This window comes from Lynx rufus, unplaced genomic scaffold, assembly GCF_022079265.1.
Source record: "Lynx rufus isolate CCGP_SWC_20201006 ecotype Redwood Valley unplaced genomic scaffold, mLynRuf1.p SCAF_18, whole genome shotgun sequence".
NCBI classification, from domain to species: Eukaryota; Metazoa; Chordata; class Mammalia; order Carnivora; family Felidae; genus Lynx; species Lynx rufus.
Genome location: NW_025814832.1, coordinates 25104962 through 25224174, shown reverse-complemented (window position 1 = coordinate 25224174; position 119213 = coordinate 25104962). Strand labels below are relative to the sequence as shown.

At 55.2% G+C, this 119213-nt stretch overlaps 2 protein-coding genes and 1 pseudogene across 2 annotated transcripts; 2 read left to right on the top strand and 1 right to left on the bottom strand.

Annotated features, from left to right (window-relative positions):
- The first annotated feature begins 3009 nt into the window (after positions 1-3009).
- Positions 3010-4959, top strand: EPOP (elongin BC and polycomb repressive complex 2 associated protein). Its single transcript, XM_047080558.1, is given in 2 exon segments — positions 3010-4288; positions 4290-4959. Coding segments are annotated over 2 exon segments (1140 nt in total). The 5' UTR covers positions 3010-3403; the 3' UTR covers positions 4545-4959.
- Positions 4960-37749: 32790 nt separating this feature from the next.
- LOC124512861 (40S ribosomal protein S19-like) lies at positions 37750-38176 on the bottom strand (annotated as a pseudogene).
- Positions 38177-53958: 15782 nt separating this feature from the next.
- On the top strand, positions 53959-117479 carry SRCIN1 (SRC kinase signaling inhibitor 1). Its single transcript, XM_047080548.1, is given in 22 exon segments — positions 53959-54082; positions 77381-77682; positions 80699-80797; positions 87394-87417; positions 91038-91233; positions 91898-92096; positions 92500-92593; positions 93107-93538; positions 93540-93671; positions 93674-93993; positions 95127-95219; positions 95470-95513; positions 95832-96019; positions 97067-97242; positions 102723-102853; positions 103007-103154; positions 103495-103738; positions 104197-104431; positions 106039-106193; positions 106456-106608; positions 110942-111088; positions 117157-117479. Coding segments are annotated over 22 exon segments (3771 nt in total). The 3' UTR covers positions 117292-117479.
- Positions 117480-119213: the final 1734 nt, after the last annotated feature.

Below are 119213 nucleotides of genomic sequence, written 5' to 3'. Positions count from 1 at the left end.
CTAAAATTGGACTGTGGTGGTGGTGGTGTAACTCTATAAATTTAATAACAATCACGGACTTGGATACTTAAAATGGGTTATGTATGGTACGTAAAAATAAAAAATAGTGCCTATCTCATAGAATTGTTAGGGGGATTACATAACCTAAAGTTCCTAGACAGAGACTGGAATGCAGTCAGTGCTGTAGAAGTTCTTATTATTGGGCTGGACCTCTGGGGCCAGTTCTCTGCTGTGCCTCCTTCCAGGGAAAGGGCCATTGGGCAGGTATTACTCCCAAATCCTTGAACAAAGGCCTTCGGGTGAAATCCCGATGGGTCACGGAAGGGGAAGGGTCTCCCCAGCTCTCTTCCAGGTCTCCCCAGGCCCTTCCTATCTCTCATTCTGGAGGTGTCAGGTGGAGCCCAGCATCGAGACCTTTCCCTCTTTTTCTGCCATGGGAAGGAGGGGCTCCAGAGAAGAGTGTTACCTCCTTCTCTGGCCGGCTGAGGATGGGGTCAAGTGCCCTCTACCGTCGGCAATGGGAATTGCAACAGCTGGGCCGGCCCGCTCACATCGTGTTTTCACTCTCCTGACCGTTGTGAAGAAGCTACTGTTGTCCCCTTTTCACTGACAGGGACACTGGTACTCAGAGTGTCTAGGTGACCTGCCCAGGGTGGCACAGCAGGCACCCCCCCTCCCAGAAGTCCAAACCTTCTGAAAATGGACGCTTGATGACTCCGGGTCCTTTCAGCTGGAGAGTTAACTCACACTAACCCCTACAGTTTGTAAAGTTCTTCCATGCCCACAATGAGCTTTCCCATCCGGGCTGTATTCTGGGGTGCCTGATTCAAGAAAGGGGAAGAAGGAAAAGTGGAGGTGGAGGGAATTCCTTCTCCAGGGAAGTAGTCCCAACAGTAATGATCCCCAATAAAGCCCCTAAACCCAGATCTGGAGCACCGAAGGCTTTTGGAGTGGGAGAAAGAGGAGGCCATTGTTCTGCATTGTTATGTAAGATGCATTCATTTATTCATACTGAAAAGTCTCTTGAGCGTTCTCTCCTTAAGTCAACACTGCACTAGGCACAGGAATGCAAATACGAATGAGACTGTAGGGGATAAAAGGAGTTTCCCAGTTCAGTTTCCTGCAGGGGGGGCCCAAGCTCCCTTCCCAGGCATCTCAGTGGCAAAGAGGTTGGAGTACAGTCAGGTTGAAGCAGATGCCCTCTGCCCCACAAGCAAAATAAATATGTTACTGCTGTTTCAGGGTAAGAGTTCTCAACGTTGTCCCCCGGAAGAGACAGCTGTGAAGATAATCATTCTTCCAGAAGTTTCCTCCTGTGTGTGTGTGTGTGTGTGTGTGTGGTGCGGGGGATGGGGGGGGATGAATGGCCAAGGGTGGGGAGGGGAGCCAAGGCTTTTGGAGCACTCAGGAACCCTGGAGTCTAGACCTGGCGGGATCTCCCCTCACGACAACTGCCCTGAAGACTTCTTCAGAAGATGCTAGGGGGTGAGTGTTTGTAGCAATAGAACACCATACCCCCTCGTTCCTCAAACCCTGGCTCCTCAAGGCCTTTATCTGTGGTCTCTGCAGAAGGGAGATGGGGAAGGCAGACCTTCCTGATCTCTTTCCACTCAAATGTTATTTGATGACGTGTAGAAAACCAATTCTTCTGTCGTCACTGCCAGAGGGGCCAGGATGCATCATTTGCAACCCTCAGAAACCCTCTCTTACCCTGGCCCCAGAATGAGATATTCTCTCTGTGACACCCTCCCCCACTTCCACATTGTTACTCTAAGCTATCATACCATTCTCTCTTTATGTTTCTGGGGGTGGGAAGCAGCCATATTCTGATAACCTGATTTTTATCAAGAAATATTCCAGGGATTCATTCATTCACTTACAAATATTTATGGAGCACCTATCATGTCTGGGCACTGTTTTAAGCAGTGGGGATGCAGCGGTGATTAAGACAAACTTCTCATCAGCTCATTTCCAGACTAATGAGCAATAGAAAATGAAGAATAAATACATTCACAGACTTTCATATAATAGTAAGCTGTACAGAAACTAAAGAAAGTTAAGGGGATGGAATGTGCTGTGGGGAGGTGGTCCTACATTTTCAGAGGGGGGGGAGGAATTCACTTTTTTTTTTTTTTTTGCTTCACTCTTCTTGGGAGTGATAAGAATGAAGGTCTGGGTGTCCCCTCCTCTGGACTCCTCAGCCCGTTTTGACAGCTCAAGCTTCAGAGGGCAGAGTCTTGGTATTGGAGGGGGCCGCAGAGCCAGCCCCTCAGAGTTCAGTCAAGGGATCATTAGGAACGGCATTAGAGAAACGGAAACAAATCTATTTATCTTCTTCCGTGGGTATAGTAATATCTACCCCCCGCCCCTCTCTGAATTTACCTTTTCCTTTCCTCATCTTGCACACACCGAATTCCTAACTAGTTTTCAACACTTTCTGAGCGTGTGCCAGGCACTGTCCTAGGGGACCAGAACAGAGGTAGGAAACATTCTCTGCCCGCCGTAGTCCTGCTGTCCAAAGCTTGTAAACAGCCATTGTCTAATTTCATCTTTTCCCTCAACACTGTTTTTGTGATTCATCTATGTTGATTCACGGAGCCCCAAGCGGGTAGATACGAATATTCCCATTTCGCAGATGCGAAAACCGTGACCGCTAAGGGAAAAACGAATAGCTTTGCGACGGCTGAATAGCGGGACGCCACCGGGCCACGTGCAGCGGCGCGTTTAGCCCCTCGCGATCCCACCCGCACACGCTCCTTCCTTCCCTCCCTCCCAGCCGCCGCCGCGCCGGGTCCACGTGTGTGTGTCTGTGTGCGGAATGGGGACGGGGGCGGTGCCGCCGGAGGGGTGGGGTCCGGGCTTAACGTCACAGGCGGTGCCGTCCAATCAGCGGCGGGCTCGCGGCCCCGGCGCTGGTATTGGGGCAGCGAGGGGGCAGTTCTCTATAACGCGGTCTCCGGGAGCCAGCGGGGAAGAAAGAAGCCGAGCGGGCGGAAGGCGCCCTCCCCGCCGCCTGGGCCCGGGCACCGGGTGCCGGGCCCGGGGTCCTTCCCGCCTCCCGCGGCCGCCGGCCGCTTTGTTTCCCCAGCCTCTGCGCTCTGGGCTACTCAAGAGGGGCTCCCGCCGGGGCTGCGCGGGGAACGCGGCGGCGGCAGGAAGGGCGGCCGACCGGGCCGGGACTCGCAGGGACCCAGGAGTCCGGCCGCCGGGAGGGCCGCGTGACGAGATCGAGGAGGGAGCCAGAGCCCCGCGGCCCAGGGTTGCGGGCCGGGGGCGCCCGTGAGCAGAGACCTCCCCGTCGAGGGGGGGCGATGTTCCCCTCGCCCGTGGGCTCTTCGGGCAGCCAGGGCACACCGCCGCTGGGACCAGGGCCCCCGCAGTGGGCACCCCCCCGGGCGGTTCCATGGAGACTCTGTGCCCCGCTCCCCGCCTCGCAGTGCCGGCGTCCCCGCGAGGGTCGCCTTGCTCCCCGACACCCCGGAAGCCGCGTCGGGGGACACAGGAGTTCTCTCCACTGTGCCTGCGTGCCCTTGCCTTCTGCGCCCTTGCCAAACCTCGAGCGTCCTCTCTGGGCCTGGGGCCTGGGGAGTTGGCGCCGCGGGCCCCGGTGCTGGTGGGCCCTCGCGCCCCGCTGTGCACCGGCGGCTGGGCCCCGGATGGCCTGAAGCACCTCGCGGGACAAGCCGGGCGGTCCGGTGATCCGAACTCCCCGGCCGGTCAGGATGCCGAAGCCGCAGTGTGCTGGAGCCGTGGCGAGGAGGAAGAGGGCGGAGGCAGTTTCCCGCACTTCAGCTCCCGCTCCGGCGTACCTCCCGGCCGCTGCCCGGCGCCTCGGCGCCCTCGGGAATCTCCGACCAGCTCCGCCTCGGCTCCGCCTCGGCCAGCCTCGGGTCTCGACTCCCAGCCTGGCCCCGCCGCCAGCCCCCATCAGGAGCCCAGTTCCCGGCCTCCGCCGCCACCTGCGGGCCTCTCTACCGAGTCCGCGGGTCCCGGGGCTGCGCCGGAGCCGCCCGCACCGGGACAGACGGCCGCAGTCGATGGAAACCCCCCGCAGGCCGCCCCCGAGGCACCAGCCGCTAGCCCCTCGACGGCCAGCGGAGCTTCGGCCGCGCCCGGCGATCTCCGCCAGGAACATTTCGATCGTCTGATCCGCCGGTCGAAACTTTGGTGTTACGCGAAGGGCTTCGCCCTCGACACTCCGAGTTTGCGCCGGGGGCCCGAGCGGCCGCCAGCAAAAGGGGCCGCCCGGGGAGCCGCCAAGAAACGCCGGCGACCGCCACCCCCCCCATCGCAGCACGCAGCCCCGCCGCCCTGCACCGACGCTCCCCACGACGAGCACCTTCAGCCTCCTCGACTCCTTCCCCTGCCCCCCGGCCCTGGTGGTAGGGGAGGACGGAGACTTAGGGCCGGCATCCTCGCTTCGCCTCCAGGGAGACTCTAAGCCCCCGCCTGCCCACCCACTGTGGAGGTGGCAGATAGGGGGTCCTGCTGTCCCTGAGCCCCCAGGCCTTAAATTCTGGGGGATCAACTTGGAGGAACTCTGAGCAGAGACCTCTCCTACCAATGGGGAAAAAAGTTGGGGCCACGGCCAAACTTTGGGCTCGAGGACGGGGCCTCGTGTCTCGCATTTGCCTGTTCCCTTTACGTTTTAAGGGCTGCGGTCAGAGGGACCTCAAATGACAGTGATCTTCAAGCACCTAGCTGTTTGGGGTGACACCCCCTCCCCCTCATCCTTTGGAGTCGAACCAAGGGCTGGAGTCAGGAGAAGGCTTAACGGAAAAAGGCTTAATGACATAGATTCCAATCCCTCCCCTCTTCCATCTCGGATCTCTGGGGGCAGGGCCTTCACCCCAGGGGGAGCAAAGGAGGCTACCGCTCAAAGACAAGGAAAAAAAAAAAAGAGGGAGAGAGACCTTGGTGATGGACAAACCGGTTGTTTCTGTGGGCGAGCCTGGGGTTGAGGGGGCTGTGGTGGGGGTGGGGAGGTGATTGGCAGCTCCCTGGGGGCATCCCCCACCCCCACCATCCAGGCCTTTAACCCTTCACTCCCCTCAGGCATCCCCCCCCCCCCCCCCCCCGCGCTCCCAGCATCACTGGAACCTTCCTAGAGGGGGCAGCTCCGGCAGGGGGAAGATCACCCCCTCCCTGTTCTTTTCCTAAGCCCTCTCCCCGCCCTCCCTCCCCCCAAGGCAGGTGACTTCTAATTGGCGAGATCTTCAGTCTCAGCCACCAACCTTTCCCTTTTGTCCAGTTTTGGAGTTTCTTCAATTTTTCCTGTTTGTTTTCAGTTTGTAAGGTCTGATGGGTGAAAGAGGACCTTCTCCCTGGATCCATCAACCCCCTCCCCCAGTTTGCTTCTCCAATTAGGAGGGGACCTCCTCCCCCTCCAAAAGCACAGACTTTGCCTGGGGAAAGGGCCAGAGACTGTCCCAGGGAAAGTAATGGAAGGTGGAAGAAATCAATAAAATCAGACCAAACCAGTTGCCTTTCGAGGTCCTCTCCACCGATTTATGGATGGGAGGGGATGGAGGTAGAGGGCAGGCCTGGGTCCATTTTCGGACACCCAAACTCAGCCCCCTCAAAGGCTAGAGATGAGACGAGCAGCTCTTTGTAGAGGGGTAAGTTAAAGAGCTCTTGACCTAACCTCAAGGGTCTGGCCAGGCTTGAAGGGGCAAAGTTTGGGTTTGAATGGGAACTGGGCTGAGCCATCATCAGCTTCCTCCCCTAACTTCAGGCATTTCAGGAGTTGTCAGGGACCTGATGGATCCGATGGGGGCAGGGCCAGGGGATTAGTTTTGAGGTCAGAGGTTCTGTTTTCCAGGGGGGAGGGGAGAGGTAGGCCTGGACCACGCCCGGTGGCTGGGACGACCCCCTAGAGCCAGAGAGGGGGGTGAAATCGCTTTCTCCTCTGCCCAGGTGAGGTCGGGGAGGCGAGCTCTTAGGGAGACTCCCCAAGTTTGGGTGTGACGGGAACCTGGGGGTGGTGGATCTACCCGACAAGTGAGGAACCCAGTGACCCTTCTGCCCACCCTAGTGAATAGCCACCCCTTTCCCCCCAAAACGGGGGCGAGGGAGGAACAGTTCCCACATACGATACTGGGGAAGGACTTGTCTCCTTTTCTGTGAAAATGCTTTGTAAAAAGTTGTTATTGTTTGCATAGAGCAGATTCTTGAGAAAAACTGTTTTGGGCCACAAAAGTTTTGTTTGTTTTAAAAGCTGTCTCTTAATTTTTTCTCTCTCCCCCCCCCGCCCATGGGGGTGAAGGTGGGGGTGGGGTGGGTGGGCGTGGGTTGGGCTTTGCTCTCTTTCTCCTCAACATCTGGCCTTTATGAACCCTGCTGACCTCCCCTCCCCCCTCCAGCTGTGTTGTGGGGAGGTGGGGGGAGGGCGGGGAGAGTGCCTTCCACTCCTGGGCTACAGGGGTATCCGTCTTATTTTGCCCCCCCCCCCGCCCCGAGAATGGGGAAGGAAGCCGTGAGGAGTAGGGAAAGAGTCGCTGTGAAGAGGGGGTCATGTGTGCAAAGAGAAATCCAGAAAGGCAGACCCCCCCCCCCCCCGTTTTAAAAAAGCTCTCTGCTTTTAGTAATTGTGGTCCGGGTCAGCTTTGACCCTTTTCAACCAGCCTGGGCAGGAGGATGTGAGCTCTGGGCCAAGAGTCCTTTTCGGACTCCACTTCCCTGAGCAGTGGCATGTGATGCAGTTAATTTGTCTTCCCTCCTCCCTCCTCAAATGAAAGCATCAAACATTAAACGTTAGCCTGGAAGGAGTCCGGGGCGGTGAGTTGAAAAACACACCTTTTGGCCAGACCTGGAACTCCCCTCGCTTGCCGAATGGTTTAATTTGGAGAAACTCAGGGCTAGAAGCCTCTCCAGAAGCTTTCTAGTCATTTTGCAGAATAGAGAACTGCATTCGTTTCCTGTGGCTGCTGTAACAAATTACCACAAACGCGGTGCCTTAAAACAACAGAAATCTTTTTCCCTTCTAGTTCTGGAGGCCAGAAGTCCGAAATTAAGGTGTTGGTAGGGCCGCGCGCTCTCCGAAGGCTCTAGGGGAGAACCCCTTCCCTGCCTCTTCCAGCTCCTGGAGGCCCCACCGTGTTCGCCTCGGACCGTCTGCACGTGGCCCTCCCCTCTTCTGTCTCTTATAAGGACACTTACTGGGTTCCGGGCCCACCCGGATAATCCGGCATGACTTCATCTTGACAATGTTCATTTAGCTACATCTGCAAAGACCCTGGTTCCAAATAAGGCCGCATTCACAGGGTCCAGAGGGAGGGGAGTTAGGACACAGATCTTGTTGGGTGCCACCATTCAGCCCACTGCAGAAACCGAGTCCCTGTAAGGAGAAACTTGCCCAGACTTTCTGGGGGAAGGAAGCCTGTGCTGCAGTGTGTGTGTGTGTGCGGGGGGGGGGGGGTGGTGGTTGGGGTACTGCCCCTCTGGATGGGGGGAGGGGGCTGCACATCTCCCTGAACTGGAGCAGCTTGGGGGAAAGGGTCAAGTTGGACTCCTTACTTTTTCCAGACTGCTCTCATGGATGCTAGGACTCCCCCTCCCCCAACACTCATTGAGCCGGGAGGGGAGCTCAGTCTCCCCAAGAGGGTCCCGGGGGGGGGGGGGCTCTCCCTTCCGTGTTTCCTCAGTCTCCATAGCCTCCGCCGCCCCAGCCCCTGCTCCCAGATTGTCGGTGTGGGCGTGCGTCCTTTCTTCTACCTCTCCCCATCCAGGCTTCGCATCCTCTGTGGCTCAGCCAGTGATCACGGCACGTTTGGCGGGATCAAGGGTCTCAGCTTCTGCCTGGATCTCTCTTACTGGGTTTTCTCTTTTCCTTTAGTTTCAGAGGGTCTCTCTCCGTGGGTCCCTATCTCTCCACAGCTCTGGGGCCAGTTGTCTGCCCCATCATCAGGACCAACTGCACGCCCCCGAAAGAAAGTGAGTACCTCCTTAAATCTTATTCCCAAGGCGCCTCGCCTGCCTCACCCTAGTCCAGCCTGTTCGCCAACACCTCCCTCCTCCTGGGAGCCGCCCCCGCACCCTCTGCTTCTTGCCTCTTAAATCTTTGCGACTTGACTTCTCCCTGAAGTGGCTTTTTCCAGGGTCACTCCTGACATCCCACCCCCAAACACAAGTCCCATGGCCGCCTCCCGGCCATCCTGACCCCTTTATCTCTCCGTGACCCCGCTGGGGTCTGGTTCTCCCCTGTAAGAAGTCCCTCCTCCGTTTTCTGTGCTTCCTCTTCCTCTGACCTCAGGAAGCTTTAACACACAGGGAGCCCAGTGATGTCCAGGTGGTGTCTACTCTCCGCCCCCAAGGCTCCCCACATGATTCCCTTTGTGTCTCTCTCTGAAGTCTTCATCCTGCACTTGCATGGGTAAGTGAGTCAAAATTACTGTCCCCGCCTCCTCTCCCTCCAGCTCTACCCCTCTCCTGAGCTTTGGTCTCCTATCTCTGAGTGGTTACTGTCAACTCATACTTTCCCTATTGAGGACCAAGCTTCTTGTGATCGTCCCCTGCCCACCTTAGTCCCCGCCCCCTCCCCCATCAAGCCCACGTTCTGGTTAGAGCTCTGCCTTTCTTCTCAAGACTCAGCCCCTTGAATTCTCACCCGCTGCCTCTCATTTGACTCACTGGTGTCTATTTCCAAACCTCTGTCTCCTTCTGGCCTCTCCAGTAGCTCTTTGTATCCTCTCCAGGAGGGTGCAGCGCCCACAATGTCTAGCCTGGACCATTGCAGTAGCCACCTAACTAGTTTCTGTATCTCTGGTTTTCCTCTGATCCCCTCTGATCCCATTACTTTCGTACTCAGCAGGTCCCCTGATTTTATTAAATGCAACCCCCTCGGCCTATCATTTGGGGCCTTCTATGATTCGACCCTAACTCGCGTGGCTCTGTTTCCTCACTTTATACACCACGTGGTCCATCACGTGGAAAGGTATCGCCTTTCCTTCCCCAGCCACCCTCCCTTTTCTCTACCTTCATTCTCCAAGGCCCATGTGAAATGCCGTCTCTCCCCCAAAGTCTTCTCTGATTCCCCCAGTTGAATGTCATCCGTGGCACTTTTGGACCCTCTTCACTCTTTTCTGTCTGGGGCAGGAACGGTGGAGTGGGGTGGGAGAATGTGGGCTTTGGAGCCAAGCACTCCCGTTCCCCCTTTCCAGGGAGAACCTGGGAAGCTAAGTCAGGCCACCGGGAGGAATCCCCTTTCTGACCTAAGCTTTCATTTCATTGCTTTGGCCTTAACTGAGTGTTATGAACACTAAGTGGCCCCTTCAAAGTCACTCCTGTAATTGTAGAAACTTCCCAGGAAGACACGAGCGTGCCAACGCCCCCTACCTAGTGTGTTTATTTTTTAATTAAAGGTAAAAAAATTGAGGTTATTGATGACAAGGTTATGATTGTGATTTTTTTTCTTCATCTTTCTACAGTCATCTTGTTTCTCTTGCTTCATCTGTGTCCTGTACACAGCAGGCACTTAATCAATACTTGTCCAATGCGGAGTGTACATTTTAAAAAGGCTTATTTATATTTAAAGGGCTGGACTGCAGCTTGGGGAGTGGCACTTGGCCAGGATGCAGTTCCAGAGGCTTCCACTAGATGCTGCTGTCTGCTAGCACCAGAGGCTGGAGAGGGTGGGTGGGGAAGGCGGTAAGTCTTCTAAGCTATAGAACACCTCCCCGGGCTGGGGCCTGGGGAGAGGGATGTGTAGGACAAGATCTCTGCATTCGAGGAACTGCGGTGCTTTGCAGGTGTCCTTGCTTTCATAACAGTCGATGGGTATTCTTATCTCTGTTAAATAGATGAGGAAATGGAGGCTCAGAGAGGTTAATCGATTTGCCTGAGGTCACACAGCCAGGGGAAGAGCAGTTTAATTCTGGGCCCTCTGACTAGGTTTTCCCCTAATAGCGGGCGTCATAGCAAACACTTACATGGCACTTGCTTGGAGCCAGGTGCTGTTCTCAGTGCTTTATGCTTAGCTACTCATCTAATCCTCAGGACGGTAAGAGGTAGGTACTATCAGTATCCCCATTTGGCAGTTGAGGAAACTGAGCCACAGAGAGGTCAGGCCTCTCTGAATTGTGCTGATGGAGTTTGTGCCCGTAATGACCACACTGCTGCCATGTTTTACTACCCCAGCAGCGACCAGTTACAGACCAGAGGGAGCCTCCCGCCAATGTCTGGGGGTCACAGAACTCTGTGCCAGAGACACAAAGACACAGAACCTGACCCTGAGGGGCCTTAAGCTGCATGGAAAAAGCAGGACATGCAGCCTCCTCCTTAGGGTGTGGGCTCTCCACAGACATGCTGGGCTACTCTAGCTGAGTGGTTTACCCTTTCTGGGCATGGGGAGAGGGATGTGTGATATCACCACCTAAAACCAGAGGACTCTGTAGCAAGAAGTGACTCTCAGACACCAGAGGTTTTTGTTATCCGTGATAATCAATTGCAAAATTATAGCACTTAAAAAAAAATAGAGATGGGGGTGCGTGAGCATCCGACTCTTGATTTCAGCGCAGGTAATGATCTCCCGGTTCATGGGTTCGAACCCCGCGTCAGGCTCTGTGCTGACAGCTCGGAGCTTGGAGCCTGCTTTGGATTCTGTGTCTCCCTCTCTCTCCGCTCCTCCCCTCCTTGCGCTCTGTCTCACTCTAAGAAAAATAAACATTAAAAATAAATTTTTAAAAAATAAACATAAAAAAAGTCTTTATCTTTTAAAAAACACAGGTAAAGTTATCTACTTTAAAATGCGCAAAAGGCCTGTTTGATTAACATTTACACATGCACATACCTGTGTGATCACTACCCGTTTCTAGTCTAGCCCTCTGAGTAGCTCCCTCAGACTTAGTCCCAGTCAGTCCCCTGACCTGGACATAGCCACCTTGCTGGCCTCTGTCGCTGCAGATTCACTTTAACTGTTTTTAACCTTCATAGAATTGAAAGGTACTTTTTTGGTCCTGGCTTCTTCTGTTCAGCCTTATACAATGGTATTCATCTTATTGTTTCACATGGTAGTTGTTTATTCTTTTCACTGCCACGTAGATTTCTATGGGATGAATATTCCACAATTTGTATATTCTGCTCATGGATGTTTGGGTCATTTCCAGTTTTTAGCTTTGTATATAAAGCTGTGTGGCCCAATTTTAAAGACATTGGGAGGGGCAGCGAAGAAGTGAAGGGTGCTAACATTTACCCAAGCATTAATTGGACAATGGGTTACGGGCTGGAGATGAGAAATGGCTAAAACCTTGTATTTCACTCCCAGCTTAGTAAGGGAGAGAGACGAATGAGCAAACAGCCCCAGTACTGCATGACAAGATCGAGATCAGTGAGGCCGGGGGCACAATGGAACATGTAGGAGGCCTGGGGGATCAGGGAGGACTTCCCAGAGGAGGAGATATCTGAGTTGTGTCTCAAACATACATAGGAATTCATGAAGTGAAGAGGTCCAGGGAGGCGCTGAAGTCAGAGCACGAAGTGAATGGGAGCTTGAGTGAATGGGACTCTTTTTTAAAAAATATTTATTTATTCATTGAGAGAAAGAGAAAAATATTTATTCATTCATTTATTTATTCATTGAAAAAATATTTATTCATTCAAAGAGAGAGAGAGAGAGAGAGACTGCATATGCATGCATGAGCGGTGGAGGGGCAGAGAGAGAGGGAGAGAGAGAGACTTCCAAGCAGGCTCCACGCTGTCAGCGCAGAGCCCGACACAGGGCTTGAGCCCATGAAACGAGAGATCATGACCTGAGCCAAAATCAAGAGCCGGACACAACTGACCGAGCCACCTAGGCCCCCTTGAATGGGACTCAGACAGATCTTACTGCCCATAACACAGGGTACATGTGACAAGAGATGAGGTAGACAGAGGTCAGATCACAAAAGATCTTGTGTATCAGGGTAAGGAGTTTATTCTGCAGGCAACAAGGAGCCTCTGAAGAGTAGTCCAATCAGATTGTGGCGATCATCAATTTTCCTTTACTTATTTTTTGTTCGACAAATATTAACCGAGCCCCTACTATGCGCAGGGCGTTGAACCAGGCATTGAGTGACACCGTGAGCAAAATAGGCAGGGTCCTGGCTTTCTGGAGCTTGCGGGCTGGGGGGCAGACAGATCGTAGTCAATAATCACACAGCTGAGACAAGCACTGTGAAAGAGGTGTGCCAGGGGCCAGAGGCTATGCCCGGGGGGGTTGCCCTCATCAGGGAGAGCAGAGGTGCCTTTGGGGAAGCAATCTTCATGATTAGCTCAGAAAGATGACTAGGAGTTCATGACAGAGGGAGGGGTGGTGGGGAGAGTGTTCCAGGCAGGAGGGACAGCTGGATAAGGTCCTGGGGCTGGGGGCATTAGGTGCATCAAAGAACTGAGTGTGGCCGGAGCCTAGAGTAGGGGGAGAGGCTGCACCGGGGCAGGGCCAGGTCTTGCAGGGCCCTGTGGGCCGAGGTAAGGATTTTGGCTTGTTCTCAGAGCACTGGGGAGCCAGAGATGGCCAAGCGGGGCTGTGACAATCAGATTTGCTTCGGGGCTCAGGGAAAGACCGAAAAGGGAGAAGAGAAGAGGGCTCAGGGCCTTGACGCATGCCCACGTTTCGCCGGAGGATGGTGCGAAGTATTGGGGGGCGGGTAGAGGCAGGGAGACCAGCTTGGAAGCTGTGAGAAAGGGTAGAGGAGTCAGCAGGGAGAAGGAGAACAGAGTCCTCCTCGGAGAGGCCTTTATACAATAGAAATACCAGCATTGGTGACGGATGGAGAAGAGGAGTCTGGGAGTCTGGCTGCGATCCCAGATTTGGGCCCATGGTGCCCTGGTGGGCCTGCTGCTCAAGAGGGAAATCTGGACTAGAGATAGAAATGTTTGGAGTCGTTTGCATATGACTGGGCAAGAATGACCAGGTAATGTGTGTCAACTGAAGAGAGATCCAAGAAGAGAACGGTGCGGGACACTAATGAAGGTGAGAAGGACAGCTAGGAGGTAGGACAGAGGACGGGGAGGCTGTGGCGACCACTGTTGGTTGGCCACCAGAATCTGTGCTCCCATGGCTGCCCAGCTGACTCGCCTCCCAGCCTCCCTCGCGGTCAGGTGTGGCCATGTGATTTCGCTCCCCCCAGTGGGGCGCCAGGGGGAGGTAGTGTGGACGCTTTAAGACCCTAGATATACCTTTTCTTTCTTTCTTCTTTAATGTTTACTTATTTTGAGAGAGAGAGATAGAGAGCGAGCAGGGGAGGGGCGGGGGCGGGGGGGGGGGGAGACAGAGAATCTCAAGCAGTCTCTGCCCTGCCAGCGCAGAGCCCAACGCGGGGCTCGAACTCACAAACTGTGAGCTCGTGACCGGAGCCGAAATCAAGAGCCACCGAGGCGCCCCTAGATATCCCTTTTCTACACTCCTTTTCCCTTTCCTGCGCTGGAGCCCAGCATGGTGGCCACCCAGCTCCAGTCTTGAGTCACCAATAATGCCCTAGGGGGCAGTGCAGCAACAGCACAGAAAGAACCTGGGTCTCCGAATGCCTGCCCAGTGGGTCCCCACTGCCCTGGAATGTTCGCTCTGAATGTGTGAAGAAAGCCTTACTTTTTTTTTTTAATTTTTTTTCAACGTTTTTATTTATTTTTTGGGACAGAGAGAGACAGAGCATGAACGGGGGAGGGGCAGAGAGAGAGGGAGACACAGAATTGGAAACAGGCTCCAGGCTCTGAGCCATCAGCCCAGAGCCCGACGCGGGGCTCGAACTCACGGACCGCGAGATCGTGACCTGGCTGAAGTCGGACGCTTAACCGACTGCGCCACCCAGGCGCCCCTGAAAGCCTTACATTTTTAAGCCACTGTCTTTTTTGGGTTCTTTGTTATAGGAGTTTAGCTTGACTAATACAACTCAGCCTAACTCAGCTAATACAATTTAGCATAACCCAACTAATGCCATTGATTAGCCTAATAAAAAATTAGTAGCCTAGCACCATATAAAATTAAAATGCAATATAATAACACACGAGCCCACATAATACACTATAACTTATCCTAACTAATACAAGAGCCAAGGGAGGACAGTATATCAAGAAAGAGAAAGAGGGGGACAGTGTTGAATGTTGCACAAAGATCAGATAAAATAAGGAATGGAGACCGTCTGCCGGCCTTGGCAACAAGGAGGTAGGTCACTGGTGACTCTAGCGAGCCCTTCCAGGGGGTGTGCTGGGTGAAATGGGAGGTAAGGAAGTAGAGACAGCAGGTGCCGCCATCTCTTTGAGGAACGTGGATGTGAAGGAAAGAGATAGAGAAGCATCTGGAAGGAGACTCGGAGAAGGCAGGTTATGGTGGAGCTGGGGGACATTGGGAGGTTGGAGACACTGGGAAAAGGATGAGTGAGGGAGGCCTCCGTGGAGGGGCAGGGGCTGAGACCATGAGCTCAGGTGGACAGGGAGGGAAACGTGTGTTCCCAGACATGCTCTGACTCACGTGCATATGCACACACACACACACACACAGACACACGCGCACACACAAGAGACAAAGAGCAGACAAGCGTGAAGACGGGCAAGTTGGCAGCTGTGGGAGCAGGGAGGCAAAAGGACTTTCCAGAGAGCTTCCATTTGCTCTGAGAAGTAGGAGACTAGGTTGAGGGGTGTCATGGGGGAGGGGAGACGCTTGGGTAGAGCTCAGCTGAGAGAAGGAATCTGCTGACAATACAGAGACAGTTGGAACCCCAGAGCTGGTGGAGGCACCAGACTTCCTGGGGGTGGGAGCTTTTCCCAGCTGAACGGAGCCTCTGGGGTCTAGGAGTGCAGCAGGCAGGTGGGCAAGGGCAGGGCGGGATTTTTTCCTTTTATAAGCAGAGGAGGTCAGAGATCATGAGAATGAAGGTCTGAAGGGATGGATCCAGAGGTTGGACAGGGAAGGCAGTTAAGCCGGGGGTGGGGGGCAAGAATTCAGTAGGAAACTGAGAAGCATGGAGGACGTTGGGGAGGGCACAGAGCGGCTGCATGGAAGGAGGGAGGACTGGAAGTGGGGGAGGTTGGCTAGTGGAGGCTGCTTACCTTTCCAGCTTTGCAGGGACCCCAAGGCCACCCAGGATGACAGCAGGACTTGGGGTGGCGAGGCATTCTGGGAGTGAACAGCCAGAGTCTTTGAAATATGGGGGTGTGGGCAAGGCAGATAGTGGCATGAGCCTTCCCTCTGCCCCTAGTCTGTCCTCCCTGGGCCTCAGTCCCCGTGTCCTCCTGGGCCCAGTGACTTCCTGCAGCCCAAGACAGGGCTGTTGGAAGGCAGATGTGGGAGATCCCCTCTACCCCCACACAGACATCGACAGGCAGACTGAATATGACCTCTTACATTTATGTGGCAGAGCTTAGCCATTTACAAAGGCTTTCATATCCTCTACCTGTGCGATCAAGTCTTTGTTTTCGCAGAGGAACATCTGAGGGATTAAGATGCCCGAGGACCTATAGTAGGGGGTGTTTTCCCCCACCTCCTGTGATGTCAATAGACCACGGCCTCACGACCTTAACTTTATTGCCAGGAAAACGGAAGAGAAGTAGCCGCCACCCTTGATCCCTCTCGTGGAGGTACAGGGTCCCGTCACGGGGAAATAAGGTATCTCGGGTCCCTCGGGTGGGCACAGTGGAGGGAAGAGGGGGCCCTGGGGATCCATTCCTGGGTTTGGGGTGATTCCCGACCCCATGGCGGTGGCAGCATGGCAGCAGGGGAGCCATGTGCCTCCTTCGGTGTTTTCCTGGCCTGGAAGATGGGGACCTGCAAGCACGAGCTGGAGAGGGAGCGGGGAGCCTCTGTGGGGAATTGTATCTGTGGCTTATGAGGGCCTCTATATCTGTCCATGTGGGTCCATTGGTCCTGTGAACAAGGGAGCCTTGTGTGTGTGTGCCCATGAGGCGGTCCCTGACGTGTTCCTGAGTAGGGGAGGCATCTCTGGACATGCAGACATGCACACATGTGTGATAAGTCTGAGTGTGTTGGCGACGCATGCCTGTGTCTGGTGATCCCAAGCGCACTGAGCGTGTGTCTGACTCTTGGCTACGCAGGGCTCTGTGTCCAGGAGTGTGTAAGGCTGTGTCCCCTCTGAGGCAGAAACTAGGTCAGCGTGCTTGCGGGAGTGAAGTTAGGGATCGATTCTCCAGCGGTAACAGGCCGAATGGGGAAAGAGGGCAGGGGTGGAGGAAGGGGAGGGCACAGGAAAAGGTATCCTTGGACCTGGGAGCCCCCAGCCTCTTCCTGACACCTGCCCTGGGGGAGGGGGATAAAGAAAGGAGCGCAAGTAGGGGAGAACCTTCTCACACAGGGACCAGGAATGGGGGTAGTGGAGAAAGGCAGAAGGCGAGATGTGGGGGGCGACCCGGCCTGGGCCTAGTGGGGTGGGGAAGCCAGATGTTGCACAAAACAGATGTCTGGAACTTTGGTCAAGCAAAAAAGTCTCTTTTTCCCTTGGAAAAGAGGCTGGGGTCCCTCTGGCCTGAAACCTGCTGCAGCAAGAATCCATAGCGACACCCCTCCCTCCATCCCTCCTTTCTCTCCCTTGACCTGGAGGTAAAGGGAAGCGGCAGGTAGACCCTGAGTGGCCTCTTGCCTGGGTGGGGTAGGGGATTGAGGGCTGTCTGGTCAGATGGGAGAGGGAGGGCTAGATTTCATTAAGAAAAAGATGGAGACCTTCTGTCCCCAGGTACTGATGGGGGGAGGGGTCTTTGCCAGAGATCTGGGGAGAAAGAAACCTCCATTCTTTTTTTCTTTTCCCTGGGGAAGGACACAACAAGGTCAGGGCACGCTGCCAAGGGACCTGGCTGCATGGGAAGGGTCTCCTATCCCAGGGAGTGAGATCCTTACTCCTTTGGGCCCCAAGTTCCCTAACCAGGGAGACCCTTGTTTGTCTTTTCCCCCAGTGCTGGACCCCCTTGGGGGCCCCTAAGCCCTAACCCCACAGCCCTGCATGTCCCTGTGTGTGCTGGGAACTGGGAATCAGAACGCCAGGGCCCCGGATACGGCAGTGGGGCCCCCTACCCGATGCCAGGCCTCCTCGGGTAGGACATGCTCTCCCCGTGCCAGGTCCCTGTGCCGCCCCGGCCCTGCCTCCACCTTCCTGCTTCCTCCTCCATCCGAGCTGCTGGGGCGGAGGCAGCACCTTCTCTCTCAACACCTTCCCCCTGGGGCCCAGCCAAGTACCACTCAGCCGGTGGCCAACAGGCTCACAGCAGCTCCAGAGCTGGCGGCTCGGCTCCCATCCCTCCCCTTCCTTCCGCAACATCCCGCCCCTCCCTTCCCGTCTTCGTCTTCTGCATCCCAGGAGTCGGCGGAGAGCCCCTGCCGTGTCTGGGGCCCACGCTGCAGAACTTTCTTTAAGTCAGGGGCTTTACCGGGTGCCTGGGTGTCTCAGTTGCTTGAGTGTCTGACTTCAGCTCCGGTTGTGATCTGCCTGTTCGTGGGTTCGAGCCCCGCGTCGGGCTCTGTGCTGACAGCTCAGAGCCTGGACCCTGCTTCAGATTCTATGTCTCTCTCTCTCTCTGCCCCTTCCCTGCTCATGCTCTGTCTCTCTCTCTCTCTCTCTCTCTCTGTCAAAAATAAATAAACATTTATAAAACTTTTTTTAAAAAGGTTCCCCGTCAGTCCAAACCCTTGTGCACTCCACATCACCCTGGGCCAATGTGGGTGTCAGCTTAGTCCTTCGGGGGTTCCAAGTCAGCCCAGACCCCTGTAGGCCCGGGGTCTAATTTCTCTACTTCAATCTAATTTCTCATGGGCTCCATGATACTCTGAAGCCATGTGGGCCCTGTATTCGTTAGTTCAAGTGCCCTAGACTCTGTGTCACCATGGGCCCTGTGAGCTCCAGTGAGTCTGGAGCCCTGGGGACTCCAGTGTGGAGTGTGGGCTCATGGGGCTCCCTGACACTCTGTGCTGGGAGTGCCATGTCGACTTAGGCCCAGGTCGGTGCCGCGTGGTTGTAATTGCTTGACCAACCGGACACAGTGGATAAATACTATCTTCATCAGCACCCAGGGCCCCTGGAGACTCGTGTGGGTTCTAGGTCCATCCGAACCAAGCGAGCTCCATGTGTTCTAAGTCCTTGCAGACCCTTGCTGCTCGATCGGAGTTCACGGGCCAGCAGCACTGGCATCACCTGAGAATTGCTGGAAATGCGGAATCTCGGGCCCCACCCAGACCTTCTGTATAGGCAGCTGTGGTGGTAACCAGACCGCCGCGATTCACATGACACCGTAAAGTTTGAGTCGCATCATCGTCAACTTCACGTCAGTTTGGATCAAGGCAGAATGACACTGGCCCCATGCAATGGGTGACGCCCAGACCAATGTGGGTGCTAAAGGGCCCCCAGAGCCCCATGAGAGTTGAGGTGCTCTCCCTGTGATTCCCAAGATCTCTGTCTCCTGTCTCCCAACTTTCTTCCTTCTGGAGGCCTTGCCTCTCACCGATTTCCTTCTCCAGAACCAAATGCTGGCCCCCCTGCCCTGCCTCTCTGGCCCCCTCCGCACAGAATCCAAGCACAAAGGGCTTTTGTCATCCCCACTCTGAGCTGGCTTTGGGGATCCTCCTGACCCTCCCTCCCCACCAGCCGCCTGCCGACCTTAGGCCACCCCAGCTGGAGGCTGCTGCGGTAGTTTTCCATGCCTGCTGTTTTCTGCCTCATACACACGTTGCACAGAGAGATCCAAAGTCTATATCTATATATACTTCTCACTCCCCCACCCCCGGACGGCATGCGTCTCGTTTGCCAGGCTGTGGTCGTGCAGTCTGTCGCTCGTTAAGGCACTGTCTCAGATTTGCATGTTTAATATTTTATCCAGGAAGCGCTCCTGGCTGGGGCCCTGGGAGGTGGCGTGAAACCGACAGAATGTCAGGCCCCGGAACGATTGCTCACGGGTGGTGACGGTGGGACGAGTGTCTGGGGGACTGGAGAATGGTGACGCCAGTTCCTGGCTGCTTGTCTGGCTTTGGCATTGGGGTGGGGGTGGGGAGAACAGATCAGAGATCAGCACCCCCCCCCACCTGCAGAGGGAGCCTCCCTTGCTAGGGGCACTCAGCCATTGGAAGGGTGAACTCTGATTTGAACTTGCTATTTTAGGTTCAGCAGTTCCTCCGGGTCACCGTCATTTCAGTGTCTGGGGATTTTCCAGTGGGAAGGAGCCCTTTGGCTCCAGGGAGAAGCGGCAAGTCACAGGGCAAACCGTGGAGGTGGACAGAGCGGGTGGGAGGAGATAGGCAGGAGAACAGTGAGTCTGGCCAGTGCCGTGCGACCTTCTGGTGTCATTGAGGTCTCTGGGCTCCCGTGAGTGACGGAGGAGGACCATCGGCAACTTTGCTCCCTCCCGGGCATGTCAGAGACCTGAGTGAGTGGAAAGCAGTGCAGCGTATTGAGGGCAATCTTTTCTGTTCCCAGATATTTGTAAAGAACTTAGCGGGCAGGAGGGGGGAAAGGCAGGGGAAAGATGAGGCTGTGCCCCAAGGGCAGATGGAAAAATCTGAAGATGGAAGGGGGAGGGGGAGGGGAGCGCAGACAGACACAGGCCTTTCATTCTGACCCTTGGGAGGCATGAAGTGCCTGATTGTGTCCGCGTCCAGAGGTTCAGTGGGGCCGGGAGGTCGGGAGGAGAAGGGAGAGCCCGGCTCCGTCCCTCAGACCCCTGGGAACAAGATCCCCACACATTCTGCTGTAGTCTGGCAAGGCTCCTACAGAAAGGGCTTCTTAGAAAGGGCAGGATGGGGCCTGGCCCCAGACCCTGCTCATCATCCCCCCTCCCCTGCTCTGGCCCTGGAGGTTTATCTGGTTGGGGGTAGGGACCAGGAAGGGGTGGGGGGGGAGGGTGTGTGTGATTATCTCTCAGCCTACAGCTGGGACACCCTCCTGCCCCAGAGCTGCCTGCTCCACAGCTGTTCCCCGTTACTTCCCCCCCACCCCCCCCCACCCCCCCCACCCCCCCCCACCCCCGGTACCAAGTTGGGGAGTTCTTCCTGGGGTCTTGCCTCCGTTCTTACTGCTGCCACTTCAGTGCAAAGACTCTCTGTTCTGCTACCTTGGGGGATTAGGAAGGGGTCCCCCGTCCTGGGGTTGGCTGCTGCCTCCACCCAGGAAAAGGCATCACGGTTTGATATGGAAACCTGGAAGCCTGTTTTGCCTCTCTGGTCCATTGCTGTGCCCGCACGGGGCTCGGCCGGAATGTCAAGGGATCCTCCCCTGTCGGCATCCCCACCATCCACCCAATAATAAGGAGCCGGAAAGGAACCTTTACGGGCTTCCAAACGGCCACGATGGACTCCACCAAGCTGTGCACGAAAGCACAGATATAGTACATGTTGGGGAGCTCTCTGCTCCTCACAGTGCGCCCCATCTAGGTCAGTGGTTTGCAGAAGCCTTTTACACCTGGGACTTTTTGTCCAAAGGGTATCATGCAGAAGCAGAGAGGAACAAAGCCAGGAGACATCCAACTGCTGCAATGGAAGCCACTGGTGGGGAGCTGGTGAGACCCGCCTGCTCTATTCCTCCTACCTCTTGGAAGCCTCTCCTACCCCTCCCGCCTCCCCCCTAGGGGCTTCTGAGAGGCCCCGCAGGACTCCTAGCGCTTAGCAGAGCACAGTTGGAAAAACACTGATCTGCAAAATCTGGTTTCTTAACTCCTGGAAGCTGCCAATCAAAAGGAATGAGGGCCGGCAGAGATAGGAGTGCAAGTGACAGTCCCACAGGTGACAACTCGATGACAAGAGACAGAATGATGCTAAAAAGCAGACATGCAAACCTGAAGGGCTCGAGGCTGGGGCCAATTTAGTTTTGGGGTGACCTTGAATGCTCCTCAAGAATCTCTGGGGGCTGGACTGGGTAACAGCACCTGCTCAGAGTGGGGGCCTGGGTGTCAGTGGAGGGTCATGTTTGCTGGAAAGGAATTAGACGCGAAATTTGAGAAAGACTGGCCTCTACAACAGTTCAAGTACAAAAACATGGAACCAGCTGGGCCCTTGGAGCTGAACTCTGAGCTCAATGAATATGTAGACTCACCCAAAGAGTACAAGGCCTAGAGTTTTGAGCAGTGGTTCTCAGCCGCTGGGGTGATTGTGGTCCTCTCCCGATCCCCCGCCCGCCCCAGGAGACATTTGGCAATGTCTGGGGATATTTTTGGTTGTCATGACTAGGGGGAGGGTGCTATTGGCATCTGATGGATAGAGAGAGACCAGGGATGCTGCTAAACGTCCTGTGACGCACAGGAAAGTCCCCCTCAACAGAGAAGCCTAGAGCCGAATGTCAATACGCTAAGTTGAGAAGCCTTGGTCTAGACTCTAGATGATACTGAGGTCTTTACTGTATCTATTTCCCCCTCTAGGATAGGTTTCCATAAGTCAGAGATAATGAGTCTTCTACCTTTCTTTTTTTTTTTAATTAAAAAAAAATTTTTTTTAACATTTATTTATTTTTGAGACAGAGAGAGACAGAGCATGAATGGGGGAGGGGCAGAGAGAGAGGGAGACACAGAATCGGAAGCAGGCTCCAGGCTCTGAGCCATCAGCCCAGAGCCTGACGCGGGGCTCGAACTCACGGACCGCGAGATCTGACCTGAGCCGAAGTCGGACGCTTAACCGACTGAGCCACCCAGGCGCCCCTCTTCTACCTTTCTACAGCATCTGCCTCTGCACCGAGTAGGCACTTTACAGGTATTTGTCGGATGAATGCATAAACAAACAACTCGCCTGGACATGGCGGGCAGCTCTCTCCTTCCGGTCCAGAGCCCAGTTTGCCGTGGGGGGAGGTGCGTGCCACTTCTGCAGTTTAGTTAATAGACCCTGCAAGGGTCCCTGACCCTGGACAACCCTGGGAGAAAGCTGGGGCGGGCTCACCCAAAAGTGCTTGAGCGGTTGACTCAAAAAGAACAGATGCTCATTCGCAATGTAATTTACATATCATTTGCATATTGCTTTGAATATAATTTGCATGCTGCTCCTTTAAAGTCAAAAGGCACAGATCTCCTGTCCTGTCCTGCCCTTCCCTGCTTCTGCAGAGGCCTCTGTCTGCCTCTGCTGTCTTTCTTCGTACACTCTCTAGGAACACTCACCTGTTGGGCTCACATTTGCTTAGGTTTCTGGGGGGGGGCGGGGGTCCAGCGCAAAAAAACTTTGGAAATATGCATTGGGAGATGCAAAAAAAAAAAAAAAAAAAGGCAGGCTCCTTGCATTCTGCCCAAACCTTGGGGTCAAGGCCGTGGCCTTTGGTGTCCCACATGCTTAAGTTTCAATCTGGCTTCTGCCATTTCACAAACTGTATGACCTTGAGCAAGCTAATCTCTCTGCCCCTCAGTCTCCTCATCTGTGTAATGGGGGCAATAATGTTTACCTCATAGAGTTACTGTGATGGTTCGACAAGAAAATCCATTAAAGTGCCGGGCGTTTGGTCGACACTCGAGAACTGGAAACAGTTGTGCTTAGTGTTACGCCTGGTTTCTTTGAAGTCGCTGTCACCAGGGAGGAGCTGCTCCTTTGGACTTCTTGCTCTGCAGCTAGTCCCTTCCCTGATCTCTCTTCCGTTCCTGCCATTCCCTCTCTTCTTGGCTTTGAGTTGCCACCGTCTTCTGGGTTTCCTCCCATCTTGCCAGCCTCTCCTTAGTCTGGTTCCTTCTCCTCCGTCCTACCTCTTAAGTTTGGAGGCCCCAGGGCTTGGTCCAAGACCCCTCATCTTTTCTCCCTGGGCGTCCATGGCTTTAACCATGAGCCCCACGCCAGGGACCCTCAATCATCTCTCCAGCCTGGAGAGATAATAGTCGGCATCTACCTGATACCTCCATTCCTGATATCCAAAAGGCATTTCAAAATCCAAAATTGTGATTTCTAGTCCTTTTCCTCTCCCATGCTTCCCTACTTCCATACATAATACTGTCTATCTACCCAGTTGCTCAAGCCCCAAACCCAGAATAAGCCTTTGATTTCTCTCCCCCTCACCCCCTGTGCTGGTTATCTATTGCTATGGAACAGATGACTCCCCAAACTGAGAGGCTTAAAATAATAAGCATTCTATTATCTCACATAACACATGCTTCTCTGGGTCGGGAATCCGGAAGTGAACTCGCGGGGCTTCAGAGCCTCTCATGAGGTTGCGGTCAAGATGTCAGTGAGGGTACAGTCGCTTAGAAGCTTGCCTGGGCCGAAGGATCTGCCTCCGGTGGGGGCTCATTCACACGCCTGTTACGTTAGTGCTGACAGTTGGCAGGAAGCCTGCATTCCTTGTCATGTGGACGTGATAGAGCTCTTGAGTGTCCTTATAACATGGCAGCTTGGCTTCCTCTGGAGTGAGTGATCTGACAGAGAGAGAGAGAGAGAGAGAGAGAGCAAAGAAGAAGTCGCAGTGGTCTTTTCTGATCTCGCGTCCAAAGTCACACGCTGTTAATTCTGCTGTATTCTATTTGTTGGAAATGAGTCACTAAGGCCAGCCTGCATTCCCGGGGAGGAGAACGAAGTTTTTTCTCTCTTGGAGGGAGGCATATCAGAGAATCCGTGGACGTCTTTTAAAACCACTGTCTAAATGTGTCTTGAATTATCTACTTCTCTGCATCTCCACGGCCCCCACGCCCGGCCTACTGACGCCTCATGGCCCACCTCTGCGGTGGCGGTGGCCTCCTGGCTGACGGTCTTGCTTCCAGCCCATGTACAATCCGCTCTCCGCACAGCAGCCAGGACGGCAGCGGGACAACGTAAACCAGGCGTGGGGGCCTCCGGTTAAGGGTGACGACTTGTGTCTCCTCTCCCTTTTAAGATCCCACTAAAATGGTAGTAAAGAAAGAAGGAAGACCTCAACCCACAAGGACTGAGAAAACGATATCTCAGCAGATAAAGGATTTCAGCAACGTTGTGGACGACTAGAAAAGGGCTGAGGAAGAGTCACAGACATAGAGACCAGGACAGAGGGAGACAGAAGATAAGAGGGGAGAGGGGGTTTGGAGGCACAGATTGCGCAGAGGGGCGGAGGTGGGAGCACAGTGGATCCCTTCCACCCGTGCCCTGCACGGAAAGGCAGAAACAAGGTTCCCACGTCCGGGCAGAACCCCAGAAGTTTCTTATCTGGAAAAATTGAACGCGCCAAAGAAAAAGTCCCTGCGCTAACGTGTGGAGCCTTCCTGGTGAAACAGCTGGCTTTTTGCCCAATCACTAAAAAGCAAAATCCACCAGTAAAAAAGCCTCACTCGTGCCCATCGAACTTCCGGTTTGCTCTTTCGTGCTGTTCCCTTACACACAAATGGCTGAGCCAGGATCATCTGACAAATGAAGAAAACTCCTGTGTCAGCTCGGGTCCTCTGGGAAACAGACACCAGATGGAGTTAGATGTGCAGGAGATATACTGGGGATAAGGCCTGGGGGGAATAGAGAGAGGAGGGGACAGAAGTCGACAGGGAAGGTCTTCAGATGGCAGTGCAGGACCGGCATGTGAGAAAGAAGAGAGGGAAGGAAGGAAGACTGGGTAGGAAGAGTTTCAGAGGGTGGTGCGGCTCTGACAGAGTCCCAGCCAAAGCTTCAGAGCAAAGATCACCCAACAGGGGAGCCCGTTGGGCAGAGCTGTCTGAGTTATCTGAGGAGATCGTGTCCTCAGTCCAAAAGCTGTAGTTCATCCAGAAAGTGTCAGAGCTGAAGTGCGTCGGTTGACAGCACTCCTCATGGCAAATTCTCTCTTGAAGCGAGAGCTGGGTAATACATTTCCGTGGGGGCTTCGCTCTTGGCATGCAAAAGAAAGACACAATGAAAAAAGAAAAGGGAAAGCCAAGGAAACAGAAGAAAACCAAACAACCAACCAATTAAGGGGCGCCCGGCTGGCTCGGTCAGAAGAGCGGGCGGCTCTTGATCTTGGCGTTGTGAGTTCGAGCCCCACTTCGGGTGTAGAGGTTACTTAAATAAAATTGTATTTTTTTAATTTTTTATTAAAAGTTTTTTTTTATGTTTATTTATTTTTGAGAGAGAGAGAGAGAGAGAGAGAGAGAGAGAGAGACAGGGCATGAGCAGGGGAGGGGCAGAGTGCGAGGGAGACGCAGAAACTGAAACAGGCTCCAGGCTCTGAGCCATCAGCACAGAGCCCGACGCGGGGCTCGAACCCACAAACAGCGAGATCGTGACCTGAGCCGAAGTTGGACGCTCAACCGACTGAGCCACCCAGGCGCCCCACTTAAATAAAATTTTAAAAATACTTAAACACCCAACCAACCAATTTAAACACACCCCTCCTGATAATTAATATCATGTAGTAGTTATTTAAAAAATAACAGAATGTGGGGCGCCTGGGTGGCGCAGTCGGTTAAGCGTCCGACTTCAGCCAGGTCACGATCTCGCGGTCCGTGAGTTCGAGCCCCGCGTCGGGCTCTGGGCTGATGGCTCAGAGCCTGGAGCCTGTTTCCGATTCTGTGTCTCCCTCTCTCTCTGCCCCTCCCCCGTTCATACTCTGTCTCTCTCTGTCCCAAAAAATAAATAAACGTTGAAAAAAAATATTAAAAAAAAAAATAACAGAATGCAGGGGCGCCTGGGTGGCTCAGTCAGTTGAGAGTCCGACTCTCGATTTTGGCTCAGGTCGTGATCCCAGAGTCACGGGATCGAGCCTCGCATCAGGTTCTGCGCTGAGCATGGAGCCTGCTTAAGATTCTGTCTCTCCCTCTTCCTCTGTCCTTCCTGCTAAGGCTCATTCTTTCTCTAAAGAGAGAGAGAATGCAGCGAAAAAAGAGCCATAGAGAATAAGAAAGCGTTCTTGCAAATTAAATATACAGAAGGGTTGGAAAGGCAAAACAAAAGTAGTCACTGAGAGAGTAGCACCAAAAGACAAAAGAGGAAATTTGTTGAGCGCCTGTTACACGCCGGTGTTGTTCTGGTGTCTGATGAAAAGCGGCAAACAAAATTCACAAAGCCCTTGCCCTTAAGGGTCTCCCAAGACGGGGAGTATGTGGGTGGGCCAGTCCAGGAGGAACAGTATTCCACTAACAGGAGTCCCAGAAAGAGAAGACCGCAATGAGGAGGGCAGAAAGTTGACCAAGAAATACTGCGAGAAAATTTTACGGGATTGAGGAACATGAATCTCCAAATAAATGATCTGAACTCCTGTGTTAGCCCAAGGTGGAGCACCAGGGAATGGGTTTACCCTCCCGCCTGAAACAACTAAAAAGTGGGACAAAACACTTGCAACCGTGGGGTTCAGACTTTGGAAATCGGGGCAGCCGCGGACGGTGATCCCTGAGAGGAGAGAAGCTGAGCTATTAGTTCTACGGTCGTTCCTGCCTACTGCCTGGAATACGTTTCCCGGCCACAGCACAAGGAGGGATAACTCAGGCAGAGCCTGGTGGCCTCCTGGAGTTTGAGGAAATGTATACAGTTGCACAACCAAGGTGGTAGATTTAAACTCGGCCCTGTGGATAATCACAATCAATATGCATGGTGTAGACAACCCAACTGAAAGGCAGATATAAAAGGATGACCCAGCTCTATGCTAGCTACAAGAAACCCACTTTATTATTTATTTTTTAAATCATTTGCTTTTTTTTAAGTTTATTTATTTTGAGAGAGAGAGAGAGAGAGAGAGAGAGAGCACATGCAGAGGGAGGGGTAGAGAGAATGCCAAGCAAACCACGCTGTCAGTGTAGAGCTTGACTCAGGCCTTGATCTCACGAACTGTGAGATTATGACCTGAGCCGAAATCAAGAGTTGGGCGCTTAACTGACGGAGCCACCCAAGTGCCCCAAGAAACCCACTTTAAAGACACAAGTAGGTGGGAAGGAAATGATACACCATGCTAACACTAATCAAAAAGTCTATATTAATATGAGACAAAATCGATGATAGAATGAAGATTGTAGCCAAAAGATGAAGAGGGCCATTTCATGATAAAAGGGTCATTTCAACGAGAGGACACAGTTCTAAAGATTCATTCTTTAAAAAAAAATTTTTTTTTAATGTTTATTTATTTTTGAGAGAGAGAGAGAGAAAAAGAGTGTGAGCCAAGAAGGGGCTGAGAGAGAGGGAGAAACACGGAATCTGAAGCAGGCTCCAGGCTCTGAGCTGTCAACACAGATCCCGACGCGGGGCTCGAACCCATGAACCGTGAGGTCATGACCTGAGCGGAAGTCCGGTGCTTAACCGACTGAGCCACCCAGGCCCCCCTAAAGGTTTATTCTTTACCCCACACTGACTGAGCCAGCCAGGTACCTGTAAGAGTTTTCTTTAAAAAAAAAAAATCATGACGGTGGTGCCTGGGTAGCTCAGTTGGTTAAGCATCCGGCTCTTGATCTCGGCTCAGGGCATGATCTCACAGGTAGTGAGATCAAGTCCTGCTTGGGGCTCTGCACTGACAGCATGGAGCCTGCTTGGGATTCTCTCTCTCTGCCCCTCTTCTGCTCACATGCACTTTGTCTCTCTCTCTCTCTCTTTCTTAAAATAAATAAATAAAACATTAAGAAAATAGAAGCAATCATGAGTGGACGTTGAATTTTTTTCAAATTATTCTTCTGCCTCTATTGAGATAGCCATCTGGGTTTTGTATGCTATTCTGGTAAAGAGATAAATGACATTGATTTCTAATGTTCAATCAATCTTGCATTCCTGGAATAAACCCAATTGGGTAGGACGTATTATCCTTTTTATATATTACTGTATTAGATTTGTTAGTACTTTTGTTTAGACTTTTCCCATTAAAATTTTTTTTTAATGTTTATTTATTTTTGACAGAGAGAGAGAGAGAGAGAGAGAGAGACAGAGCATAAGCAGGGGAGGGGCAGAGAGAGAGGGAGACACAGAATCCGAAGCAGACTCCAGGCTCTGAGCTGTCAGCACAGAGCCTGACACGGGGCTCGAACCCATGAACCATGAGTTCATGACCTGTGCCAAAGTCAGACACTTAACTGACTGAGCCACCTAGGTGCCCCTATTTCACTATTGATGGACATCTGGTTTGTCCCAGTTTTTGGCTGTACTTTCTTCTTTCTTTTCTTCTTTCTTTCTTCCTTTTTGCTGAAAATAAACATGCATATTTCTTGTCTATGTACCTATGTACCTATTTCACCTATGTACCTAGGAGGTGAGTTGATGGACCATAAGATAGATTATGTCTAGCGTAGAAGCTGTCAGTTTTCCAGAGGATTATACCCATTTACACTCCCATCATAAATGTTCAGTTTTTTTTTCTTTTTTTTTTAACGTTTATTTATTATTGAGAGACAGAGAGACACAGAGAGTGAGCAGGGGAGGGGTAGAGAGAGGCAGAGACACAGAATCTGAAATAGGCTCCAGGCTCTGAGCTGTCAGCACAGAGCCTGACGTGGGGCTCGAACTCACAAACTGCGAGATCATGACCTGAGCCGAAGTTGGTCACCCAACCAACTGAGCCACCCAGGCGCCCCAAATGTTCAGTTTTTAACATTTTAGCCATACTTGTCGATGTGCATTGGTATCTCATCGTGGTTATAACTTGCATTTTCCTGAGGCCTAGTGGTTCGAGCACTTTTTCATATGTGCATTCACATGTGTTCACCCATTTGTATTTGTTGGCTATTTGGATATCCTCTTTGGGGAAGGGATTTCAAATGTTTTGCCTATTTTTGAAAACTTGGATTGCGTGATTTAAAAAAATGAATTAATAGGAGTTGTTTATGTATTCTGTGGTTTGCTCTTTCAACTTTCATTTTTTTTATTTTTTTATTTTAATTTCAGTATAGTTAACATACAGTGTTGTATTAGTTTCATGTGTACAATATAGTGATTCGTCACCTCCATACATCACCAAGATTCCATTTTTTCTATGTGGCTATCCAATTACTCTAGCACCATTTATTGAAAAGCACCATAATTTCCCCCACTGAATTTTAGTTATAACTTTGTCGTAAATTAGGTGATGATATATGTGTAGGCCTGTTTCTGTTTCATTACAAAGCTGTTTTCCAAAGTGGTTGTACTATTTTCCATGCAGGAATGTTTGGTTGTCCACGTGTTGCCGGTATGTAATATTTTCAGACTTTGATTGTAGTCATTCTGATGTGTATTCTGTTGTAGTTTTTAAATTAAAAAAATTTTTTTTAATTTTTATTTATTTACTTTGAGGGGGGCAGAGGGAGGCTCTGTCAGAGCACAGCCTGATGTGGAGTTCAATCTCACGAAACTTGAGATCATGACCTGAGCCAAAATCAAGAGTCGGGAGCTTAACTGACTGAGTCACCCAGATACCCCTCTATTGTGGTTGTAATTTGAATTTCACTTGTGACTAATGGTGTTGAATATCTTTTTAAAAACGTTTTTATAATTTTTAACCTTTTTATTTATTTTTGAGAGAGAGAGAGAGAGAAAGGGAGACAGAGGATCTGAAGCAAACCCTGTGCTGTCAGCGCAGAGCCCAATGTGGGGCTCAAACTCACGAACCCATGAGATCATGACCTGAGCAGAAATCAAGAGCCACTGCTCAACCAACTGAGCCACCCAGGTGCCCCTGAACATCTTTTCATTTGCTTATTCCCACTACAATATCTTTTGTAGTGGGATATCTTCAAGTCTTTTGCTTATTAAAAAAATTGGATTGCTTGTCTTTCTAATTATTGGATTACAGAAGTTATTTACTGATTCTGTACATAAATTCTGTATCAGATATATGAATTATGATTATTTTCTCTTACTTGGTGGGCTTTTCATTTTATAAAGGTATTATTTGATGTGCAGAAAATTTTAATTTTCATTACATCCACTTTACTAGTTTTTTTTTTTTTATGGCTAGTACTTTTTTGTCCTAAGATATTTTTGCCTACCCTGAGGCTGCACAGATATTTTCCTACATTTTCTTCTAGCAGCTTTATAGTTTTAGCTTTTTACATTCAGGTCTATGATCTATTTTGAATTAATCTTTGTGTATGGTGAGAGGTGAGGGTTGGGGTTTCTCCAACTGTTCCAGCACCAAAACTTTCATTTCCCCATTGAGGTACCTTGATGCCTTGTTGAAAATTGATTGACATTATCTATGTGGGTTTGTTTATGAGCATGCTTTTCCATTGATCTGTTTGTCTATCCTACACCAATACTACACTATCTTGATTACTATAGCTTTATAGTAAGTCTTAAGCTCTAGCAGTGTAAATTTTCCAAGTTTGTTCTTTTTCAAGATTGTTTTGACTATCTTAGGTTCTTTGCATTTCCATATAAATGATAGAATCATAGAATCAGCTTATACATTTCTATTTTTTAAAACCTGCTGAGACTTATTGTGATGGTATTGAATCTGTAGATCAGCCTATGGACTCATGACATTTTAATGTTTTGTCTCCCATTCTATAAACATCGGGCATCTCATTATTTATTTAACTTGTCTTTTATTTCTCTAAGCAATGTTTTGTATTTTTGGTGTAGAGGTCTTGCACATTTTCCATAAAATTTATTCATTGGTATTTTATATTTTTTACATTATTTCCAATAGTATATTTTAGATTCTTAATTTTTCAATTGTATGTTGTGTATATATAGATAGGCAATTGATTTTTGTGCGTTGACAGTAAGTTAAGTTCACTCAATAGCTCTAGTAGTGTCTGTAGATTCCTTAGGGTTTTATATCCACGCAATCATACTGTATAGATTTACTTCTTTTCCAATCTTTTTGTCTTTACATCATTTTCTTTCTTTACTGAGCTAGCTAGGAAAATGTTGAATAGAAGAAATGAGAGTAGGCATCCATATTTGTTCCTAATATAGGGGGAAAGCACTCAGTATTGCAGTACTAAACGTGATTTCAACTGTAAGATTGTTTTGAGATATCCTTTATCAAATTGAGGAAATTCTTATTCTAGTTTTCTCAGAGTTTTAAAAACCATGAACAGGTATTTTATTTTATCAAATCTTTCTCTGCGTCTGTTAAAATGGTCAGATAGTTTATCTACTTAATTTAGTTAATGTGGGTAGTTACATTGGTTGATTTTGCAATATTAAATCAATCTTCATTGCTGGACAACACTGCATTTGGTCATTACAATGAATTAACTTTTAAAAAAAATACTAAATTTGATTTGGCATTTTTGTATGGGATTTTGCATCTATGTTCATGAGAGATATTGGCTGTAACTCTCTTTTCTTGTAATATCCTTGCCAGGTTTTGGTATCAAGGTTAAGTCTCATAAAATGAGTTGGAAAATGTTCTTTTTTTCTCTAGTCTCTGTATTTATGTAAGGTGGTGTTATTTCTTCCTTAATGTTTGGAAGAATTCCCCAGTGAAGCCATCTGGGCCTAGAGATTTCTTTGTGGAAGATATTAAATTAAGGATTCAATTTCTTTTAACAGACATATAGGCCCATTGTGATCTCAAAAATCATAATATTTTTGTGAAAATTTTGGATGTTCCTGTGACATTTTTGGCTAGTTGTGTTTTTTAAGGAAATTTCTCATGTAATCTAAATTTTCAAATGTTGACATGAAGTTGTTTGTAATATCCTCTTGTTATCTTTTTAACATCTGTAAGCTCTGTAGTAATGCTTCCATGTGTATTCCTAATATTAATTATATGTTCTTTCTCTCTCTCTTTCTCTCTCTATCTCGTCTTTCTTGCTAGATTTTTTATCAATTTTTGTGGTCTTTCCGAAGAAACAATTTTTGGCTTTGTTGATTTTATTGAATGTTTGTTTTCTATTTCTTTGGTCCTCATCTTCTCAGTTGTGTGCTTTTCTTTAGTGACACTCAGAAGCCTGGATGTAGGCACACTGAAAGCAAAGTTGGATTAACTTTTAAGATATTATTTAAAAGATAATGCTGCCCTTTGCTACCACAAGAGCAAGGGTTTTATTTGTTTTATTTAATGCTATGCCCCTAGCCTAGAACAGTGGTTGATCAGAATAGGTACTTAATAAATATTTGTTGATTGAATGATTCTGTGTTCTTTGGAAAAATTCAAATCATAAAGCCCATATTTAGGGTTAAAACTGCATTCCCTTGGCCTCCATTGCCACCCTCTTAGGGATTAAGATTGTTAATAGTGTGTGTGTGTGTGTGTGTGTGTCCTTCCAGACCTTTTTATATGCATAGACATATATTTAAAAATTAAAAACAGAATAAGGGCACCTGGCTGACTCAGTCAGGAGAGCATGCGACTCTGTCTCTCTCTCTCTCTTTTTTTAATGTTTATGTATTTATTTTGAGAGAGAGTATGAGCAGAGGAGGCCCAGAGAGAGGAAGGGAGAGAAAGAATCCCAAGCAGGCTCTATACATGGAGCTGGATGTGGGGCTCAGTCTCATGAACTGTGAGCTCATGACCTGAGCAAAAATCAAGACTTGGACGCTTAACCACGAACTGAGCCATCCAGGCACCCTGAGCATGCGGCTCGTGATTTTAGGGTCATGAGTTCAAGCCCTACATTGGGTGTGGAGCCTACTTAAAAAGAAAATTAAAAACAATAACATTTATACATAGTTTTCTGAAAAATTTTTCACGTCAACAACAGTTGAGTAAATATTTTAAAGGATAGATTAAATATTTGAATTGCTCTGGTTTTTAAGTGATAGAAAGATAGTTCAAATTGGCTTCGGTGGAAAAAGAAGGCAGGAGGGGTTTATTGGCTCACATAACTAAATTCCTAGGGGCAGCTGACTTCAAGCACAGTGAGGTTCAGGTGCCCAGATTTTGTCTTCATCAATTTTTCACCAATACATGGCTTTGATTTCCTTTGTTTTGGCTTTATTCTCAGATCAACTCTTCCATGTGAAGTCAAGATGGCCTTAGAAGTTCCAGACACAGGGGCGCCTGGGTGGCTCAGTCGGTTAAGCCTCCAACTTCGGCTGAGGTCATGATCTCGCAGTCCGTGAGTTCGAGCCCCGCGTCGGGCTCTGTGCTGACAGCTCAGAGCCTGGAGCCTGTTTCAGATTCTGTGTCTCCCTCTCTCTGACCCTCCCCCATTCATGCTCTGTCTCCCTCTGTCTCAAAAATAAATAAAGGCAGGGGCGCCTGGGTGGCGCAGTCGGTTAAGCGTCCGACTTCAGCCAGGTCACGATCTCGCGGTCCGGGAGTTCGAGCCCCGCATCGGGCTCTGGGCTGATGGCTCAGAGCCTGGAGCCTGTTTCCGATTCTGTGTCTCCCTCTCTCTCTGCCCCTCCCCCGTTCATGCTCTGTCTCTCTCTGTCCCAAAAATAAATAAACGTTGAAAAAAAAATTAAAAAAAAAATAAATAAAGGTTAAAAAAAATTAAAAAAAAAAAAAAAAAGAAGTTCCAGACACATTCCACCTGCTCTTCTTTTCTGGGAGATTGGAAAAATCACAACGTGGTCTCTAATTTGACCCTCATTTAGATCATACACTCTGCCCTAAACCAATCAATTTGCTTGAGGGAGGATGGAATACACTGACTGGTAAAGCCTACGTCACATGCTTCAAGGCTGAACTGGAAGGCAGGTCCAGTCCTACCAAACCACATGCCAGAGAGTAGGAGAGGAATGGTTCTCCAGAGAGTATGGGTGGGGAGAGGACTGTTGCTAGAAGAAATGATAATGGTTGTTGAGCAAGCTGAAACAATAGATTCCCATTAGAAGTAGAGTAGCTTTCTCAAAGCTCATTTTGAGGAGTAATGACAAACTGCCTCCAAAACTGTGGTACCATTTTGTATTCTCATCAACAACTTGTATATTTCTTTCAAGCGTTTTTTGTTTTTGTTTTTGTTTCGTTTTGTTTTGTTTTTAGTAAACTCTATGCATAATGTGGGGCTTGAAGTCACCACCTTGAGATCGAGAGTCTCATGTTCCACCAACTGAGCCAGCCAGGTGCCCCTTTCTTTCATGTGTTTCATAGTTTAACTCTTTATACTTAGATATTTAATCCATCTGGAATTCCCTTTTATATATGGATTTAATTTAAGTATTTTTTTTCCATAGATAGATAGCCATTTATTCCAGTACTGTGTCCCTTCCTTGCTAGTTTGCAATGCTGTTTTTATCATGTGCTAAATTCCCCTGTGGTGGGAGGCGGAGACTGAGAGATATCTTAGAAGGTAAAACTGAATGAGAGTGTGAGGGGGAGAAAGGGATCCAGGGTGACCACATTTCCTGTTTGAGTGATTGTGCAGAACCAGGAAGTAGGGAGAGGAGCAGGAATAGGGATGGGGGCCTCAGAGAGAGAAGAAAGGTGGGGAAGTCAATCAGGGACATGTTGACTTTGAGGTGCTCATGGACATTAAGGACATATTTAATAGAAATACATGATAAACTTTTTATTACAATATTCACTACGTGAAAAAGGTTTTTGATATTGCTTCTGGACGATTTGTTCTATTGATCTGTTAGCTTATTGATTTACTTGATCATTTTACAAATGTTTGTGAAGTATCTAATATGTGTGAAGACAAATCCTATTCTTACTATAATACCAACTATTTTATGGTACATTTGGATTAGTGGTAATGTAAGCAATTCCCACTCAGCCCATTATCCTTATTTTTTAAATCATTTTTTTTCTCTTGGTACCCATTTACTCTTGCGGATGAATTTTAGAATTATCTTTTCTAGTTTCAGTTAAAGAACTCGGTTAGAATTTCAAACTCAAGTTGCACTGGATTTATAGAGTAATTTGGAGGAAATTGACAGCCTTGCCAAAGTATTCTACCATTGCGAGAAAATGGCATACACCTCTCCATTTAGTCGGGTCTTCTAGTATGTCCCCGGCAAAATTTATTCCTATGTGTTTCATGGCTATAATTGCTGTTATAAATAAAATCATTTTAATTTTTTTTAACGTTTATTTATTTTTGAGACAGAGAGAGACAGAGCATGAACAGGGGAGGAGCAGAGAGAGAGGGAGACGCAGAATCCGAAGCAGGCTCCAGGCTCTGAGCGGTCAGCACAGAGCCCGACGCGGGGCTCGAACTCACAGACCGTGAGATCATGACCTGAGTTGAAGTCTGACGTTTAACCGACTGAGCCACCCAGGCGCCCCAATAAAATCATTTTAAAAAACATTTTAGAGGGGCGCCTGGGTGGCTCAGTTGGTTGGGCGTCCGACTTCGGCTCAGGTCACGATCTCGCGGTCTGTGAGTTCGAGCCCCGCGTCAGGCTCTGGGCTGATGGCTCAGAGCCTGGAGCCTGCTTCCGGTTCTGTGTTTCCCTCTCTCTCTGCCCCTCCCCCGTTCATGCTGTGTCTCTCTCTGTCTCAAAAATAAATAAATAAACGTTAAAAAAATAAAAAAAAACATTTTAGAATTGGTTTTTGTTGGTAGAAAAGAAAACTATTGATTTTTCTACATTTTTCTTTTACCTAGCCATTTTACTGAACTTGCTTGTAAGATTTCTAAGGTTTCAGCGGAATCTTTGACTTTTCTGAGTAGATAATAATATATCTGCATGTAGAGATGATTTTGCTTTTCCCAGTATCTGTATCTCATTTTTTTCAGCTTAACTCTACTGTTTTATTTGATTATTGCTTCTTTTTATTTACTTTTATAGCCCTATTGAAGAATAATTGACAATACGTAAAGTACACATATTTGAAATACACATGCTCTGTCTCTTTCTCTCAAAAATAAATAAACGTTAAAAAAATTAAGGTACTGATTTCCAAAGTGGTTGTGCCATTTGCCATTTCCACCAGCAGTGTATGAAAACTCCACTTGTCCACATTCTCACCAACACTTGGTATTATCATTAAAGAAAATTTGTTCAGCTATTCTTTTTTTTTTTTTTTTTAATTTTTTTTTCAACGTTTATTTATTTTTGGGACAGAGAGAGACAGAGCATGAACGGGGGAGGGGCAGAGAGAGAGGGAGACACAGAATCGGAAACAGGCTCCAGGCTCTGAGCCATCAGCCCAGAGCCCGACGCGGGGCTCGAACTCCCGGACCGCGAGATCGTGACCTGGCTGAAGTCGGACGCTCAACCGACTGCGCCACCCAGGCGCCCCAGAAAGGAAACAATATTTTTAAAAAACTACAATGAGATATCACTATTAGAATAGCTGAACATGGGGCCACCCAGGCGCCCCAGAAAGGAAACAATATTTTTAAAAAACTACAATGAGATATCACTATTAGAATAGCTGAACATGGGGCCACCCAGGCGCCCCAGAAAGGAAACAATATTTTTAAAAAACTACAATGAGATATCACTATTAGAATAGCTGAACATGGGGCGCCTGGGTGGCGCAGTCGGTTGAGCGTCCGACTTCAGCCAGGTCACGATCTCGCGGTCCGGGAGCTCGAGCCCCGCGTCGGGCTCTGGGCTGATGGCTCGGAGCCTGGAGCCTGTTTCCGATTCTGTGTCTCCCTCTCTCTCTGCCCCTCCCCCGTTCATGCTCTGTCTCTCTCTGTCCCAAAAATAAATAAACGTTGAAAAAAAAAATTAAAAAAAAATATTGTTTCCTTTCTCTTCGTTTTTTTAAATCTTTATTTAATTATTTTGAGAGAGAGAGATGGGGAGCGAGTGGGGGAGCGGCAGGGAGCTAGAGAGACAGAGAATCCCAAGCAGGCTCCCCGCCATCAGAACAGAGCCTGATGTGAGGCTCGAACCCACGAACTGTGAGATAATGACCTCAGCCAAAATCAGGAGCCAGATGCTTAACCAACTGAGCCACCCAGGTGCCCCTCATTGTAGTTTTAAGTGGCATTTCCCTAACGCCTGATAATGAGGATCTTCCCGTATGCGTATTTGCCTCCCTTGTTTAAGCGTCAGTTCAAAGCTTTTGCCCATTTAAAAACCTGGGTTGTTTGTTTTCTTATTGAGTTTTGAGAGTTCTTTGTATGTTCTGGGTAAGAGTCTTTTATGATATATATGCTAGGCAAATATTCTCTCCCAGTCTGTAGCTCTTCTTTTTGTTTTTTAAAATTTTTTTAACATTTATTCATTTTTGAGAGAGACCGAGCATGAGCGGGGGAGGGGAAGAGAGAGAGGGAGACACAGAATCCAAAGTAGGCTCCAGGCTCTGAGCTGTCAGCACAGTGCCCGATGCAACCTGATGCGGGGCTCTCGAACTCACGAACTGTGAGATCATGATCTGAGCCAAAGTCAGACGCTTAACTAACTGAACCACCCAGGCGCCCCATCTTCTTTTTGTTCTTTAAACAGTATCTTTGATACAGCAAAAATCCTTAGTACTGATGAAATCCAATATTTCAATTTTTTTTATGGTGTTATCTCAGAAATCTTTGCCTAACCCAAGGTCACAAAGATTTTCTCCTATATGTTTTCTGCTAGAAATGTTATACTTTTAGGCTTCTGTTTAGGTTTAGTATCCACTTTGTGTTAATTTTTGTACAGTGGTGTGAGTTATTTTGTTTTATTTGGAACATAAATATTCCTTTCAACAAACGAAAAGACTATCCTTTTCCCGCTAGACTGCCTTTGCATCTTTGTTGAAAATCAAAGACCATATTGATGGACCTGATGCAGGCTCGAACCCACGAACTGTGAGATCATGACCTGAACTGAAGTCAGACGCTTAACCGACTGAGCTACCCAGGCGCCCCTCAACAGGGTTCTATCTTGATTACTGTAGCTTTTAACAGTCTTGAAATTAAGTAGTCTAAGTCCTTCAGCTTGGTGTTTTTTTTCCTTCCACAGACAAAGCAACTTACTAACCCAGAATTTGTTCTAATGCTTCTTCTTCTTTTTTTAATGTTTATTTATTTTGAGGGAGAGAGAGTACACGAGCAGGGGGAGAGTCAGAGAGAGAGAAGAAAGAAGATCCTAAGCAGGCTCCATGCCCTCAGTGGAGAGCCCAACGTGGGGCTTGATCCCACGAACCGTGAGAGATCATGACCTGAGCCTCAATCAAGAGTCCGTTGCTTAACTGACGGAGCCACCCAGGCACCCCTGTTCTAGTGCTTCTTGTTTGCCATTGCCAACTGTCTGAAGATTCTGCCCAGATCTCTCTGTCCCTGAGGTGTTAGCTCGTGGCCCCCATCTTGGTCCTTCTCCACCATTTTCAGCCCCTCCAGGGCTTGAAGAATGCCGTGGGCCACATTCTTGGAGCCTTAGCTGAAGTGGCTGGGCATGACGCTGTTTGTCTGTTGGCCCCCATAGATCTTGGTCATGGATCCAACTTGGTGCAGCCAGAGAGATACTCTGTGGAAATGCTCATGTGTGGAACCAGTTCTTATCATAAGGAGCAAGTTCTTGATGCTTGGGCAGCTTGACAGTGTCTGCCCATTTAGGAAGCTTCAGCTTCCCAAACTTTTTGAGAAAGGCTGCTGGAGCTCTGAAGAACCCCTGAAGGTTCACGTCTTTTGCAGTAACTCCAGCCATATGTGGCCTCAGTGCTGACAGCCAGGGGATAGGGCCTTCCAGCTACCTGCCCCCACCTTCTTCTGCAAAGTTATTTTGGCTATTCTAAGTCCATTGAATTTCCACAAGAATTTTAGAATCAGCTTTTCAATTTCTACAAAAAAAAAAAAAAAGCTGCTGGGAATTTGACTGGGATTGTGTTGAATTTATAGATCAGCTTGGGGAGAACTGATCTTGACTATTGAATCTGCTGATCCATGAGCATAGTATAGCTCCTCATTTACTGAGGTCTCTAAGCAATGTTTTGTAGTTTCCAGTGCGCAGGTCTTATACATTCTTTGTCAGTCTTTCCCCTAAGTAATTCATATTTTTAAAGTTGATTTATTTATTTTGAGAGAGAGAGAGAGAGAGAGAGAGAGTGGGCACATGTGAGTAGGGGAGGGGCAGAGAGAGAGAGAGGGAGAGAGAGAATCCCAAGCTGACTCTCACAAGCCATGAGATCATGACCTGAGCTGAAATCAAGAGTCAGATGCTTAACTGGCTGAGCCACCCTGGCGCCCCTAAGTAGTTCATATTTTTAGAAATATAATTGATTGTGGGGCGCCTGGGTGGCTCAGTCGGTTGGGCGTCCGACTTCGGCTCAGGTCATGATCTCACGGTCCGTGAGTTCGAGCCCCTCGTCGGGCTCTGTGCTGACCGCTCAGAGCCTGGAGCCTGTTTCCGATTCTGTGTCTCCCTCTCTCTCTGATCCTCCCCTGTTCATGCTCTGTCTCTCTCTGTCTCAAAAATAAATAAACGTTAAAAAAAATTAAAAAAAGAAATATAATTGTATGTCTTGATCTTATAATCTTGCTAAACACACACGTTAGTTCTAATAGCTATTTTTTAGGTTCCATCAGATTTTCCACATGAAAATCCGTGCCATCTTTGAATAAAGACAGTGTTACCTCTTCCTTTCAGTTCTGGATGCCCTTTTACCCTTGCCTTAGTGCCCTGGCTAGAACTCAGTACAATGTTGAATAGGGATAATGAGAGTAACATGCTTGCCTTGCTCCTGACATTAATAGGAAATCTACGGTTCTTCTACAAAAATTCACACTTTTAGGGACTCCCTCTATGGCATCATGGATTCCTCTTCTCTGTTGGATTTTGCCACCAGTATAGTCTAATATGCTTTAAAACTCTAGGATATTTTTTCTCTTTTAAAGGGGTTTTTGAGGATGGAGTGGTAAACAGATGTGCTAAAGGAGCCTTCTTGAATCGGAGGTACAGTGTTAGGGTTTTGCCAGGCAGGTGTGACCACAAAAGACAGAGGGTAAGAAGTTAAGATGATCTGATAAAGCAGAGACTCTGGGCTGAAGAAGAGAAGAGAATGAAGACAGAAGGGGGCTGACAGATGGGAAAATCAACTCAGGGTCAGTTGACTGGGGATTGAAAAACAGTTGTCTGAAGAAGAGTTGAACCAAAGGAGCAGAAGGTGAGTTCAGAACGGAAAATGGGAGCACCTATAGGTGGTGACAGTGTCCAGGATGGGAACAAGGGTGTGGGCAGAGGAGAACGTGAGTTGGCACACAAAGGTTGTAGAATGGAGATGCTGGGACTTTTAGAGTTACCCAGGGTGCATTAGGAATTGGGATGCGAAGAGGTTTCAACAAACGCGAAGCAGGGCTGGGAGGTCAGCGGACAACAGTCATGAGGGAGAGTGGCACAGGTGGATGGAGCAGGGGCTTTTGCAAGAAAGTGACAGAGGGGCGCCCGGGTGTCTCAGTCAGTTAAGCATCCGACTTCAGCTCAGGACAAGATCTCGCAGTTCATGAGTTCAAGCCCCACGTCGGGCTCCGAGCTGACAGCTCAGAGCCTGGAGCCTGCTTCAAATTCTGTGTCTCCCTCTCTCTTGGCCCCTCCCTGACTTGTGCTCTGTCTCTCAAAAATAAATAGGCATTTTTAAAAATTAAAAAAAAAAAGTAACGGAGTGATGTTCTGGAAGCAGCAATGGGGAGCTAGGAAGGACCTGACTCTTATCTCCTGACCCTTGGCGCTGTCCCAAGAAGGGGTCACAAAAGCAGCAACGACCCAGGGAGGTGCAAGAGTCATTCCCCCCAGGTTTTGGGCCAGTTCCTCTACCTCTGGTTACACTTGGGGATTGGAGTTTAGCCCTGGCCTGCAGCCCAGTGACCGGAGGGTAAGGTGTGGCCCGTGGCCTGAAGGTAGAGAAGAGCCGGGGACTTGGATTCCTTGGGCAAGTCATTTTGCTTTTCTGAGCCTCAGTTTTATCAACTCTAAAATGGGATGTTAGACTGAGCCTGGGTGGTTCAGTCAGTTGAACGTCCGTCTCTTGGTTTTGTCTCAGGTCGTGATCTCACGGTTCGTGAGTTTGAGCCCCCGCGCTGGGCTCTGTGCTGACAGCGCAGAGCCTGCTTGGGATCCTCCCTTTCCCTCTCTCTCTGCCCTTTCCCTGCTCTCTCTCTCAAAGTAAATAAACAAATTAAAAAAATAAAATAAAATGGGATTTTATACACACAGAGGATTAAATTGAATAAAATAATATCCCAAGTGCTTAAGAATGGCTCCGACTACGATTATTTTGAATTCCTAGGGTCAGACTCTGCTTTTCCTGTCCCTTGGTAGGAGTTTCCTGATTTTGGCCCGAAGCCTGGCAGACGAATCTGTCCATCCCCTTGAAAGCGAAGAGCTGGGTCCCTCCTCCTCAGGGCTGCATAAGGGCCTTGAACGTGTTCCCTGAACCTCGGGGCTCTTATAACCCTGGAGATTCTTGCCTCAGATCCAGGGCTGGACCGGGTTGGGAGGCTGAGCAGCCCCCAGTCTGCAACTGAACAAGGAGCAGAGGCTGTAGGTCCTGGGAAGGGAGGAAACAGAAAGCAAAGTGTGCACCTATCACCAGCCACCACGAACAGGGGAGGAAGGGGCTTCACTGGTGTCACCCGGGTTGGAGCGGGGCCGCCCACCTGGGAGGCTGGCAGTGACCTAATACACGGCGGGCTACTCCGCGAAGCAGCTCAACGTTCTTCCAGATGCAGAGAACATCAGCGACTTGCCCAAGTTCCTGCAGCCAGTAGGTAGGACTTAGTGGGTGCGACTGGAGACTTTCCCTGTGCCGATAGCCCGATCGCCTCTAAACCCTCATCTGGGGGAGCGGGGACTGGTTTCTTTTCTTTTCTTTTTTTTTTTCAATGTTTATTTGGGGGGGAGGGGCAGAAGGAGCGGGGGAGAGACACTTGCTCCTTGGCGAGTCATTGAACTTCTCTGAGGCTCCGTTTTCTGATCTGAGAGTGGCTATCTCATGGGCTTGCTGTGGGCCCTGTAGCCTGGTCCAAGATGGAGACTGAGAGAGGGGTGCAGGTGGGAGCCGGAGTCATTTCTTTGAGAGGGACCCTTGGCTTTTTTCCGGGAGGTAGTGACAGAAGAAGGGGTGGGCTCTGGGGGATAGACAGACCTGGATTCTTATTGCACTTACGAGCTGTGGGACCTTAGGGAAGGGACTTATGCTTCCCCTTTGCCTCTTTACCCCTGAAACCCAGACTTCAGTTTCCACGTTGATAAAAAGGCGCAAAGCATACCTACCTCTTGGGCTTGCGGAAAGGGTCAAGCGAGGGAATGTTGCAAAGTGCCCATAGTAGGTGATTCGTAAACACGGTGTCCAGATGTCTCCTCCACCAGCCTTGCCAGGAGAATCCCTTGATGAGCAACCCCCACCCCAACCTTTACCTCTTTCAGCTAGCGGATCGCTAACTTCTGCAGGGAATTCCTTTCTCAGGTTGGTTTCCCCTCCTGCAGTCAGGAGAGGTGCCCCTGTCAGCAAACTGGAGAATGACTTGGTCAGGGTGGCTGGTGGCTCAAAGAGAAGTCTCACTCGTCCTCTGCACCTCCGCCCTTCCCAGGGTGATTTGTTCCTGCCCACAGCGACATGTCCTTTCTGAATCGTGTAAGTTAAAAGCCTCCCTGGGCACCTGCAGGCGCCCCCCCAACCTTCCTAGCTGGGCATTCACCATAACACTCCTTCTCCAATGCTAGTACCCCTCTGCCCAGCCTCTCTTGCTGCCCTGGTCAGCCCTCGACCTCCCAGCCACAGTGACTGCAGCACCGCCCCCCCCCCCCCAGCATACCCCTTGGCTGGGAACACCCTCCGCCCCAGCAAAAGTTTTGCTTGCCTTTCAAGGCCCGACTCAGATATCAGTCATCTCTCCCCTAACTAAAGCTCTCCCAGACCCCTTTCCCTGCAGGACTAACTGCTCCCTCCTCAGTGCTCCACCCCCAGGCTAGCCAGGCACAATGCTCCCGGGGCAGTGGGATGGTGTCCACAAATCACAGCTGTTCTGCTCCTGCTCCTCTGGGAAGAGGGCAGATGTGGCTGGTCTCTTGTCCCATCCTGTCCAGGCATCTGGACACATGCTCAGGGCCCTTCAGGGTCCCCTGTGCAAACGTTCCCAGCCCCCATCTGGGCTCTGAGCCCCAGAGGTAGCAGGTGTACCCCTCATCCGGCACGGAGGTTCTGGCTCCGCCCCCCTTGGCTCTAGGCAAAGCTATAGTACAGATGGGAATGTCGAAAATATCCGTGACATATTCCAAACTGGCCTACTTTCCTATCACGAGAGAGTCTGGGACTGAGACGGGCGAGGACACGTGAGATGGGAGTTTGGGACCTCTTCCCACCTCTGTCTTCCTCTCTCAGCTCAGTTGTTAGACAGGAGAGGGATTTGCAGCCTCACCCAGCAGTCCCTCCCCCCACCGCTCTGCAGCTGCGCGCTGGAGGTGTTGGTGGGGAGGGTGGCGTGGGGGTGTAAGGGGTCTGGCGGAAGTTGGTGAGGAACCAAGGCCGGGTCCTGTCGTGGGAATCCTCCAGCCCCAGGAAGGCAGTGGAGGTCATGTCATTGGACTTGGGGGCTGAAGGCTTGGGTTCCAGCCCTGCTTCACCTGTGAAGCCTCGGGCAAGTGTCTTCACTTCTCTGGGCTTTGGTTTCCTCATCTGCAAAATGGGCTCCTCGTGATCTGATCCTTGCTTTGCCCTCCTTGGCTTGGTTACGGGGTTGCCATGAAGACCGCAAAGCTCTGGACCCTGACTTATTGGTCCAGCTTCCAGGTTTCTCACCCAGGTGGGGCGTGTCCTTGCACGCAGGTCACCAGCTCCAGCCCTCTGCCTCCCAGCAGGCCTGGCCGGGCCACCACCCTTAATGCTGGTTTAATGCTCTCTGAGTAGGAAGTCACCCACAGTCCGGCCTGCTGCCAGGCCCTCATCACCCCCTCTTGCAACTGGCAGGAAGTTCACACTCAGAGCCGATCTCAGTCTCTCTTTCTGACATGGAACACCTGGAGGGTTCTGGCTTGTCTCCTCCTTCACCCCAAAAGTGATCGTTGTTTCAGTTCCTGCCTTTTCACGATGGACGCATCATCCTTCTCTGTTTCTCGCGGTGGACAGGGTCCTTGGGACATTTCCTAACTCCGATGAGGCTGGATTTCTTTCTCTTTTCAGGTGCCTTGTCCAATTTGGGATTCTATGGGTGTGTGGGGGGGTGGGGAGTGGGGCAGGGCGGGGGGGGTGGAGAAGGTCTGCCTCAGTTTCCCCAGCTGGCACACAACTAGAGAAATAAGTGAGTCAATTGGGAAAGATCGGTTGCTATGGATCCATTAAGTGGGGCAAGAACAGAAATAATGGTTCATATTTAAAACACTTATTGTGCACACACCCTCCTGCAGTTAGTGCACTTCTAGGAATTTATTCTACAGATATGCTCACATTGTGTGAACGGAAATAATTACCAGGATATCTCTTGCACCGGACGTGGCCCAAATATCCATCAACAGGGCACCTTTATTTTATTTCGTTATAGGTTTCGTTTTTAAGTTATCTCTACACCCAGCATGGGGCTCGAACTTACAACCCCAAGATCAAGAGTCGCAATGCTCCACCGACTGAGCCAGCCAGGCGCCCCAACGGGGTACCTTTATATGCTCTGGTGCAAACAACGTCCGGTTTCTATCATTGAGTGTATCTCCCCGGCTGCCGTGTGGGTAAGAGAACACAAAGAAAATGCTGGTGAGCACATGGGCAAGCCCTGAAAGGCCAAAGAAAGTGGAAATGGTGTTTGCTTCTGGTGCTGGACCTGGGTACCTGTGGGGCCAGAGGCCGTGGTGGGGAACCTGGTTTTCCGCTCTATTTCCTTTTGTACCTTTTGAATTTTGTATCACTGGCAAATAGGACTTCCTATTCAAAAAATAAGTCAAATTAACTTTTTTCCACTCCTGGAAATCTTGTATGTCACTAATTTTCGGTCCCCAGTGGTTATTGCTGCGATCAGAACCCCCCCGGAGAAGGAGGGCAAAGCCAGGGGTAGGGCAGGGAGTGGTATGGAGACCTGGGAACTATCTTGGGACGGAGGGTGAAGCCCAGAAGGCCCGGCATAGAAGAGGTAGACGTGGGCGAGTAGCCACAGGAGAGACCCGGAAGGATCGGGACAGTAGACTTCCCAGAATCCACGCAGCGCGGACACTCTGGAGGGTGGAGAAGACAGAAGAGACCAAGAGGACCGAAGCTCTGCCTGCGGGGAGGAGATGGACGGCCCCAAATGAAGCTAAGTGGGTTATGAAAGCCCAGGGCAGAGGAAACTGCAGCTAGAATGCGTTTGCACGTGAGGAGGGCAGGGGTCGGGAAGGCTTTACGCTGAGGAAATGGAATTTGAGCCACTAGAATTGGGAATCGGGTGTCAACAGGTGCAGAAGAAGGAAAGATCGCCCTGTGGTGGGGACAGTATGGGCAAAGGCTGGCGTGCGAAGGGAAGATACAGAGCACGCGTGCACACACACAAGCACGTGTGTGTGTGTGTGTGTGTGTGTGTGTGTGGTATTGCGGGAGGTAGCCAGAGATAAGGCTGGAAAGATTTAGGGGACAGATCTTGGAGGGCCTCGAATGCCAAGCTAGGACATTTATTGAGTATGTCAGGCATTCTCCCCTGAGGTTAATGGATCCTTAGGGCAGTGCTTCTCGAACTCTCTGAGGGTGAAAGACCTTTTTATTGTTGTCATTCAACTTCCAATGGACTGTGAACCCACATTTAAAAAAATATAGTGAAAGGGCGCCTGGGTGGCTCAGTGGGTGAAGCTTCTGACTTTTCAGTTCTGGTCATGATCTCATGGTTCGTGGGTTCGAGCCCCACATCAGGCTCTGTGCTGACAGCTTGGAGCCTGGAGCCTGCTTCCCATTCTGTGTCTCCCTCTCTCTCTCTGCCCCCACCCCCACTCATGTTCTGTCTCCTCTCAAAACTAAATAAACAGGGGCGCCTGGGTGGCGCAGTCGGTTAAGCGTCCGACTTCAGCCAGGTCACGATCTCGCGGTCCGTGAGTTCGAGCCCCGCGTCGGGCTCTGGGCTGACGGCTCAGAGCCTGGAGCCTGTTTCCGATTCTGTGTCTCCCTCTCTCTCTGCCCCTCCCCCATTCATGCTCTGTCTCTCTCTGTCCCAAAAATAAATAAACATTGAAAAAAAAAAAAAACAAAAAACTAAATAAACATTAGAGGTGCCTGGGTGGCTTAGTGGGTGAAGCTTCTGACTTTTCAGTTCTGGTCATGATCTCATGGTTTGTGGGTTCAAGCCCCACATCAGGCTCTGTGCTGACAGCTCAGAGCCTGGAGCCTCTTCAGATTCTGTGTCTTTCTCTTGCTGACCCTCCCCCGCTCACACTCTGTCTCCCTCTGTCTCTCAAAAATAAATAAACATTAAAAAAATTAAAAGAAATAAATAAACATTAAAAAAATTAAAAATATATATATAGCAAAAATGACCCTGTGCCAGGATGTTGTGGGAATGTCAAATCCCTGTAAAAGTTTCTCCACACTTATTCTCTATTTCTGTACTCCTCTTGTGAACCAGTGGCCACACTGGTCTGTGGCCAACACTTTGAGTACCTTGCCCTGGGGGTCCTTGGAGGGGCTACAGAGTCCAGGGAGACCCACAGATTTTTTTTTTTTTTTTTTTGGTGGATGGGCGTGTATATTCATTTCTCGAGGGAGAGGGCACACAACTTTTGTCAGGACCTCGACGGTTAAGGTCCTCAAAGGACACAATCCCCTGTGTAGGGGGTCATCACTGAAGGCCTTTGAGTGGAAAGCTCTAGTGGGGCAGAAAATGTGCCTGATTCATCCTGGGACCCCTCCCTACCTCACCAGCACCCAGAGCAGCCCGCCCCGGGGTCTCGCAGTGGAGAGAAGATTGGAGGAGGTTCCGAAGAGCAGGGGGCCCATTTAGAGGGTGATTAAAATCATCAATGGGAAGGAAAACCAGACAGCTTTTTAAAACTGTGTTTGGGGGCGCCTGGGTGGCTCAGTCGGTTAAGCGGCCGACTTCGGCTCAGGTCATGATCTCGCGGTCCGTGAGTTCGAGCCCCGCGTCGGGCTCTGTGCTGACAGCTCAGAGCCTGGAGCCTGTTTCCGATTCTGTGTCTCCCTCTCTCTGCCCCTCCCCTGTTCATGCTCTGTCTCTCCTTGTCTCAAAAATAAATAAAATGTTAAAAAAAAAAATAAAACTGTGTTTGGAGCAAGAAGGTCAGGGAGGGGTGGGTCTACGGCTTCGGGCAGAAGGCACTGGCACGTTAATATGGGAAGATAGCTCCTCAGGACCCAACCGTGAGATTGTGCTGCCTGTCGGGCAAGCAAGATCCTGAAAGGGAGCCAGCCTCTCTTGGGGTGGGAGCCGGGCAGAGGAGGAGGCTTCGGGGATGCAGTCTGGGTCCAGAAAACAGCATCCTGGGGTCCTGCAAACATCTTCTGAGGCGTCAGGGGCCCGGGGCATCAGGAAAGGCCAGGACTCATGGGGGCGCCAGCTCCTGTGTCCAACAAAGATAGACGCTGCAGGTGGGTGGATGGAACGAACTCCCTGGAAGATCCCTACTTCCATTATTACCTTTTTTTTTTTTTTTTTTTTTTTTGAGGTGGAATTCGGTAGCATTTAGCGCATTCGGCCTGTTGTGCAACTGTCACCTCCACTGAGTTCTGAAACATTTCCTCACCCCCAAAGGAAACCACATACTCATTAAGCCGTTGCTCTCCACGCCTTCCTCCTCCTCCAACCAAATCTCTATGGACGTACCTACTCTGAATATTTCACACAGACAGAATCATGCGATATGTGACCATGTGTATCTGGCTTCTCTCCCTTAGCCCGTGTTCAGGGGCCGTCCACCTTGAAGCCGGTCTTAGCACCTCACTCCCTTCTAGGGATGGATAGTATTCCGTTGCATGAATAGGTCACACATTGTGTAGCCGTTCATCCATTGAAGGACCATTAGGCTGTTGGGCCGTGTGGTAGTTCTGTGTTTAACTCTCTGAGGAATTGCCATACTGTTTTCCATAGCGGCTGAACGATTTTTCCTTCCCACCAGCAACGTGTGAGAGGGTTCCGCCTTCTTTCACGATTAAACAGGTGGTTGCTCTAACCTTGGAAGGCAGGGAGCTGGCTTCCGGGGTGCCAGCATGGGTAAAATAGGTCAGGATGATACCTGCGTCCTTCCCCCACCGCCCACCCTAGGCTTATAAGGCTAGTCGGCAGGTCTGGGAGGCTGCTGGCTGGAGTGGGGGCGTGGGAGGGTGTCCTTCCGTTTCGACCGAGGCATGTAGGTCAGATGGTGAAATCTAAAGCCTCAAAGCCACGCTGGGTGTGGTCCTGTAGGAGTGGGGCTTGTGGTCCACCTGGGTCCACTGGTGACTTACCAGTCATTAGCAGGCAAAGCCGTAAGCTGGGAAAACCAGAGGATAGTCCCCTCCACCCGCCCCCCGAGCCTGCCCCATTGGTTCTCAAAGTGGGGCCCAGACCAGCAGCAGCCGCTCTTGGAAACTTGTTAGAAATGCGAATTCCCAGGCCCTTCTTCAAAGTTACTGAATCAGAAACTTCAGGAATGGGCCCCTAGCAGCCCTCCAGGGATTCCGATCCTCACTTCAGTATAAGAACCACTGCCCGACCCTGAGGGGGAGCCCTAGTTAACGAGGGGGACTCCGCGCTCCAGTCTGATGGCAGAGATAGGGCCCCTGTCGGCCCTCTGACAGGGAAGACAGAGACTTGTGCTCAGAAAACTGCCAATCAGAGGGACATGTAGGCTTCTCTTCTTTGGCTTGAGGTGGCTGCAGTCAGGACCCCAGAGGACCCCCCTCCCACATTCTCTCTCCATTCTTCCAAAAGTGGGTTTGATGTGCTAATGAGGGCATCAATTATGGAGCGTCATTAGCATTCATTACAATAAGAAGCTGGAGAGGGGGACCACAGGGACTGAAGGACAGTCTTTTGAAACCTGCTATTCACTCCTCTCCTATAGGGTGGGAGGGGGAATGGGAGGGCCAGGAATGCGAGAGGTGACATTTAGGGGCTCTCAGGCGCTAGGCTGTGGTCTGAAGGGCGCAGGCCTGGGGCAGAGGGAAGGCCCTCCTCCTCCTCCCGTCCCCTTCCCATGCCAGCTTCTGCACCGGACGCCAGGTCACTGCCCCTGGTCACTCTTTCTCCAGAACAGGGTCATATCACAGTTCCCTCACTGCCTGCAGGCCACCGTTGATGGAGTGTGGATGGTCCAAACGGGGTGGGGGGGCCCTGACATGCCCTGGTTGGACAATAGCCCCGCTGGCAGGGGGCTTTCTCTAGGATCAGGGATGGGGGTTCCACGGTGGCCGAGCGAGCAGTCCAGCATATTGCAGCCATGATTTCCACATCATCCTTTTCCCTGTGCCTTTCCCTAGAGGCCCACGTGCCCCTCTCTGCCCACCCCTGGTCCCATCTCCCTCTTTCCGCCCAGACGTTTGTGCAGGTGTACTCCCCGTTCTGATTGTGCCTTGGGGAAGGAGAGGCCGAGAATCCCCACCTCTAGCGTGCTCCCCCATAACCTCCCTCCTGCAGCTTCCCGGAAACAGGCAAGGGGGCTGCGTGCAGTGTGTGAGAAGGGCAAGGTGGGCGGTTAAACTGCCGTTTGCGCCCTCAAACATGCCAGCGGCCCCTTCCCCACCGAGAGCAGTACCAGAGATGCAGGGGAGGAGGGCCAGAGGGAAGTTACCTGTTGAGGAATGAGAGTGGGGGTGGGGTAGCACCTGAGGCATCTCAGGTGGAGGCAGCTGGCATATTGGTTGTGCCCAGGCACCGTGCCAACTTACAGGAGCAGCTCTCGTCTCTCGGCTAGAGAAATAATGCCTGTGTTGCTCTGCCCCTGATCACAGGTGATGGCTTCTCCAGCCTTTTCCTTACCCCGGGAGACTCTGCCTTGGAGATGATTGGGGGGGGGGGCACCTCTCTTCCCTGCAGATGGGGCAGAAGATCTCATGGGGTCAATGCCATCTGCCCTCTGGCTCACTGGGGGGCCTCAGGGTCTTTGTTTCTGTTCAGAAGCTGTATCTTTTCTCATCCCTCCGTGGGACCCAGCTGCCCTGCATTGGGTGGGTGTGGATGAAGCAGTTGGGGGAATAGGGGGTCAAATGGACTCGCGGCTCTGCAGATGATCAGGAATGTTAAGGATTTGTCTTTAAAAAGCAAACTACAGGGGCGCCCGGGTGGCTCAGTCGGTTGAGCGTCCAACTTCGGCTCAGGTCATGATCTCACAGTTCGTGGGTTCGAGCCTGCTTTCTTGCTCAGAGCCTGGAGCCTGCTTCGGATTCTGTGTCTCCTTCTCTCGTTGCCCCTCCCCCGCTCACGCTCTGTCTCACTCTGTTTCTCAAAAATAAATAAACGTAAAAAAAATTTGTTTTAATAAAATAAAAAATAAAAAGTAAACTACAGGGGCATCTGGGTGGCTCAGTTGGTTAAGTGTCCGACTTCAGCTCAGGTCATGATCTCATGGGTTGTGGGTTCATGGGTTCGAGCCCCGCGTCGGGCTGTGTGCTGACAGCTCAGAGCCTGGAGCCTGCTTCGGAGTCTGTGTCTCCTCCTCTCTCTGCCCCTCCCCTGCTCACGCTCTGTGTCTCTCTCTCTCAAAAATAAATAAGCATTAAAAAAAATTTAGAAAGTGAACTACACAGGGGCGCCTGGGTGGCTCGGTTGGTTGAACGTCCGACTTGGAAGTCGGCTCAGGTCATGGCCTCTCGGTTCGTGATTTCGAGCCTTTGAGCCCCACATCGGGCTCACTGCTGTCAGCACAGAATCCGCTTCGGATCCTCTGTCCCCCTTCTCTGCCCCTCCCCCCACTCATGCTGTCTTTCTCTCTCTCCAAGAAAAAAAAGAAAAACAAAAAGTGAGCTACACAAATAAAAAAAATAAGATCTGGATCTGATTTAAGCTCCTCTCTATGGAAGAGCTCCTTATGACGCAGGAGGTCACCTTAGGGTGGGGAAAGCATTGTCCTGCTGATGCCTTTGGAACTGTTCCCAGTCTCTGGGGGGCTGGTTCACAGAACATCTCCCCCCAGTCTCCATGTGATGGGCCAAGCATCTTTCCAGTCATCATCCAGGGCTAATGCCCAGTTCCTTAACCTGGACATACCTATATGTCTTAACCTTCAGATACATCCCTGAGCCCAGATCCGGGTTTGAATTTCAGCATTGCTGCTCTTAGATCAGGCTAGTGGCTGTTGCTCTCTGAGCCTTAACTCTTTATCTCTGAAATGGGGCCGAGAATGCCCACTTCCGCAGGGTTGTTGAGAGGGTCAAATTAGAGATTGTGAGTAAAGCACTTGCTGATTCCCTTCTCCTGAGGTGGGCACCAAGTGGGGCAGGGAAGAGACCCTGCCTCAGGGGGAACCCCACAGGGAGAGGAAGGGCAGAGTCTGTATAGTTGAGTCAGAGTCCTGAACGGAGGAACAGAAGCTAGAGGCCCCAGGCTGCAGGCTCTGAGAGGCTCGGGAGGCAGTGTCCAAGCAGCTGGGGGGAAGCCACCCCTCCTCGCGCTGCCCCCTCCCCTACACAGGGCCTGCTGCCTCCCATGCCCATCCTGGGCAGACAGCCAGGCAGGGAGCTGGCTGAGTGCCCACGGTGTGCTCAGCGGCCAAAAGATGGGCACCGTCCAGTTGGCAGAGGGAGAGGCAGCTGGCCCAGGATGGGAGAAGTCAGGGTGCCGACTGGGGTCGTGTGCCCAGACGGTGTGTCCGAGACACCGCTCTTGGCTGCTCTCCTGAGCTATCATGCTGGAGCTGGGAAGGCCCTCCCCTCACCCCCCACCTCCTGCCCTGGCCCTACCACCTAAGTTACGGCAAGTGGAGAATAATCTGTAAGGGGCATTTGAGACTAGCCCCTAGCCAGGCATGTGGCTGGCTCAGGGGCAGGCCTGCGGGCGGGCAGGAAAATGGGAGAGCCTAGATTAAGGTTGCAACCGGGTAGACCAGGAAGTGGGGAAACCGGTTTGTCATTTGGGCCACTTGGGGTGGGGTCTTCTCTCCCGCCTCTCTGCCTGCCTGCCACTCTGCCTGGCGTCCTACAGTGAAGAGGTGTACTGTGTCCCTTTTCTGCTCCATCTAAACTGGCTTTGGGAATGCCAGGAGCAAACAAAAGGGGCAGGGGACTCAGTCCACCTTCCCCTCCCCAAGAGAAGCTTGGGAGAGGAGGGACAGGACAGAGAACAAGAGGGAGAGAGGAAGCAAGTAACCAGAACAGGAGGAGGGGTCAGGGTCAGGGTCAGGGTCTGTGCCGGTCAGAGCTGGAGAAGTCTGTGGAGCCAACAGGTAGGCCAGGGTGGGACAGGGAGGGGGTGGGAGTCGAGCGGGGGCGGGGCAGAGCTGGTGCTCTTCAGGCTGCCTTGGAAGTGGCAGTGGCATCTCCAAGAGAGGTGTGAGAAGGGGCTCGAGCGCCCGGCTTGGGGGTCCTACTTGACAGATGAGCAGACTCCCCTCCCTCCCGGCACGGGCCTCTGCAGTTCCAGCAGATGCCTGCAGGAGGGGCCGCAACCGGAGCTGGGGGCAAGGAGACAGCCCAGCAGGGGGCGCCGGGGGACTGGGTGCCTGCGGCAGAGCGGTGTCTAAGGCGCGGGGGAGGGGGGTGTCCCGGTCGAGGCAGAGGAGGGTCCAGACTCTTCCCGCATCGGGCAGCTGTGGCTTCCGGAGGTCACCTTGGCTGAAAAGTGGCCCCCGAGTCCCCGCGCTCCGCCTTTGCCTCCCTGCCCGGTCCCTCCCCAGATGCTTTTCCCACCCAAGGCGTGCCAGGGCTCGGAGACCGAGAAGTCCCCCACCCTCGAGGTGCACCCCTCTCCTCCGAGGCCGGTCCCGGGCCTCAGGGATTCATCTCTATCGTGGCGAGAGGATTGCATGGGGTGGGAGAAGCAGGTGGAGCGGGGAGGGGAGCGTGAGCGCGCCCCGCACCCCCGGCCCGGCCGCGCGCCGCGGGATCCCGCCGCGCAGCTGGAGGGCGCGAGGCGCAGCGCCCCCTCCCCTCCTCCGCTCCCCGCCACCCGGGGCGGCCCTTTGTACGTTCCGGCCACACGCGGGTGCCCGCGCCGCGCGCGCTCCCGCCCGCAGTGACACACCCGCGCCGGCCCGCGCGCGCGCCCCCCCACACATACACACACACATACACACACACTCGCTCTCGCACACTCGGTGACACGCCCGCGCGCGCGCGCACCCACACGCCCGGCCGCCGGCGCCCTCCCAGCTGGTCCACCCCGGCGGGGCCCGCGCCCCCGGCCCGCCCGCCTGGCACCGCGCCCCGGGGCTGGGGCCGAGCGAGGAGCCCGCGAGGCAGCGAGAGGGCGAGCGCCAGGCAGGCCGGCCCGGGGCCCCCGCCCCCCGCGCCCCCGCCCGATGGGGAACGCTCCGTCCCAAGGCATGTCCCTGTCTCTCTCCTCCCTAATGTGCCTCCATGCTTAAGTGGAAGGTATTTCTGTTTTCTTTGTGTGTTTTCCCTTCGGCCGGGGGCGGGGGCGGCGGCCGGGCCGGGGAGGCGGCGGCCGGTGGGGCGAGGGATGCTCGGGGCGCAGGTGTTGGGGGGGCAGGGGACCGCGGCGTGCGGGCTTGGGAGACGGACCCGGGCGACAGGAGTCCTGGGACCAGAGGGGGTCAGGGATTGGCGAGGCTGGAGACCGAGCGGGGAGGGCCTCGTGATGCCCGGGGGAGGGGGCCCGAGGGGTGAAAATTTAAAGGGGTACGTGTGGAGGGAGGAGGGGTGGAGAGAAGGAAGGGGGATGGACGGTGAGGGGAGTGGGGGAGGGGAGTGGTCCATCCGTGGTGGAGGAAGAGAATGCAGGGGACGTGAAGGGGACGGAGAAGTGGGGGGAGCCTCAAAGGCCTCTCTTTCCCCCAGGTCCCAGAATGGGGTGAACACACTTGGACGGTGGTGGTAGGCGCTTTGCGCCAGCCCCCCAGGGAAGGAAGGGGATGAGTGCATTCTGGGGTTGGCTGTGTTGCCAGGATACAAGCCTGTATTCCCCCCGCCCCCCTCACCTCGAGGCCCTAGCCCTGGAGACCTTAGAGCCTAGGCAGCAGTTGCTGAAACTGGGGACCAGCTCCCCGCTCAGCTGGCGGGTAGGGAGGGGCCATAAGAGGGAGTGGCTGGGGGGAGGGGCTATTTGATCTTAAGCCCTCCCCCTGCGGAGGCCAGAGGGCAGGGGAGGGCGCCCCCAGCTGGGGGGAGCATCCGGGGTGAGTGAGGAGGTAGGGACCGCTGGGGGCTGAGGGGCAGAGGGCGGGGCTGGGGAGGGACGCGCCATAGCCCCCCCCTCCCCTCCCACGCACCCCCCTGCTACGTCAGAAGCTCCCGGGCCAGCTCCGAGTCCTGTCGGTGGGGGCAGCAGGATGCTGGTGGAAGCAGAGGGGGCCGGCCGGGTGCCTCCGCAGCTCGGCTGGCAGGGCCCGGCGGGGCGTGTGCGGCTGCTAGTGCTAGCCCCCCCGCCCCACCCCTCCCCATGCAGCCCTGGCAGTGCCTCCGGCGCTTTGCCCTGGCCTGGTGGGAGAGGACAGCCGAGGGCAGCGCGCGATCTCCCAGGGAGGAGGCCGGACCGAGGGACCCCGGGGGCCGAGGGGAGCCAGGTGAGCAGGAACAGGGATTGTGCAAGGAGGAGGTCCCTGACTGTTTTTCCCCTCTCTCCAAATACTATGGAAGCAGGAGGTCCTGCAGCCCCCAACTTTAAGGGAAGTGTTTTTCCCCAGTGGCGGGGAGGGGGGGGGCACCTGACTGAGGCGTTTCAGGAGATGTTGGAGCTACGGTTGTTTGGGGGGAAGGGGAAACAGATGAGGATTGGCGGTGGGGGATAGCTGACCAGACTTCAGGCTTGTGGGTCTGAATGTTGCTTGGTGGGGGGTTTGAGCACTTTGCGGGGTAGGATACCTTATTCCGGACTCTGGCTATCTTAGTCTGGGTGACCTTGAGCCTATTGCTTTGCTGTCTAACTTCGTGCCTCAGTTTCTCTCATTCCCGTCCCTATCCTTCTTGCTGGTTTGAAAGAATGGATGATGCATTTGGTGGAGACTGTCACTATGAAAATGTGAGGCTCTGTCATTATTGGTGGCAGCTGTCATGGTGGGGTGGTTTTTCTGGCGTGGTTAGGCATGTGTATGTATGTGGGGGGCAGTTTGGGTTTATGCGTGGGGGGGTGGCTGGTTCTGGTTGGTGTTGGGGCCACTGTGAGCAAGTGCCAAGGCCTGGCATTCACACAGGAAGGAGGACTCCAGGGGAGCTAAGAGTTGTTGGGCTAGAGACTTAGCTGGTGGCCTGGGTAGAAGTAAGGCTTGGGGGTGAGGGCTCTGGGCGTAAGGGGAGGGGGTTGCGAGAATAAGACACCCCCCCCCTCCGCCCAGATTGCCTGGCACCCAGACACCATTGGCAGCGAGTGCAAAGGCTTTGCCCTGGCTTCTTGCCACCATGCCTTGGGGACAAGAGGGTCTTTGTCCAGTGCCCCCCCCAACCCCCACCCCGTTCCTTCCACCCTTACCATGATGGCTGATTCTCTGTGATGACCCTCAGGGCTCAGATGGAGACGTGGGTCCCCCATGTGCTCTGGGGATCTGGAAGAAGCAACTGTGGTCCTTGGGCAGTGCCGAGTGGAGAAGGGGGAACTCTCCTAGGGGAAGGATCCCTGGGAATGAGCCATCGGGAGCCCTGCCTCCACCTCAGGCCTTCTGCTTGCCTCCTTGCTTAATGGGGGGAGGGTCGGGTGGAGGGGGGGAGGACTCTGGGGTCTTCATGGTCTGATTCCTGCCGGGCTCCAGGTTTCTCAGAGATGTACAAGGTGCAGCATTGGGTGCTGGGTTGCAGAGCCTTAGATGCTCTCTCTTTCACTCTTTGGCCAAGGACCCACCCTGGAAAAAGGGTTTAATTAGAACCATTGATTCCTTCTTTGGCTGCGGGCATTGATCTCAATGGTGTGGTCAGAGCTGGGGGTGGGGGGTGGCATGGCTGCTGTCTGCCCGGTGCCAACTGGGCTCTCTCTGACAAAACCTAAGCTTAGGAGGGAGGGGGCTGGGCTCTTTAAAGTAGCGGGTCTATTTGAGCCCCACCCCCACCCCAGGTCAGGTCTTTGGGGGAAGAAGGGTGCTGGGGTTGAGGATTTGAACAGCGGGAGGGGTGTTTGGGGCTCAGGATCATCCTGAGTGGTGGGCCTGGGGCTCTGGAATGGATGGGCAGCTGTGGGTGGGTGGGATCCTGGGAAGGGGAGTCAGGAGATGACAGGGGGCCTGTGGGCGCTGGGCAGGCAGAGAGTTCAGGGGAAAGACGGAGGGCTTGCCATGAAAGCTTCTCTTTCGAGGAATCCCAAGCACTTATCTCCTCCAGCCCTGGCAAGGAGATCCAATTTCTTCTTTTACTCGTGTCCTCAAGGCACAGAGAGGGACAGGGACTGCCTCAGAGGCCCAGCAGGCCTGGGTGTGGCCTTTGAGCCTGGCTTCCTGACCGAGTGGCCCCTGCCTAGGCACAGAGAGCTGAGGGTGAGGCTTCTAGCAGCCTCGAGTCTGGTCTCTGGACTTGGTGGGAGGTGGGGGACAGCTTGTGCCCCCCAAGCCCCGGCGGCCTGCCGTGGGTGGGCTGGTGCAGGTGCAGGCTTCAATGAGCCACTCAGATGCTCTTTGAAGAATCCCTTGTTGGCTTCCTAGGGCCCATTCGAGCAAAGATAATAAAAATCTGGCCGTCAGCGGGTTTGAGGGCTGCACTCGCTTCCCCTTCTTTCATTCCCAGCTCTGAAAAGCAGAGATGAAGGCTTTGGATTTGGCTGCTGCCCCGAGGGAGAGAGGGAGGGAGGGAGGGAGGCAGAGGAGGAGGGACTGATTTCCTGGCAGCCCCTGGAATCGCCGGGGAGGTGGGCAGAGGGGCAGGGGCCTGGTCCCCAACTCCTGCCAGACAGCCTCCAGGCCTCGATGGGGCTCCTATGCCTGATACCCAGGCCCCAGCTTTGTCCTTCAGTCCCAGAGGCCGGGAGCCCTCCCTCTCTGCTCCGCTGCTCCCACCATCCCCACCCTCCCCTCTCCGCTCTGCCCTTCAGTCTGCCCCCCTTCCTCCCCTGCCTCCCCTCTCTCTACCCCTCAGTTTCTCCTGCTCTGCACTTCACTCTCTCTCTCTCCCCACCTTGTCTCCCCTTTCCTCACTCTGTCTGCCCCCTCCCATCTGTTTGCCTTCCTCCCCCCAGCATTGGTCCTGCTTTCTAGGACTGTCTGGAAGGTTGAGAAGCCAAGTTGGGGGTGGGGTGGGGTGGGTGGAGGGCAGCCGCAGCCATTGGAGGGACAGGCCTGGGTTGACTATTATGGTCTGTCAGGTGCCATAGTTATCAGAGTCCGAGCGGAAGGGGCTGCTGAGCACTTAGAGATGTGTGTGTAGTGAAGGGCGCTGTCCCCCTCCCCGCACCACAGCGGGCACCTTGCCCTGACACTGGGCTTCAGACACTCCAGTTCTCCTGCCGCCTTCTGCTGCTTGGCTGCCGGAAACCAGCGCCTCTGGCTTCAGGCCCCTCTGCCCCTCTAGCCACACGCGGCCCCAGACATCGCTGCCGCCCTTGTCCACTCTTCCCTTCACTGCCACCACCGTTTCCAGGCTCAGAGGTGGGAAGGGAAGGGTCTGAGAAGCCCTTCGCCCTATCCCTGCCCCTCACCCCCAGTCTCTGGTAGGCCTTCCTGGAGCCCCATTTAGGCCCTGTGCCCTCTTTGCCACCTTGTCCACCTCCCATATAAAGGACAAGACCCTCCAGAAAGAGCACTGGACTCTGAGTAAAGACACCTCGTTCCCATTCTTCCTCAGCACCCAAATGTCCCAGTGACCTTGAGCAAGTCCCTGCCTGGTGCGGGCCGCTTTCCTCACCTGTGAAATGAGGGGGCGTGGGCTGGATCATCTCCAAGGTCTCTTCTGACATTCCGTGGATGTTGTGTCTCTCTTCTGGGTGATTTGCATATGCTTTGCATATATTAATGGTGCCTGCTTGAAGGGGGAAGGTGCCACCCACAAGGACCAGAGTCCCACCCACCATTCCCACTTCCCTTGCCCATTGGTCCATGCTTTCACTGCTAGAATCTCCCAGGGGACGGAAGCTGAGGCCTGAGCATTCCCCGGGGAGGTGGGTCTGGGCCCGCAGCTCCAGACATGCCCAAGGTAGGATGGGGGGTAGCCCTAATGGAGGGGATCCCTACCCTCATCACTCCTGCTACCAAAGGCCCAAACAGGGAAGCCAAGGGCTGTGTGACTTTATCACAGTTGCCTGTGGCTACCGTGGGGTGTGTGAAACCCCACTGAAGCTGGCTTGGGGGCCTCCCTTCTCCATTCTCAGGGCCTGAGCACCCGCTAGATGCTAAGGCGCTTAGCTAGGTGTACGAATTCCTTCTCTCGCTTCAGCTACCATCCACAGCCCAGGGCTGGTCATTCCGTCTTGTACTCCTGCCCACTTCTGCTCAGGCCCCTGGGCTCTGGGTATGTGTGGGTTGGAACTTGGACCTGAGAGCTGGTCACTGAGGGAGCACTCGTTCACTGCATATCTGGGCCCTGCCTAGTTACCACACCAAAGGTGAAGCCCCGTGCTCCCTATAAGGGTCACAGATGTCATCAGGGAGAGAGAATCTGCTGCCCCGGGTTCTGTCCCCACCTCCATCAGCCCAGCAGCTCTCTTGAGGACTGCCCCCAGGGCCGCCTCCCCTGCCACTTGGCCTGTGCCCTGTGTCTGGTGTGGGCCAGTGTCAGGGGTCCCAGCCTCCAGTCCTGCTTCTGTTGCTCTGCCCCCTAAAATGCCCATCACCTGGGGCAAGACTGGGGTAAAAATTGGCAGCCCGGAGAAGGTAATGTCGGGTGACCGAGTAAGGGGGAGGACATCTGAAGACAGAGCAAAGATGCGCCCCACCGCCAAGGAGGACTGAGCCAGAGGAAATGGAGCAAGAGGGATCAAGGTTAGATTTAGTCTTAGCGAGAGGCCGTCCCAGGGGGCAGATTAGTTTCTGACCATGGGATTGCTGGGAAGATTAAGTGAAATCGTAGATGAAAATGTCCAACACATAGCCCGATACGTATTAAACACTCAGTAAATGGCGTGGGGGGAGAGAACAGATGTTTCTGAAACCGGCAAAGACCCTCCCCTAACCTTGAGACTCAGGCTTTTGTAGGGGATGAGGAGTTGGAGGGACAGTTCCCAGAAGAGCTGTCTCTCCCACACTCGGGCTCCTTTTCCACCAACGCACCCCTCCTGCCTCACGCATGCCCTGGGCTCAGGGCCCAGCCACCCTGGCATACCCTGGCCTCATCCTCTCTGCCGCAGGTGGGCAAACAGAAGGGTTTGAGGGCGAGAAAAATGTACTTCTACCCTTCCCCCAGTCTTTGCCCAGGACAGCTTGAAAGGAAACAGGCCCACGCTGTAGTAGGAGGAATAGAGGTTAGGAAAGAAAACCTCCCAGAGTGTGAAGGGGGGGCGGTACTGTAAGGTGGGGAGATCCGGTGGTGTTTTGCATCTTTGACCTCAGTGATAGGTGTGTGTGAGCATGAGTGGGCTGATGTCGTACCTAGGGGCAGGGGACTGGTTGGCATGACCTTTGAGGTGACCTTTGGGCCACCCTGAGGAGCTTGATAGATCCAGTTTAACCTCCTGTGGCTGTTGTGGTTGGCAAAGTACAGGGGTCCATGATGGAGAGGGGTCCAGACCTGCTGGGGAGGAGAAGGGGACAGGGTAGTCACTCTTTAATCCCCCAGGGCAGAGAGGTGACGGGCTGTGTGAACAGCAAGCATTGGACCAGTATCAGTTTGCCTGCCTTCCCTGCTGCTGTGTGACGTTAGGCGAGTTAGTTGCCCACTCTGGTCTTCAGTGTCCTTGGTATGGGAAGAGAGGGTGGAACCAGAGAATCTCTAAGGTCTCTTCCAGCTGTCACAAGTTCTAGCTACTTCCTCTCCCCTGAGATAATACACGCCTCGCCACAGAGAGGGTGGGAAGAATATTTCCGAGCTCCAGCGAAACCGGGTAAAATGGAGATTTGGTCCAGGAGAGCATTGGCACAAGCGCTTGAGCGCGGGCACACCACCCCCCCCCCTTGCAAACAGTCCCTCATTCTCCAAAGGCACATTGTGCCTAAGTCTACCTTCTCAGCCCGGCGGATGGATAAGGGAGCGGCTAGAAGATTCAGCCATCTGAGTCATAAACTCAGTTTTCTGCTCATCCCAGCAGAACTCATTCCATTCCATTCGGAGACTCGAATCCAGTCCGGATTTTCCTTCGCAGAGGCCCTACCCGCGGGTGGCTCCTCTCCCCCACAGCCTTTTTCTGGTTCCGGGTGGCCTCCGCCACCTGGCCCAGTTGACTGCATGTCCCGGTATGGAGTCACGGAAGACCGGGAGGGAGTTGGGTTTTCGCAAGCCTGCCTGCCTCACCTCTGCAAACATCCTCAACCCAGCACACCGGCTTCTTTTCCGCCCCAGCTACAGAGCTTGCTGGAGCCCTCAGACCCAGAGACCCCAACCGAGAAGTCCAGACCCAGAGACCCCTGTGGAGACGCCCTAGCTAGAGCTGTTTGTGCCGAGCAGGCTCCCCACACCCCCAGGGCCTGTGATAATTGCAGACACAGCGGGCATCTGTGGCGTCACCCTAGGCCCCAGCGTCTGCCTCATTGGGGAAGAATTAATGATTCCATCTCATTGGGAAGGCATTCCACGGCTCACTGAAGCCTTTTCAGAGGAAGACTCAGCGCTCTGCCTGCTCTCCTGGGCTGTCCCCTGCCCACTTCGCTCCCCCCCCCCTCCTGCTTCCTCCCCCCCAGGGCTAGGCTGGCCTGATGAGTCCCCATTCCCGTCCCAGCCACTTTGTAAGTAAAAGTTAGGGCTCTGCGGAAAAGTGAGGGCCTTTAGGACTGACATAGACTCTCACCTTGCCAGCCCCCTGACTTTCAAGACTCTCCCTAACGTGGGTGCTCAGGGGATTTCTGGAAGTTAAAAGAAGGCTAAGGGGTGAAAGGCTCCCTGGAGCCTCTTCCGTGGGGGAGGAGGGAGAGCAGGAAAGGGGCCCCTGGAGGGCCAGAAGTCACTTAAAGATGAAGCCCAAGAGATCCTGATCCAGCTCCTGTGGAACCCAACAGCTCACCGCCCCCCCTCCCCTGGTCCCTCCCTGACCGCTCTGCAGCCCGGAGTTAGAATCTTCTGCCTCCTAGGATGGCAGGAAGAGGACGAGGCAGGAAGAGACTGGAGCAAAGCCTTCTCTTCCATTTGTTGTCCTTAAGAAATAACTTATACTGTAGCATGGCATGGAAGGAGGGGAGACAGCCAAAGCCTGAGGAGGACAGAAGGGAGCCAGCCTGGCTCAGGGGTCAAGAGCTCAGGCTCTAGAGTCAGACCCATGTGTGTGGTTTGGGACAAGTCATTTTGCCTCTGAAGCTCACTTTCTTTCCTCATCTGTAAACTGAGGCCGATGACAGTGGTTTCCTCACAGGGTGGGGACCAGGATTAAATGAAGTAACTTAGGTAACCTTCCTAGCACATCGTAAACCTTCACCAAATAGTAATTTCTTTGTCTTCATATTCCTCAAGTCCAAGGGGGACTTCTCTTCCTGGAGGAAGGGGCGTACGTGAGAAAACCTCTTTAGTTTTTTTCTAAAACCCAGATCCTCACCTCAGCTTATCTGGGACTGGGTCCCCAGAGCTGCCACTCAAGGCTGGTGGTGGGAAGGAAGATAGGCCTCCTGGGTCTTCACTCCCCTGCCCCACCCTGCGCCCTCTGTCCATCCGTCCCTTCCACGCGCGACCCCCCACCCCCACCCCACTGCCTTGTCCAGGAAGCCCTCTGGGGCTAGATCCCTACGCGAACATTCTTGATTTCTTCCCTCAGTCAATGTCCCAGCATCTGGGTCCAACAGCTGTTTCTCCCTGGGATGCCTGCGTCTTGGGTAATCGGTGGGAAAATTGGAACCATGAGATTGGCAGGGGGCTCTGAGCACTCTTGCAGCCAGACGTGATGCGGGTATGGATGGGTCTGAGCCAGCCAAGGGAAGGCTGTGCCCGAGAGGGTGCCCGGCCGCAGTGTCTTGGGGGGGGGGGCGGTCTGAACGCCGTGTGCCCCGGGGGGAAAGGCAATAGACAGGTATCAGAGCAGGAGGGGAATAGGGTGCCGTTTGGAGGGTGCAGGATGGGGGGGCCGCAGCCGCGAGGGACCGCTGGGAGAGGGTCTGCACCCTGGGCGTTGGGTGGGTGTGGAGGCAGGAGTTAGGTGTAGCGCTTCAGGCAGTTTGAAGCAGGGGTGCCATTCCCCGCCGCACAGCCCTCAGCAGAGTGCGAGTGTGTGAGTGCTTGTTGGGTGTGAAATGCGTCTGTTTCCTCCTTTGCAGGCAGAGGAGGGAGCCCCTCCTCAGGGTTAGGGGGTGAGTGGAGCAGATGGGGGTCTCGGGCTGAGAGAGGGCTGTCAGCAGGGCAATGACGGCAGGCCCCTCTGACTGTGAACCCACCAGCCTTCCAACCGGGGGTGACCTTGGTGGGGAGACACAGATGGGCGCTCCAAGGTGCTGTCATGGGGATCTTATGTGGGCACTCCAGTAAAAAGCCTGCCTCTGCTTCTGGGAGGAGAACCAGGCCTGGCTTGTTGGCTGTCTGTCCTGGGGCCCTCCTTCTGAGGACCTCATGTTTTCTGTGTTGTCCTGCTGTCTGTCCTCTTGTCTGTCTCCCACCAGTGTCTCTGCCCCTTCAGCCCCTGCTCTTCCTCCAACACCCAGTCTCTATCCCGCCTGCCCCCCGGCCCCCAGTGACCCCTAAAGGCACAGCTCCTAAGGCTGTGCCTTGCCCTGTCCCTGCCCCCCTCCACCCCCATGGCCCAAGGCCCCTGCCCTGGCCCATCCCATGTTGGGAGCCCCACCCTGGGCCCCTTGCTCTCTCCAACTCCTCCCCTCTGGCTCTGGGCATTCATTCACGACTTTCCTCCTTTCCTGTCCCTCACCCAGGGCTCCAGCGTGCAGCGGGAGGGAAGGCTCCAGGACTCTGTTCCCTCTGTTTAAAGTCTCCAGGTTAGTAAGCCAGGAGGGAGGCCTCCCCCCACCATCCTGCCTCCCACTGCTCCTTAGCCAAATGCCTCTCCCCAGCCTAGAGGGCCAGAAATGGGGGAGGGGGGGCTATCCCTGATGGGCCCAGGCCTTTGCCAGGGGAGGGGGCCGCAGAGACGTGACTCTGGGGAGGGCAACTTGCCTGGCAGAGGATATGTCTGTGTGTGCATGTGAGTTAGTGCGTGTGTATGCATGTACATTATGTGCTGGCTGCAAAGCCTCCGTATAGTTGGGGCTGGGAAGGGGGGAGGAGGCAGGAGCCCTTTGCTGAGGGGACTGGTGGCCTGGGGAGAGGGATTCAGGAGCAGGGGGGCCCTTCTTATGGAGGGAAGCCCGTGTTCCAGCAAAGGCCAGAGGGTGGGAGATGGGACACGGGACCATATACTGCCTCAATACAAGTCTATTTGGTTTATAGGCACTTGGAAACCTGTGATCTTATTTCAACCATTCAATTACTCATTCATTTGTTCATTCATTCATTCGTTCCTTAAATAAAGATTTATTGAATACCTTCTCTGTGCCAGGCACTGGGCTAAGCTCTGAGTCCAGCAGTGAGCAAGACAGATAAGAGTTCTTTCATTGCTTAAGTGGTGAGCAAATAGAGGTTAAGGAGTTGGCTGAATTCACTAGCTGTGGAGCCTGGGGCTATGGCTTGGCCAGCTGACTGTGGAGTACCTGCCCCCGCTCCAGAACTGTGACTCTGTGTCCCTGAGCTGCTCTGTACTTTATGTCCCTGTAGATGTCCCTTGACCTGATGCCGCCCCTCACACAGTGTGCCCCCCACCAAGTAAGCAATGATTGAGGCCTCAAGTCCCTGGGGACCCTGGAGACTGTGGGCAGCACTGTCCGGCCAGTGCTGAGGTCACTTCAGAGGGCCTCAGGGAGCCGACCCCCTACTTCTGTGCCCAGGACCGGGAGACTGGAGCACTGGACTTGAGAGACAGCCTGACCTGGATTCAAATCCTCACTTAAGCCATTTATTTCCTACCTGTGTGGCCCTGGGCAAGCCACTTTCCCTCTCTGAGCCTCAGTGTTCCTGCCTGTAAAATGGCAGGGTTGTTGAGATTACAGGAAAAACAGCAGCTGGCCCAGGGCCTGGCCTAGAGCAAGGGCTACCCCATTGCTGGTTCCCTTTCTGCCCGCACCCCCTCCCACCCTGGGGTCGGGCAGCCTGTGCCCCGTTATTGTCTGGCTCCGGCCTTCCCCCCCCCCCCCGCCCCCCACCTCAGGAGAGGGGTTGCAGGATCTCCATCCTGGCTGTTCGCAGACTCAAGTCCTCCAGTGCTTCTCCATCTCTCTGAAGGATGCTTCAGCCTCAATCTGGGCGGGCAGCTGGGGGAGGCAGCCCTCCTTGCCACTGTGGCTGCTGCCGCCGCCGCCTTGATGGCTTTTTAATAACTTTGCTCGGAGACAATCTGCAGAGCGCTCGTTTGTCTGCCTCTTAATTAAAATTACCGTTTTCCTAAAAGAGCAACGAGGCTGCTCCCCTCCCTCCCCAACCCGTGGCCGCTGCCTGAAGGAGGCAGGAGCGACTCTGAGGCTGCAGCCCTTCTCCTCCGCCCCCGTCCTGGTCACATGGGCCGACCCCCCCTTCCCCACACCCACAGCAGAGGGGCTGAGGCTCAGCTTTCCTGGTGGGCTTGGGGGTAAGGAACCAGAGCCTGAATGCGCTGCTCTCTCACCCACCCTTTTCTGGAATACTCCCAGAGACGGGGGAGCTCAATCCCTTCCAAGACTTACTTCCCCCAACCACCCTGTCCTACCTGCCCATCCAGACTGGACTAAACGGAGGTGGGTTTTGGCCAAGCGTGTGAAAGATTATTAGAATGCATGGGGTTGGGGGGCGGGGGGTGGTGGGAGGCACCCGTGGACGTGGACACGGTGGGGTCAGCGCTTCGCCATCGACTCTGGTTTCAGTTACCGTTGACCTCTGAGATCCCTTTGTGGGCTCCGAGTCGACAAGGGAGCGGAGGCCTGGACAGGCGGGGGCTCATTTAGTCCTTGCTGAACTGGGGGGCAAAATCATCCCTGGCAATAATGAAAATACTAAGGACCGATATTTATTGAATGTTTACTTGATAACACGTGGGCCACGTGCTGGGCGAAGCTCCGTGCGGGTGTTAGCTCATTTTACCCTCACGACTGGCCTGTGGCCTCCATGCTATTGTCTCTGTGTTGCAGGGGGAGGAGACAGACCAGAGAGGTTAAATAACATGCCCCGGGTCACACAGATAATCCATGATGGCAGCCTTGGGCCTACTCCCCCTCCTTCCGTTTTACTCGCCACCCGAAGCCCTTCTTAAGGTCTAGCCTCAGTCTCTCATGTGAGCAGGATTCTTCCGCAGTTCAGGCCACTGAGAACTGACTCTGAGGTTCATCCCCACCTTTCTCGTCCCACCCCATTCCTGGCTCCACCCCTGGGGCGTCCTGGGGGGGCTCCGGACCCTGGAGTGGAGGAAGGTGGGGGGAGGGAGAGTAGAAGTGAGAGCCTTCCCGTTTCCAGACCTCCTTTCCTCGGGCACAGTTCGTCTCCACGTGGGGAAAAGGCTATGGGGCCAGGGAAGAAGTGACTCAGTGACTCAGTTGTGACCAAGCAGATGCTGCTTGGTTTCGAGACCAGGGGAGGTGGCCTTCCACTGCAGTTTCACTGGTGAGGCCCACCTGATAAACCATTCCGGAGGAGTGGGACGCGCCTGGGGTCTGGAGATCCAACACCAGGGAGAACCTTCTTGATGTCTGTGTCTCCATCACCTCCCATTAGGCCCGGCCCATCTCCTCTGTGAACTTTTGCTTCTGTGACTCCTCTTCCAGGAAGAACCCCCCCCTTTGTCACCTCCTCTTCTGCTCCTCCCTGACCACCTCCAGGCCTGCCCCACTGAACTCCCTGTCACATCCTTTATGGTGGAACTGACTAGTGCACTTTTACTCTGGCGGGGGGGGGGGGGGTGGGGGGGGTGGGTGGAGCTACCGGAGGGCCTTCAGGGGCAGGAAACGAGTGAGGTGGTGGGTGAGGACAATGGGGAGCAGGTGCATGTACATCTTAAAGACATCAGAGAAACGAAACACCACCACCAGCCAAACAACATACCCATGCCCCAGTGTGGCCCCAGTGTGATCCTCACTAAACTCATTCATTTATTACGGTTCCACACAGAGTGGATGTGTACCAGTCGTTTGTTGAGTGAATACATGATCGCACACGTAGCTAGGCGTGGTGCTAGCTACTTTACATAGTTCATTCTTCCCGTCTTCCTAGGGTGGGCACTGTTTCCCCCATTTCGCCATCGGGGAAACTGACATCCAGAGAAATAAAATGACTTATTCGAGATCACGCATAGGTGAAAGGGCCTGGGCAAGATTTGAGCCTTGGCTGGCTGTGTCATTCCTGCTCTGTTTGGTCGTGGGCATGCGTGCGTGTGACACGTTGATGCATGCATTCAGCACCTGCCCTGGGTAACAGGGAGCACTTGTGTGGCCAATGGCCACCTGGTCGCCAGCCCTAAGTGTCTTGCGGAGAGGTAGGGTTGAAGGAGGTGAGGGCTGCAGAGGCAGGGAGGGAGCGGGTGCCCCTCACCCCAGCACACCCCTCCTCCCTTAGCTTCCGGTCCCATCCCAGAAGCCCGGGGATGGTGGCGTGGTGACAGGTGCCGAGCTGCAGAGATGACAGCAGTGCTGATTCCCCCATAATTACTGTCTGATGAGACGCCAGAATTAGCCACCGCACGAGCATGGGATGCAGATATGGGGCACGGTGCGGGGAAGCAGCTGGGGGTGAGGGAGGCTCTCCCTCCAAGCCTAGGACCCTCCAGCAATAGGGCAGGGACGGCACCGGGGAGGAGGAAGTAGAATAGAAAGGAGGAAGCACTGTGTGGTTAATATGCATCAGATATTACTATGTGGGCTGTGGTTTTCCAGTCCTCAAAGTGGCTAAGCATGCCCCTGAGATGGCTGGCTGCCGGACAGGGCACCAAGGGCCTCAGGCCACTAAGCAGAGACTCACGGGCAGAGCAGGCTGCCCACTGAGTACACCATTTGGTGCCTGGAGCTTGGATCTGACTTGCTGGGGTTGTGCGGGATATAGTTGCCGGGAAGGGGCTAAGCCCCAGAGCAGACTCCTTGAGTCACATGAGCCAGGCCAGGCACCAGAGGACAGATGGAAGTGCCTGGAAGGGGCAGGCAGGTTCAGCTGACCTTGCCAGAAGAGTCATTCATTCCAGGGAGGAGGAGTCAAGTTGGCCCCCAAAGTTGGAGGTCAGGGGAGGCCTGAGAGTTAGTTGCAAGAGGTAAGGGAGGTGTGTTTGGTCCCAGGGCAGGGCTGGGGATGTCCTAGGCACTTGTTACCCCGGCGTACGTGCCGGGGGGCAGGAGGAGGGCTGGTGAGGGCAGAAGCAGAGAGGGGTCATCTGGGCTGCTTGGACCTCATCGCACCACGGGAGCAGTTTTGAAGACCACCAACTAAGAGGGCTGGTGGCAACAGGGGGCTCGCCCAACAGACGGCAGTGCAGTTGGTTGGGGGTGGGGGAATGAAACCAGGCCGCAGAAGGAAGGACCTGAGGCGTTGGGCTCAGAAGAGGAGATTCAGATTCCAAAACCTTCCTCCTGCTCTGAAGGGAGAGGTCAGGACCCGTCCCCGGGCCCCTCTGAGGGCTGTGGGCACAGGCTCTGGCTCATTTCAGGGCAGGAGGAACCCCGCACGATGATTGACCACTTGGATGTAATGAGCTCTCCATTCCTGGGGGAATCCAAGCCCTGGCTGGATGGCATTCCTGAAGTAGGGAGAGCTTACAGTTCTCCTGTGGCAGGGGGCAGGAGGCCTCTGTAGTCACCTAAGGTGTGAGAAGGGGATTGAGGGAAGGTAGGGGGGTGAGAAGGTGGAAGTCTGTGGAACATTCTGCCCAGACTGAGCGTCTGTGGCCCTGGAACAGCTCTGCTCCCTGCCCCGCCTCCAGCTGTCCCAGTTCCGCCCTGGGGAGAGCCTCCTTGGATCTTCTGGGGTGTGTGTGTGGGGGGGGGGTCTCCCCCAAGAGGATGGGGTTGAGGGCTCTGTGCTTTACCCACGAGGAGGGCTGCTCTAGTATTCCCCTCTCGGGGAGTTGCGTGGGATACAGGAGGCTCTGGCCCAGTGGCTGGACAGCGACTCAGGATCTCCCTTGCTGAGCTGCAGGGTGTACACGACACAACGGGGGGGCTGGGGCTGGGCTGAGAACCCCCCCCCCAGCTGAAATGAGTCTCCTCTCCTTGTCAGTTCTGATCCTGGACGAGGTACTCATCCTGCACCTCCTTTTCCTCCCCTGTAAAGTGAGAGAGAGCAACCCCACAAGGGAACCCTGAGAACCGAGTGAGCAGAGGCCACAGAGCCCCGGCAGACTGTCCTGGGTGTGCGGGGTTGTTGGGGTGGGGGGGGGCAGTGTCACTCAGGCCGGTCCGCGCCTCCCACAGCACCCAGATGGATGGGTGGTTTACTTGAGAAGAGACGGTTGGAATCTTCGAGTCCTGCAGGTGGAGGCGGAGGCTGCTTATTGCTTCCTTCTCCCGGATCGGCTCTGGTGGGAGGGTTCAGGTAAGACAACGGGGACAACTTCTGAAAGATGCCCCTGGCATCTGAGCAGGCTTCCCAAGTCAGGCAGGAGATCTGAGTTTCCTGCCTTCTCCCGGCCTCCACCCTCCAGAGTCTTTCTGGGTCCTAACCTGGTGTGCCCGGGGAGAGGAATGACAGGGGCGCAGATCTGACAGTTTGTTCTCTCTTGGCTTGCAAGGCAGTGGAGGAGTTAACCCACGAGGTGAGGGCTGAGTCTTGGAGGCCAGCGGCCTGTCCTGCACGCTTTGGCAGCCGGTGGAAGCGGTCGAAGGCACACAGGCCCCTCACCCTGGCGGAGGAGGCTGAGCACCTCTAGAGGTAGAATAAAGGCTAAGCGTGTCCAGTCCTTGGCCTTGGCTCGTTGGCTAAACAGCGGTCAGGGTGGAGCGGCCTTGAGGTCAGTGGACCCATCCCTCTATTTCAAGAAGGAGTGTAAACACCTCAGCGAGGAAACCCTGAACTTGGCAAAGTAGGAGAGGGGCCGAGGACGTAGCTTCCCCGTGAAGCTGTAGCTGGATTCAGGTTAGGCAAACGGGGTCCCCACTGTCTCGTACTCCGAGCTGGAGCTGGATTGACCCCGCACTCGAGGGAGCCCCCAGATGCACTGGAACCTCTTGGAGAGGGTCTTTTTTTTTTTTTTTTAATGTTTGTTTATTTTCGAGAGAGCGCAAGCGGGAGAGAGGCAGGGAGAGGGAGACTGAGGATCTGATGCAGGCTCTGCGCTGACAGGCTGACAGCAGGGAGCCCGACGCGGGGCTCGAACTCACGAACCGGGAAGTCATGACCTGAGCCAAAGTCGGTCGCTCAACCGACTGAGCCACCCGGGTGCCCCGTGGAGGGGGTCTTAAATGTACACGACGTGTATGCACGGGCACAGTGTGCTGTCTTGTCCCCGTGGCACCTGAGAGGGCGGAATGGGGATCCAGGGTGGCGTCTGGGTGGTGGCTCCAGGCCTGGCTGGGCCTGGGTGGACCCCTCTGTGTGTAGATGCCTGTGGGGGGTGCGGGCGAGGCAGTTTGTGACTGGGTATGGGTTGGTGAGCACGTACTGGGCAGTGGGCGGGCACCACGGTGCACAGGTATGATGGCAGAAGCTGAGCGAGCTGGAGGCACCGAGGCCCCTGGCTGTTCCGGTGGCAGCCGAGGGAGCTGTCTGGGTGCTGGCAGCGAAAAGGCCTCCTAGACAGGGGCTGACCCCAAGAAGGATGGTGTCTGTGAGGAGGACACGGAGGAATCTAGCAAGCCTGGGGCTCCTGCCCAGCATTTACGAGGCCCTCGCTGAGCACTGGGGAGCGCTGAGCACTGGGGAGCACTGAGCACTTCCCCGTGGGAAGATGGGAGTGAGGGATGGGGCTTCTGTCCCTCACTTCCCACACACTGGGGTCTGTCCCTCCCCCGGGGAACAGGAGGTCTCCTTCTGGGCATGCTCTTGGTCTGAGGCAGCTTTAGGGGCGTGGTCCCTTTGTCCACGCTTGCCGCCCTGGCCACAGCACCCCGAGGCTCGAGTGTCCCTTGGGAGAGCAGGAGCTCTGGCAGCCTCTTCGGAGTGGAGGCAGAGCCGGGGCGGGGAGGGGGGACAGGCGCCTGCCTCCCTCCCTTCCCTCCCTCTTGTGCTCGCTCCTTCCCTTCCTCTCAGCCCGTGTTCCTGTCTGCTGCCTCTCCAAGGAGATGTAGAGCTGACAGGACACCTTCCCCGGGCGCGTGATGGTGGAGATGCCATGCAGGAGTTAGCTTGTTAACGCGGCGCCACGTGGGCACACGCCAGGGCTGTTCCCAGCTTTTCCAGCAACAGCTTCAGACCAAGGGTGACATGCTCCCCTTTGCTTCTCCGCCCCCTCCCTTCCCGGGAAGTCAATTAGCCAGATCTTCATTAGTAGCTAAAAAGCAAAACCCTACAGTGCGGGGCCTGATAAAACTCTGACAATCGAGTGAAAGGAAATCAGGCAATGGGGCAGATCAGGAAGGAACTGTCCCCCACACGCGTCCTTTGTGCAGTGCATAACCTGCATGCCTGTCTACTGGGTGTTAGTAGCTTTAAAAAAAAAAAAATGAGAGGACTGAGGCTCAGGGAGACTGCTAACCTACTCAAGGTCACACAACTAGCCAGTGGCAGAGCTAGATTTACACAGAGCTTCCTCACCCCCAACTTCAGCAATTTTGGGTCATGTCCTAGCCTTGCCTGCTTCTGGGGGCAGTGCAGGAAAGAGGGAGGGCGGCTGGCTTGTTGGCCAAGGAGGGGGAGTCTTGTTTGAGGCGTGTGGTCAGGGTGCCATGTCGGGACCCTGATTTCTGTGCGGTCAGCATCCCACTGGGCTGGGCTGGGCACCTGGGGGTGTGCCTGGGCCATGACCCACAGCTCTTCTCGCTTTGAGACCCAGGTTGCTGTGGTACGTTTTCCACCTTGCTGCTGATTCCTCCTAAGGAGATGGTTAGACGGTGTCCTCCTGGGGCCTGGGGCCTGGAGGGGGGCTCCCTTGGCAATTGTTTTCTGGGAAGCGGCATAGTGGAATGGAAAAATCCTTGTCCCTGGAGGCCAGGATGCCTGGGTTCCACTTCTAGCTCTGTCTCCAGCTCCTGTGTGGCTGGATCAGGGCCACTCTCTGGGCCTCGGTTTCCTTCCTGTGAAGGGCATTTGGCTGGAGGAAGAGCAGAGAGTGGTCACTCCCAGCCTGCTGTGGGGAGGGAGGCCTCACCTGGCCAGGGCTGGGGGGGGGGGTTCAGTGCGGTGTGGCCTGTGGACTGGGGAATTGCCCTCCCTCCCTTCAGGGAGCCCAACTGCCCTTTCTCTTTCAAATCCAAGCTCTACTGGGAGCAGCTGGGACCCAGCGCCCCTCCCCGCCCCCAACAGCTCCTCCTAGGCAGGTGAGCTCTCCTTCCCCCAGCCCTGAGGAGGTCCCTTAATTAGATTCCAACTCGTTTACCAACTAAGTGGCCTTCGGTGGGTTTTAAATCTGCGTAAATTGGTTTGTGTTTTTCTGCCTGCATGAAGCTGTGACTGGCAGGGCCCTGCACCCTCCCCTGCCTCCTGGCTCCCTCTGGGGCTCTGGCGCTCCCTGCCCCACACTCCTCCCGAGTCTCCCTGCCCGGATTCCCTGGGGGCTGGGGTAGCAGAGCTCCCTGGGCATGGGTGGGGGTGGAAGGGCTCCACGAGCACCGGCATGGGCCACAGTCCTATTCCCCCTCTTCCTCCTCCTTCCCGGGCTGACGGGAGTCCACATGGTGACTCTTGTGAAATCGCTCAACCCCCAGGACCCCCCTCCCCCGCCTCTGACACCTTCTTGCCTTGCCCACCTTCTCCCCACTGCCGCAGTGTTCAAGCAGCGGTCCATCTAGGACCACCTAGGGGGGGATGGGCTCCACCTGGCCTCCTCCCACTTCTCTGTCCTCCCCCTGACACCTTGGCGTGAGGAGAGCTGCCCTCCTCTAGGGACCCCCTGAAGACAGCCTGCCTGGCCTTGCCCCTGTCTCCCTAGTGTCCCTGCTCCTAGTCACCAGGAAGTCACCTTGATTGTCTAACCATCACCCCCATGCTTTCAAGATGGCTCCCTTCCCTCCCAGGCCTCCCTTTCATGGGTTCCCCTCCCCCTTCCTCTCTGTCTTCCCTGCCAGACCAGACAGGCTGTCCTGAGGTGGCCTGACGCTCAGGAGGGTGGTGCTGGTGCGGTGGGGGATGGGGAAACAAGGGGGTGCCAGGGTGGGGGGTTCTGGCCCCCTGCTCTGTGCCAGGAAACGGACAGGAAGCCCCGTCCCTAATCCTCAGCCTGGCCAGCCTCCTCCCCTCCAACCGCCCTTCCTCCCACCACCCGTCCCCACCTCTGAGCCTCTGTTGGAGTGACAGGGAGACTCAACAGGGCGCTGGGCATTAGCAATTTGGGGGGATATTACACAGGAATGTTTACAGAAAGGCAATTGCCCGGAAAATGACTTTGGTTGCTGTGGTATGGGGCGGAAAAGATGGTTTTAGAAAACAGACACAGATGGGCTTCTGCTCCAAGGACCCACAGACAGACAGCGGGGACTGAGGGGCACGGGCACACAAGGAGCACAGAGCCAGGGCCACCCAGCGACAGAGAGCCCAGCGGAGGGTGTGGGGCGGGACAGGGGATGATCACCTGACCTGATCCAGGTTCCTGGACCCTCTGCCAAACTTGACCTTTGTCCTCTGACCTCTGACCTCCCAGCACAGTGTGCTTCCTGACTGCAGCAGGCACCCAGCAGGATGGAGTTGTCAGGCACAATTGGTAGTGGCAGTCGCCTCGGGGCTCCTCCTGGGTGACTTGGGCTCCTCTTGCTTTGGCTGCAGACGGTGGGACGGGGGGGGGGGGGGGGGGGGGGGGGGGAACCTCGAGCTGCAGAGCTGCAGGTGTTCAAGCATGTGTGTGTGTGTGTGTGTGTGTGTGTGTGTAGCACTTTAGGGTCTAAGCCAGGCCTTCCATTCTTCCAGCAATCTTCATGCACCCCTTCTCTTGCCCTACCTGCGGGCCTCACCAGGATCTAGCCCCGCCCCCCCCAAGCCGGGGACCTGTGAGCTCCCTGAGCTGGTGCCCAGCCCCCACCTCTGCCCAGGCAATGGATAGGGCACACCTGGGAGGCCTCTCAGGTCCCCAAGGGAGGGGCCTCACCTAGCCTCCTGATCTCCAGGGAGAGGGTGACAGGGACCTGAACTCTGGGTCTTGAGCTTGGGGTCCTCACTGCAGGGGCCCCAGAGAGAGAGACCCCTCTTTTCCGGAGCTTGTTGCTTCATTTTACTCTCGACTTCCTCCCCTTCTCTGCTGTCCTTCCCTCTCCCTCTCCCCTCCTCTTCTCCTCTTCTCTTCCTCTGAAGATGATGTCATGTGTGACTGTTGCCCAGTGGCAGCCAGAGGACAGAGTAGATGGGGACATCTGGGGTAGAGACACCAGGTGGGGATGGGCTTGATGGCTTATGAGATGGTGTCACTAAAACTTGGGGCTCTTAATTCTCATCAGGAGTTACAGTGATCTCATGGAAAAGAATGCAGAGGAGGATAAAAATAAATCAGGCTCATAAATAAAGGTGGAATTTGGAACTGGTGGAGCAAATAACAATGTCGCCGTCTTCCCAAGCGTCTGTGCCTTTATCCTCAGCCGGCCACTGGGGGCGCCCACCTCCTCCCCGCCACCCCAGCCTCAGGCGTGTGTCCCTTCCCCATCGCCCAGACGGGAAGGCTGAGCTGAGGGTGACAGAACGCCCTTTCCCTACTTTTCCTTCCCCTCCTTCTGATCTGGATTTCACCAGTCTCAGGTATCTTCTCGGCAGCCTGAATCTCTGACTCAAAAGTTACGATTGGCCTTGTACACCTGGGTGTCCTTGGAGAGGTGGCAAACCCTTGGACCCCAACTTATCTCTCCGGCTCCCCCAACCCCCCATCCCTCAGGGGCCTTCAGTCCCAACATCCCTTCCCCAGTGTACCCCAGCTCTGCTCCTCCTCCACAGCCTTCCTGCCCTTCCCCTGCAACTCCCACACCCCTGCCCCGGTAGAACCCAGCCCTGCATACCCCCTCAAGGCCTCTCTGTCCCATCTGTCCCCTCTGCCACTCCCTCAAGACCCCTACCCATATGGATCCCTCACTGCCCCCTGCCACCTGCCACCAAACAGGAAGCATCGATCTGCTCAGGGACAGGGTGCCCAGAGCCTGCTGCTTGCTAGATTGGAATCGATCTCCAGGGCTTTTCACTGGGCTGCTCAGTCTGGGGAGGGTCACGGCCACTCTGGGGACTCGCTGGTGGCTGGAGCAGGCGCAGGGGGAATGGGAAGGCTGTCCTGCTAGGGGCCAACAGCCAATGTGCCAGGAACACCTTTAATTCAGAACGACACAGTTTCGCTTCCATTGTCTTGCCAGCTTCTCGCTCAGGGCAGGCAAGACAGGGGCAGGGTTTAGAGGTTAACATCCCGTTTTACAGATCAGTGCCCTCAGGCTCCGAGAGGGAAGAGTCTAGTGGACTGAGTAACCAGAAAGGCTGACCGGGGCTCCTCAGGGAAGGAGCTGACTCATAACCCAGGGTGTGTGACTCTGACCTGGGGTTCTTTTCCTTCCAGTGCCCTGACCTCAAGTGCCTGGCCTGACTCCAAGGGAGAAGTTCAGGCCTGAGTCCTCTGAGCCCCACGGGCCACCTTCTCCTAAGGGCAACAGGATGGCCCTGCAACTGAGAAGCCCAAGTCAGTCCTCCCGGCCCCCTGGGGCCCTGCAGGAAGGAGGGAATATGCATTGAGCCTCACTCCTTTCCCCAAGCTAGTTTCTGTCTTTGTTAAATAAAGCCAAGGATCTCAAATCAAAGCCCCTCCTCCCCACTACCCCTCAGAGATAGCAGATTGTCTCTCCTGTTCCGCCCCCCTCTGCCAGCCCCCAGAATCCTGCTCCTGCCTCTGCCCTGACTCCTCCCTCCACCAATGCCCGGGCAGCGGACGGGTGAACCCTGACCTCAAGGAGGCAGGGACAGACCTGGCTTTACACTCTCCATCAGGGCTGCTCGGCAACCCCCTCCCCAGTGCACTGCCCGCGGTGAGATTTACAGGACTGCAGTCATAAATAGGGCTGCAAGCACATGTCCACTGTCCGCGTCTGCTCCCCCTCCGCTGCCCGCTCTAGCAGCCCGGACCCCTCCTTGCCAGCCCCGCCGTGCCCCTCTAGCCGACCTGGCAGAGCCTGGGTGACCCCTGGACCTCCCCATAGTCCCTGCTGGTCTCTGTTGGCTTCCACCCAAACATGCTAGGATGTCTCCCTAGGAGCTGGCATTGGGGGTGGGGGGTGGGGATGGGGGTTAGGAGCTCTTCTGGGTCCCAGAGGGCAGAAGGGCAGGAGCGGGGAGAGGAGAACTGGAGGCCCGTCCCCCGCACCCGTGTGTGTCCAGAGCCCTTGGAGGGCACGGCGAGCCTGGCTGGCACAAGGAGAGAGGTCCCTCTGGCTCAGGCAGGGCTGTGCCGGACTCTAGAGCTGGGGCTCCAGCAGCAAGGCTGGTGGGCAGAGAGAGGGCTACGGCCATGGAGGTACCCAGTGCACATCCCCGCTGGTGGTGGGGGTAAGTGGAAGAGAGAGAGAAGCTAAGGGTCATGGCTGGAGCACCTCCATCCTGGCCTCTCCTTCTCCTGGGTGATTATTCAGGTCATTCCTTTTCAGCCACATTCACTGGTACCCTGGATTGCCACCAGCCCCTCAAGGGCAGGGACTGGGCCTTCATGAAAATGGCCCCAAAGTTCCCAGCCTCACTCAATCAGGGGCCATCTTTGGGAATTTCCTTCAGATCAGGGACCGTCTGCACGCTGTGAACTCAATATGTCATTCATTAACTCCCTTTGAACCTAAATACATTTACTTAAAAGGAAACATTATCTCCTTACCTTCCCAAGGAATCATATCCATGAAATCAGTGGCTGGACCTTCTATTTGGAGTTTTCCTAATCCTTATGAAAATAAAGGTATGAGTGTTAAACTGTGAAACAGTGTTCCTTCCAAGGTCAGCTCTTGTGTCTCTGGACCTCATGCCAGAGGGAGGTGACTGCAGTGAGAGGGACAGACGCCCGGGGGTGGGGGAGGGAGGAGGGACCCCAGACCTAGTGCCAGGCTGAGGAGACAGCAGGTAAACAGAGAGGAGTGCCCCGTGCTGTTGTCATTGTTCTTATTAAGAGACAGTTGTTGAGAAAAGTGTGAAGGGAGGGGATGAGGCAAACCTAAGAGATGTTGGGGTCGAATCTGGCCTGCACCACTCACAGTGGCTTTGAGCACATCACTGGACTCCTCTGACCTCGGCAGCCCCATCTCTGAAGTGTGGCCACAGTGATAACCCCCCCACAAGGGGTGCTGAGAGGCTCGCAGGCCATAATGACGGCGGTGGGTGGGTCAGGCCTTTGGAAGCCGTGGAACTCTGTGTCTGTGGAAGCCATTCTTCCCTTAGTTTTGGTAGGAGGTGCTGGGTCCTCTGTTCCCCAGATCTACATGCCTCAGCCATAGCCTAGGGAGGAGAGTGGGTGTGGGTGTGTGTGTTAGGTGAGGGATAGCTTTTCCTGAAATGTGGCTGAATTTCTTCTGTCCTCCTGTGGTGCACAGGAGGTGACGGAGGCCTGGCAGCAGGCCTAATGCCCAGTAGATGTGTGGAGGGAGGGGGCTGACCGGGCACTCCAGCTGGATGGAACCTGGCTGGGTCCCAGCGTCCCCAGCCTCCTCTTCTTTGCCCCAGTTGGCCCTGTGAGTCAGCCCCTGTGTGGGCGCATAGTCTGCTGCAGGGTCCGACGCCCCCAGACCTAGGCTACGCTTGGGGACTGCGGCTTTGAGGCTGGTGGATTGTGGGGCTGGGGGTATGCCAGGGAGACTGTGTTTGTCTCCCTGCGAGGGACACCTGGCACCTGTTGTGGGTGACACCACAGCTGGCATGGGTGACACTCTGGAGCCACTGTCCCAGCTTTGAGGCTGGAGGACGCGAGACAGCAGGGCTGGGCCTGGCGAGGCCAGGACTTTGGGGCTGGTGGGCATGTGGGGAAAAGATTCAGAATTCCGCGTGGGGACCTCACCCCCCGGCCTTCCCTTTTTTCTGCTTCTGTGCTGTCCTTTGTCCCCTGTGCGTCTCTTAAAGGTCTCCAACTGTGTGTGTGTGTGTGTGTGTGTGTGTGTGTGTGTGTGTGTGTTGTGAGGGAAGACCGAAGAAAGGGGTGGTGGGGAGCGGGGAGGGTCCCAGGGTGAGGGCTTGAGCTGTCCTGTCTGCTTTCTTTTTCCTTTGAGTTTGTCCCAAGTCCATCTCTCTCTCTCCCTCACTGTTTTCTCTGTGCCCAGCCTCCCCTGTCTGTCCATCTGTCTGTCTCTGGGGAGGGAGGGGAAAAGGGGGGGGTCCCCGCCCCACTCCTTAGAGGACGCTCATAAAGGGAGACAGTACAGGCTCCTTTCCACATCTTTCAGGAAGCATCTAAAAGGAAACTCCCCTTCCCTCAACCTGTTCACACTAGCATTAGGAAGAAGGGGGTATGTGGCTAAAGAGGGATTCACGACCCAGGCTCCCAGCCCCTCCCTGGCCTCAAATAACCCCTCACTTGTAGCCATCACCCTTCCAAACCCACCCGAAGAAAAGCACGAAGCTGGACCCCGCCCTTGCGCCCCAACTTCCGTGGAGCCCTCCCCCCTGCTGCCTCTTAGGCGTCCTAGTTGGGGGTGGGCAGCCCGGTGCCTGTTGCCCCGCCTTAGGCCTGCCCCTCCCCGCAGTGCCCCAGGGGAGGGCCGGGCAGCCCCGTGCTGGACGCCCCGTGACCCCGCCGTGCCCCCTCTCCCCTCTCGCAGATCCGGAGCGGAGCAGCCCCCCCATGCTATCTGCGGACGATGCCGAGTACCCGCGGGAGTACCGGACCCTGGGGGGCGGGGGCGGCGCGGGCGGCGGGGGCCGGCGCTTCTCCAACGTGGGGCTGGTGCACACGTCGGAACGGAGGCACACGGTGATCGCCGCCCAGAGCCTGGAGGCGCTCAGTGGGCTCCAGAAGGCCGATGCCGACCGCAAGCGCGATGCGTTCATGGACCACCTCAAGAACAAGTACCCCCAGCACGCCTTGGCCCTGCGCGGTCAGCAGGACAGGATGCGAGAGCAGGTGAGTGGGGGCTGGCTGTGGGCTGGGGAGGGGGGGTCTGACGCCGTGCTTCCCTGCCCCCCAGGCTCATCCCTATTCCGAGAGGCATCTGAAGAGAGAGCGGGAAGGGGGTGGCAGGGAGTTGGCCTGGTTGGCCTTTTCTGGAGCCTGGGGAGGTAGGGGGTGAGGGCTCAGCCTCCAGACCTCTGCCCTTTCCTCCCGGAGTTGGGAGCCCTCGATGGAACAGAGAGGCAGAGATGCTGTTGGATTGGGCAGAAGGACAGGAAGGCTGTCTTGGAGGCCAAAGTTGTGGTGGGGAGGAAGAGGGGACAGTCTTGGGGGCTGACTGTTCTGAGCCTGAAGGTCCGTCCAGCCTGGAGTTGAGGCTCTTGGGGTTGGCACCTCTGTGACATGGCCCCTTTGGGAACCTCAGTAGGCTGGGTCTGATGTGCCCCCAACCCCTGCAAGAACAGAGCCCAGGACTCTTGGGGCCTTTTATCCTCCTCCCTCCCTGTTCCTTCCCCCCGAGACTCGCTGTGTGACTTCTAGCCAGAGGCTGCCTCTCTCTGTGCCTTGGTTTCTCTCCTGCCATCAGTAAGGCTTACAGAGGCGTCAGGGTCCCTGCTTCCAGACCAGGGCCTGTCTCCTTCTGTATGGGGTGGGATGCTTCACCTGTAAACCTCTCCCAGATCCTTGAGTTCCTGGATGCACCTCTCCATTCAACTGTGACCTTCTTGTCTGTAGGAAAGTTCTTTCCTGGGGGTAGCCTTCTGCCTACAGTCCCACATTGGCGAGATGCCTTGATGGCTGCTGAGACCCAGGCATTGTCCCCTGGGAGAAGGGAAGTGGGGGAGAGGAGTACATTTCACCCACACTATTTCAGAAAGGCTGGTGGTGTCAGTCCCTGATCCCACACCTGTCTTGCTCTGTCCTCCTTTCCAGGTACTGCTGGGTGTGGCTGGGAAGGGGGAAGAGTGTCCCCATTCCTGTTGTCACAGCAGGGAACAAGGACACATTGGCACATGTGGCCCCTGATGTCACCCCCAGTTCTGTCTTGCTTTGGCCTTTTCCCAGCTTCAGAGTCCTCCTGGGAGCAGAGATCTGATTGGAATAGGGGAGAGTTGCCTTTGGAGATGTGGCCCTCACCCTCAGGAGGCCCCTCTCAGTGGGTTCCTTCTGTGTGCTCTGGCTTGGGAGGAGGGGCAGGGGCATTTGTGATCTGGAGGGGGTGGAAGAATGCTTACACGGAAGTATGAGGGGCACAGTCAGTCGGGAGAGGGTTTAGAGGAGAGGAGACCAGGTGGGCAGGCCTGGTCAGGAAAGGAATCCTGGAGGAGGAGGGACCTAAACTAGGTTTAGAAGGATGAAAAGGGTCTGAATGGGCATCGAGGAAGAGAACGTCGTTTGAGGAGCCGGGAAGATTGGGAGGTGAGCATGGTCCTGAGTTGGTTTGGCGACCGGTACAGAAGCCCACCTGGCTGGTGCAGAAGGGAGGCAGTGGGAGGTGTGGGGGCAGACTGGAAAAGTGGGGCCAGATGGTGGTGGCTAGGAGGGCTTGGTTGTTTTTGGATGGTGGATAGGGGAAGAAAGAGAGGAGGAAGAGAAGGTGTTAGGGAGGGTGAAGAGATGGGGGGTTGGAGAGAAGGCTGAGCAAGGCTTGCTTGCTGCCTGGACCGAGGAGCCAAAGACAGAAAACCTGGGTAGCAGGGAGCTATCGGTGCCTTGGGGAGGAATAAGTGGGTGGGAGGGAAATGTTGGGGGGATGGGAGACAGGAATAGGGGAGGTGAGTTTGCAGAGCGGGGAGGGCATTCCCAGGGATGTCCATTAGGGGCGCCATAGGTATGGCCCAAGACTGAACCAACAACAGCTTCAGGAGGCCAGGTGAGCATGATCTGGGCAGAGTGGCAGTGGGACCTGGGGCATAAGCACGGCCACCAGGGCAGAATGGAGTCTGAGAGGGGAGAGGGCCATCACAGTGTGGAGGAGGAGGAGAAAGGCCCAGCAGGAGGACCACCAGCGCTTCCGAAGTCAGGAGGGAGGGAGAAAAACAGCCATTGGCACCGGCTGGGACCTGTGGGTCCAGAGGGTCCCCCTCGTTTCTCGTGGTGTGGTGAGGTCATGGCCAGTTTCAGGGGTTGAGGAGCTTGGAGGCGGTGGCAGAGCTGTGGCGCAGAGCAGTCTGGGAGGTTCGGCCATAAAAAGATGAAGATGGCAGGGGTGATGGCCTCAAGGGGCAGCAGGCCTGAGAGGGAAGACATGGGCACGTTTGAGGGCCTCGGACGTGTCCGGCACGTTCCGTGGCACAGATGGGCGCTCAGCAAATACTTAGTAAATGAGCCAAAGCACAGCAACTTGGTCACAAATTCATTCCTTTGTTCATTCACTCATTCATTCCCTCGAGTAGAGTGAGTGGGTAGGATCTCAGACGTCTCCCTTGCCATGGAGGGCTCGGTGCCTAAGCGTAGTGCCGGCTGGGTGAATGTCAGTGGAATGAATGAAGGCGAATGACTTTGGGGATGGCGAGGGGGAAGAAGGCCTTGGGGGAAAGGTCCTGGGTTAATGGGTTTCAAGTCTTAGGTGTGGTGTGGCCTGGGGTTGGGAGACAGCAGGGAAGAAAGAGGTGCTGTCGGTGCAGAGGCACGTGGGAGTGAGGACCCCTGCGGACTGGTTCCCCGTCTCTGTGAGGGAAACGAGGAGCTGGAGGAGAGGACAGGTGAGGAACAGCTCCTTGGTAGAGTGTCCAGGGAGGCAGTCAAAAATTGAAGAAAGGGAACTCAGGAGTATCTGATGGAGGAGACCCCCTCCTGGGCTGAGGCAGCCCCCAGTCGGACACGAGAGAAACATCCAGAAACAGACCAGGGGTTCTAGTTAGAGATCCAGCCTTGGGAAGGGTCCAGCCAGTGTTGCAAGTTCCCTCTGGGGTGTGAGTTCCGTGCCAAACCTTGCCCCAGGAATGTCCCTCCCCGCCCCGTCACAGTCCCTCAGCGGCTCCTGCCCGCTCCCCCTAATGGGGTATCCCCCCCTTCGCACACACAGGTTGGCGGCTGGACCGTGGACCCCGTGTGCCTCCTCAGCTCCCTCTGCTCCCACCTCCATGGCGACTCCGCCCCCTCCGGGGCTGGCCAGCCGGCCCAGGTGAGTCACCCACTTCCCTCACACTCCCCAAACCCCTGGAGGAGTTTGGCTTGGGGAAGACTTTTTTTTTGGAGGGGGGATATCTAGGACTTTAATTTTGCATCCCTTTCTTTTATGTAGGAGCCTCCAGTTTCTGGAGACTCATGCCCTGTACTCTCCCCTGATTATCTGATTCCGACCGCTGCCTCCCCAAAAGTTTGGCTCTGGGGAAGGAGTTTTTTGAGGAGGAATATTCAGGTTTTGAGAACAATTTTTGGATTCTTTTCTCCTTTAAACAGGAGTACCTCCCCTACCCTCATCCATCGGTTTTCAGGAGACTCCTGGGCCCTGTACTCCGTTCCCATGCCCACAGCAGACCATCTCACTCCCATATCCCCACCCTACCTTTCCATCTCTGAGCAGAACCAACCTTCCCCTGATGCCTTACCATCAGGAAGTTCTTCACCATGTCTCTCTACCACCCTTCTCAGTACGCTCAAGGCTTAGTTTCCAATTTTTAAGAGGACTTTGGCATCTAGCTATTTGTTCTGAATTTGTTCCCTGATTCCTCATCAAGCCTCAGTTTCCCAGATGGGAAGATGGATCTCAGTTTAGACAGGAGCACACTGAGGCAGGGCTTGGGCTCCCAGCTCAGGCTTGGGCCCTGCCAGGGAAGAAAAGTAGGCATCTGGGGCCCAAACAGGGAGGAGGGGTCAGGGAGTCAGAGTTGCAGCAGGGAAGGGGCCACCCTGAGAGGGCCTTGGCTTGAGGCTGTTCAGCTGTAGGAGACAGAAAAGATGCAGAAACAAGGAATCCAAGGGGTAGCATGGGTACCGGCTTCACTTCCTCACACGTCCTGCTCCCCCTGGGGACCGGCAGCAAGGCTTGACTTTTTCAAGGAGAATTAGAAGGAAAGATGTGACAGCCTAAGAAAGGGCAAGGCTCCAGAGCACGGACGTTTTAGCGGAGTGTAACTCAAGTCTAGTGACAGATTGGCACGCTCGGCGTCACCCACAGGGCATTCGGCCCGCTTCCCTTCTTGGCTCTCGGCCCCATCTTGACTGAACTTCGGGCAACAAATGCGTCTGCCCCCAAGGCTGGATGGCAAATGGGATAGACTTGTCCTGAGTGGCCAGGTGCATATGGAGGCTAAGACGGGGCTGGGACAGGGATGGTGATGGGGCAGAGGATAGACACGATGTGTCTGGGGCATACAGAGGCCTCCCCAGATGACGTGTCTTGGAACTAGATATGGTTGGGGTGCCGGAGAGGAGTGAGGCTGAGCTGGGTGAGCTCAGTTGTCCCTGGTCATGGGGCTTTAGGCCTGTCCACATCTGGAATTTGCTCTGATGGAGGAAATTCCATCAGAGTTTGAAAAGACCCTGACCCCAGGGCTTTGTAATTACAGAGGCAAGCGGCTGTTCATAGGCTCTTGTCATCACTTGCTACTCAGTGCTTATCACACTTCCCCATGGCTGAGTCTGAGGCTCTCCTTTATGTAAATAAAGTGTAGGATCAGAGAGTGTCAGCAAAGGCCGGAGTTACACAGCAGAGCAAGATCGGAGGCCATCAAGGAAGCTTAGGCGTCCTAGGCCTCCCAGACTTCGCTGGGAATGGAGTCATCGGAGAGCTGAGGAGGGCAGCGGTGCACAGCTGAGACCCTGATGGGGAGAGGCCATGATCTCGAGGGTGACAGGTCGGGAGGCAGGACACTCTTCCCCCCAACCCTAGGCCAGGCCTGTGGGAGTGGGAGCCTAAAGAGGACCCTGGGAGAGGACCAGAAGCTAGACTCCAAGCCGCAGCCCCTCCCCCGCTTCCACTAGGCTGCCTAACCTCCCTCCCTCCTTCTGCAACCCGAGTCCCGGGCGGCGGGCCGGCGTATCGGGTGACCGCGGCGACGCAGCCACCAGCCTCCGCCGATCCTCGGCGGGGCTGCGCCGGCGGGGCCGCGCCGGGGGAGGGGGCCGGAGAGAGGATGTGCTCGGCGGCGCGCCGCGCCGCGCCAGGTGGAGTCGCGGTTACCGGGGCGACCGGGGCCCGGGCCGGCTCCGCGGCGGCGGCTCTCGCATTGCAGCAAAGGGCACCGGCGGCGGCGGCGGCTGCGGAGGCGGTGGCCGGGGGAGGGGAGAGACCGGGCGGGTGGGAGTAGGGGGCCGCCCTCCCTCCCCCGCCGGACGCGGGACCTGGGGCTGGGGGCCCCGCGCATACACCTGTGGCCGCAGGTAAGGAGGAGCGGCTGCGGGGGCCGGGGCCGCAGCCTGAGGTTCCGCGGGCGGCGGGGCAAGGAGACGGGAGCCAGCTCCGCGGTTCTGAGGGGCGGTCGGGGGGTGGGAGGCGCGCAGGCCGTGGCGGTTCCCGATCCCCGAGAAACGCCCCCTCCCCTCCCCCACCGCGTTCGCAGCCTTCCGCGTGGGCCGGACCCCCACCCCGAAATGCGGCTGGCGCCCCCTCCCCCAACCTCGGAAAGTCATGACCTTCCTGGGGTGCGCCCTTGCCCCCGGCGCGGCGCTGGTCCCGCAGCGCCCCCCCCCAACCCCCACGCTCTGCATTGGGGGGTAGGAGGTGAGGGTGTCGATGGGCATACCTAGGGGGAGGGTCGTGAATGTGCGTGGTGGTGGGAGGCTGGCCACACGGGGGCACGTTAGGTACCCCTGGGGGTGCTGGTGTTTACGTGGACTAGTGTTCACAGGAGTTGAGAGGTGGGTGTGTGCGCGGGTGCACGCGGAGCCAGGGGATTAAGGAGCGGGAGGTGAGACCCGTTTGCTAGTCCTCCCTTTCCTGGAGGATGCGTCGTTGGGGCTTGAGGTCAAGGAGGGGTCACGCAGCTCACCTAGCCTACAGGGGACGTCTGCCCGAGGAGCGGAGCGAGGAGCGGAGAGACCTCAGCTGGCTGGGCTCAGGCTCCCAGGGGGCACGGCCCCGCCCCTCCCAGGGCTTGGCCCCAGAGAAAGGGATCAGCTGCAGCGGGAGGGAAGAACCCCACTAAGGGCTCTTAAGGTGGGGAAGGGAGGGGGTTAACTCCTCAGCCCCCCACCCCCACCCCAGAGGGAAGAAGCTGTTTCCTTTTCTCACCTGGGAGTTTGAGGACTCCCCAGCCTTGCTTTCCAGGGTCACCGGGAAGCTTCCCCCTCCCGTCGTTCTGAAAGCCTTTTCCCTAGACAGTGAATGCTTGGCTTCCAAATCGAATCCTTAAGGACACCTTTCATTTTGTCCCCTGCTCTCATAAGATTCTTTGCTACAAGTGAGTACCCTTGGCAAGGGCTCTCCCACTCAGACCTTCCTTTTTTCCACCTTCTCACCATCCTCTGGGAAGGGGAGACCCCCCCATCTCTGAATATGGGGGATGGAGAGAGCTCCTTCCTGAAACTGGAGGTGTTTGCTGCGGGTGAAGGGCCAGACCTCTCTTGGGCCCTTCCTGCCCTTTGCCCTCCTTCCAGGCGGTTTCTGGTGTTGGGAAATTCCCAGGGGAAAGGCTCAGAAGGCTGAGCAGTGCTGGGTGCCAGGAGATGGTGGGAGTGGTGCCAGACAAGAGTATTCAGAGACATCCCCTCCCCTCCTATGGGCTGGTCCTAGTTTCTTCGCATTCGTTCATGGTCAAATATTTGTTGAGGGCCTTCTGACATACAAGGCATTGTGTTAGGCAAGCAGGAGGAACAGACAGCCAGGGAAAGGGTGAGGAGGTTGGATGGGGAGAACCCCACCTTAGCAAATGGGGGTGGGGAGCTCTCTGCTCTCGGTCACCCAAGGCTGTCCTGTGGGTTTAACACCCTGGAAAGAGAGACAGAGGATGGATGGCATTCCTAGGGACTTCTCCCCACTTTTGTCCTCCCCTTCCCCCCAAGGACACTGAGTTGCCAGGAGACTATGTGTCTTATTCCTGGTGGGGCCAACATAAAAGAGGATCTTTCTTCCCACTTTCCAGAGAGGCCGCGGGGGCAGAATCTCCTCCGTGTGCCCTACAGGCCAGAGCCCAAAGTCTCAGCCTCACTCCAAGTTTGCCAAGCACAAACGCAGCAACTCTTCCATTGTTACCCTCTAGTGGGGCTTGCCTGGCCTTTCCTGTGGCACTGATGCTCCCCAGTCCTCTTCCCTGTCCCCAGGTAGTGACCCCTCCCTTCTGGGTCTGACTGCCCCACGGATGTGCCCAGCCTTGGGAGTCTGGGCACACCTAGTGTGGCTGTAGCCAGGTCCCAGAGGCACAAGGCGGCCCCAGCCATCTGCACATACTGAGTCTGATGTGTTGACACTGGGGGCTGGGTGGGGGTGGGGGATCCTCTGCCTGTTTTGAATCAGGAGTTAATCTACCTAATGCACGATGTCTGGGATGTCATAGGCAGGCGGCCGTGGCTCCGTGACCTGACGAGTGGGGGGAAGGAGGGATGAGACTTTCTCTTTGTATGTGCGCATTGTGTGGGTGCTGTTTTGTGTGTTTCTGCAGTTGAGGTGTGTGTGTGTGTGTGTGAGCGTGCACACACTTGTGAATGGTATCTTTGGGTGTCTCTGTGACTCTGGGGGATGTTGACAGGGGGTGTGAATGGTACTGGCGCCTCTGTATTTCTGTGCGGGGATCTGGAGCGTGTGTGATGCAGGTGAGGGGCCTGCGAGGGGTACATACTTGTGCATGAGTGGGACTGCTCTCTGTATGAATGTCTCTGAGCTTCTGGGGTTGTTTCTGACCGTGGAGGGCTTCTCTCCAAGTGCTTGTGTCCTTTTGTGAGCGTGTTTTCGTTACTCTGGGTGTATCTGTGGCCATGTCCTTATCTGAGAGCGTCTGAGAGTCTGTGCTCAGCTCGGCGCGGGGCCTGCGTGTTTCGGGGCACCATGGGTGGCCTGCACGTATGCTGTGTAATGATGGTGGTAGAGGAGGGACGGCGGCCTTCTCTGCAGAGCCGTCCATCACCGCCAGGGCTGCAGACATGACTCCCATCAGAAACCTTCCCGTGCCCTCTGCCTGCCTCTGCCTGCCCCCCGTGTGTCTACTCCCTCTGCTGCCCCTCCCCTTCCCAAGGCCACAGGCAGCTGTGGCTAGGGCCCATTACTCCAGCCTCTTGCCTCCCCTCCCCTCCCCTCGGCACCTGTGGGCAGCCCCTGGCACCCACGGGGGTGGCATGTATCCATAGATTGTTCTAGGCATTGGCTGGGGCACAGACTTTGCTGTCCCCTTCCCTTGCCTGGCGTGTGACTATCTTTTGTGTCTCTTGGAGCCAGTACTGGGGGGGGGAGAGGTGGCAGTCGTAGCTCGGACAGGGATGGCCCTGGTGAGTGAACCCCTTCATCCCAGCCCAAGCCTGGCCTCACCCCCACTCTAAAGGTCTAACTCCATCCCAGCAGTGCCCTCGACTCAGCCTCCGACCTACTCCTCTCGGCCAGGAAAGCATTCAGGTGGCCCAGGATACCCCTCTGTGATGTCCTGCCCCTATCAGGGACCCTCAGTGTCCCTCTTCTCTGTCAGTGGCTCTGAGGCCGGGGAATCTTGTCCGCTTGTGCCAGGCACCCCAGTGCCGGGCCATCTGCTGCCTCTGTCTTCCTGCTGAGGCTGGCACCGGTCAGCAGGGTACCCTCGGCTTTGCCAAGAACCAGCCCAGCCTCTGGCCTCCTTCCTTGTCCTTAGCCATCTGGAAGGGCCTTCTGGTCTCTGGGGAAGACAGGGTGACCCTAGGTTGTTGTGAATGAGGAAGAGCCTGAGTTCCCCTACTCTAGGGGTGCAAGGAGCCTACCTCTCTCATCTATCCAGCCAGAGGACGTTGTCCACACTCCCAGTCTCTACGGCCCCCCTTGCTGCCCATGGCTCCCCGTGGTGGACACCTGTCCACTTTGCTCTGTAAATCCAGTCCATCGCGGTACACAGGCCTCCCTGCCCTGGCCTTGGCCCCCGGCCACCCTCTTCTACCCTGTGCCGTATCAACCCTCCCCCCCACCCCCCCGCCCCGGACTCCAGTTCTGACCCCACGGTGCTTCACTCAGATACTTTCTGCCTGTTCGCCTAGTGAAGTCTAAATTGAAACCCACCCAGCTGGCCCCAGCCCCTTTGCAGCCCAATCTCCTACTTTCCCAGGCCTTACACCCCCAGCCAGACTGGACTAGTGACTATACCCTCAACACGCTCTCTGCTTGCCTGCCCCTGGGCACTTGCCTGTACTGTCCCCTCCGCTCAGCATGCCTTTCCTCCCAATCTCCAGCTGCTCATTTTTCGAGACCCAACTCAAATGTCGCCTCTTCCAGGAAGTTTCCCCTGGCCAGTCACAACCAGATGCCACTTCTTTGACCCCGCAGCTCTGATTCATCTCTGCTAGTGTCTCATGGGTTCTCTAGATCATGGTCATCGGTGCCTTTTCTACCTGTAACTCTCCGAGTTACCGTGACTAGAAGGCGTAGCTTGTGAACATCTGGAATGGTTCTCCCTTGTCCCCACCAGGCAGCCTGGAGCCTGCTCAGGGCTGGCCTGGGTCTCAGTAGGGAATGGGATGTACCAGGCACTGCTTCCTTCCTGTTCCTGGGAGGGCAGAGGGCCCTCGTCCCAGAGCTGAGTGCTAAGCTCAAAGGGTCTCTATCCCACCTCCACCCCTACTCTCCCCTCCCCACCCTCGCATAACCATCTCTTCTCTTATTTCCATCAGCAGCCAAACTACTGGAGTTTCAAGGTCAGTGCGTGTGCTTCTCTGCTTCCATGACAACTGCATGTGCTCTCCTGCCCCTGGCCCTCCCTGCACATGCTTTGCACAGGGGTGTGCGTCTGCACGGGACCTTCTGGTGTGGGCGGTGGGCTTTGGGGCTGCAGGCTGTGGCTGCTGCTTTGAGAGAGTCTGGGTTCGCCTGCCAGGGGCTCGTGGATCCACAGTGGGAGTTTGGGCCACCCCTGCTGGGGATCTAGGCTGGGGGTGCTTAGGCTTTCCCAGGCTGGGAGGGGCATTTTGGAATGAGAGAGGCTGCCTGACATTAACCCCCGCCTGGAGACACTGCTGGCTCCGAGGCAGGGACCTGGATCCCGTGATCTTAAGAGCCCGCTTCTCTGGACTCGGCTTTCATCTTCCAGGGAGGCCTTGGGTCTATGATGAGCCCCTCATCCCTTTCCTACTTGGCACTTTGGGGAGGTGGTCAGTGCCAGGCAAGAGAGTCACAGCTCTGCACCCCAAGCCTGTTGCCCAAGTGGAGGGCTAAGCTCAGAGACAAGTGCCTTCCTGCCTCTCCTGGACAGTTTGGATTATCCACAGCTGGAGAGCTCTCTGTCCCCTCCCGGGGGCATCCTGCTGAGCCCTGGGTGCCTCCTCTGCCTCTCCTGGCAGCCAGGCCCAGAACCCAACCGAGTTAGGCTGCCACTTGTGTCCCAGAGTCTCCAAGTCCCAGGCACCATGACAGGGACTCATGACAGGGACAGTCATCTCGTTCTGAGCATCTTGTTTGCATGCACGCTCCCAGAGAGAAGTCCTTGAATCAGAGAAATCATGGAGTCATAGACACATGTGAGGCACACAACTTTTTTGGAGGAAGCGGTAGAATGTAATGGTTTAATGCATGGGCCCAAGAGCCTGGTGGTGCATTCCAGTCTGTTACTAAACTGAGTGACCAGAGGCAACTTACATAATCCCCTGGGCCTCGGTTTCTCCTCTGTAAAACGGAACAACAATATCGGCATCATAGCATAGTTGTAAAGCTAGAAGAGATGAGATACTGCACGTCCTAATCACGGTGCCTGGCTCCTGGCGAGCCTTCCGTGGTAGCTCTTAGAATCACAGAAGCTGACTGGGTTCCCAAATCAGAATCACCTTGGGAACTTGTCAAAAATCCGGAACTCCAGAGATTTGGATTCAGTGAATGTGGGGTCCTGGAAAGAATGCTTTTAAAAGCTCCCAAGTGACCCTGCCCCAGTCTGTGGACAGCCTTTGGAGACCTTGGATCCTAGTCTGACCGTCCCCACTCAGGGTTCCCTCTGCCGGATCTCTGATCAGGAGTCATCGGCTCCTTGCTGGAATACCTCCAGTGACAGGCGCACACTGCCTCCCACAGCAGCCCCTTCCTATCTTTGGACAGCGCTGCTTGAGTTACCGTGTTATTCTCGTGCCATCTCCCTCGTAGATAGGAAGTCCTGGATGTCTCACTTTTTTTCTGCCCTCTTGACTCAGCCCAGGACTAGAGAGAAGTGCTAATGGGCTTTCTCTCTTCTCAAGAGGGTTTTCCGCAAGGGCTGTGAGGACGGAAAGGTGTACGTAGGGCCAAGATGGAGATGGACACTAGCAGGGCAAGGGAATGTGGCTATCTCTTCTCCCAAGGGTTGCCTCGACAGGCATCTGCCTTCTCTGCAGTCAGCCGCCCCTAAGAACCCCCACTTCATTCTGGCCCCTGTTCCATCTTCTTACTGGCACCTCACCTGTGTCCCCAGGCACTGTGGCTACCCTTTACTCTTCATCCCTGCTAGCTGCCTCATTCTGCCTGAATTCTGTAGGCCCTCCCCCATTTCATCCTGGCAGCCACTGGCCTTCCAGTTGCCTGGCAACCTCATGGCCGCCAGACAGACCTGGTTCCCCACACTGCTTCGGGGCTGAAGGTGATATAGAAAGGGGCACAGGCTGGCACTGGTGATCAGCCTAGTGCTGAGTCACAGGGTACAAAGTCTGGGTATACGCGCCCCCCCATGTGGGCTTAGTTCCCACGCTGCCTCCCTCCTCCACAGACCCATACCCACTCACTGGCCAAGGCATTGGGCTTCAGACTGGATGCCCCCTGAGGGCTCCAAATCTGACCTTCAACCTCCCCAAGGCCTCCAGGCCACCTCGGGCACAGCTGGGCACATGGCCCATCAGAGGAAGATGCTCTCTCTTTTCCAGAGTGCTAATCCAATTGGAATATTAAATTGAGTTAATATGAAGATGGAGATTAATTAGGGGCTAATCAGGATGGGGGAAGGAGGGAGCTGAGGAGAATAAGTGATTCCTTTCTAGAGATACTTTTACTTTTTTTAATTACAAAAGTGATATATTCTGATCGTGCAAAATTCACCCAGCAGACAAATGTATAAAAGAGAAAGCTTTGTCTCAACCCCAACTTAACCAATGTTAATGGCTTTCCGTGATTTGTTGTTGTTAAAAATGGACAACTTATAGGAAAGTACAATTGGACAACATGAATTTTTCCTTGATAATATATATAAATATGATACATATGTGTATTTAGTGTACGTAACATGGAATATACATAACATAGATCTGACTTATTATCTTCTCCTTTAAATAATAGAGTTTCTGACAGCACCCAGGTTTAAGGGAAGAGGCTGGGGCAGAATGGCAGGAGCTGTGGCCCTGAGTGACAGCCCAGCCTTCGGCCAAATGTAGGCTCTTAAAGTGTAACGGGAATCATGGTGACCCCTCCCCTCAAGGGGAGAGTGATCAAGCTGTCCCCGGGACAGGGGACAGTCACTGGGTAACACCCTTCCCTAGCCCCAGCCGGATAGCACCCTCAGCTGTAGCTTCAGGACAAGGGGCTGCCATGTGGGGTATTGAGGGAGGCCTTTCTAGAAGGCAAGCCAGGCCAGTTGGCTGTGTGGCAGCATGTGCCTCTTGCAGGGAGGGGCTGAGGCCGGGCACACATGCCATGTGCTCATGGGGACCACACTAGGCTTAGCATGTGCATTGCATGTAGTAGGCAGAGTCTGTTTGAAACCAGAGTCGAGCTAGCTTTGGGATGGTTCTCCCAGTCAGCCTAAGTCAAGGACATTGTGCCCCTCTTTGAGGGCCCATACCTCCCAGAGTTGGGATCCTGGGACCCCTCATTCTTTTTGCTTCCTCCCTGGACCCTGCTTCCTGCCCCCAGCCGACTCTCTGAACTCCACGAAGGATAAATTCGCCGCTCACAAACCCGCCGCTTAATTAATGTCTGGAACTAATGCCCCAATTTGCTCAATGATTCTGCTGCTCACCTCAGTGACAAATTTGTGTTGTTGTTCTTTGGAAGCTTAAAATAGCAGGCGTGCCCTGGCTCCCGCTCAGATGGTTTCTTGTCTGGCTTCCCAGGGTGCCTGAGTCCTTTGCCCACTCCTTACCTGCTGGGTGTCCTAGGGAGGCCAAGGCCCTAAGTGGTTGGGGAACTCTCCTGTAGCCACACAGCGAGTCTGGAATCCAGGAGACTGGTGTGTGTGTGTGTGTGTGTGTGTGTGTGTGTGTGTGTGTGTGTAGCTGGCTGGCAGGGGCTCCCTGGGCCCGGATAGAGGCAATGGGCAGAGCAAAAGGGGCTCATGTTTGATTCCTGTCATCCTGCCCTGCCCCTGCAGACCCGCAGCTCACGCCACACTCAGGGAGCCCAGCCCGGGCTGGCAGACCAGGCAGCCAAGCTGTCATACGCCTCGGCTGAGTCGCTGGAGACCATGTCCGAGGCGGAGCTGCCCCTGGGCTTCAGTAGGATGAACCGCTTCCGACAGAGCCTGCCCCTCTCCCGCTCTGCCAGCCAGACCAAGCTGCGCTCACCAGGTACTACTCGCCCAGTCCACCCTCCTCCTGGCCACTGGCTCCTCCCTCTGCTCTGCTCACTCTGAAACCCTCCTCACCCTCTTCACCATTCCATCTCTCCTCAACCAAGCCCCTGGCTCCCTTCGCCACATTCGCACCTCCCTGCCCCCCAGCAGTCTCCTCTCCTTGGGGCCTCTCCCTCCTCAGCTTCTCTTCCTAGCCCTCCTCTCTCCCACCCCTCCCCTCCCTTGGCACCACCTGCCCTATCCCTTGCTCTATCCCTTGCTCTCCCTGTCTTCTCTCTCCTTCATCCCCATTCACCGGCCCCCTCTTCCTTCATTCCCCTCTTGCTCACCTCTCTTCCCCTCAGCGACAGCTCCCCCTCAGTTTCTGGTGCACCTGCTCCTGCCCCCAATTTCATTTCCTCATCCAGGCTCCTACCTGCCTGGGGTCGAGGAGGTGCCTTGAGAGAACGGCAGCATGAGGGGTGCCTGGGTGCACCTGCACTCGGGGGGCGCCTCTGGCCTCAGACCCTGCCTCTGTAGGACCAGCGCGGCTCCCGAAGGTCCCCCTCAATCTCCCAGCCGGCGTGGTGGCCGTGGTGGTGGTGGTGGTGGCGGCGGTGGCCGTGGTGGTGGCGGTGGCGGCAGCAGCTCTGACAGAGAGGGCGGCGTCTCCTTCGCAGGGGTGCTGTTTCTGCAGTTCGGGGAGGAGACTCGGCGCGTGCACATCACGCACGAGGTCAGCAGCCTGGACACGCTGCACGCGCTCATCGCGCACATGTTCCCGCAGAAGCTCACCATGGGCATGCTTAAGTCGCCCAACACCGCCATCCTCATCAAAGACGAAGCTCGCAACGTCTTCTACGAGCTGGAGGACGTCCGGTGGGCGTGGCCCCGGGCTGGGTGGGCTTCCCCAGGCTCCTCCTCTGAAGGGGGGGGGGCTCGATTCCCCAGGCCTTTCCCTCCCCAGCTTCCTCTTGACCCAACCTCGGCCCTTCCTCTCTCCTTCCTAGATCATCTTACCCTCTCCCCTCAAAATCATCCACCCCTGCTTAGCTCGTTTTGGCTTGAGCTAACCTGACAATGGCGCGTGAGGCCGAGGAGGTGGGCGGGGTGGAGGCTGTTGTGTGTGTTGGTGGCAGGCAGTCTGAGGCACTGAGCAAGAAGTTAGGAAGAGGCCAGGGGCCCCTCTTGCCACCCCTCTTCCCTCTTCCTGGAGTAGCTACCCCTCCTTATGGCAGGGCTGAGGGATGGTGACCCATTGCGCCTTCCCCTTCTCGCGCAGGGACATCCAGGACCGAAGTATTATCAAGATCTATAGGAAGGAGCCATTATACGCAGCTTTTCCTGGCTCACACCTTACCAACGGGGACCTCCGGGTATGGCTGGGGATCCCCAGGGGATTGGGGAGGCTGGGCAGATGGGGTCCGGGTGCACAGAGTCTAGTTACTTGTCACCAGGGATCAAGGGCAGCTTTTGGGGAAGGGAACAGAGAGGCTGAAGCAGAGAGTAGCTTCCACTAACTGTGAGGTCATGGAGGGGTCCCTCCCCTCATCTGCCATGATCCCCTCCTCTGCATCCAGGATCTCCCCAGCAGGCCTCCAGATAGTCTAGGGGGCCTCTATCAGGGACCACTGCTTCCCTTCTTGCTTCCCCAACCCTCACCACACAGTGGGCTGGGGGTTGCCCCTCTAGTGCCTCTCCATCCGCCACTTCCTCCATGCGGGGACCCCCGATGGGAAAGGGGCCCAAATGCAGCAGGAGGGAGGGAAGGCGGAGAACAGAAGGGACTTCCTAAGCGTCAGGGGGGAGATGTTGTCTCCTTAAGCAAGGGGCAAGGGATTCCCCTTTGTGACCAACCCTGTGAGGTTCTGGGACTGTCTTCTGCACAGAGGGAGATGGTGTATGCCTCGAGGGAGTCGTCGCCCACACGGCGTCTCAACAACCTGTCGCCGGCGCCGCACCTGGCGTCCAGCTCTCCGCCCCCGGGGCTGCCGTCCGGGCTGCCGTCCGGGCTGCCCTCGGGGCTTCCCTCGGGGCTGCAGTCGGGCTCGCCGTCGCGCTCGCGCCTCTCCTACGCCGGGGGGCGCCCGCCCTCCTACGCTGGCAGCCCGGTGCATCACGCGGCCGAACGGCTCGGGGGCGCCCCCGCCGCCCAGGGCGTCAGTCCCAGCCCCAGCGCCATCCTGGAGCGGCGCGACGTGAAGCCAGACGAGGACCTGGCGGGCAAGGCGGGCGGCATGGTGCTGGTGAAGGGTGAGGGGCTCTACGCCGACCCCTACGGGCTGCTCCACGAGGGCCGCCTGAGCCTGGCCGCGGCAGCCGGCGACCCGTTCGCCTACCCGGGCGCCAGCGGCCTCTACAAGCGCGGCTCCGTGCGCTCGCTCAGCACCTATTCGGCCGCCGCGCTGCAGTCCGACCTGGAGGACTCGCTGTACAAGGCGGCGGGCGGTGGCCCGCTCTACGGCGACGGCTATGGCTTCCGCCTACCGCCCTCATCGCCTCAGAAGCTGGCCGACGTGGCGGCGCCCCCCGGAGGCCCCCAGCCGCCGCACAGTCCCTACTCGGGGCCTCCCAGCCGCGGCTCGCCGGTGCGCCAGTCTTTCCGCAAAGACTCAGGTTCTTCGTCGGTTTTCGCGGAGAGCCCCGGAGGCAAGACCCGCAGCGCGGGGGGCTCCTCAACGGCCGGAGCCCCGCCTCCCGAGCTCTTCCCCGGGCCTGGGGAGCGCCCGCTGGTTGGATTTGGGCCGCCGGTGCCAGCCAAGGACACGGAGACCAGGTGCGGGACGCTAGCGAGGCCTCAGGGCTGTTGGGGGTGGGGAGAGGGAACACATTCGGTCTGTGGCAGGGTTGCGTCCTGGACTGTGAGACCCCAGAGTCCTTTGTAGACCCAGAGTAGCCTTGAGAGTTCACTGGAATAATTTGGATATGACAGGGAAGACACTGGAGAGACGGACATGCCATTTTCCTTCCTTCTGCAAGACCTGGAGGGGTTGGATGAAAGGGCCCCAGACAAGGCCTCTGGAGACCTGGGTGTACATCCGATCCCTAAACCTCAGTTCCCCCAACTAAAATTGAGGCTGAACCAGCCCTCCAAGCCTTTCCTGCTCAGAGTTTGCAGCCATGAGAGCTGTCCAGCACACAGTCAGCTGAAGTCCACTGGGGAGGGGGTGCTGGTAAGAAATAGGAATGGGGAGAGAGGCACATTCCATTAGGTAGCCTCCAAGCTGGGGAACTCTTGCCTGTTATTCAGCCCCAACCTAAGGATACAGGGCTGGAGGAGGTAACCAGAGCATTGACCTATCCCCTTCTGTCCGCGGGCAGTGCTGCAGAGATATGGAGAAGCAATTCACATTCACACAGCTCTCCTGTGGCTTGTGTGCCAGGCACTGAACTGGGCACTGTGGATGCCAAGTTGGGAAAACCTGGTTCCTGCGTTGTTCAGTGGGGATGACACATTAAAAAAATACTTGCACTTCCTTTGAGAGAGTAGACAGGTGGTGTGGAAGGAGGGACTCCTTAAAGCTGTTGAGGACTCTGGGATGGCTTCTAGGAGGAGGTAGGGAGGAGGGCATGCCAGGAAGGGGGAAAACATGTGCAGAGGTATATGTGCAGGGGCCCCACCTCCCTGAGGTGGGGCCCATTAGAGAGCCAGTATTGAGAGATGGGGCCGGCAAGGGGGGAAATGACTGTCAGATGGAAAGGGGCCTTTCCAATGTTAGGTGGGGGACTGTGGGCTTGAAACTTTGGCATTGGGGCCCTCTGCATTGTCTGTGCTGGTGGCTGGGGAGGGAATGGTATTTCCTTTAATTATCGATCTTAGGAATGGAGGCATTCCTTAGGAACGGGGTCCCTCAGCAAGAGGGACCCCATACCCAGAGAAGGGTTGCTCAAAGCCACCATCCTTTCCAGAGAGCGCATGGAGGCCATGGAGAAGCAGATTGCCAGCCTCACGGGCCTGGTACAGAGTGCCCTACTACGAGGCTCGGAGCCTGAGACCCCCAGGTAAGACTCTTCTCTCAACACTAGTGCCACGGCCTATGGTTGAGGCAAGAGGAAGGAAAAGTGGGCAGCAGAAGCCTGGCCCAGCTCTGCCAGTGTCTCGGTGTGTGAATCTGGATGAGCCCCTTTCCTTCTCTGGGACTCCATCCTGACATCAGGGGACTGGAGGAGATTTTGTTAAAGTCTCACCCAAGCTTTGATGGTCTGGGGTCAGCCCGGACCCACTGATGGCCATCTTTTCCCTGCGCCACAGCGAGAAGATTGAAGGCTCCAATGGAGCAGGAACCCCGTCAGCACGTGAGTGACCCTTTGCCCCTCCCCCACAGGTACTTGCCCTCTCCAAGCCTCAGATTCCTAATCTGTAAAGTGGGAATTAAACCATCAGCTATGTCACTGGGCTTCAGTGGGTCAATGAACAGTCACCTTAGCCTAAAATGCCTTTGCCCTGGTGCTTTGCTCCCTACAGAAGGGCTGAGCCATTAGTTGGGGCAGGGAGTCAGAGCCCCGTGCTTCTCTAGCTACTGGGAGGATCCGGGGTGGGAAAGACCTTGTCCAAACCCCTTGCAGGCTCAAGGTTTGTTCCCTTTCTCCCATCCTCGTGGTCCCTCTCTGCAGCCTGTGGGTCAGGCAGCCGGAGCAGCGGGGCCACCCCAGTGTCTGGCCCTCCCCCGCCCTCGGCCAGCAGCACTCCTGCGGGGCAGCCCACTGCCATCAGTCGTTTGCAAATGCAGCTGCACCTGCGTGGCCTACAGAACAGCACCAGTGACCTGCGCAGCCAACTTCAGCAACTTCGAAAGCTCCAGGTACAGCCTGCTCCGGGGCCTCGCCCCGTGCCCCGCCCCCTCAAGCCCCTCCCAGATACGACCCTCCCACTCCCGCCGCAACCCCTTCCCACCGCTCGCCCTTGCTCCCCTCACTGCGCCCTCCTTATCCTTTCCCTGAAAACTCACCGTTCTCTTGGAGCCCCAGTCCACCCCCACTGAGCCCTTTCCCCCAGTCAGTATCCTCAGGGTAGTCCCAATTCCTTCTTGCCCATCATTCTCCCCCACCCCTCCTTTGGGCGGAAGCCCCTCCGCCCCAGATCCTCTCCCCTACCTCTTCCTGAGTCCGCACAGTCTTCCCCGCCCTCCCCCGTCTGGCAGATGGTCCCACCAGTCAGGAGCCTGGCATCGCTGTGCCCGCTCCTCCAGAGGGCCCCAGGGCCCGTCAGGTGAGAATAATGAACAGAGACAGGCTGGAGAGGGGGCAGAGAGTTGCCATCTGGGCAACGGATAAGATCTCACCCACCCCCGCCACTGCCCCAACTCAGCCTTAGAACTGGGTTCGAGAGTTAAGTTAGTCTTCTCGCCCCAGCCACGGAAGCTCTATCAAACCCCACTGCTTGAGTCTTTCTTCGAAGCCACAGCCATGCAGCCGCACGGTCGGCACGGTCCTACATAGGGCTTCCTCTTGCCCCCCAAATATGCCCGTCCCGTTCTCCTGTCTCTGTATTTGCCCAGCACGTAACCTCGTCCTCCGCCCCCCACCCCACCATCATAGCCCTTCGCTCCTGCTCACGGCCACAGCCACGCAGCCGCACCCTCAGCATGTTCCAATTTAGCACTTCTCCCGCCACTATCCCCATGCCTTTCTCCTCCGGCCTCTATTCTTCCCCAGAATTTAGCCCGGGGCCTCTGTTTCCCACCATCCCACCCCTCCGCTGCTGCTCGCGGCCGCAGCCGAGCAGCTGCTGCTTCGGTGGAGCCCGCCCAGCCTCCGGCTATCCTCTGCCCGCCTCCTCCCGGCCCTTCCCCTGCTGCGCACCTCCATTCCCTCCCACCCTGGTCCATCGGTCCCTCTGCGCCCCGCAGCTACAGAACCTGGAGTCGTTGCGCGCGCTGCTGAAAGGCACAGAGGCGGAGCTGAGCATGCGCGTGTCGGAGGCTGCGCGAAGGCAGGAGGACCCGCTGCAGCGGCAGCGCACCCTGGTGGAGGAGGAGCGGCTGCGCTATCTCAACGACGAGGAGCTCATTACCCAGCAGCTCAAGTGAGGCTGGGCCCCCCGGGGCGGAGGGAGGGCTGGGGGTGCGGCCTGGGCCCACAACCTGGTTTCACTGGGAGGTGCAGCTCCCTTCCTTCTGAATCACAGGTGACGTTGGTCTGGTCTGAAGCCTGAGTTCTTTCTCCTCTGTGGCCTGATTTCTCTGTGACCCACAAACCTTTGACCATCTGGCACAATTCCTGATTTCTTTCTTTTCTTTTTCTTTTTCTTTTTTTTTTTTTTTCCTGGCTTGACGCCCTGCTTTTGCTATGCTTTTGCTTCCTCATGGTCCACAGTCTGGCTTCCCCTTGGCCTGCAGCCTAACTTTCATGTGGCCAGCAGCAGGATTTCAGTCTGTCCTCTGCCTGCTTTCATTCTGGACCTGTGACCTGTACAAAGTGACCCTTGGGGAGCCACAGCTGCCACCATTCCACTTCCCTGACCTCCGAGGCCCGATGTAGCCAAGGAAAACCCTCCTCCCATCCTAGTCCACTAAAACAAGGCTCTAGCTTTTTCAGAAGGAATGAGGAACAGAGAACATCCTGCTCCCAGTTGCTTAGACGTGGAAGGGTTAACCAGAGACAGTCCTCTGATCCAAATTTAGCAAATGGCTGTCTGGCCAAGATTCCGTCGTCTGGCACTGTTGATGGGAGAAGCTGCCTTTTGCTGTCCGTCCACTGAGTGAGCACCCCCGCCCCATGGCAGCCTTCCCTCATTAGTCACTGCGGTCTGAGACAGAGGTCCTGCTCCTTTCTCTGGCTTCCCTCTTGGTGGCACAGGGCACAAAGGGACTTGAAGTCCAGCTCCAGCATTGAGAGACTATGTGATCAGGGCAGTTTCTGCCCTTCTCTGTTCTTCAGCTTCCTTATCTGTGCCCAATAAGATTTTTGCAGTTCTTTCCAGGGAGGGCTTGGGTTCTACCGGCCAGTGACTTGGGGAGCCAGGAGAGGAAAGGATCCCAGCTTGCAAGGGGCTCCTTGAGAAGGGTCCCTACTTCTCAGCCTTGGGCCCACACAGCCTATGCATTTCAGTAGGGCACAAGATTCCCATGACCCCTTGGGGCTGAGGTGAAATAAGGGGCCACTTCTCTTGGAAGTAAGCTGGCGGCAGCCACCCCATCACTTCCGGTGTAAAAGCTTAGTGACAACGTCAGTCAGATCTCCAAGTAGACTGACGGCTGCCATCACCCCTCATCCACTGACCCAACTTTTCTGTCCTCTCCTTGCCCCTTTTCACTCAGCACAGAGGAGCTGGGTTAGACTTTTTAAAAGGAACTTTACTGAGACATTAAAGGAAAATAAAAGAAAATATAAAAGCACAGAGGCAGAAGAGATGAAAGGACAGATTGAAGCTTCTGTCATATGCATGTCTGGTCCTCAGCTTCCTGGGGGCCTCAGTTCTCCAGGAGCACACAGACTCCCTGCCCGCTGTCTTGTTATCAAACTCTGTTCATACTGCTCGCTTGAGAGAGTTTGGGCTGCTACGTTGCTTCTGGCAGGATTCTCCATCCACTTTGAAGGGGGTCCTGCCTTCTCGGGGGGCGGCCCGGGCTGGGCTGTACATCAGCCCCACAGTGGCTCTAGCTTGGCTTACAAGGGCCCTCCCTGCCAGCTCCCCTAGCATCCCTGGGCTTTAGGCTGACCAGCAGGCCCATCCTTACCCCTATCCTGGCTGTAGCCCCTGAAGGCCCACTCTTGCTCGGCTTTGCTCCGCCCCTTCCTCTTGCCCCGGCATCTTGCTGGAGGTTAAGGTCAATTCTGTGCTTCATTCAGCTTGGCTCTCTCACCTGTTTTTCTACCGAAGCATTTGATCCCTGTCTAGACGTTACCCTCTGCCAACTGAGACCTTTTGACCTCTGGAGCCCAACTAGAACTAACCCAGTACCAGCTTTGTAGGCATACGAGCTACTCAGTCACAAAGGGCCCCAATCTCTTAATGGCCCCATACTCTGCTGTTGTCATCTTGGAATTTGTAATGATTTTTTAACTAGGGGCAAAATCTTCATATTCCACTGGGCCCCATAAATTATAGAGCTGGTTCCGTCCTGACCCTGCCCTCTCCACCCCTCCAGGACTGAACCTGGGTCTGGAAAGCCCAACCACTTTGTGACAATGGTGTCTAGACTTGCACCAGTCTGGGATTCATTTGCAGAGCCCGCACAAGTTGGGTCTCCCAAAACTTTGGCAGGTTTTGTGATCAGAAAAGCAAGGTGACGGGGCGCCTGGGTGGCTCAGTCAGTTGAACATCCAACTCTTGATCTCAGCTCAGGTCTTGATCTCAGGGTCATGAGTTCAAGCCCCATGCTGGGTGTGAAGCCTACTTTAAAAAAAATGAGGTGCTAATTGCGCCTAAGGAGGACCTAGCCTCTTCTGCCTGAGAGTTGCAGTGTCGTGTCCTCTTGAAGGCTTACTCGAGTCCTCCTTTAAATGAGGGTCTCTTCCCCTCAGAGTGGTGTCTGGAAGTGACCATTTTACAAAACTGGCACACCCTGAGCCAGTTAGGTGTCACGCATAGCAGGGGAGAGTTGTTGTTTCCCATGTAGGAGAGCAAGGGCTGGGTGGGACAGGGATGGAGATGGGCTGATGTTAGGTCCAATGTGGAGGTGAGATGCAGCCGAATCCAACAGCCGAAGTCAGACATGAATAGATTCTGCTTTGCTGCAAAATAGTTGCATGACCTGAAACAAGCTACTTAATCTCCCTGAGCCTCTTTTTTTTTTTTTAATGTTTTAATGTTTATTTATTTTTGAGAGAGAGACAGAGTGTGAGTGGGGGAGGAGCAGAGAGAGAAGGAGACACAGTATCCAAGGTAGGGTCCAGGCTCTGAGTGGTCAGCACAGAGCCCGATGCAGGGCTCGAACCCACGAACCATGAGATCATGACCTGAGCCGAAGTCGGACGCTTAACCGACTGAGCCACCCAGGTGCCGTCCCCCCGCCGCCCAACCCTTTTTAATGCCAAAGTTCATTGTGTTAGGGTAGCTGCTATAACAAATTGTGTAATGATTTAAAAGTAATAGACATACGTTTTTTTGTTTTTGTTTTTTCTCTCATGGAACAGTACTGGGTGGGTTAGTGGAACAACTGTTTTCCATGCAATCATTCAGGGACCCAGGCTAATGGAGGTTTTGCCATCTCCAATATGTGCCTTCTGAGATCATGCAAAGGGTCCTTGCCTTTCAACCCATAGGAAGGGGGGAGAGAGCATGGAGGAGCTTACAGGGGAGGTTTTAATGGGCAGGCCTGGAAGCAGCCTACACGCCTTCAACTCACTTTCCATTGGCTGGACCTCAGGCATTGGCCATTTTTTTTTTAATTTTATTTAAAAAAAATTTTTTTTAACATTTATTTATTTTTGAGACAGAGAGAGAGAGAGAGCATGAATAGGGGAGGGTCAGAGAAAGAGGGAGACACAGAATCCGAAACAGGCTCCAGGCTCTGAGCTGTCAGCCCAGAGCCTGACGCGGGGCTCGAACCCAAGGACCGTGAGATCGTGACCTGAGTGAAGTCGGAGGCTTAACCGACTGAGCCACCCAGGCGCCCCGGCATTGGCCATTTTAACCGCAAGGGATGCTGGGAAATGTAGTCTAATGTCTGAGCTACCGTTTGTGCATAAACTGGAGGTAATAATGGCTCCCCACACCCAGGATTTTTTGTGAGGATTAAATAAGGTAACGAAAGTGGAGGGCTGAATGTGGCACCTGATGTGCTATAAGCGCTTAGTACAAGTTAGGCAGCTCTTTAACCGGCAGGGCTGAGTCACAGGAATGTGTCCTTGCCCCAGTGTGGTCTGTCTTTTCATCCGCTAGTTGGATGGAGATGTATAGGCATGCTGATAAGATTTGCTAGTGACACAGAGCTTTGAGGGGAAGCAAATCTGTTGCAGGGTAGAGCCGAGATTCAAAAGTTGTTCCCACCTGGATTGTTGAGCTGAAATCCAGCAGATGGCATTTGACAAGAATGTATGTAAAGCCTTGCATGTGGGTCAGGGATGTCAGTGACTCAAGTACGGAATTGAAATGACCTACCTGGACAGCGGTTCCTTCTTTCACTTATTCATTCATTCCACAATTATTTACCAGACATCTATTCTGCTCCAGGCACTGTGCCAGGTGCCGGGAATTGGAGATGAATCCAGAAGACCCGGTCCCTCTCTGCCTGCCAGGAGCTACACAGCCCAGCATGCAAGAGCTCCAAGGGTTGGTGAGGGAGGCAGAGAGCAGACTCCCAACTCCCAAGTGTAGGGAATGGGGAAGAAGTTCCCACTGAGACCTGAGGAAGGAGTGGGAATTAGTCACACGTGTGCGTATGTGTGCATGAGTGTGTGTGTGTGTGTGTGTGTGTGTGTGTGTGTGTAAATGGAATGTTCTAGGCAGAAGAAATGGCATCAGAAAGGCCTAGAGAAGGCAGCAAGTACAAGGACCTCAGAGAAGTTGTAGACCGTTCTAAACAGAAGGAAGCCAGAGGAGGACAAGGGATGTGGCTGGAGGGAAACTAAGAGCAGCCCCCAGGGACTGACCCCTTACCACCCCTTTCCCATGTGTATTTGCTCCCTTAATCCTCACAATGGCCCCTGGAGGGAAGAACTCTCACTACCCCCCATTTCTTGGATAAGAAGGTTACAGCCCAGAAATAGTACGTGACTTGTCCAAGGTCTCTCTGCTGGGATGGGCAGAGCTGGGATTGGAATTTGGATCTGATTCTAGAGCCAAATTTTCAACTACTACCCTCATGCCCTTCTTGGCTTGGATTTTAGCTTCAGGACGATGGGATCCATGTAAGGTTCAACCCAGGAGGTAATGACTTGGTGTGATTTTACATTTTAGAAAGATGTGGGGCTTGGGGTTCCTGGGTGGCTCAGTCGGTTGAGCGTCCGGCTCTTGGTTTCAGCTCAGGGCATGATCTCACGGTTTCGTGAGTTTGAGCCCCACGTCACATCAGGCTCTGTGCTGACAGTGCAGAGCCTGCTTGGGATTCTCTCTCTCTTCCTTTCTCTCTCCCCCTCCCCCACTCATGCTGTCTCTCTCTCAAATAAATAAACAAACAAAAATACTCTTAAGAAATAAAGATGTGGGGTTTCAAACGGCACAAGCTCAGCATAAATCTGCTGACACCTGAAAACAGTTTTGTCCTCAAGGGAAGAGGCTGAGTGCCTGGATCATTTGAGAAAAGGTAGATGGACATGGCAGGGGCCACCCCTCAAGAGAGGAGACCCCACAGGGGCACATGCAGTGGCCTCCCGTTCCCGGAAAGGCTGCCAGGTTCTCTGCTGCCTCTTTGGCAGAAAGGGCAGAGGATGCAAGTTATAGGGAGGGAGATTCGGGCTGACGTGTGGCATTTCTCTGAGGTTTGATCTCACCTGGGCCTGTAGCCTGGTGAATGGCTTTTAATTGTGATCCGACCGGTGGCCTGATTTCTTTCCAGCTGCCCAATTTCAGGGGGCTGGGCTGGGGCCAGAAGGGCTGAGAGGGTCTCTCTCTGGCTGCAGTGACCTGGAGAAGTCGGTGGAGAAGATCCAACGGGATGTGTCCCACAACCACCGGCTGGTGCCTGGGCCGGAGCTGGAGGAGAAGGCGCTGGTGCTGAAGCAGCTCGGGGAGACCCTGACTGAGCTCAAGGGTGAGCCTGGAGGCGAGAGTGTGGCACGTGGTCCAGTGGGGGAGTCCCTGCTTCACCCCCACCGCCCACCCCCAGGCGCTGCCCTCCCTGCTGCCTGTCCTCCCTGTCCTTGGAGCTGCTCCCTCCCCAGCTCACTCCTTCTGGTCCCCTCAGCTCACTTCCCAGGCCTGCAGAGCAAGATGCGGGTAGTGCTGCGTGTGGAGGTGGAGGCCGTGAAGTTCCTGAAGGAGGAGCCGCAGCGCCTAGACGGGCTACTCAAGCGCTGCCGTGGGGTCACAGACATGCTGGCCCAGATCCGAAGGTCTTTCTATCCCTGACTTCTTATCTCCGACCTCCGATTTCCCAGGAGGTCACACACTGGGCGTAGATCAATAGATCGGCCTGGCCCCTTATCCTGACTCCTTTAGAGGTCACTGATATGCCAACTGGATCTGAACGTCAACTCTGACCTGTGACCCCTGGCATGGTGTAGGCTTGGCTCTCCCTTATGCTGGATGCAGTCACTCCTCCCCAGACCCTTCCATCTGTCCTGCAAGATCCCAGAGCCCTCCTCACACCCTGCCTCCCCCAGGCCAGGCTTCCCTCACACGGGACCCCCAACACGTGGGTCTCACAGCTGCCCCTAACTCTCCCAACCCCAGGCAAGTGGACGAGGGTGTGTGGCCACCCCCCAACAATCTCCTGAATCAGTCCCCCAAGAAGGTGACGGCCGAGACGGACTTCAACAAGAGCTTGGACTTCGAAATGCCACCCCCCAGCCCTCCACTGAACCTCCATGAGCTGAGTGGGCCCGCTGAGGGAGCCCCACCTACTCCTAAGGGCAACCCTACCAAAGGCCTGGACGCTGCTGGCAAGAGAAGCGTGGACAAGGCTGTGTCTGTTGAGGTGCTGGGCCCGGGATGGGGGGAGGCACAAGCCAGGCTCACGTATTCTCACCACCATCCTAGATTGGGAAGTGCCAGCACGTGGGTACCTTTTCCTGGGGGAGGAGGAAGTCTGAGAAGCACATGGATGGTGGCATTAGTTCTGCCAGACAGAAAAGCATTTTATGAACCTGTGACAGTCAAGGCAGTGTGATGCTGGCATGAGAATGGGCCGTGTGGTCAACGAAGCAGGATAGAATGTCCCCCAACAGGGCTAAGTGTATCAGGAGAGTAGCGTGTGACGAAGGCGGCGTTCCAGACTTACAGGGAGACACTCAAGGAGAAGTCTGAGGGTCCCCCAGGGGCTGGATCAAACTCCCTTCTCCATTCCTGGCGTGTGTGGCTGGGGGAAGGGGCTGCAGCCCCTGAGGCCAGGAGCAGGCAGCTGCTTCAGTGCTGATTCTCAGTCCTCCTGTCAAGGCTGCCGAACGGGACTGGGAGGAGAAGCGGGCAGCCCTGACCCAGTACAGCGCCAAGGACATCAACCGGCTGCTGGAGGAGACGCAGGCAGAGCTGCTGAAGGCCATCCCTGACCTGGACTGTGCGAGCAAGGCCCACCCGGGCCTGGCCCCCACCCCTGACCACAAGCCCCCTAAGGCCCCCCACGGCCAGAAGGCAGCCCCCCGAACGGAGCCCAGTGGAAGGAGGGGCTCAGGTATGGGGGCAGGTAGGGGACTGGCAAAGAGCCCAGAGGAGGGGGGCCCCATCGTCAGGAGCTCTGGGGTTGGTGGGTGAGGCCCTTGGGCGTGAGACCCTCTGCGGTCATCCTGCCAGAGGAGGGAGGTGCTGGGGCATCAGCATCCTGACCTTCAGCCACTATAGGGAGACCCAGAGGGCAGGGTAGCGCTGGACTCCATCCGGGGCTTTTCCCGCTGCCGTGACTGCTGCTGAGAGACCCACGCAGGGAGGATGAGCAGGCCCAGGCTCTGTCTGCATGTCATGACCAAGCACGTGCTCTGAACCAGGCTGTGCTCAGACAGGGCATGGTGCTGGTCCCTACGGTCGTGGTTTCTGTGCTCCCCGAGCCCGTGAGCTCACAGGGGAGGCAGAAATCCAACCAGGAATAGCAGTCACCATTCATTCATTCCTGCTGTACGTATTTGTTAAGCACCTGCTGTGCGCTGAGGATGAGGAGATAAGACACTGCGTGTTTCCAAGGAGCTTAAAATTTAGTGGCGGTGTAATACTAACATTTTTGTTTATCGGGCACTTACTATGTGACGGGAACCACTCCAAATGCTTTCTATATATTAATCCTTACGATTTTGCAACAACCCAGGGGGAAGATACGGTAATCATTCCCATTTTATAGATGAGAACACTAAGGCACAATGTAGCTAAGAGATCTGTCCCAGGCCATGCTTAGTGGGTAAACCAGAAAATAGGACGCAGGTGCCGCCTGTAGCGGTGGCCACGCAGTCCTAGAGAAGGCTCTGGAAGAGCAGGAAGGGCTTTCCGTTGGAGGTGACTTTCCACTGGAGTCTTGAAAGCAAGTAGGCCTTTCCATGGACAGTGAGAGAGGGCACTTCAGGGAGAGGGAACAGCATGTGCAAATGGCCGGAGGTGTGTGTTTGGTGTTGCTGAGCAGGGTTCAGGCCAGGAAGTAGCAAGCAGAGCTGAGGCTGAAAGATGGGCAGTCGTGGAGGGTGCTGGGCCAAGGAGTTTGGGCATGGTTTGGAGTCATGGGGAGCCACTGGGGCTCAAAGCAGCGGAGTGTCAGGCTCCAGTGACTTTTCTGTAGGTTGCCCTTGGAAACAGTCCCCACCCCTGGAAAAACGCGGAGGGGGAGCCTGGTGGGTCAGGCCGGGCTCTTGCACGTGTAACTGCTGTCTCTTGATGGAGAAGAGAGGAAGGTGTGTGCAGGGCAGCCGCTGAGGGGCAGGCGGGAAAGAGATGAACGAGAGCAGCGTTTCTCAGACTTGAATGTGTGCGCGAAATCGCCGGAAGAGCTGCCAAAATGTGGGTTCTGATACAGCAGCTGTGGGTGAGGCCTGAGCTTCTGCATTTCTAACAGGCTCCCAGGTGCTGCCAGTGCTGCTGGTCCGCAGACCGCACTTGGAGTAGCTGGGGTGGGAGTGCACTAAGAGGAGTGACGGGAGTGGGTTTCACGGGGAAGTGAGAGAGAACAAGGAGGGACCTGTGTCCTCCTCCCTGAGCTTTCCTCTCCCCTCCTCCCTGGAGGAGGAAGCAAGGTTTCTCCCCTTGGTGCACGGACTCCAAAGTTAAGCGTCCCCTGACCCCCAGCCCCTTGGCTGCCCACAGATGAGCTGACGGTGCCTCGATACCGCACAGAGAAGCCCTCCAAGTCGCCCCCGCCGCCCCCTCCCCGCCGGAGCTTCCCCTCCTCCCATGGCCTGACCACCACGCGCACTGGGGAGGTTGTGGTCACCAGCAAGAAGGACTCGGCCTTCATCAAGGTACCAACCCCACCCGGGGCAGCGGGATACCCAAGATGACCTCTGAAGACCCTCTGGGGCGGAAGGAAAGGAGGGGGCTGGCCAGTGGTGACTCTGTTTGTGGCTCGGGCTTCCACCACGGGAAGGGGGCCTCTGGCAGGGGACAGAGGAAGCGGCAGATGAGGAGCTGGAGCAGGAAAGGCCCCCCCGGATGGGGCCTGTGCGGTGAGCTGGTGCCGGAGGGGGGCAGAGCCTGGTCCTGACGGGGGCCTGGGCCTTGCAGAAGGCCGAGTCCGAGGAACTGGAGGTGCAGAAGCCCCAAGTGAAGCTGCGCCGGACCGTGTCCGAGGTGGCCCGCCCGGCCTCCACACCACCCATCATGGCCTCTGCCATCAAGGATGAGGACGACGAGGACCGCATCATCGCCGAGCTAGAGGTGGGTCAAGGGCATGCCTGGTCCCTGAGTCCTCCTGAGCCAGGCTCCTCCCTCTCCCCACCAAGCTGACCCCACTGGGGAGGGGACTGGGCTTCCGGGCTCCTGCTGAGTGCTGGCCTGTTCGGGACCCCTCCTTCTTGCCTCGATTTCGCCACCGCTGTAAAATGGGGGGAGGGGGCCCGAAGTCCCTCTTTGCAGGTTTGAGGGTTTTTTTTTATGGTAGTCTCTGAAACCCCCCCCCAACACCACTGCCCCGAGACCCCCTATGCTCTGAGACCCCCAGGCCTGAATGTTCTGAGAACAGAGTGCTTTAACACCCTGATACCCACGTACCTTGAGCACCCCCTGTGCCGTAAGTCACCCATCCTCAAGTGCTCTCAGCCCCTCTCCCCAAGTGGCTGGAGACCCTGACTACCTAGGCCTCGGGAGGAGGAGACAAGATGGAGGGCAGAGTGGCCAGTGAGCATGGTGAGGGGCTGAGGAGTAAGGCTGGCGTCCCTCCCGGTGGGCCACAGGCCAGCACCCCTGTCCTCCTTGTGCCCCCTTCTCCAAACCTGCCCCCACCTTCTGCTCCTCAGGTGTTTGAGAGAAGCTCAGTGTCTTCCCTCCCCCCCACGCCCCGCCGCCAGCCGATCCCCACCTTGCTGGCACCCCAGGACCTGGGGCCCCCTGGGGGCTCAGCCCAGGGCCCCACATGGAAGGTAACGGGCTGTCCCCCACCTCTCACGGCTCTGTCTCTGCCTGTGCCTCCACACCTTCCTCTCCTCACCTCTCACGCTAACCCGCTAACACGCCAGTCACGTCCCCACGTCTGGCCACTGCCACAGCCTCACCCGCCTGGCCTCACCCCTGCCCTGCCACAAGGACAGGCGCGTAACCCTTCCCTCCCTCCCTCTTCGAGACTCTAGCAGTCTGGTACCTGGTGGCGCCTTGTGTCTGCATTTTCTTACAGGCTTGATTCTGAGTTGGGTATTTTGTTCCAATCCGCAGCCAGAGTTCAGATCTGACCCAGAGCCTGGGTTTTGTCTTGATCCAAGATGGGAGCTTGGATCTTGCTCACTACATGACTTTAGGTCCAACTCAGAATCTGACTTTGTCCTGAGCCCTTGCCTAGTCCCTGCACCTGACTCCTCTCTCCTCTGCTGCTGGTGCCAGGTGGGGGCTCCGTTTCCCCCCCTAGAATCTATGCCTTGCACCGGGGGCCAGGAGAAAGGCTCACTGATAGCCTCCTTCTATCCCGTGGCCCCAGTGGTCAGGGAACTTGGAGTAGAAGCAGCCTATGCCCTTCCTCAGCTGCTGGTTTTGTCTCTTAGCATTGGGAAGTTCTTCCTTCTCTCTAACTTCAGTCCTTGCTGCTGTCCTGCTACACTTATTCTCTCTTTATTCTTTCTTGGGAATTTGGGGGTAGACCGCTGTCTGCACCCCCCTCCCAGGGGATTGTGCTTGGGGAGGGGGACCTGGGGAAGGCGGCCTGGGAATGTCTCCCTCTTCCCAGTCAGGTTGGGGCAGGAGGGCCTCTGCTCTGGGGAGAGGGCGGCCTCCTGTGCACACACATGCTCACCTACCTTGTCTGGTTCTCTCTGGCCCACAGTGGGCTCCACGCTGTCTCGTACCTGATTTCTGGCCTGGCTTGAGGCTTGAAGCTTGTGGTGCTTTGGCTCCCTGGCCAGGGGGAGCAGACAGGCACTAAACAGGTGGACAGAACTGTCTGCCGGGCAAAGGATGGGCACAGAGCAGTCTAAGGAGCCATCTGGGGATGAGCAGTACAGAAGGGGTGCCCCATGGGCTGGCCATGCCCTTGGCACTTTGGCCCACTGCACCCAGCCGCTCCTGCCTCTTTCTGGCCTTTGGGAGCTAATCCTGAAGGGGTCCAGTGGGCAAAGCCCCCCTGCTGGCCTTTTGGGCTGGCTTCCCCTCTGCATCCTGTGGCGCCATCGAGCAGTGGAGCCGGGCAGGCATGGGTCGCCTCTCTGTCTTCCCAGCCTGCACCCCGCCACCTCCAGGTAAGCAGGTGGCAAGGCTGGGTGGGTTGCCTTGGGGGAGGGAGGCTTGAGGTCCCTGCTGCCCCCCTGGAATATCCCCATGGCTCCTTTTGGTGGAAAGAGCACTGGACTTGGAGTCAGACTGCCTGGGTTCAAATCCTGGCTCTGCCCCTAACTAGCTGGGGGTAAGTGACCTTGGGTGGATCTCAGGACACCCACCCTCAATGTCCTCATCTGTAAAGTGAGGACCACAGGAGCAGTAGCCATTTCGTGCCGAAGAAGAATTTGGCTGAGCCCCTCCCCTTGTGGCTGTGAAGCCCTTGGAGAAAGCTCCAAAAGTAGAGGGTGACGGGGCCAGGAGTCTCTGGCCTGAGATTAGGGTGACAGCCCCACCCTTTGAGGCCAGGTCAATTCAACAAATAGCTAATATTTGCCAAGTGCTGACGCTGTTCTAAGCACACGCTCGCGTGAGCTCACTTAATTTTCCACCGCCTCTCTGCTCTTGTTACCTCATCGTACAGATGGGCAAACTCACGGGAGGACCCATGGGACCTGCTCCCAGAGTTTAACGTGGGCAGTGAGAGGCAACCCTGTGTCTGTGCTTCCCGATAAACCAGCGTCTCTGCCAGCAAGTGGGAGACCACAGTGTGGGGTCGGAAGAGGCCCGAGTTCTAGTCCCAGCCTTGCCTCTGACTTGTTGAGCGAACTCAGTCACCACCCTCCCCTGCCTCAGTTTCCCCATCTGTGAAAGGAAGGGGCTGGGCTCACCCGCGTCTGACCCCCCCCCTGCCCGCGCCATCCCAGCTCAGGGTGTTTGGTTTGCAGGGATCACAGTCTCCCTCATCTTTCTTCTCCCTCCAGGCTGCCCCAAGTCCCAGGGCTTTCTGCGTCCCCCAGATCATCTTGACGGAGTGTACCCCCAACCCTCCCTCCCCACCAGAGGCCAGACCTGAGGAACCCGGTCACAGGACAGCCCCCACCCCGCGACCCCGGACCCTGGCTGGCAGTGGGAGGGGCTGGGATGGTGCACGGGCCCTGCCAGAGGTAGTGACCAAGGCTGCCCAGCCCAGGAGCAGCTTGGCGCCTGAGAAGGACGGGGCGGCTCAGAAGAGACTGGGGACGAGGAGCTGCATCGCAGAGGAGGGAGGAGCCGGCGTCCCCTGTTCTTGGGGACCAGCCCCTGACGGGACTCTGGAGCTCTCCACTGCTGACAGCCACCCAGAGGAGACCCCCAAGGACACGGGACAGGATGTCCAACCCAGCAGTGGGGAGCCCAGGGGCCAGCCCGCTGCCGGCCTGGGCTGCACAGTGAGAGGCGCCACCACCCAGCGGATGGACAGCCTGGAGGAGACACTCCGGGAGCTGGAAGCCACTCTGAGCCAGATGGGCGCAGCCCTCGCCATGGGGCCCCCTGGCAGCCCCCCACCCCTGCCACCCGGTCCCCAGGTGGCTGCCTCCTCCCCTAGCCTCTCCCCCTGCCTTCATGCTCTAGACTCTGTCCTCAGAGCTGCAGAGTGGGGGGGCTGCAGGGGCACACCAGCCGCCTCCTCCCACTGGCCTTTTCTCAGCCCCTGCCAGCCTCCTGAGAGCCCGGTGCCATATGGGGTTTGCAGGCAGAGCCTGGGAGGCTGGGAAGCTGGCCTACCCAGGGATCAGCCCAGCCAGCCCTGGCAGGGACCGGGTCCTCTCCCCTCTGCTCTGTATCTATAAACCAACAAATAAAGTGCTCTCCTCCTTTTCCATCCCCGCGCTCCCCTCCCCCTCTCCTGTCTGACTCTCTTTGCCTCTGTTGTTTCTCTGTCTGCGCCTCTGACTCCCCAGAGCCCTTGTGGGCAGGGTGGTACCTGGGGTGGTTCAAAGGAGCTGGGCTTGTCCATCTCTAGGGAGACTTCACCCCCATTCTCCCGTTCAGAGGAAGACATAGGTCTGGGGCTGCTAATCTGACTCTGTCTGCTATTATAAAGACCCCGCCTCAAATCTCAGGCATGCTCTGCCAGACCCAGCAGTGGGGGTGATGGCAAGGACTCTCACTTTGGAAGTGGCTTCCCCGGGAGAGTACCTGCTACCCCCTGGGTTACTCAAGGAAACCACCAAAGAGCCCTCCCTGGGGAGCTGTTGGGAACCTGGCTGGGAGGCCCCTGTCCCCTCTTCTGCAGGGAGGCCTTAAACCTGGCCTCAGAGAGTGGCCCTGGGTCCTGGACTGGGATGTGGGGCCCGGGAGGTCCAAAGGTCTCCAGTTGCCAAGGGCCCACCGAGGAGGTCCCAGCCCAGCCCCAGAGATCAGGTCACCCAGCGCCTAGGATTCCAGAATGATCCCGCCTCCAACCCCCACCCTGTTCCTCTTCCTGCAGAGTGGTGGTGGCAGTGTGCCACCCATGAAGGTGGTGACTCCAGGGGCCTCTCGGCTGAAGGCAGTCCAGGGCCAGGCAGGCAGCCCCGACAAAGGCAAGCATGGCAAGCAGAGGGCCGAGTACATGAGGATCCAGGCCCAGCAGCAGGTAGGTGTGGGCGCTGTGGGGTGGGGCTTGGCCCGTCCTGGCCCCTCCCCCCTCCCCCCCCACCCCCCCACCCCCCCGCACCCCGCAGTGCTGTGTGCTCCTGCTGTGAGCTGGGCATCTCCTGCCAGCTGCCCGGAGACCTCCTCCCTGCCAGCACGGCCCCACCAGTTCCGTGAGCCATCTTTTCCCTCCTCCCGTCAACCCTGGCTCTCCGGAGCTGCTCTACAACATACATTTTTAACCAGGCCACTCTCCTTTTAGGAGACCCTCACTGGGAGCCGAGAAGGTCTCTCCCCGGCTGCTCCTGGAGGAGGGGGAGCCGGAGGACTCATGTCCCCACTGGCCCGATGCCTGAGGCCCTTCCAAGGCCGGGCCTGCCCTGGGGTGTGGGAGCGGGCTGCCACATCTCTTTGTCCTCCTGCTTCTGCTCCGCTTCCTCTCCCTGCTCTCAGCCCCCCTCTCGCGGGGGTCGGGTCCTCCCCACTCTCCTCTTGGCCTCCGTCTTGGATTTTGGGCCGTCTCCCACCTGAGGGAGAGACCAATTCTGCATCTGCTTTTCAGTCTTGTGTTTGGGCTTTGGTGGGTTCCGCTGACGTCAGTGGGGAGGGGGAGATGTGGCCCCCAGGTGGGCTGGGAATGACAGGGCTGCTGTCACCTCTTTCAGATTTAGTCAGCGGGCTTGGGGGCAGGTGTATGGAATTGACAGCCTCACCTGTGGGTGTTTCTGCCCTTTGGCCTGCCGTGTGGCCTGGTCAGAAGGTGCAGGGTGGTCCCTGGGCCTAGATATTGAGAGACCTTTAGCGTGCTCATTTGGTTCAGTAGCATTTCTGAGCACCTGCTGTGTGCCAGGCCCGTTCTGGGTGCTGGGGTGGGAGTGGGTGCTGTAAAATGTCCACATACTGTGACCTGAAGAAGGTTCTAGGCTCCGAGGCAGGAGGTTAGAGATGGCAAGTCCAGCTACCTTCTTTACAGATGAAGGGACAGCTCAGAGAAGGAAAGGGGCAGAGCCAGGATGGGACCCAGGAATCGCAAAGCCCTTTCTACCACATGGCCCTGGGACGGCCCTGGGCACGCAAGGCCCTGCCTCCCTGTCTGCTGGTTCCCTGGAGAGACCCCTGGAGACGGGCCACCCAGGCCCCACCCGCCCCCGACCAGCTCTCCTCACTAGCTCCCTGCTGGCCCGCCATCTTCCTCATGGGTCCCCAGGCACGTCCTGCAAACCCCACCCCCAGCTCTTTGTCCTGCCACCACAGTGCACGAGTTCCCCTCGTCCTGTCCGGGCCGGTCCCTCCTTCGTGTCCACAACAGCAGCTGACATTTGCTCACTTGTGCCAGGTTCACACATTATATCGTCTCACATTCACCACACCAGTCCGAGGAACATCCTCCTGATCCCCCTTTGTTAGATGGGGAAACTGAGGCTTTGCCCGAGGTCAGGCCGCTGGCAAAAAGAGCAGGACTAGCATCCAGGCTGTGTGAGGCCCCTCCCCCCACACACCCTGCCTTCGGCCTCTTCAGTGGGCACCTTGCTGGGCTACAACTATGCTCTGTCATCTCTCTCCCTGACTTCCCCCGCTCCAGGCACCCAGCTCCTCTCTCCTGCCCCCTTGTCCCCTCTGTGGCCTCTACGCCCTCTCCTCCATTCAGTTCCCGGCCCACCGCACCTTCCCTCCAGCCTCATCCCAGGGCTGGGCTAGGTTTCCAGTGGCCCCCAGACTTTCTCTTCCTCCCATGCCCTACTCCTCTCTCTGCAGGATGTGCAGTATAGACCCTGCCCCCCCACATACACACGAGTGCGCGCGCACATACACACACACACACACACACACACACACACACACACACACATGGGGGAGCTGTGTGTAGACCCTCCGTTCCTTGCTATCCTCTCCTCCCTTGTCAGCCCTCACCCTGACCCTCGTGACTCCTTTCTGGGCGTTTCTCCTCTGCCTCTTCACTTCGCTGGGCCCCACTTCCTCCTGGGCCTCTTAGCTCTTCATACCACACACACCTCCCCCTGGCACCCTTTGTCCCTGCCCCGAGTCTCTGTTCTGAGCCCAAGCCTGCCCATTAGAAAATGTCACTCTCCCTCCCCGGGGCATCCACCACGCTGGGGAGTCTCGGCGGTTCCTCCTTCCTCCCTCACCACCTACTGTCCATGGTTCTCTCCCCACCAGGACCACAGGCCTAGCCATCCCTCTCACTTGCACTGTCTAGGAGCCTTTCTTTAAAAAAGCACCTTCTCCCTAATAAAGCGATATATGTTCCTTGTGGAAATTTCTTAAAGAAGCAGGGGAAAAAAATCATCCTATGCCTCACTACCTAAATGCATGCCCTTCTAAGGTCTCCCTGTGACTTCTGTCACCTCTAGCCTATTTTCCCAGACCTGTGGTCTGGGGAGGGATATTTACAAAATGCAAATTATCGATTATGTCCTTCCCCCAACTCCAAGCCCATGCCCACTGCTCCCTGCCGGGTGAGAACATCACCCAGGGTGCTTTGTGACCAGCCTGGGTTCCTTCCTCCTGGTTCTCCTGACACCCTCCACCCCACACCCTCGATTTGCTCCAGCCACACTGGGTCAGTGTCCTCTGGGCCCTGACACCGCTCTGTATGGGCCCAGGCTGTGAACTTGGTTAAAGTACTCGGCCTTCTGCAGGCTCCTCCCTCATCTGTACAATGGGGACAGAAACCCAGCAGCAGGGTTCTGAGGTCACATAAGTGTGGGAAAGAACTGTGAGAGCCCCCATGGTGCTCTGCTCAGGAGAGTCCCCATAATCCTCCACTGCCCTGGACGTTTGTCAGTGCCAAGGGCCAGGCAACGGCCTTTCTCCTATCATGTGGTTCTAACATTTGGGGCTCGAAGCTGCCTTTGACAACGACAAGGGGAAGGAGAATAAAAGCGCCAGGACTAGAGACACCAAAACTAGGGGGGAAGAGAGTTCCAAGATGGGGTTGCAACAATGCCTTGATCCTACAGAGAAAGCAGAGGAAACAGTTGAGGAAAAAGCTCTTGGATGTTGTGCTCAAGAGGCAGGGGTGGGATGGTAGCCAGATTTCCAGGGGCGTGCGGATCCAAGGCCTGGTGCAGATGGGAAATCGTGGACACCCCCTCTTCTGCTAGGGCCTGAGAGATCAGTTGAACACCTGCTATAACCCCCCAGGTGGTCCTGCCTCCCCACCCCCTGCATTGGCTGCCTTCGCTCTCAGGGGTTCTAGGCACACAGATCTGTTTAGGAGGAGGAGAACCTTCCCCAGGAGCCCCCAGCTGACCTCCCCTCTCTTCTCATTGCCCGTTTCCGAATCGGTCACTGGCCAGGAGAACAGAATTGTTCCAAATGTGTAGATTGCTCAGGACCCACCCCACCTGGGCTGAGGGAAAGGCCCACGTTTCCTGATAGATAGAGGCCTGATTCAGGCAGGATTCCATCAGCGAGGAGGAAAGGCGTGTGGGCCTGGGAGGAAGTGACCCTGGAGGAGGCACCAGCCAGCAGGGTCTGCCGACATGTGATGGTCTGTGCCTGTGCAGAGATCGGTGACCTAGTGCGGAGCTGCAGGCCAGCACGCTCAGGGCGTGGAGCGGGTGCTAGACTCTGACCCACGGGAGGAGGAGGGCTGCAGGGCTCAGCCCTCTGGGCCCAGCTAATGGCTCTGGTCTCCTCCCAGCTGAAAGCTGAAGGTTTCTGCCTTGCCGCAAAGGTGACAGAGCTCTGTTTCTCCAGACACAATTGGAAGTGACAGGGGAAGACTGGTTGGTGAAATGAAGTGATAGAAAACTTGAGAGACAACTGCTGTGTTACCTGAGAAGTGAGCTGCACGGGGACAGGAGCACTGGGCACAGGGGGCATGCTCCCTCGGCTTCAGGAGCGGGGACTTTAGATGTCGCCACGGCCAGTCTCCTGGAAGGGAGGGATGGCTGATAGGGCTTTATAAACAAGTGCTCCAAGAGCAGCTACAAGCGATCTTGGTCTCCATGAAGAAGGAGCGGGGGTGTCCACACAGGCCATTTACAGGCCTTGCGCTGGCTGTGGGAGGAAGGGGCCCTCGCCTGGGTGAGGACATGTCACCGGAGTGAATAGAGGAGTCAGGTGGCTGTACAAGCTGGAAGGCAGATATTCCAAAGACCAAAGCTCAGAATGGACCAGGGCTCTTGACAAACGCTAAAGGGAAGGAAGAGAAAAAGCTTTTAACTAGAGAGATGGGTTGAGAACAAAGAGGACAGCCCGGAGGGAATCAGCATCCAGCTTGGGGACGCGGTGAGATGTGAGGGGACACAGGGGGCTCCCCTCCCACCCGGCTTTGGGAGAAAGAACTTTGAATGGGAAAGGGTGGGAGGGGAGGGGCAGGGCTGGAGCCCAAGGCTAGTGACCCAGAGTGAGACAGCTCTAGGTTGCCTTGTAATGAGCCTGTCTCCGGGCCCAGGTACCGGGACCCCATGAGCAAGGGCCATGCCTGGCACATGGCCCTCGGTCAAAGGACTGAGTGAACGGAAAGATCTTGTGGCTGCAGCCCTGGAACCTCTGAGTCCAAACAGAAGAGCTACAGTAAAGGGGGAGGGGTTAGGAGGCCCAGACGGGAGACCCTTGCCTTGATTTTCATAAAGGGAAAATGCAGACTGCAGACGACTTGTGCGATGAGCAAAACCCAGATGAATCACTGCACGTGTGGAAGAAGAAATGGTGATCATCAACAGCAAGGGCAGGTTCACGGTCAGCCAGTCAGGCTGCCTGAGATCTCCTCGTTGCCCTTGCTGGCTGCTGGAGGCGCTCTCTGCCTTCCCTACCGGGAGGCATCTGCTAAAGCCCACCCAGCGGCGGGTGGTAGCGTAGGTGGGTGGGAAATGGAGTGACCTTGCCCAGACCGAGGCTGTGGGAGGTCTCTACTGATGTGCCACAGCACTCTGTTTCCTTCCGCTTCCTTCCTTCCTTCCTTTTTTTTTTTTTTTTTTAATCAATGCTATTTGTTTATCATACTAGTGGCTTTGCGGGGTGGGGGAGGGGTGGACAACTACAACCACAGAGAGAAACCCAGTCTGCGGAGCCCCGTCCCAGTGGCTCTTAAGGTCGTGTGCAGCAGGGTCACCTAGGGTGCCGGCCTAAAATGCAGATTCCCGAGCCTGAGCCTGAGGTAGGTTCTGGAGCAGGGGCCCCGAAATCTGCATCTGTGACACATCATTCTCTGGAGGTGATGCAGGTGGCTCTGGAACCATACAAAGATCCAGACCCAGTAGGGACACAGGGAGTCCGCCAGAGGCGGGAGGAGGCGCGGCTCTTTCTAATTATCAGAGCTGACCAGTGAGGGCAGACACTTCACGGGGGGGGGGGGGGGGGGGAGTGACCTCCCATGACCCACAACCCACAAGGCTGAAGGCTGGAGGAGCACTTGTAGGGTGTGTGCTCAGCACACCCTAGGGGTATGCAGTGGGGCTTCCTGCCTTGGGTCAGAGGCTGGAGGCAGTGAGTGCCTTTTCTTCCAGCTTGCGGTGGGAGGGGTTGGGGGGGGTTCTTTAGAGAAGTGCTCCCCCGGGGAGGACAAGCTTGCCCCTTAGTTGTCCCCATAAGACCTTCTGCTTAGTAGCAGCCTCCTGCAGAAGCCAGAAGGGGCCCTGCGGGGCTGCTGGCCCGTTGAGACTAACACCCCACCGACTCCCGGCCTGGGCCTCTAGTCTCTCTGCCCGCACCCCTGTGGCGGCCAACCTCTCACACCTTCCTCCCTCTCCTGTCCTCCCCACTCCCACCTCCCTGTCCACCTGTCCTTGGTGTGGTCTCCCCTGTGTTTCTCTGGTCTCTCTCCTCCTCCTTCTCTCTTTCCCCTAAGTAACCCTGGTCCCTAGGCCTTTGGGTCCAACTCTGTCCCCACCCCCCTACCCTGTTCTGTCCCCCACTGTGGCCCCTTCCTCCCCATCTCAGGGGATGACTCTCTCCAGATGCCCCTCTGGCTTCTTCCTTTTGCAGTTAATGTTCTCTTGGATTTGTGGAGGTTTTTCATTTTTAAGAACTTCAGCTGGGGACCAGCATGAAGGCTCTCCATTCCTCTCTCTGACCCCCTGACCCCTGTTTTTGTTCCAGGCCACTAAACCATCTAAAGAGATGAGCGGGTCGAATGAGACCTCAAGCCCAGTCTCAGAAAAGCCCGCGGCTTCCAGAACCTCTATCCCTGTATTGACTTCCTTTGGGGCGAGGAATTCTTCCATCTCCTTCTAGAAGCCCCCTCCCACTTCCACCTCAGCCTGTTCCCCCTCCTCACCCCTGTCACTTCTCTCCCTGCTCACCTTCCTTTCATCTCCACCCTACCCCCACCCCATTCTCTGGACCCTCTGAAGGGTTTGCCGCGGGTGTGGCCCTCCTCCGCTCTCTGCACCCATCCCCTTGTTGGTGTTTTTGGTTTTTTAAACGACTCACTTTTAATTACCTTTTTTTTTTTTTAAGTAAAACAGTAAAACTAAAAACCAAAACACACCACCTTCCCTTGATTTCCTGTTTCTGGCCTGCCTCCTGTCATCCTTGCTCCATTTTCTCTTTACCCATGCTTCCTCCCAAGTCCATCCCCATGTTCCTGCACCCTACGCTCCCTTCCTGAGAGCACTCCAACCAAACTCTGAGCCACGGAGACTTGGAGCGGCGGGACACCCCTCTCCCCTTCCTCGGAAACCTCCCTGGAGGAAAACCTGGACGTTGGACCAACCCCCACTATCAGGCCGGCAGCCAGGACGCAGGGAGACTCTAGCCCTGGAGGTGCCCCACCTGCCGGCCTCAACAGGACTGAACTCCACTCCGCTCCGCTCCCTTCTGCTCGTGCCCTGTGGGTCTGGAGTCATGATGGGTGGGGCAGGGGTGGAGGGGCCGGTATGAGGCCTTTGAATCTGCGTGTCCGTGTCTGTGGAGACGAGTTGGCTTCCTGGGACTCCCTTCTTGTTTGTGGTGAGGAGCCGCCTGGCCTGTGCCGAGCGAGGAGGGGGCCCTGCTGGACGGTTGGTTGTGGGTGGCGGGTTGAGCAGACAGCCTGACCCTGGGGGTCACTGCCTTGGAAGAGGGCAGCCCCGAGGAGGGGTATTTGGTACTTTCAGTTTCCTAATTTAGCACTTTAAATGACATTAACTTATTTAATGGGGGTAGGGTGGGCAAGAATGAAGGGCCTAGAAAACTAGATTTGGGGACCTGGAGGGTGGGAAGGGGCTGGTTGTAAGGGAAGTGGGGGGAATAGAGAGGGTCTGATGGGGGGGGCGGTGAGGACAGCTCTGACCCAAAGGTCAAGTGACATGACCTTCAGCCATCTTCTTTGAGATAATGAGGGTTTTCAGGGAAGGGATGAGATGTGATTTTTTCAGCGGGGAGCTGGTGACCCTTGGTGAGTTCCTTGAGGGTCCCTGAGGCCTGACCAGCCAGCCAGCGCCCCTAAACCGACCTGTGGATGCCTGTGTAGCTTAAGGCCAGGTCCTGAGAGGAGGAGAGAAAGACCAATTTTGGTTCTCAGCCCCAGGCCACCCAAGGGCACAGTGAGGGGCCAGCAAGGGGGTTACACGAGTGGGGGGGGGGTGCAAGGAGGGTCCCCAGGGAGTAGGATTCTTATTTGGAGCACAAAGTGGGGTAAGCACAGGGGAGACTTTGGAGTTAGCCTCCCCAAGTAAGCACAGAAAGAAGGAGCCATTGAAGGGGCAGAACCCCCTAGTCCCTGGGGCCTGGCTGGAAGGTCAGTGCCTGGGGAGAGCCAGGGGAGCTGTTGAGGGCTGGGGAGGGAGGGGAAACCAGGGTTGTGTTTCTTCATTTCCTTTTGTTTTGTTTTTGGTTTTGGTTTTTTTTTGTTGTTGTTGGTTCATCCTTGTTTTCTAGCTTTGGATCATTTTTGTACAAAGGCAAGCAAGCCTTTTTGAAAAATAACAAAAGAAGAGGAAAAAAAAAATCCCTCCTGAAAAAAAAAAAAAAACCCTTGGAAAATAGAAAAAAAAAAAAGGACCTCATAAATGATGCAATTACTTTTAATTGCAGGCAACTCTTTACATTTAAGTGAAGTGTCTTAACATTTTATATTGTTTTAAAAATATATTTACATATTATATATATATAATATACGTAATATAAATATATATAAATATTTAAAAAAAAAAAGAAAAAAAAAAAAAAACCAC